Consider the following 144,179-nt stretch of genomic DNA (forward strand, 5'->3'; position numbering starts at 1 on the left):
AGTTAGTGTCGAGCCATGCTATAAGTATCATACAGAAGGAGGGTGTCACGTTTCTAAGTTGATTCTCACCTACATTTTCCTCTACCCCTTAAGCCATGGTCCGTGTTCACCCCCCCACACACACACACATACACACACTTACGCTTTCTTGTATAATTTTTATAGCTACACTCGAGCATATTGATTTTGTGCCTTGACTGCTTGATGTCCAACGATAAAGGTTTCTGAGCAGTGTTATCGTCATTATTTTTGAAACCACCTAAAATATTTGAACAAGATAAAATAACACACACTAGACACCTGTCGTTATCTCCCGGCATCTAATATTCCAATAATCAAAAGATTTCCCCATACACAACGTACGTTCTCAGCTTGAATTCTCCCTTGCCCTCGAGTATTGACGAGGTTTCATTGACAATGCCCCGTCTTTAAGTGTCTGAGCCGGATGTTCGCCCGCGACAACCAAGCGATCATAATGAAAACAATCAGCCACTCTTTATTAAAAAGTCTCGGGGTCAAACAAAAGTACTTTGGTAATAATCCGTCTGGTTTCCAAGGGGCGCCCAGGTCAAGTTCCTATTGTCATGGTAGAAAAGTCTAAATAGCTACTTAGGACATCCAATACAAATCACGTGGTAGGTGAAGATCTCATGCTGTATCAGCTTACACCGTACATTCGCCACGTTCTCTTAGTTCTTCACGATGATGCAGTCTTAATATGAGGATCGCTTGATTGGAAATCTCCTCGGATGATTTTCGTACTGAAGGAAGCAAGCTAGTAAGGTAAGTCTTTCTTAAACTTGATCTTACAAGTTATACTCGTCAGATTTATTAGTTCATCTAGTATGATATTGAGTAAACTGCAATTTAAAACATGACATCTTCTTGCTCCACATCTTATGGATGATTCTTCTTCTAATGATGAACAAATAACCACAGAAAAAGTCACGAACCGTATACGTTGGTGTGTTTTACTTTCTAAAGTAAATATTGTTCGTGAACCCGTTGATCATAATGATAAAATGTAGAGATATGACCAGATTTTACTATGTTGCCTAAAAGAGAATATCGGTTTAATTAGAAATTACCTCGATACCCATTAAAAAAACCAGAATGGGTTGGTTGTAGGACCAAACGGTAAGTGTCAAAGTAAACGTCTTTTTATTAGCTACAATTTAATGTGCAGTCGCGGATTATCTTGCAATTTATGGCAATTACTGTACGTATATTTGCAGTTGCCTATTGCAAAGTGGTCTCATTTTATTATGCCACATTTATACACAGTAATTGTAAAGTGGAAGCTAAGATTTTATGCACACGGACCATTGGATAGAATTTATGATAACTTTAATGCTATACATTGAGCCAGTGCCAATTTAAAACTGATTCTGCACAAACCATGGTGTCTCGAAGACTCGAACTCAAGACATACATTGTAAACGAACCATCTGTTGATATGCATCTACACTTCACTACATTATTAGCGAAGGCTGATGTAGAATTTTGGAGCATACGAACGTAAAATGGTCATTCACGCGTTCGTACAACCTTTTAGAATCAATACCAATTTGATCTAACGAAAGCAAATGAAGAGTTTGTTCGCAAAAACCGATAAGTCCATATTTGCCAAATTGAGATATTTGCGATTAAAGGTCAAGAAAAATAAAGAGACTAATAAGAAATTTTTTGCTTCTTTTGACCATAACTTCAAACATGTACCTTTATATGTAGTGACCAATATATCATTTAAAAGGTATTATTTTGTACTTTATGACAGAGACCGTACTTTAAAATCTTCAAAAATGGACTTATCGGTTTTTGCGAACAAACTCTTCAAATGAACAGACAATATTCAAAGTGAAGATCGAACTACTATTATGCTCTGAAATGTAAAATCTTTTCGTGGTGGTTTCCATTATTGTTGCTGCTTCATCAATATGTATTAAACTACGTGTATAAGAATACATGCAGTTCAAGTCTTATTGGAATAATAAGTTTCGTTTCACAGTGTGCTTTTAGGGTTAAGTATTCCTTTTGTCACGACAATGTGCTATACGGTCTATGCTCTATCCATTTTGAGTGATAATGACTTCACAAATGGGCATTTCTACTGTCAAATAATGTAGTTGTGTGTTTCTTACAAGATTGTAACAATGCTTCATCTTTGTTTCAAGGAACGCTCCCCACAGTAGCCTATCATCTCGCATCAAGTCTAAAGTCCAGCAAAGCTTCAAGTATAGGCCTCCAAGGTACTTATTAGCGTAGTATAGTCTTTTATCAAGCGTCAGAACTCATGGATACTTTGTAAAACGATACTTATTGTGGAATCGGTACAAGCCTATGGTACATAGTGTTGATGTTGTAGAGTGGCAAATCATCATTACTTATTGCCAGTCATCTCCTATTCTGGATGTTGATTGTTTCTTTTCAGTTTTTATTGTTGTCTGGATTGAGGCTAACCCATACAGTCTTCATTAGATACCACTTAAGGCCAAGGGAGTGTTTGGTGTGATGGTAAACTGTTAACAGTCTACCTGAAACAAGAACCAAATCGAAGGGAGGGTGTATGATAACGATTGTCGAGTTGAGGACCGCACAACAGAAAACGATAAACTTTTGCCCCGGTTTGTTTCATTCAAAGGGCTGTAAAATCGCGTTCAGCGGCATACTCGGTCTTTATCGTATGGTGAACGAACGGAGGGTATAAGTCAGTGAGATTCCACCCCTCATCAGCGTCGGACTTGTTCTTTTAACCAGCACATATAGAAGAAAGCTCTGTACGAAAAACTCGTGCATCACATTGGATTTAGTGACTACCAGTGCTATTGGTATGTATGTTGACTTTTACTTGTATTTTCCATTATTGCCTATTTAGTTGGTATGTGAGTTCAAGATAATACTTCACGATATGCAGTAACCATTTTGGCTTATCATTTCAGTGATTGAGTTTAACTGGCAGAGTCATTATCATATTACAGTTATTATGAGACCGATATTGTCGGAAAAATAACTTAATGTCATAATATGAATATCACTGTTTACTTATATGCAGGGTAAACTGACCCCAAACAAACAAACGAGCAAACAAGCAGATATTATGATTGTGAAATTGTCGCTTCCCTAAAACAAGACGTGAAGATACACTCTCTTCCACGATATAGTACTGTGGAATATCATTTGATTTGGATACATCTATTCGGTGTTACTTATCCAATCAAAAGGAGAAGTATATCTCACAGAGATGGGTAGAACATGAGAGTCATAGAATGACAAATGAATAATCAATGTTTATGTCATGCTGATGAAGGGCAATTTGTCAATTGTTGCAACAACTAACAAAAAAACTCGACACAGGAATCATCAATTTGAATAAAAGCGCAGTAACCTCTGCGTGCTATAAAGGATCAAAACCATAGCTGGCAAACGGGAGGAAGCTCTGTGGTTAAGTAAATATGACGCCCGTCTAGCAATCAGATCGTAGGTTCGAATCCCACCCCGAGCATGACTGTCTGCCCATTCTATATATAGTTATTACTAAAACACCGAACAATCAGTGTTTGGTATGTAGTCGATGAAGGGCAATTTACAATTAGTTGCAGTAAAGACAACTCGACGAAATTGACGAAAGTATCATTGATTTTGATGATTATGATAATAAACATGATAATAATAATAACAATAATGTCATTGATCAATAAGAGCACACTGAGTGAAATAATACTTTAGCTGAAAATCAAATCTCGAAATGCTTAAAATATGTCTGGAAGAGAGATAGAGCTCCAATGAGCAGCACAGCAGATTCTCCCATTCCAATTTCTGATCAATTTCCTTTCATTACCAGTTCGTCTTACAGAAGCAACTTCCTTGTGTAGACCTCATACAAATCTTAAAATCTTGTTTTCTGCAATTTGTTAAGCGCAATAGTCTTATAGGGGAAATTGATAGAGCATCCATGCAGCCATTGAATACCGCTGTAAATTCTTCACTTCTTTCTTTCTTGCCCTCCTCCCCGTTTTTCTCTTTTCCTTCTGTCTATCTGGGAGCATGGTGGTGTAGTGGATAAGGCTCTGGATTTGTAAATAGAAGGTCATGGGTTCAAATCCTGCCTGGTGTATTCATCCTTGGATAAGATATATTTCGCCAACAATACCCCTCTTGACCCAGGCTCGTAAATACATACTTGGCTGTGATAATAACAAGCGATTACAATTCGTCACTTCAAAAGTGAAATAAGGTTCGTTATTCTGAAGGTTCATTACTGCAAACACGAAATAAGATTCGCAATTTCGAAGGTTCATTAGTACAGCGCATCTTTATTACGAATGTATAACGAACCTTCGAAATAACGAACTCTATTTTTTTTTCGGATTTACGAACTTTCGGAATAACGAACCTTATTTCATTTCCGGATTAACGAACCTTCGGAATAACTAACATCACCCATAACAATCATGACAACGACAGGGCCCTCTGAGAGAGCAGAGTGACATTAATGAAGCTACCCTGGGAAAATAGATCACGTCATAATATTATATATTTGAATTATTATCGTTATAGCCCTCTCTTTCATTCTCTCAATAATATATTTCAGGACGCAGTAAGTAATCTGATACGTGTAGACGAGGAGTTTCTACGAAGCAAACTGTCAGGAAAATGTCATCCGGGGAAGAACTAGCCCTGGACGATCTTGATGATGAGCTCCCACCGCTTCTCCAAGCTGCCAAGAATGCCGACGTCGCCTCCTTTAAGAAGCTCATGGAAGACGGGCACGACGTCCTACAGAAAGACGAGGTTAGTTGAAATTTTTGGTAGAACCAACGGAGCTTGGGAATTTTAATTTCAAAGTGGAACTTCCATTTATCCCAATTGGGTGCACGTCACGAGACCAGCATTCACGAGTCATACAGCCCACGAGTCATACAACTCACAAGTCATACAGCTCATGAGTTATACAGCTCACGAGTCATAGAACCCTGATCAGCTCGACACTAAGCTAACAAGGCCCACGAGGCCGACACATCAAGCCCCGTGTTGTATTTGTCGAACTCGTGGGCTGTATACCTAGAGTCGAACTCATGGGCTGTATGACTCGTGAGTTGTATGGCTCATGGACCTGTTTTCGATGTCGAACTCGTGGGCTGTATGACTCGTGGGTGTCGGTCTGTGGGATGACCCCTCCCCATCACCGAGAATAAACATAACCATTTTATATTCATATTCTTTTGGTCTTCCGCTTTTTCTCATTTTCTGTCATCTTCTTAGTGGCTTTTTTTCTTTCCAATCCTTTTTGGGTTTTTTCTGATTTTTATTTTCCCCTTCCTCCTCGTTCTCCTTACTTTTCGCTTTCTCTATTTAAGAAATAAGCTGTATAGTCATTCATGACTGATTGAGCTTTATTTTGGCCGACCGACCTAAAAATACACTAATATGACGGCTTGTACACGTGTTTACCAATCCGCTCATGTCAACCATTAGCTACAATACCATTCTGAAGTGGAAATCACTCACTCTTTGCCCGATAATATATAAGAACAGGATGACGTCACTATTCTGCTGTCATTGCTATTTTTTGCTATCAATGAGATGACTTAATATTCTGGTTACAATCACAGAATATGAATAAATAATTAAAAAAAATAAACAGATAGTTTCCAAGAATGCATGTTTAAACAAAATATTAGATTTAGCAAAATTCAAATTTAATTTGTACTTTTGCACTTCCAAATACCGAGTGATCACAATCCCTGTAATCATAGCCTCACACACTGAAGAGAAGATTATCATTTTCATGACATCAGAGAGTTGCCCTGTCTTCCGTTGGCGGTGAATTCATGCAATCACGATTAAAGTGTGAGCAGTCACAAACTTCCATACTTCCAATGCCACGGATTTCAATTAGTTGATATCGAAACCGTATTTGTCATTTAATCCCACAATGCCTTGTTTGTTCGTGGTTTAATGGCCGAGTGTTAGAACCGCACGTTGCTGGGAATCGAATCCTCAACGAATCGTTTCAATCTCAAAATGCGATGTATCATAATGGCTACCAAATTCTTCGTCACAGTCTGTCTGTTCTCCCGGATGATAAGTCCACAATTTGTCACGTGCCTCTGTAATTACCTGTATTCTTAACGTCATCCTTGCAAATAGTGGAAAAGACTTGCGATGAGGTTGAGGAAATTTACATTGCTTGGTTACAGGAAGCAAAATAAAGTGTAAAGCAAAAAACTGATCAACAGATTTTCATTCTTAACTGTTTCGCTCCTGAACTGTCGATAGCGTTTTAAAGTTTCGCAAACTAATTGCTCTTTGTGTTAAATCGCTAACTCACAGACATCATAATCTATATGGCTACTTTCTGCACGCCTATTCGTGTACTTTCATTCGAATTCCTTCTGGTCATTTGCAAATACCCGGGTTACGTTTAAATGATTAATGTGTAGTATGGAAAAAGATGGGCGTGGATGAGGCTTGGGTTACCTTCAAATGTGATAAGCGTTTTCAGCAAATGTTCACAAAGATGACACGTTTGTCATAATTCATGTTTATTTACCCAATATAGATAGGAAAGAGCATTAATTCAGAGAGATAATTAAGACATTGAATCAGGATTGTGTACCCTTAAGAAGAATAAAGAAAAAAAAAGAGTCAAAAATGGAAGTGGAGATAAAAAGATTTGTTTGGCGTACAGCTTGAAGTGAGACTAGACAATGCGCGTCCTATCTCCCTAGAGACAGACCTTATCAAGTAAATGTCACCAAACTTAAAACCAATATCAAACATTGATCTATGTTAACAAAATAATGCAGCGAGGTGCCAAGAGATAAACAGCGATGTGTCATTAGGTTTTTGTTCTGTTTCTCCTTCAAGTCGATGTAATCTTTCGAATGTAATACGACCTTGTTACTTCCACAGCAGTACAAATTTGCTTGGTTGCGTGACTTCACTCAGAGCTTAGAGTTTAAATGCGATGAAACTCGCAAGTGGTTCTCTAATAATTACTTTGTTTCGAAGGCATTTGTGCAATTAACTCTATTACCTCATGACGTCATTTTGTCTTACAGAAAGAAAGTTGATATTGCCTGAAATAAAAAGTACTAAAGTATGCAAAAAGCAGTAGCTGCCGCTGTTTAGAAAACAAACGTAAAAATAAATTAGACTGTTAGAACAAGGTTACTGCAGCTTAACACCATAAAGAATAATGTAAATTATTGAACGATCAAATTGTTAAGTTATTGGGTTGTGTTAGGATTTGATGTTTAACGAAGATGCTTGTGATAGAATAGTTACACATTATTTCCCTATAAAGAATAATGTAAATTATTGAACGATCAAATTGTTAAGTTATTGGGTTGTGTTAGGGTTTGATGTTTAACGAAGATGCTTGTGATAGAATAGTTACATATTATTTCCCTATAAAGAATAATGTAAATTATTGAACGATCAAATTGTTAAGTTGTTGGGTTGTGTTAGGGTTTGATGTTTAACGAAGATGCTTGTGATAGAATAGTTACACATTATTTCCCTATAAAGAATAATGTAAATTATTGAACGATCAAATTGTTAAGTTATTGGGTTGTGTTAGGGTTTGATGTTTAACGAAGATGCTTGTGATAGAATAGTTACATATTATTTCCCTATAATCATTATATGATAAGGCACAATGACCGTTGCTCTAAGGTGATAAGAGCAATAAATAGCTCCTACTTCTATATCAACGTTTACTAACACAAAACTATAGTCATCGCCATCTCAATGCTGGTAATCTACTCTGGCCTCATGACAATGTCTGAATCGCATTCATTTCATCGTGTGTGTGTGTGTGTGTGTGTGTATGTGTGTGTGTGTGTGTGTGTGTATGTGTGTGTGTGTGTGTGTGTTTATTCATTCATTGCATTTACTCATTCATTTTAAAGGGATTAGAAAATTGTATTTCTGTTTTTATGTGATTATTGTTTATGTAACATAGATGTATATTCCTCATTCAGTTTCTTTCTCTGTTGAATACACGTAAATGCCTATTTTTATGTATATTTTTTATCATCGAAGCTTATAATTCTCATCTGAAATATTTCTCTGAGTTTTTGTATTTTCTTCTTATGTAACTGTACTGTTCGTTTATATTTCTCATGTACATGATGTAAGTGACTCCTCTGTAATACAGCGTTGTTAAGATAACAGCGCTGAAGGTCATCCCTCCGTTGAAGGTCTGTTTTATGTAATATATCTGCTTGTATATCTTTTTAATGACGGAAAATGAATGCAATACATTTATCATTTTCTTCACCAATTACATTCGTAACATACATCTATACAGATTAAACAATATTAACAATGTTGTGAAAATCCCTCATATGTAGACATGAACTTACACAATATACACACAAGTTGTATTATGAAGAGAAGAGACAAAGAAACTACGGGACCTCGGTACCCGCAAAACAAGCTCTGGACTTTTACTTGTGAACTTTTCCACAAATAGTCATGATCGACAGGTTAATTTACGGAAAAAATCAATCAAGAACCTGTTGAAATAAGAGTGCAGGCTACTGACTTGTAAAATCGGCGGGGAATAAAAGGGCCCTACTTTTGTTATCACAGCCACAACTGTGATTATCGTTGTTATTACTCATCATCGTTTTTATCATCATCATTAATATTGTTAATGTTGTCATTAGGCCTATAACTAACATTATCATAATTTTGTAATTACCTCCTACTACGTCTACCACTTCTGATATCATTACCAATATCATTACCATTTCTCCACATAGGACGACCGCACCGTCCTACACTGGGCCGCCCAGAGTGGCTGTGTGCCGATCATCATGGCTGGCGTAGCTCGCGGTCTCATGTGGCATGCGAATGCTAAGAGCAAGGTGAGTAGAACGCACAACAAAACTCACACTCTTCCTCCTTTCTTCACTAATTCAAGTAAGCGGAGTTGTCTTCTTGTGTGATCTAAATGAAAGCATACACTATCAAAAAAAAAAAATGAATAGGATTCGATACATAATTTGTAGACAAAATGCAATCTGGCGTAATATGACGGGGTGCTATGTAAGTGGAAATTGCGGCAAATCGCTTTCGTAACCTTGACGGGGCTTCTGATATGAAAATGATAGTTTTAAGCAAGCCAGGGCCTTTATGCTGTGTTGCTTCAATGGGTTTCAGTCATCAATACGTATAGGACCTCTTTTTAATCACCCAGCTTTACAAGGGTTGACGTGCCGGGAGATGGGACTCAATTGATTCAGATCTAGTCATGTATTAGTACATTGTACTCACTAAACTTGCTCGAAATTTAAAGAATGTCTCAGAATGATTAGGACTTGGGATTACGCAAGCTTACACGTACACCTGTATGTACATCAAGAAGGTGAGTGTTAAAACAGGTGCCGTACCGCCTTGACAAATTTCATCAGGCCGCTTTTATCGCCTTCTTGTCCTACACGAGGATCTTTCGCTAGTTGAGTTTTGATAAGTTGTCTTTAAGTCCTTCTAGTTCCCTACGCGACTTTTTAATAATCGCTTTCTCGTCTTCTCGTTTTACCTTTTCATGATAAAGAAGGCTGCATTTCTTCGCTCAAACATTTCGGTGCCCCGTGACCATAGTGAGTTATACGGCTTTCTTGAGGAAACGCGTATCTCCGGAATAAGAAGGATTTGCCATGAAGAAAGTGATGAAGAAAGACAGGGGAATAAGATCGAGTGGGAAACAATCTTTTTCAATAGCGAATCACCACATTGACTCGCTGTACAAATGAAATGAAACGAAATGAAATTTATTTACCATACAAACATCGTCAACATAGTCAAAACAGTCAATAGTTAAAGTACAGTTTTGGCAAGAAAGAACCGGCAATAGCATGCAGGCTAGTCGAGGCCATTCCTTTCAATGATATAGATTATAATTATGACGCATTTACAATATTCACAGAAGCAACGTTATATATAACAAGATACTTTCATTACGAACATGTCAGACGTTTTCTTTACAATAATGAAGATTGAGATGGAGTTGGATTACATTGTATATGTGCATCGAGTGCTATATCAAAACCAATGGTCTTTCTCCCTATTGTTTCACAGCGAGGTCTCACACCCCTCCACGAGGCGTGCCTTGCAGGCTACGTCAGGACAGTCCATGTGTTACTGGCCATTGGCGCGGATATGACGTCACAAACACAGGTGATTCTTGGCAATAAAATTAATGTAATTAAAATCTCGCATCCACAAGTCATACGAGTCATGATTTTCTACGCAACTAAGCATGTTCAGTTTTCATAAAGGGCCCCGTTTTATCAAAAGATAAAATCGATTTTAAATTTCCTTAACACACAAGCTGCTATAGACTTATGATTGAAATCAACTACATAACAAATTATAACTCTTCATAAAAACGGTTTAGTGTAGTTCAGGGTTGATGAGGTGCATGATGTATATAGGGCCTATTCATATTACTTAATCCATTACGAAATCTTGTTCGAAGAACATAATATATCACTATAGATGCAGGGATATGTTTCAGCAAATCATAGAATTCTAGAATGTTATGAGAAAGAAGATGATACCACAATTCTAATGGCCAAATGTCTTAAGATGATAATACAACGACACACTTGTCCTGTATTCGAGACATGCCGAGTAATCCAAAAGTTTTCGTTTTTCTGTTTGATTTCCGCAGGAGGGGTACACCCCATTCCTATGCGCAGCAGGAAACGGTCATAATGACGTCACGCGAGTTCTCGTTGGCGCGGGCTGCGATGCCAACAAACTACTTCCGGTGAGTTTTCATATACCGATACGATGTATACGCGATAACACTCTATAGACACCAATGTCTTGAAACGTGTCTCAATTTAAGAGTTGAGGCGTCGCAAAGGCTCCTCCCAAGTAAGTTTACGCCTGGTATAAAGATAAGATGTACTTGAATAAGATGTACAGAAATGAACGCAGAGGGAACAAAGACGACAACAAAAGATATACAACATCATACAGTGTCTACACCCTGCAAAACAGTATGTAATTATAATAATACTGATAACATTACTGATAAGAGGTGTATAGTATAGTGGCAGTAGTATGAGTAATAATGATAACAACAGAGATAATAATTGATTTCATTTTTTTTAAGATTGTAACAATATGATATCATTCTTTCTTAGACAATAGGGGTGAACGCACTTCACATTGCAGCGTGGACTGATCAACCGGAAGTCCTTGATGACCTTTTGACCCTGGGAGGAGACATGACGCGGAAGAGCAAGGTAAAGTCACGTGTACTTTTAGTCCTCTAGCTAGCCGACAATCTGTCATTACAGTTTAAATTCATGCAAAATTAATCACGTGTCAGGGAGTGGACCTATAAATCTAATAAGTTGTATACTTGAGTGGAATTCGATTGTCGGACTGGTGCCGTGATAATACTTGAATATAGAATTCCGTGCGTGTTGAATAATAATATTATGTCATATCACATCCCCCATGCTAACTGCATATATCAGTTGATCAATAGAGAACGGGAAATTTTTACAAGTACCAAGCAGATCAGGTGTTTATAGCATCATTGTATTCTAGATAATCCCTTGATTGCCCATCATCGCTGAGCGTTAGTGTTATTTTTGTAGAGTATCTTACTTAAGTAAACGTTAAACCAATCCCCCCCCCCCCATCATCAGGATGAAGGTAAATTCGCCATTAGATTGCAGATTTGCGCTATATAGAGACGGATTGTCCATGAATCCAACTAGTTTGCAATAAGAGTGCGAGGCATGATTACACCTATTGGTGACAACTAAATTCAAGGAGATAACAGTCTATAAAGTATAAAATATCTTAGAATCAAACAATCATCACAGAACGTTTTTAATGTCAGGAATGAATCTAAATCAAACCACTAACGCCTTTGAAAGTTTTAATACTTTTATGACACTGGGCTTATAGTGTCCCTACCGTCAGTCAAAGTTGTAAAAATCACCAGGTATATACTTACAGCTTTACAGTCAAAATGTCAAACACTATTAAAACGAGGGTCACCAAGTACAACGTACACTATAAATATTTTGTAAAATTTTCTTGACGTCAATTTGAAAAGTTGTGTGATACAATCTGTCACTTCTTTCGGTACCTTTTGTATTTGCTGGACCGTTTCAAGAAAGCGCCTGACTATTTCATTATTCCTGACCACGTGACACGGAGTTGATGTTTGAGGCGGAATTTTCCCAATCCCCTCCCCCCGTGCTAAAAATGAAAAGCAGACAGATTGATGTGCGTAGATGGGACTACGATCATTTCACTGGCATGATGCATGTTTTTATACAATACCACTTTCGACGTTGAAGTGGCATCTTGTTTTCAATCAACATCATTGTTTGCCTTTGAAGAAAAAGTTCTACCGTAAAAGTGTAAAATGTACTAACTTTATAAAGAATACCACATGAAGCAAAGTCTTTTCCTATTTATAACTTGAGACCTATCTATTACCTCTGCAAGCTTATAGCACGTGCTTATCCGGAATCATTTAGCCAACTCATTCGACAGATTGAACCATTACTAAATCAAGTGAATTCTAAAAACAGTATATTCTACCATTTTTTGTTTTGTTTTGCCGTCTCATCCGGTCACCTGTACAAAGCAAACGTTTGTTTAAGCTTAAAGTCACATTGAGATGAGGATCTGTTAATTGTGACGTAGAACAATTCATCCTTGGACCGGGAGAATGTTATCATTGGATTTAGCAGTGTTGCAAATAACCATTACCAGGGACTTAAACCTTGGGTAGTCTTGCAAATGTCTTGCAACGAATCACGTGTGGTGCAAACTATATTATATATATTCAATTCGTTGGTTATAATCATACTATAACTAATAATTTTACCATTAGATAAATCACTCTATGCAGTAGAAATGATAAACCTACTAAAACCTATCTTGCCTATGATATTTAGATGTGTCACATGTAGGAAAATAAGAGAATGAAGAAGGAAAAAAAAAAGGTAACAAGCAACAAGCGAACGGTGATTTTGTACGCTATATATACGAATGCATAGAGTTTGATCATTTCAAAGAGTGATCTTACAAGGACTCTACACGCCCATGGTGGACGCACTGTGGAGAAAGATACCAATCGCTCATCAAACAAAATATTGACCCTCCTATCGCATGTATTGGGTCATCAACGACAAGCAAATATCGGCTTTAAGAGATAACGGTGTTGGCTCTAGTTAACGTTACGATTACACGGTGGACAATGAAGCCATCACGTATTATACCTCAATGTATTATTACACAATGGCTGTACTTGGGGGTGTTTCACGAAGAATCTAAGTCGAACTTAAGATTTAAATTTAAGATTGACTAAAAATTATAGTATGCTGTGTGTGTCTTCAATGTTGCTCAACTTTTTAATGAAAATGAAGATTTTGGAGACTTTTTTCCATGTAGCCATTGATAATACAAGATAAAATAAATAAAGATGGAATTGTTCTGCGTAAACATTAATGATGACTTGAAGTAGGTGGTGATTACTAGATTTATTGTTAAATATCGCTGATGGGATTTATCTGAAAGGGAAAAAGACGAATGCTTACCCAGACAGCTGCGGAATGTATACACAGTCAAAGCAAAAGTTGGAAATTTGACTCAAGTGGAATTGCAGTAATGGATTCTAGAATATTTCTAGCGTTTGTGATATATGTACGTTACCTTTGATTCTACAGACTGCTGATTTCACATGTTGATTTAAACAAATCAAAACATTCTGCAATCAAAAAGTCAACTAAATTAAAGCATAACCATTTTCATCACGATATCCTTCTAATTTTGATACATTTCTGTCTGCTGAAGTATATTCATTATTTAGGAAAACCCACTAAATATTGTGAAATCATAATGCCTCTGTCCTAACGATCTGGGTGGCCAATACAAGTATCAACAGTTCAACTCTTTCAACCTACACGTCTTTATTTTCAGGATAGTGAAAGATGACTTGGTATTACACAGAATTCACATTTGCGGTATGAAAATTATACGTATAATCATACACGTATGTACCTGTTAAGACGTTTCTCCAACAAGTAAATCAACAGTAGAGTTATATTTCAATTGCTCTTTTTTAGAAGGGGGCAATACCAGTAAATGGTATATTCATATATATATATATATATATATATATATATATATATATATGTATATAGACATAATAGTTGATAATATTTATATGTATATATATATATATATATATATATATATATATATATATATATATGTATATAGACATAATAGTTGATAATATTTATATGTATATTATATATATATATATATATATATATATATATATATATATATATATAGAATATATATATATATATACATATATATATATTTTTTTTCTGTTCAGTTTTCTTTCTTTTTCCCATGAGAATGCAACAAAGTGTGACATTTCTTTTCTCTCGTGTAAATTACAGATGGGGAAAACAGCTATTGACTTCGCCATAGAACAAAGCCACACAGATTGTATCAACGTGCTCCGAAAGCATGAGGAGAAAGTGAGTGGATAAAGAGAATCAAGATAATGACATCACTTATCTCGGTAGACAGACAGTAAGAGTAAAGATTAGTATAAATGGGTTAGGTCTACATTTACTTTGTTATTTTTCTTATTATAATTTTTTTCTTCTATCTTGGTTTGATACCTTGTCTTTGCATTTGGCATTTTCGCCGTTGTTAAAAATTTTGCCGTGAAAGACAGTGAAAGAAAGTTTCTTATCATGTTAGAAGACTATAATCGATGTATGTAAAGAAGCGGTCATCAGAGCAATCTTAATAGGACAAGTTACAGGACTAAATGAAGAGTTTGTTTGCAAAAACCGATAAGTCCATATTTGCGAAATGGAGATATTTGCGATTTAAGGTCAAGAAAAATAAAGAGAATAAGAAAATTTTTGCTTCTTTTGACCATAACTTCAAAAATGTACCTTTATATGTAGTGACCAATATATCATTTAAAAGGTATCATTTTGTACTTTATGAAAGAGACCGTAACTCAAAATCTTCAAAAATGGACTTATCGGTTTTTGCAAACAAACTCTTCAAATGTAGTGTTCTACACGTGAATCGATAATAGTGACAATGCGCTTTCATTGCCTTCTTCGAAACACTCTTCACAGCGTCAGCTGGAATTCAGATCACAGCTGGGTGAACAGGAGAACTTCTTCAGAGCCAAGTTGAACCAACTGGCAGACAAGATCCACAAGTACTACGACGACCGTCTGAAGCAGGAGATCGAGTACTTCGAGAAGCAGCTCCACGACCTGCACGACAGGGATGCCGAAATCATCTTCAAGTTGAAGAAGAGAATCAATCAGCTCCTCAAGACGGAGCTCGACGACCACGATGAGGAAGAGGAAAAGATGGAGGAGGACGATCGCGGTACGCCAACCTCAGAGACAAAGGCACACGATTCACTGCGTCCCGATGGAGAAAACACGAAACTCTCTTTACGGAGGCGAAGACGCAGCAGCCAGTTCGCCCATCGACCACGGATGTTTAGTATCACAGCACAGCATGGGCTCGGCGTACACGATTCGTCCGACGAAGATCACGGTGGTGAAACTCGGCATGGTTTTGAAAGACAACACAGCGCAGAGGTGCACCGTCAACCTCGACGACCAGGCAGCGGAAAAACTAAAACCATGACGGAACTCGTGCAGGATGCTAGCAAACGAAAAAACAGCGTGAATTTTATCAAGCGACAAGGAAGTGCGGCGAGTGTGGCGATAAGTCAGGTTCCAGAGCCAGAAAGAAGTCACTCCCCGAAGCCTCCAGGGGTCCCGACAATTCGTCTTCTGCAGCCGAGCAGACCGCGGCATACGAGGTCGACAACGCCCTCACACTCGATGTCTGTTACCCCATCAAATTCCTCCCTCTCCCCGTCCCCTCCACCACCGTCTCCTAATCTGTCTCGACAACGCTCGTCGAGTCCAACTTCTTCCGTGGCCGATTCGGTCTTCGCAGAGGAAAACGACAACCACACGGTCCTGTCACCACGCTCACAGCCAAAGTCGAGAAGAAGCAGCATCGCCGCTTTCCTTAGGCCGAACTTCAAGTCAAACACGAACGACGAGGAGAAGTCGCGTCGGAGAAGCGTAGAGACGAAAATACAAGACCAGGCTCCTCCGAAACCTCAGCCCCCAAAGACAAAGAAAAAGAAAGGGTTTTCCATCTTTTCAGTCCCACTTCCTGGAATCCCTGTAGGTATGATCGAAGAAGACTTCACCGAGGATATTGATATGGAAGGCAGTGGCTCACATTACTCTTGAGTTGTCTTTATAAATATGATGGAGACTTATGATATAAGGTCTTATTTACCCAGGGTAACCTCTTCAGTGTTGACACTGCTCTGCCAGAGGGCACTGCCATCATTATTACCCCAGCATTGCAAGATACCCATTTATACACCTGGGTCGAGAGGGACATGGTGGATAAAAACATCTTGTCTAAGGACCTAAGCACTGGGCGGGATTCGAACTCGGGTCCTCCGATCAGGAGTCGGGAGCCTTATCCACTATGCCACAGCGCCCCCTTGAAGACTTCTTGCCTTCTGCTTTAGTTCATTTCGTTAATAAAGAACTCTAATGTTTGCACCTTGTTTTCACGTTAGCTAATTTGGGCAGCTTGGTAGGATGACAAACTGCCCAAGTTACTGATTGACAGTCAATAATGTAATGTCTCGTCAATCAACGCTCTGCCTTGAACAAGCTTGTTTGTGAAGCATCGTAGTTTTGCTTGTATGCATCCATGTAACAGCATGATATCCATGTCTTTACATCTAAGAAATACAGTGGAACCTCTTTGTAAAGAGGTCGGATATAACACTCTCTGATAACAAGATGATTTTTAGCAGGTCCAAACTTTGTATATTTCTTTGTACTTGTATCCTGCTGTAGTGAGAAACATGATAACAATGTAATTGTCATGGTTTTCATATCCTCATTATAAGGTTGGCCCCTTGTTCCTTTCTTATGTAATACAATAAGGGAAAACTGATAATCACGAGTCAAATATTCCGTTTCCAACTGGACCCCAAATAATATTGTGGGAGGAAGAAACGTTGCACTTACAGGACTCCTGATGTTATTGTTGTTTTTGTTTCCGTGTTTTTGTTTTGTTTTGTTTTGTTTCTACAGAAAAAAAAGTTAGTACACGTATGTGAAAGTCGAAGAAAAATCAGAGCAAAGTTCAGAAAGTTACATCCCTCTGAACGTTTCTCAGCATCACGTTGTCTGTGCATCTTCAAACACTTGACCCGGCTGACTTGCAATGTGACGTCAGTCATGTGAACTGTGACGTCACTGCAAAGTAATCATTAGATAAATGGATGAATTTCTGTTAATTTTGCATTAATCGGGAAGAGCACATTTCTTCAAGATAATGCCCAAGAAATGTCAGATATTTTGTTCTTCGACTTGCAGAAGAGAAGCTATCCTGCATAACAAGTCAGGACATATACAGTATGTTCGATATTCGTTTGATCTCGTAGTGTTGAAAAAAGAAATGCTCATATTTTCAACTGCTTTCTGTATATATTCACAAACCTTTGACCTCAAAGTTCCTCAGTTTCCTTCCGTCCAACGTGTATCTTTTACAATATCACATTTTCTATGCATTTTGCGTTTTTTCAATGTTATTCATTTCAGTCTCCCAGATCATATCATTTTTGTGTGCTGTGCTGATGAGGTAGGCGCATATTAGCAGTAGACGTTGTGCATTTTGGGTAACATACTGCAAACTGTCGGTAGAGATCATCACAGCTTGTGTAATGTGAGATGTGTATCTACAATAAATTGTGCACATTAAATGTAATCAATACGGTATCCTTAACTGCCATATTTCATGCTTGACAGGGTCTGGTAAAGTGTAGTTCTGTGGTGCAATAGAGCTTCAAACTGCCTAATGAAAACTAAATTGTGGTGACTTCTAGCTCTGTACAGTACAGTTGTTCAAGATACTTGTTAGTCTGGCTCCCAGACCATCACTGCCTGTAGTAATTTCGCTTTCCAGAATATTAACGTCCTCTATCGACGAAAGAAGTAGCAGGTTCAGGTGGATGGTCCTGCAGACACCTTTAAAGCAACCTTTCCCTTATGAAAAGGCGGCGACTCTGTCAAGGGCAGCGGCAGCTTCGTCATATTTTGTGAAATTAAAGTTGGCAAAGGGCTTGGAAACGAGACTAGGTACCTGGCAATCCAGTAACACAATCAATGCTTACTTCTCTGCGTTATAAGTTCATCTCTGGTCAGTTTTTCTCTGTGGAATATAGGAACAGGTATCACACCGCACAGAGTCTAAATAATCTGCTGATTCAAATCAATGTGCAACTCATTCTCAGGTCTCATTCCACACACACACACACACACACAGCACAAGTACAGAAGGAACTACATGTACAAGCATCACTCCTCTTATCACACATCCAAACATTCTGTCCAACATCCTTCTTCAAGTGAGTTGATAATATTTGAGTGTGTTCACTATACATGTATTCATGTGGGATTGAATAAAGCTATGTAAATAGGCAGGAAATTGTCAGTGTATTGTTCAATTTTGCATTTATTTACAACTATTTACAATGTACAAACCATCTGCATTGATAACCCTGCAACAATGCAATAAATCTGGCTGATGCCAGCTAAATGTCACATGATCATGTCACATGATCCATGTGGATGTGTTTCACTATCACATGCAGTGATACCACCAATTAACATTCGTTGCAAACAACTATCTTGATGATGTACGGTACATGACATACTAAGTATACACTGATGCTGTGAATGTAAAGCCATCATTCATTAACAGGGGCGGATCCAGGAATTTCGTAAAGGGGGGGCACAAAGAATATTTTTGGCGCTACTTCCAGGTTTCATCTCATTTTTTCTTGTTAAATCTTTTGTTTTAATAAAAAATAAAATGGGGGCGTGAGCCTGGTGCACCCCCTCTGGATCCCCCACTGCATTTAAGTCTCACAAGCCAGAAAGGAGGGAAGAGCTTACTGACTTCCAAGAGGCCAAGACCAAAAAGTGTCTCAACATCAGACCATTTCCCCCACATATCAGGGAGCTCCCTTGGTGATAACTCCATACAGGATAATGTTGGCTGAAGCAATACGTACTCACGAGTTACAATAACTTCATCAGCACCACAGCGGTGTATGGGGTATTTATTATCATATCTAAATGTATTGCATGAATGCTGTGAATCAAAGGCACACAAATTTGTATCACTACACCTGGGCATCATTTCACGAAAGTTGTCAGCCCTGACAAGTTGTCAGTTTCTGACAATCACCATAGTAACAGTCAGTGACCAGAGCTTTTCAGCAAATCAAAACCAATGATTCTACTGAAGTTGTCAGAGACTGACAACTTGTCAGGGCTGACAACTTTCATGAAACGGTGCCCAGCTCTGCACCCATGGGTGCTGGAGGCATAATGTTGTCGTTGCTGTTTTAAGTAAAATTTGATATTGGGAGGAAACCGAGAGCAGTTAAAGAACTATCGAGTAAGGTATTCAGCAGTAGAATGTCTTGGATGATCTGACACGACATTCTTTGAAGACATTGAGATAATTGTTTCCATCATGAGACTGTGACAACACAGTATTATATGCCTCACTAATTTCACACCTTACTTGTAACAAATTTCACATTTTCTACAGAATATAGTCTTTACTGAACATGCTAAAAGCATAGTGTGGACACTATGTTTGAACTTGTCCTCAAGACAGAGAAGCTGTTTACTTAATAAATATCATTAAAGATAATACTTGGTCTTTTGCGCACAAACCATGAAGCTACCTCAAGAAATAACATCGTGGTCAAATGAACATGAGAGGTTTTTCATTTTTTCAAGGATCTTCACACCTTGTTATGTTTTTATATAGATGATCGGCTGACAGTGCTTGAAAATTGATAAGTATTGTTCCTGTAATACTGAAATGACTTTGAGGTGTGTATTACAACAGCCTTACTTTGAAAAATTAGATATAACTCAGTTGGTTACATGAGATCTAAAGGGCGTGAAAAAGTGGATATCAGATCTGAATACCTGGTAAGCCCACCTATGTATTCATAACCACAGAGCATGTGACCTGTGCAAGGTAATAACCTGTGTATGAGGTGAAAAGTCATGACCTGTAGCTATGAAGTGAAAGGTCCCGCTGCCAGCAGCAGGTTGCGTCTAGTGAAGTGGAGATGGTAGACTGAGGTAGACTTGGTGGGGTAAGAACCTAGCAGACTGTCTCCTCCCTCAGGCCTGATATACAAAACACACACAAATAATGAATGAATAGAAATCTTTCCTCTGCATAGAAAAGGCTGTTAAACTCAATCATTTCACGAACCCAGTTCAAATGTAGTTTGCAGGCACAAACCCTTTTTGGTCGTAAAGGAGTCTGCACCAAGACTACTACATGCACCACCCTGGCACTGTCCCATAGGCCCTGTGTTGTAGCTTCTCCCAGAGGCTGCAGTGCCGGGGCATGCCAGGGTAGTGCATGTAGTAGTCTTGGCGCAGACTCCTCTACGACCTTTGTGCCTGCAAACCAATTCAAATGTGTGTGTGTGTGTGTGTGTGTGTGTGTGTGTGTGTGTATGTGTGTCCGTGTGGTTGCTTTTGATAGAAATACACACACATTTCTTGATTATTTCCTTCTTGAACAAAACAATCATTACTGGGCAGTCAAGATTCACACATGTTAATCAGTGAGGGTCAAAAGCAATCAGGGAGATACTTTACATATCACATGCATCTCAAAAGGCTAGGATGATTCCCAAATCAGGTAATTATTCTATGATTGTTTGTCATCATCATCATCATCATCATCATCATCATCATCATCATCATCATAGCTTTACCTATTACCCACACAGGGCTACAGAGGATTATTTTTTATCAATTTTTTTTTTTTTGTCTGTCTTTCTGAACACAGTGCTGATTTGCAAATGCACTGTAATCCAAGATTATCACATGAAATTTTTCTTCAAGAAATTTGTACAAATATTTGCCGATTCATTGATCATAACTTACAATATAATCCATCAATAGCAGTGGCGGATCCAGACGGGGGGGGGGGGGGGGGGGGGCATCGGGCGCACGCCCCCTCTTTATTTGTTGTTAAAACAAAAGGAAAAAAAAAATGAGATGAAACCCGAAAGTACGGAAGTAGCACCAGAAATATTGTTTGTGCCTCCCCCCCCCCCCTCTACGGAATTCCTGGATCTGCCCCTGAATAGAAAGTAAACAAGAAACTTTGATCTTTTGTCTGAAGAGAAGAACTTTTACAACACATTTGAAATGAAAGGTTGCAAACTGATGTCAATAGCAAATCAAAGCACATCAATGTATCACTGCAGACTTGTATTACTTACGGAATCACCATCGGTGATGACATGGACTCGTCTGCGTCTGCCTCTGTGAAGATCTTTTTGACATCCCATAACTTTACACAGTTGTCAAGACCACCTACAAAAGAAATGCGTGTGATCCAAAACTGTATAATTTTTACTGTGTCAGACAAAAATTTGGGAGGCATTTTATGTATTCAAAGAAAGCCTTTCAGGATATGGACAAACATAACACACTTTCCTTGTTCCACTGGAAATACACTGTAATTGCATTAAGCAAAACGGAAATGCGAGAATTCTAGATTACCGATAATGTAAATTACAACAATGGAAAGAGTTCCATATGTATTGTACTTGTAGGTAAAAAAAAATGAACAAAAACACAAACAAAAAAACACAACATGAGCATCACGTTTTAGTCAATAGTTTAACCCTATTCTACCTGGGCTATTTGAGACCAAGTTTTTACTGGGGGGGTCAATTTGACTCCCCCTTCAGATCTCGGCCGCCGATTGCGCGATCCCCGCTAAATTTTGCCTGAACATAGAGCCGGATGTCAACTAAAAGACTACATGGTCATACAATAGAAAAATGTTGATTTTATATTTTTTAATAAATTGATTATGCAAATTTACGCATGAAATCATATTTTCACCTATAACTCCATCAAAAAGAATGAAGGATTGCTAAATTTTTGTGTCAGAGTTCCTCAAGACACATCAAACAATTTTCTTGTAAAAAAATAGCGCAATCAAAATCAATTTCTTTTGTTTTTTATTGTTTTGTTAATTTCTTATGTATTTTACTGTTATTTCGACCTTTTGTTTTGTATTGTGTTTTTGCCAAAATTTGTTGCAGGCACTTTTTCAAGCTTATCTACATTAGAATTGATTAATTTCAATGCTCAAAAGTTGAAATAATCTAATTTATATCAATTAAACAAAAAAACACTATTTGCATTGGATTTGCACACAAAATCATGAATTTGAGCTGTTTTTGGGTTGACATGCATATGCAAAACATTGTGTAACTTCAGAACGGTGTACCCGGACGTCGCAAATGTGGTCTCAAAATATGCGGGAGACTTCAATGAAAAAAGTCATGAAACGACGCGTCAAAATCTTTGCGTGTTGTGGAATCGTGGTGTGAAATGTCGAGGGGGGGTCAATTTGACCCCCCACCCCAGTTAGAATAGGGTTAACAACTACAATGATCTATACAGACAACTCTACATGACAACTCTACATGACAACTCTACATGACAACTCTACATGACAACTCTACATGACAACTCTACATGACTATACATGACATGACTCTGCATGATAGTATCACTTTCATCTATTCTGTATATGACTGTGACAAATATTAACTGGCACATGAAAGCTACAAAACTTTGAACCATGCACCTCTCTGTTTTTTGGTGTCTGGTTTTGAAAAAAAAAAATTACCATTCTGTTTGTCTACTGTAAAACATGATATATTCGCGGCATGAAATTTTCGCGAATTGGAGCCGACAGCTTTTTTTGCGGCATGAAATTTTCGCGAACTGCCACCGGCATTCAATGCATATAGTGTAGACAAGAACTTTCGTGTGCATTTTAATTTTGCGAATCTTGGCGCTCGCGAAATTAAAATGCTTGCGAAAATTCCTCGTTTTTCACTATTTTACTCAATTCAGCATAGAGTGGTACTGTATTACCTCCACCAAGGAGGTTATGTTTTTGTTGGCACTAGTATGTTTGTTTGTTTGTTTGCAAAATAACTCAAAAAGTTGAAAACATATTTTTGATGAAACTTACAGGAAAACCTTATGACACAAGGAACAGATGATTGAATTATAGCAGTGATCTGGGAATGTCTATAAATTTTTGTAGGACTATCTATCTTCTGGTTATATATCGGGTCAATGAACCTGGGGGTTCAAGCTGCACATGTTTGAGGTTTGCATACGCACACTAAAGCGTGTGCTCTGCTCAAGGTGCCACACGGCAGGAAGCTGATGAGGTAACATAAAGACAAGGCTTCTTTTTAGGATATTGGGCGATTATTCAGCATGCATGTATGGGTGAGAATGAGCTGCTTGGCCGAGGTCTGCACTCTTCAAGAGCTTTTCTAGTTTGATTTGACATCTTCACTCTTCTCTGGGAACCCACCTGAAGCAAGAACATTTCCATCTTGACAAAAGCTGAGAGAGTAGACAGGAGCTGTGTGGCTGCTCAGTTCCCTGATCAGGTTGCCATGACGCAGTTCCCATAGCAACACACGTTTATCAGTACCAGCTGATGCCAGATAGTGACCATTGGGAGAGAAGACCAGACTGTGGATTGGACCCTTGGGATGAAAAAATTAGAAGTTTATGAAGGATATTGATCTCATCAGTGTCCTATTACTCAAGATCAATTCAGAAAATTAAAAATGATTAGAAACATCAGTATTAAGAACTATATAAGTGCTATTTTTAAAAATTATTATTAGCATTATTAGAACTGTGGGTCTTGCAGCGCAAACAACAAAGAAACAAAAACAAAAACAAAAACAAAAATCAACCACTGGTTTCATGATTTCCCAGGCATGTACTTAATTTTCAGGATGTAATCAACCACATTTTTCAGGGGAATACATTTTGTATGCTTCACTGCTGGTTGTTTGATAAAATTGAAGTTATGTAATATTTCTTCCTGTACTTGAAAAAATTCAATTGTTGGAGTGTAATATGTGACTGTGCATCACAAAACTAACAGAAAGTTGCACCACTTGATTTTACGTAAGGACTCAAAAAAGGTGAAACGGATCAACCAAGTTAATCATGAGTTTTTCATATTTTCTGTAAAAGCTCTAATTCTTCTTCTACATTATTCTTAAGTTTGGGATAATAAAACGAATTAAATAGTGTGTTTCCAGCAGTTTTTCTGCAATCCTTTTTTGGTAGATTTAGTGTGATTAGTTGTCATAGAGGCCCCTTTTTATTTCTTAAAAATCTTCTACACACTGTTCACTTTCAACTCTAATAACACTTTAAAGGATAATGCTACTGCTTTGAAAGTTGGCATTAATCATGGACAGAATGTGTTAACAGCGCATGCTCAGTTTCAGCTTAATCTGATAATCCCTTCATTGTTGTTGCTGTGGTAGTGTACATCCTGTTTTTTTTTTTGTCCCATTCTTTGCACAGCTTACACGGCTTGATAAAGATTTGAAGCACTTGAATAAACTCTGTACTTCAGAGCCTCTTTTCTCAGCTCACACTTTTCCAGAGTGTGTTTTCTTTCCAACATTTAGATAAATTAGGAGATTCAATTTGAATTGAGTTATACATCATTTTAAAGCTTAGAGTGTGCTCTTTCAGCATCTACCCACCCTTAACTAAAAATCCATGTCTGGCAACTTTTTGTTGGTTTTGTGGTGCAGGGTCACATATGACATGACTGAAAAGATGTGATCATTATCTCTGCCAAAATAAAAAGAAGGAGACTATGTGAGAGATTTCTTTGAATACCTTGTGTCCTGTCATGACCCTTACACACTTTCCGCTGCTCATGTCCCATAGTCGTATTGTCTTATCACTGGAGCCTGTGGCCATGTAGTTTGAGTTGGGATGAAACTTCACAGTCTGTGGGGCAAACACATGTACAACGTACAGCAATCATGTAAAGTGCAGAGACTCCAACTCTCCCGTTTTCGACGGGAGATCTCCCGCCGAAAACCCATTTTTGCACAATCTCCCGTTCTCCCGTTTGAGATTTGATTTCTCCCGCCCTGGCTCTGTGTCTCCCGATGGAAAGGTTTTCTTACCTTTTTTTTATCGTATGTTGAAAAAATAAGCCTCAGATAGCACCAGAGAACATCTAGAATCCTAGGAACTTCGCGCTTCGCACACATCAACTTGGAGTCTCCCGTTTGCTAGGGGTTTCGGGCGGGAGAATCTCCAGATCAGAAGGTGCTTGGGGTTGGAGTCTCTGAAAGTGGGATGTGTCACAATAATGCACTGCTGCCCTCTACTGGTTGAAATCTGACATTCCACTTGACAATGAACACTAACTCGTTGAGGACAGGCTGATTTGGCTACAACACACATTTCCAATAGACACCTGCCAGAGTATACTCGGGACTCGTCCTCAATGGGTTAACCCTGACTAGGCCGGGCTATTTAGGTAGATGATAGAACCCCCCTCCAGATCTCGGCCGTCGACCGCGTGATCACGACCAAAAATTGGCACACACATTGTGTAGGACGTAATCTAAAGTACCATGAAGTTAATTTTTCAAAAAATTTATGCTAAACTATGCTAATTTATGTATAATGATTTTGGTATAAATTCTTCCTAATACTGTTAAACCAAAAATTTACACATGCATTCTAATTTTGCAAATTTCACACTCACAAAATAAAAATGCTCGTGAAAGCTCTTGCCTACACTAAATGCACTGAGTAGCAGTGGAAATTTGCAAAATATCATGGTGTGAAAATTTCTTGCTTTCTAGAACTTGCAAGCACAATTACTATTTTTAAAATGTGTGATTCTGCAGTTTTGGTTAGACCATTCCTACAGATCACTACTCATCTCACTATTGACGTATGAACAAACTTAACCTCTCTACAGCCAGGTCAATTTGAATTTCTCAGACATGACATGTATTCAACAAGGGATGTTTTAGATCACATTACATCTGAACAGACAATGCCTCAAGGAGAAGAGGTAGAATCAGAATTTAAATTCTTACATCAACGTCCGAGAGATGACCAGCAAATATCCTGAGTGGTTGATGGTACTCTGTGGCCCAGAGTCTGGCTGTCCTGTCTTTGCCTACTGATGCAAAGTAATGGCCGAACGGTCTGCAAAAACACAGGTAAAGTACAATAGAGAACATCATTAGCATGAAAGGAACTAAACGAACCAGGTGTATTGTACCAAATAATATCACTAGTGAGAAATAGACTACAAAAAATATATATATATATATTTTTTTTTTTTTGATGTAGAGCTCAGATATCGAAAGGATTGCAACAAGAAGAAGGATTATGGTAATTGATGAATTACTCAGAGTAGATTATGTCATCATTATCATTGTCTAATAGAACAGAGTTTGTATCTACAGCTCATTTGTGACCCTGTATCTCCAAAACACCAACAAGTCACTAAACCATACAGAAAATGTAAAATAATTAAAGAGTGACTGGGTTGACCCATCTCACCTATTTTGAGCCTTCACGTAAAATCTGCGCATGTAACTTTTTGCAGGTTTTGTGATGCATGGTCATATTTGTAAATTACCATGTGGTTGGCAGTCAAACATCACTGTCTCAGAAATTCTTATACCTGGTAATTGTTTTCATCTATGACAGCATGAATCCCAAAATATTTTGAGCAGGCTTCCTCCCTGTAGGCAATTCTGATCTCTGTTCTAATGGTAAGCTCCTAGAGAAGGCAAGAATCTGGTGGTTAATCCCTTGTTTCAGATCACCTCTTTGCTATTGTAGCAGTGAGGCTAGAAGGAAATTACTCAAAGCACCTGGTGAAGGGCATGGAATGGGTTCTACGTCCTAAGAATTGTTTCAGCCTCTAACCAGGGCAAACATAATAGGGGCAGTCACTCTACACAAAACTGTGTCATTTCACTACCTGGTATTTTGCTTTTTGTAGTTTGGACAGTAGTTTGGGAGTTACCAGCGAAACTTTTTGCATGCAAAAGGGGAAGTTTCTCATTTCCCACAAAACTCAGTATGTGTAGTTTTGTGTAGTGTGGCCACACACAGCTGAAACTTCAAGAAGTTTGTCATGTGATTGGATCCATTTTATGTTGAGTGCACACTTTGCACATTATTTTGCATGCTGTACATGATTTTTGCCAATGTGAAACATGCATATCAGAGACTGGAACTATAGGTAGTTTCACATCAGTCAAACTAAATATAGTTTTATCGGTAGTGTGATCGCTTGCTCAAACTTCATAAAGTTATTGGGAAGTAAACTACTCATAGTTTAGTGTAATCTGGCTGCTGCTAAAGACAATCTCACCCAAAGTCTGCATCCCAGACAGGAAAGTTGTGGCCCTTGTAAGAGACGAGGCAGGAGTAGGTGTACATACTCCAGAGACGGATGCTGGAATCCTCAGAGCAAGACAGGAGAAAGTTTTTGTCTGGACTAAAGCTGGTTCCGTACACCGGTCCACTATGGCCATAAAGGGTCTGCTGGTCAGTTGATGTCCTGGAGGAGTCGGGTCAAGCAAGAATTTCAGCAATTTATTATCTCATCAAATATGAATCCAAGATATTTTCCATCGTTCCTAAAATGGCATACTTGTATAGCCTGTTTCCTACAAAACTGTGTTTGACTGTTTTGTTTTGTTTTTTAACAGAAACATTCTCCTATTCAGCTTGTTTGAATGCATACGCACTTCTTCTGATCTAAAGTGTCAATTAAGACAAACATTGTACTGTGAGTTATGCTTGCTACAAGGAAATATGCATTAGGATCAAACTTAAATAGGAAATACTCCTGTCATAAAGATATTCTTGGGGGTTTTGTGTTAGCATTGTAAGAGCAGTATTACCATACTCACTATCAAATTTACAAATACTTTTTTAGCTATCATGCTAGTTATTTGCAAAATGAAACAAAAGTGTTAGTGCTTCACAAACTGATAGAATCCCAAATTAACCCCATTATAGCTAAAGGTAAAACTATCAAGTGTAATGGCAATGGCATTTTGTGATGAGGAATCTAAGGGATTAAGCATCTATCTGCAACTGATCTTTGGCCCAACCAGACATATGAACAGATGGATTAATTTGAAGTATATTTGAAGCCTACCCATCATCCATTATTCGTTCCAGGACATCATCCGCTTCGGCATCAATCTCCTTCAAGGTTTCAGCTGCCTTCACCCTCCGTAGCTTCTCAGGGGTCAGTGTCCAGATGCGGATATTGGAGTCCGAGAATCCGGCTGCCAGGAGACCCGAGTCATTGCTGACGTCTACTGAGATGAGACGACTGGAGGGAGGCAGACAGGAGAGAGGAGATTCAATCTTTATTGCACAATAATCAAAGTCAAGACACACTCAAATTTGCACTGTAATGCTTTTCATCAGCATGAAAAATATGCCATGAACTCTTGCTGAAATAAATGTGTTTCCCGAAATTTCTTTAAAATTTCACCTGAATTTGGGAGTCAAATATGAGGAAGATATTTCTAGAGTGTTAGTACGGTACACATAAATGCTCAGTCACAAATGTTAGTTTTGTTTCAGATTGCACCTTTTAAAAATGGAAAAAAAAAAGGACTACACTGGATTCACTCACCCTTGTGTGGAGTTGAGGAAGGAGTAGAAACAGATTGAGGGCAGATTGTCGGTTCCCAGATGGACTCGTTTGGACAGCTCCCTCTGGGCATTCAGACGCTCCAACTTGTCTGCATCTTTGCTGATGTCATCATGATGTCACAATGAAACAAGGAGAATTATTGCTGATATGGGCAATTCCACGGTAACTGACGTTACGCGTAAGGATTTTCATGAAATTGTTTACCTTGTAGTTTTGTGAATGAAAGCACCTGGGGCTTGCAATTAGCATTGATGAATGAGTTCATGAGAATGAAGAAATAGGTGGAAAGTTTTTCTCTCAAACTGCATTTCTTATCACATAGCAAGTGAAAATGTGTCGGTAACTGACGTTAAGGAAAAAGGACATGGGAATTTATGGTGTAGATTTAAATGGAAATATCTCATGTCCCTGACTTTTAACCTTTATGTGTTTAATATGGCAATACACTTAGGTTCTTAGGAACAGGTGTGCAAAATAATGTGCACTTTAGTTGTCTCCTTTTAGCACCATGCAAGTTTCAGTGAAGGCATGACGGTAACTGACGTTACGTAACTGACGTTCCGCTTACATTTGCCATAGGGTTTACACATGCAAAATCATGATTGGGAATAGCTTTGTGATTTTTCATAATTCTGACCATTCAGAATGATTTGTTTGATATGGAGTCATACCTTGGTTCATCAGTCATAAATACACAAATGAGATGAAACATTAGTCCATTTTCTTTGTGTTCTATGAAAACTTAAAGGTAAACATGTCAGTAACTGACATTACACATACTTTGCCATGGGGTTTACAGAGAACTAATTTCTTTAACAGGTTATTATACTGCTGCAATATACCAGTATCAATCCCATGCAACTACTTAGCAACAAATTAAAACAAAATCTAAAGACACAAATGGGTTGGGTCCTTAGGGGGCAACCCCCCCCCCCCCCCATGCCATAACACAGTTGGGCAAAAATAAAGTAAATGCACAAGAGGATATTTCTTGACATTTGTCTTAAGATTGAATTCTAATTCAACATTTATGATTACACAGAGCCATTAATAGATTAAGCAGTTCCAAGTATAAATACATGCATAATTGACATGACTAAGGGTTTTTTTTTTTTTTTAATTTAATGAACAGGAAATTTTCTATATCTAGAGTGCTCCACCCATAATACCTTTACACAAAACATGGATATTTTTTTGCTTGAAAAAAAAAATCAAAAAATCAAAATATATTTCAGGTCATGGGGAAAACACACTTATCAACTCATAAATATGCATAAATATGTATGAAATCTATTGTGATATATTTCTTCTCCTTTTCTTTATTTTACTCCTTCTCCTTCAAGGCATTGTTAGGGCCATAAATAAAAAAAAGGTCTCCATCATCAATCTAAATGAAAAGTGTAGCACTTTTAATATTTCTCTGTGAAGAAGAAAAATAAATGCTTTTTTGGTCAAAAGAGCATTATTGGTTTACACTATTCCTTGCTTGAAGTAATTGAACTGGTTTTCTTTTCCGTTACGCTGATATATCACGGCTTGCAAATACATTCCAGATACCAAGAAATCGGACTTTGCAACGAAAGAATTCTAAGATCAATATTAAAAAAAAAAAAAAATCTTCCTGTTCATAATTATCATGTATTGTATTACAAAATATCCCTGCATGAATAGAATAAAGTAATCAACAAATACACACTGTATGAACAATTTTTTTTTAAACCCTAGAATCCCCTCTCACTTTGAGCAACATCAGTGTCAAGTTTCAAACAGTAATGAGTACATGCCTTACGTACCATAATACAAGATGCGCCATGTTAACTACACCAGACATTTAAGTGCAAGAGAAGAAATATCTGTTTGTGCATTTGCCTTGAGGTAGAAACTTCACTAAGTTTCCAGAAAAAAAAAGAAAAATGCTGGCAAAAGCAAACATTGGTGAAGATTGTAGCTGTTGGTATAAAGCTGTGCACAAGTTTGCACGTTAACCACCTTTTCTATAAAAAACAATCATGTCACTGATTAGGCCTACAAACTTTGGTAGCTTTATCATCCCATAGGACTGGGAATGTACTAATTTGAGTGCATATACTGCATGTGGCAAACTAAACTTCCAGATGATTTAGCCTTAAACTTGTGCTGAATCAAAAATCGAAAGCTCAAGCCCCCTTCCCCCCCCCAAAAAAAAAAGATAATCATGGTAAATGAATGAATAAATAAATTTAGAAATAAAATAAAATGAAAAAAATATATTCATGGACATACCATGGTAATGACGTCATTCCCTATGAAAGGGATTGCTGCTCTTTGTTGTAAGTTGACTTCCCAGATGTATTGAAATGGCCAAGAGTCAAAAATTTTGCCTCAGTTATAATTACTGTCATGGTAACTGACGTTACATACTCGTGTATGACGTTTCGGTAACTGACGTTACACATTTTGTAGTGATCATTTTGACTCTCCAGTATGCCAAGTATCCTTATTTCTGGTATTGAAATGAAGGCATATGGGCATACATTAGAAATCCCAAGTTACATCATAAAGCTCACTTTCTTTGATGAATAAAGTTAAAAATTCCTTGTTTTTGGTAACTGACGTTACATCCATCATTGTCAAAGTAATTAAAAGTTTTTATCAATTTCTTTAAAGCAACCAGCTTTTTTTTCTATCGTGTGGTAAAAGACTTCTCTGGTAACTGCATACATATAAAAGATTGTTGTTTAGAGTACTAATAAAGTGGATATACAGAGAGTAAGTTATGCCACAATCCACTCTTTTCACCATTGAGTTATAGGCATATTTTGGCAGCCATTTTGAAAATCAAAATGGCCACTTTTATTGAAAAACATAATGATTCTTAAAACTTCAACTCAAGTACTGTCTGAAAATGTATGGTGTTTGAAACAAATATCATTTTGAATTTTTGGCACCTGTGTCCTAGTTACCGTGGAATTGCCCATATGCACAACTTTTGGGTACATACAAATTTTTCTTAGGTAACACTGCTATCATGCATTTTAGATCACAAATGCAAGTCGAGTATGAGGATTTTTGTTATTGGTATGTGCTATATCATTTATATCAATTACAAAATGAATATGTCAGTTGAAGGATACGTGTATCTTCCCAACAAAAGATTGCAAGAACTTCTTGTCATAAACACCAGTCCAACCTGTGCACTCATGTATTCTTTGGCAATGAAGTCAGGGAGAAGTGGATAATAGTACGGTTTGTACAGAAAATAATCTTATATTAAGAGAAAGTCTAAAGCCTTTCAATGTTTCAGACTTACAGCTCTGGAAGAGGAATCCTGTTCTGTGGCGGTGCGTTTGGGTCAGGTTTATTCTTCTTGCCTGCCATGGGGTCTTTCTTCTGCTTCTTCTTCTGCAAAATTATTTAGAAAGCAACAGATCTACATAATAAAGGCATTATTAACCATTTGCAGATGAAACAAAAACCCAGCATTAGTATTTCAAAATAGTCATAAAATGTGTGTTAGGGATAGAAACAACCAATCTAAAAATTTGAACCAGTATAATCGATGTTAAGTATTGTTAAATATACAAAATGTGAACAATAGTTATGATAAAAATGTTTCCAGACTAAACCGTCTACAGTTATGGTTTAATGAGAAAAATAGTGATATCTCCTTTTATTTTACGCTTTATTGCAAAAATTTCATACCATAGGATGTTTTGTGATACAACTGACCTACACATATGCATCAAATGTGATATCTCGAACAATTTCTAACTCAATGCTCCCAGAGGTAAACATGACCTTTAAGGGGATGGCTAGTAACCAATCAGTGGGAATCAGTGGGAATGCTGAGGGATGATTGTTCCAATCCTTGTGGGATTCATTTAAGAGTACATTATATATCTACTGTTGTGTGAAAATTATTTGCTTCAGAACGGTCTCATATTCAAGTAATGTGCAGATTAATGCCCCGTCACTGACCAGGCACGCTAACCTGGAAACATTAAACTGCACATTACGTGAATATGAGACCATTCTGAAGCAAATAATTTTCACACAACAATAGATACACAATGTACTCTTAAATGAATCCCACAATGATTAGAACAATCATCCTCCAGCATTCCCACTGATTCCCACTGATCAGTTACTAGTCATCCCCTTTAAATACAAAGTATGTAATAAGTCAATAAGTCAAAATATTCATAATGGTGTACATGTATGTAACAACTTATGTGCCCTGGCACTCAGTCTAACTTGTCAAAAGTTTTTTTCATCAGCATTGAGTAGTTCCTCTAAACTTGACCTCTTGTAGTTATAAGTTAGCAAGCCCACTCAGGTGTAACAATGTCCCTTAGTCCAACAGGAGGGCCAAGGTGATACAATGGGGGATTAGGGACATTTGGTAATCTCTGTTCATTGACTAATCTCCAACAATCAATGAACAAAGCACAGGAAGGGCTCAAGCATGTAGTGTTGTTGTGAAGTCTGAAGTCACTGGCAATGACAAGCTATGAAAGAAAGCACACAGCACTGAGCAATGAGGCAGTTTCTTCCTAACACAGCTTCAGAATTCTTGAAGCACTTTTTCCTCATATCAGACTTTGAATGATGGACAACATCCCACGTTTCAAACTCTAAATTTTGCTGGCAAAAGATACCAAAGCACAGGTTAAGCATCAATCACGTTTGCAATGTTAAATTAGGATTTTTTTTTTGGATAAATAATAATAATAATAATAATAATAATAATAATAATAATAATAATAATAATAATAATAATAATAATAATAATAATAATAATAATAATAATAAAAATAACAAATAACACTTACACAGTGCTTAATACTGGCATTTTAAGCATATTAATACAAAACAAAGAAGTCAAATTGGACACCATTTTAAAAAATCAAGATCTTAATCACTACACATGTAGTACCAGATAGAAATACACAATGTATACATGATTCCTAAGAAGAGACTTGTGGAAATCAGACTGAAGATTGATCTATTTTACTTTTCTTTGATGAGCTACCGGTACCTATTCTTTAGTTTTGTGATCCTTCCCATCAGTACAACAATTTACATCTGCACTTAGAAAAAAAAAAGTTTGTAATCCTACACAAAATGCTATCCATTGCAAGTGGTACAAAGTGTTGTTCTTGTGTTTTTGGTCTGCATACAAACAGGACATGATAATGCACACTCTTAACAATAACACCAATTTGAAGTACCACAATATGAGGTATATAGTCAAAGTACATGTAGGTTTACTCTGGACATTATTCTCTATTGCTTTGTCCAGGCATACACACAGGACATGGATTATACCGTAGAAAAGATGTCATTATGAATGTCCAAAAGGGAATTTCATTATGATACTATATTTTGGAAAATGATATTTTCTTCTGACTTCTGGTAACAATTATTCCCTGAAAGCAGTGGCTGTAAGTTTCACGAATTCAATATTTTTGTAAGTATCGGGTTACATGGTTGATGGATTAGATAAGCTAGCAGATGAAAACTGGAGTAGGATGCTCTTTTAGCATCACTTCTGTATAAAAAGTCTGCATCTATCATGCTTGAGTGCTAAACTTGTCTCAACACCTATCAATACAGCTAGATGAATCAGTAGGGTAGATCAGATCATTTCATGGTCTCAATCCAGAGGAAATCCCTGTCAACTTTAGCACATGGCTCCCCTTCTGCTAGCATGAATGAGGGTTGCAGCATGAGAAGTCATCCATGCATGCAGGGAGGGGAAGGACATCCACCTGCTACTCAGAAACCAGATGATTCGATGTGAAGGATGGATGACCACCCAGCCATTGTGCACTCATGCAAGACACCTTGTGACTCAGTTGAAATATGAGCCTATATTCAAACCACATTTTTTTGATATCACGTTAAGATGCAATTTGCAGACAGAGATATTCAATCAATGTCATGACTTTTATTAGAGTAGTAATTGGAAAATGGAAACCACAAGAAATGCAGGCTTTTGGGGTCTATTTTGTTTTTCGTGATATTTCTTTGCCTCTTTCTCTTACTTTTCTGTTTTTCAAGATCTGTTTCTCTCTCCCTCTCCCTCTCTCTCTCTCTCTCTCTCTCACTATGACTGTAATCACATGAATAATATCTTCATCTGAAACTTATGAGTGATATGAGCGGAATAATTTTGGTAACCGAGGTTGGATATTCCTTTATCATGTAGATGTGAAAAGTGATAATGATACGCTAAGCTGCTGATTAAGAAATACATTTACTAGCAACAGGTGCACATATTTTACATATAATATGTAAATCATTTTCTAATGCTTATTAATTCAAATCATTGATGACAATGAGTTACAGAATCACCATCATCATCATCACCCATATTAAGTAGATGGTTGAAAGTCATACTCAGTAATTCATTCTTTTCATGCAATGTTGACAGAATAAATGGACAAAATGTAATGATTCAATGATATAATGACAGCTAATAACGGAATATACTAGCATCTAATCTTTACATGTTAAATGTCATTTTCCTCAATGTTAAGACCTAGAATTATGACATTATCTGTGTAAGATATGAGTTTTAATACCAAGAAGCTTTCCTCCTGGAGGGACAGAGGGTGACTGACCTTTGGTTTGTCTTCTCCTTCTCCTCCCTCATCCTCTTCATCAATCTGGATGTTGATGTCAGGCTCCTTCAACAGGCCGTAGAAGATTTTCCTTTTATTGGCTGCAGGGAGAAATGAACAAATATCATCAGTCTAAGAGACTGCCATACAAAAGTTGTAGGTGAATGGGGCGGTTCCAGGAATGTCGTAAAGGGGGGGAGGGGGGGGGGGGGCGCAAACAATATTTCTGGTTCCACTTCCAGGTTTCATCTCATTTTTTTCTTTTTATTTCTTTTGTTTTAACAACAAATAAAGAGGGGGTGTGCGCCCAGTGCACCCCCTCTGGATCCGCCACTGGCTGCGGTGTTCTTTTATTTCATGGTGTCATCATCAGCTTTCATACCACATGTTACATCAGATGTATTACTATTTCATGGCATTGTTTCTTTTCTAGATTGTCCTCATACCATTCCCACTCTCCAAAAGGTATACAAATTTAGAATTTTGGGCAAAAATATAAAAATGAAGCTTTGTTGAAGTGTGTCACTGGCTGATGAAATGAGGAGCTGTCACATGATAACATAAACAAATTTCACTTCAACCGTAATCATCTTTGCAAATGAGAGTAGTATCACCTTTTGATTCAAATTAAACTAATGTACCTACACTGATTACTGTAAAGCAAGAAATATTTGCAGCATGAAATTTTCGCAAATTGCCACTGGCATCCAATGCATAATAGTGTATACAAGAACTTTCGCATGCCTTTTAATTTCGCAAATCTTTTAATTTCGCGAAATTTAAATGCATACGAAAATGACTGGTTTTACAGTACTCATAAAGACATGAAGATCCACCTGACAACATTAGGGCTTTTGAATGGACATACAATTTGTATCAACTGTCACGGTAAATTACTGAAGTCTTCATTAATATCAATCACCTACATAACTACTGTCACCATTACTGTGTAAAATAAAACTTCACATGCAGAATGAATGGGGCCTCCCACAAGACCGACACCCACGAGTCATACAGCCCACGAGTTCAACATTGAAAACAGGTCCATGAGTTATACAGCTCATGAGTCATACAGCCCATGACTTCGACACTAGGTAAAAACAGCCCGCGAGTTCGACAGATACAACACGGGGCTTAATGTGTGGGTCTCATGGGCCTTGTTAGCTTAGTGTCGAACTCATGGGCTGTATGACTAGTGAGCTGTATAACTCATGGGCTGTATAACTCGTGAGCTCTATGACTCGTGGGCTGTATGACTTGTGGGTGTCAGTCTCGTGACGAGCACCCAAATGAACATGAGGTAAAGCTAAAGTGTATCTGACCTTCTCTCTTGGCCTCTCCAACCATGCTGCCTGCTGTGGCATCAATCTGTTGCTTTGTTCTTGGAACTCCATCAAACACTGAGCAGAAATACAACACAACACACTGGTAATTACAGATACAATTCACAACACTACAATTACTTTCTTTGTCCTGCATAAACACTTTCCATAGTAGATAATAATAAGCTACACTTATAATTATTTATAACACGCCATATCTACTCCTTACAAATGTACACTAGTAAGAGTGCCAGCCATAGAGAGGCACATCCACCAGAAGAATAGGCAAAATAAAAAAATAAAAAACAAGTTCAAAGTCAGAAGTTATGACACCTATTACAATGAAAATATGAGATAAATAATGAAAAATGAGATACTTTGATTTACACTGTCAACAAACAATGTAATAAACTGTACTGACAATAAATATCATTTCAAAAGGAAACAAAGATACATTGTTCAAGATTTTATTCCATTTTGCATTAAAAAATGCTTTTGTTAGTATGTTTAAACTTGAAAACTGCCCTAGAGAATATGAAACTGAAGTGATGAAACTGATGAACATGAGCTACATTATGCCAGGACACACCCCCTGTAATGCCAAGTGCTCATTTGACCAACAACATCAGACTGACATTGTCTAGAAACAGACTGACTGACAAACTTTCCTCTTACCATCAATGTAAAGATGATCTTCAAGGATGTTAAGCACTGTGCTGTTCTGTTTGTCCTGTAGATATCTCTTCAAGGCACTGTAGGAATCTCGTGACATTCTGATCACATACTTGCTCGTTCTAAAATAACACAGAGGCAATCAAAAATATATTGAAGTTAACAACTCTCATGTTCCACATCATCTGACTCATCTGACGTATTCTACTAAAAATTTTCACTTTTTTTCTTTTATCTTTTAGATTAACAGTCTTTGTGAAATGTACAATTCGGCAGAGAAATTAGAAGTTACGCACAGGCATATGTGTCCCTCATTAGAGTTTTTCATGTATAAGAAATTGATGAGGGAAAAAAAGAGGTCTAGCCCATATTGACACTTACCTGAGATCTCATTTTTACCACAAAGATATCAGTCTTTATGGGCAAGCTAGAGAATGAATAGCATTACATTCACAGGTAAGGAGACTTCACATTATATGTACTTGGAGCAGGATTTTTGTGTGTGTGTGGGTGTGTGTGTGTGGGTGGGTGGGTCAACCCCAGTTTATTCACCTGTAAGTGACTAAAGCTGACTTTCCTTGTGATGAGCTGATGTTTTACCTAGAACAAAACACAGGATAACCTATGATTCAATGGCCCTTACAGTATACATGCCCAGACAAACTTCATAATGGAGATAAATTAGGTTAGTATGGAAAGTCTCATTTTTGTGTAACATAACCCTTTTCCACTGAGATTCAAGTCTGTGTCTCTGTATGTGTGGGATTATTTGTGATATGTGCATTAGGTGCACATGTGTGTATCTGTTGGTGTGACTACAAGGGTTGGGGGAGGGGCACTGCGTAGTGTTTGAAAGCTGACCTGAAGTTCATCATAAGTTCACTGTGCCTCATGTGATCTTTCTTAGTGACAGCTGCCAGTCGAGACAGATCGTCTTCATGGTATTCTTCCTGCTCCCCATTGAATGCACGGAAGAAAGTTTCAGCTGGAGATGAGAAAGAAAAGACATATACTTTATTTGTCACTACAAAGCATTCACAAAACTTGTCATTCTGTGAAATGATCACTAAATAAAAATTGTCTTGTAAATGTTAAACATTATCTGAAGTGTGGTTTTGTCATATTTCCTATTACAAAGAAATCTTATACTCTAGTCATAACTTAGAGTCCTCTTAAATAAGGTACTGCACAATGTTTTTCTCAAAAATCCATCACTTCCCACTCTCTTGATAATAGAACATTACTAGTGAAGGACTGGTGACCAAATCTTTTGTCCAAAAGTGATTCAACATTGTGCAAATGTATGATCCCAACTATACTGAACTAATGCTTTTCCATTTTGCACAGAGTTACCTACATTTATAAGGATGCTTATTAATCATGTCTACGTGGAGTAGTATGTTATTTCCTGTACAGAAACATTAATTACTCTTTATTCTCTTCTTACCCCAATGTGCTTCATGACACATTCCATGTTATCCTAATTAGCATGAATAATTATCTCTAGACTGAACGGTAACAGAGAATCATTTCACACAAGCCAGCTCACCTTGCTTCTCATGATCATTGTAGACTAGTTCAAGATACATGTGAACAAAGACAGGATAGAGTATTTGGGCCAGCTCACTCTGAAATGAAAATTTTAATCAAGTTCAAATAATTAAGGATTCTTAGCACTGTAAACCTCAGTAAGACAGAAAGCTTTGACTACATATGTACAACGTAGATAGCAAATACGTTCAAATAATTCACGTCACAACTACAATACATTGTGCAAGGCACAAAGATTTCTGAAGTACAGAAAATTAACTTTAGAACCGTGTGTTTCTTTAAATCAATTCAATTTAGATTCACATTATTTAAAGAAAAGGATTACAAAAATTTAACAACAAATACACATTAAAATGATTGATTCAAATAAAAATGAAACTAGAAATGTCGCTTTGGCGACTGGTATGCCTCCGCCATAATGCATGATTTTCCCAATAGGTCTAGATAGTACATGTGGACAATGTGTGATTACATTTTCACAAAATTGGCAAAATATTGATATAACAAATTTGTCACAAATGTGTTGAATGTTCACCTTCCTTGACCTAGGTTTAATTGGATGAATAGGAGAGCATGTATCTAGGGATTTAAGGACTTTAACTTGACTTTGACCCATTCATACATTTAGGCATTGAGTGATTTTCAAGGTACATGTGTGGAAAATTGGTGTGAATTTCTGAATTGAATAGTAAATTGTTACCATTTTCATCTGGCCCTTGACCCTAAAATTCATAAGATAATCACTTTCAGGTAGAACATGCATAATAAACGAGTGTATGTACTAAGTTTCAAGATAACTTGAGCCACTTCCGAGATATGGAGGAAAAAGTTAGTTCAGCACTTTCACTTGATTTTTGACCTTTTGACCTTTGAGGCAAAGAAAGAAGAAAAAAAAAACTTTCCAGAGAATTTCTATTAGGTTACACATGCATACACCAAGTGTTAAAAAAAAAAAATAACCCTGCTGGCATTACATAAATATGAGGGAAATAGTAAAATTTTGAAGTATTGCACTTGAACTTTGACCCCTGACCTTTGACCCCATGAACCCTACATTCTCTAGATAATCAATTCCAGTCAGTACATGTATATACTATGTTCCATGCAGATACCTTGAACAATTTTCCAAGGTACGGAGAAAAAAAAGAAGTTTTAATATTTTTACTTGACCTTTTGACCTTTGACCTTTGACCTCATGACCCAAACTTTCACCAGAGAATTTTAATTGGGTAATACATGTATACACTAAGTTTCAAGAAAATATCTTCAGGCATTCAATAGATATGGTGGAAATAGTGAAATTTTATGTATTTGACCCTGGCCTTTTGACCTTTGACCTTTGACCTCATGACCCAAACCTTCACCAGAGAATCTTAATTGGGTAATACATGTATACACTAAGTTTCAAGAAAATATCTTCAGGCATTCAATAGATATGGTGGAAATAGTGAAATTTTATGTATTTGACCCTGACCTTTTGACCTTTGACCTTTGACCTCATGACCCAAACTTTCACCAGAGAATTTTAATTGGGTAATACATGTATACACTAAGTTTCAAGAAAATATCTTTAGGCATTCAATAGATATGGTGGAAATAGTGAAATTTTATGTATTTGACCTTGACCTTTTGACCTTTGACCTTGAGTATGTGCAGCCAAAAGTTGATAGGCACAACTTCACCCCCTAATACACATACATGCCAAGTTTCATTAGGATACCTCAACAGGTTTTGATAGTTACCTTGTCCACAAAATTCATTACGGACGGACGGAAGGACGGATGGACAGAGGGACGGACGGACGGACGGACAACCCGAAAACATAATGCCTCCGGCACCACTTCGTGGCGGAGGCATAAAAAAGGAAGAATGAATATGGTGCATTGGATGCAGTGACAGGGGTGCTTGTTAGTGAGTCAAACTGATCCAAATTGGAGTGCAATCCATTTTACTGAACATAAAAAAGTTTTCATGAGTTTTCAACCAAATTTGATGAATTAGAGCTAGAAATCCCACATCATCATTCATGTCCCTCTCATCCAATCAGCCAACTTCAGCTAATATGCCCTTTATGTTCAAAGTTTTAAGCACTTTTAAGTATAAAGTTCTGTGAGTTGATTCTCTCCATCTGGAAATTAATACAATGTGCACACTGCCATACATGTATATCAATAGCCAACTGCATATTTCATGTGATACACGTAGAAATACAATGGAAGATAGTCTACAAATTGTAAAGCTCTGGTCAAAATTAAGATACACTGCATTCTTTAAGACAAAAATGGACACAAATATGACAGTTATTGTGTAGAAAAACAAAATGATCATGTTAATTCTAACTTGATGAGCATGGAAACGCTGATAGGATGGTCACATGACTAAAATGACAAAAATCACTATTTCGTCACCACAAAAGTGGCCTTATAAGTGTATTAGAATAAAATTCCTCTTTCAAACATGTCCACACTACGAGGAACAATCCTTTAATCTGCATTAACACAGTGCTCATTCTTGGAAAAAACCTCAAACCCCATAGAACAACAAACAACTGACCTTAGTAGTATCCAGTGACCCCTCAATGAAATTCTTAAGGTTCCTGTAGTGGCCATCATATAACAGTGGGTCTCCATCACTGATGAATTAAAACACATCGGAAGTAAGATCAAATCAAATGAGTCTTACAGATAAGTAATAACTGCAGTATTAGATATCCTTTGAAAAATATCCAGAAATTATGCACACTGTTTTTAGATATTTTTTTATTTACTTTTGTAATTTGATAAACCACAGTAACAGAGGAATAATTATGAAATTACGTGTTAACACAATTACAGCCCTCAATTCATTCACATATGGTGTACATGGGCATGTACATTACATCCAACACCCACACGCTCACACATCTTTATCTCATTCACTTAATCTTTTACCACAATAAAGATACCGTAACTAGAGAGGCACTCAGAAAGCGCAAACCTCCGCCAAGCAATTCATTTCCATCCATACATGCATGCTAAAAATCACCAATATTTCACAATATAGAGGCCCTTCATACACATCATCAGCTTCCAGCTGCACTGCGTCATGCTGCGCCCGAGCAAAGCACACCCTTTAGAGCACATACACTGTGTACATGTATGCAAACCTAATTTACACACAGCTAAAACTCTGAAGTTCAATGACCCTTTCTGCTAAAAGATTAAAAATCCTTTTAAAAAATCCATAAGAATTCATGGATCTCACTATCAAAATTTAATAATCTGTTCCTTTTGTCAAATCAATTTTTCCTGCAAGTTTCAATCACATCTATTCGCAACTTTTAGAGTTATTTTGCAAACAGACAAACAAACAAAACCAACGCAGATGAAAACTTAACCTCCTTGGCAGAGCTAATAACGGGGTCTTTTTATAATGCACTGTGTCTGTCACAAAATGACACTCCTGGTGCAGAAAGCCGAGACCTCTTTTTGACATTGCTTCATTTGGAAAGAGCCATGATTGAAGGATTGAATGATGAAACAATACGTTGTACGTAAGCAACAATGTACTGAATGATGCCAAGAGCAGGCAACCATGTAAAACGTTGTCCGGTAAGTTTTTGCACTTTTAGGTTTATGAGTAGTGAGCTCTAACCATTATAAGCACATCATCAGCTAAGCATTACAAAGTGCATGTTACAAGAACTATTTTAACTCTCCTTGTTGCTAACTGTTTTGTTTTTTTCCTTCACAATGAAAAGTCTTGTTCCCGACATTACAAACAATATGGAAATATAAATGATAAGACATTAAATACTGGTATTACTTTCTAGTAAATCTGAAGCTTTGCCGAATGGGGAAATTCACTTGACACTGAAAGTGGACTGGAAACACTACTAAGTAATAAACACAGTAACTGCACAGTACAGTTATAGAGACCTGTGAGAGAACTCAGTATCATTTCACACTCTTTAGACCAGCTTGCTTTAGACACTGACCTGGTGTATGCTGATAATACTGTAGAAACATCTTGGTCAGTGTTTGATGCATTCTCGGAACTATCTTGAACATGGGCTTCCTTTCGCAGCAGTTCTTCAGTTCCCTATGGTACACATAAAAAAAAAAGGACAAAAATGCACAACATTAATTACTGGTAACAATACAAACAGATTTCTGTTAATCTCTTTAACTACATGTATGGTTGAGTGTCTAATACATCAACACCCTAACGTTTTTCTATCAATAGAAACTTAAAATATCACACAATTTGCCTGAAATTTTACTCACAGTGTGGAAAAAATACCCAAAGGAGTTTTATAATTTGTTTTTGTTTTGTTTTGTTTTTTACTTTAATGGTCCTTCTCCGCTCTGCTCTGTGGCCTCTGATTCTGCCAGATGTACAACCACATGTACATTACTGATGTAGCTTGCGCAGTCTCTGCAGAACATATCCCTGACGACAACACAAGACACAGGCTTCTGATCTTTCAGTCAACATGAATCCCCTCCGAAGGAGGAGAAGACCATTCAAAGTTTGAAAAAAAAATGCTATAAATCAAAACTCCTCCAGACAGATGGATTTTCTGTCTAGATCTAGACCTGGTTGTAGACACCTGCACGTAGACAGGTACATGTAGACAATTTGAATAGGTCGTGAGTTGCAGCTAGAGCTACAATATACATGTAGACTACTACAGCCAGTGAGCGTGCGGTGCATAATGCTACGCCTACAGCTGGACCTACTGTACTACATGTGTACTCGACCACTTTTTGATTAAATATCTTGTAGTTGTACAGCATCTCAGAAAATATCCCTCAGTTTCACCTTACAAAATTCATTTCACTCATGGCAGAAAATACCGCAGATTCATGTTCATCCCTGGCTCAGCTCAGATTGTTGCCATGTTGACTCATCCACACACGCGGAATTCTCGGTGACAAACGCAAGTGACTTTTCTTACTGTGCACCAGCACAAGCTTATTATTTTAATCAACCGCCCATTTTCCCATTGAAAAGCACGTAAATCCAGTGAATGGCATGGCAAATGTTAACAATAGATTGTAATTTCAAATCTCCAGTGAAGAATGCAAAACCACTGCACTGTGACACTGAGCATAGCTAGTCTCATGCATGAAAGTTTGTTCTTTAATTTAAGCACAATGCTATAAATAGAGGGGTGTCGGTTTCAATTTACGGTGTCGATGTGTTGGACACCTACTATACAGTAGACTTACTGGGGAAATTACAGAATACTGGTTTTGCGTCATATAAATCAGCATATTGGTGCGTATTAAAGAGCCGCCGGAGGCTCTCCCTTAGACTACTTTAGAGATGAATATCAGCCCAAAGGGCTGAAATTCATCTTTCCCATCGCCTGGGGCCCCCAAAAAAGCCCGGGAACGGAACGGCCGTCAAAAAGTAGGTTGACCACACAATTTTTATGAAAATTGAGTGGTTTCGGAGAAAAACTGCTCTAAATCAAGATAAGAGCGCCCATCAAAACACCCGTGTTTTGATGGGCGCTCTGCATCGGTTGATTAAAACTCGATTTTTGAAGAAAAAAAACAGAGAGGATTTTTTCTTCTTTTCATCATGGATAGTCATGATAGTGGACATGTGTGTGTAACAAAAAATCACTGTGCAAAGTTGCGACAATTTATATGTCAGATGTGAGATGAATAGAAGTGAGTAGGGGGCCTCATGAGGCGTTCCCCCCCGGGCCTCATGAGGCATGGGGGCGGTCCTCATGAGGCGGGGCAGTCCTCGTACGTGGGAGCGGTTCTTATGAGCGGGTTTCCCGGACTGAGTTAGAACTAATTTTTACATTATTATTGCTATTGGGGGACACCCCTGAAAACCACGTATGAATACCACACTCTCTCTGCACTGACCAATGAAAACACACGTAAATTAAACAAATGCAATCGTCATCAGCCAAATCACAGACCGTATCGCAAATCGGATTAATATATTTGATGGTTGCTATCGGCAAGCGTAATTACGCTCTTTTTAGAGCAATTTGCGCTATCCGTGATTGGTTGCCGGTATTCTGTAATTTACCCGACTTACTAATACCAATAGATCGATGATACTAGATTTTGATTCTGTGTACGGTCTACGCAGCTGCAACGCGCAGGCACCAACATTGCATTGCCATTGCATTGGTAGGTCACACAATAAATTAGGTATGGGACTAGGGCACACACACACACACATGCATCTGTGTACTCGCTGCACTGGCAACAAATTTAGTCAGTTCCGCTAGTCTCACCTTCAAATTATTCTTTCTCAAAAACTGGAGGACAGCTGCTAGAGTTTGGCTATCCATTTGCTGTTTTTCTAGTGGAACAACATTATCAACAGGAGGATTTGTAGGTGACGGGTCACTTTGGATCTGGTTTTGTCCCAACTCCGTTTCATTTTCTGCATCCATGGGTTCCGCCATTTTGTCATTCTATTGACGACTCAGGGGTACTGACTAAGAAGAACTTATATTTTGTTGCAAAGATATTTTATTGTGTATTTGTAACTTAAAAAAAATAGTTTTCAATATCAAAATATTTTATTTTGTTTTTTAATAGGTATAAATGTCTTGAAAATTTGCTTCTTAATTACAAATATCTAATGTAAATAACTTATTTATCTCGCCAACAATCGATCAGTCTTTTCAAGGTGGCTGCTTGTGGTGTCTGACGCCTGTGGCAGCTCACTGCTAAAATCTGTCAAAATCACTCATTTTGAAAGGCAATCATTCCTTGACATTTGACGACTTCTCATTTAAAAGGAAGATAGTATGAGGGACAAGGTGAGGAAACTGTTTCAAAGAAGGAAATTATGCTTTCTGATGTACTTTTTGGGATGTTGCTGATTTGTGTGTGTGTGAGGATGTGTTCCATAAAAGCGAATGCTGTAGCGCGACAGCGACATGATCATGAGTACGGGGCCCCAGGGGCTTTGGGTACTAAACTAACGTTAGTTTCTACACACAGTTATTGACCTCAAAATGACTCTGATATTTTGGGTGACCATTGCGACCTTGGTTATTCTCACGTTTCTCTCAGCTTCTCCACGATGTCATAAATAGATCTAGAGATGATCTGTTTTACTTACAAGGTTGTCATGATTGTAAGCTCCTTCACACAGTTTTGTGGGAGCGCCCTGAGTCAACAGAGTGGTGTCTCTGGACTCTGACCTCTGTAGAGCCTACGATGAAAAAAGAAACAGATTTAAGCGCGTTTAAAAGTGTCCTATTTCACCAGCAAATGGCTTGCTTCGGCGCTAGTGTACTTTTGCACCTGCTTAATTTTACTATTTAACGCTAGTGTTTGTCAGTTGATTCCCAAACATGCATGCACAACTTCACTCTGAGTCTGAGTCTAAATATAGGGTGTCTGGTAGATTTTTGCAACTGGAGAAATACAAGTCATTTCACACTAAAACATACATATCCATAATGTCCATAGTTAACATAATACATGTGCAAAATTTCTCACCATAATCATGAATAATGGTGAAGTTATGAGCAAATAAAAACAGGGTATTTTTCATCCTCACGCTGTCAAAACCTTGGCGAAAAAGTGGGTCGCGAGCGTAATGAAATTCACTGTCAAGCGCACTCCAGTGGGCGGTGCTATTCACTGCGTTTATCACATTCAAAGCGCGCGTGTTTCTAAGGCTAAGCGCGCATCCTTGTCAGCTAGCACACACCGACCCAGCCAGCTGTGCGAGGCCCGCTTCGATCCCGCGGCACGCACATGTACTTGCACTCGCACGCGATTTGTACACACGGGTTTACGAGACCGATGACCCATCATACATACAAACGTATCACAAGTAACGTAGGTCTAACAGCGCGGCGGAGTAAAAGCGCACACAGTAGTGGTGCATGTGCGATATGTAGTACAGTGTACATGAAGACGCGCACATGTACCGGTACTCACATTACGTACCGGCGGTGCGCTATAGCAGCTCTGCGGAGGCTGAACATCGTACCTATGCATGCAAAACCGACTCGACTGTATGGAGCTTCGCGTAAGTGCGCGCCGTAACCACGAGTCATGGCGTGTAACTACGTGTCTAGACTTGTAGGCCCCGCCTCGCTTAGTTCGCTGATGCTGTTACTATGCTGACAAGGGTATCTTAATCGCTATTTCGCGGGTTTATCCTGGGGAATAAGCGAAAAACCAATGCTATTTTTGGATTCAGCACCATTGAATCCTCCTACACCGGTATGGCCAGTTTCACAGTCGGACGGAACAGCCGAGTTGTAGCGATGTTTAGGCTTAAATCTGAATTTAGGTACCAATACGTCTTGATATCTAAACTCGGCGTAGGACGAGAAGAATGAGACCACCACAAGCTTTCATATGATACCAAATTTATGGAGATTTGTTCCCGGGATAAACCCGCGAAAATGCCTGAAAGGTGATTTTAAGCCAAAATTGTGGGTCCACTTTTTGACCGAACGCGCGCCCTACGTTTGCCCATTGCCCAACACGCACTGAACGCATCTGGTAGTCGTAAGTTTATTTGAAAATGCTAGCGCTTTTGCATTCAAAATGTGACTTTCGTGATATCATTTAGTATCGAAGATAATATGATAGATTTCTCTTATTGTAAAAAATGTTTTGAAGTAGTTTTATGTTCTGTAGATGCATATAGACCTAGAAAATCTAGGTCAAAGATGACTTGTGAACTCGCGACTTTTGCGTGAATTTCGAAGGGGATGAAAAAGCGCATCGCGCTACCGACGCCCTACTAAATATCCAACAGCCAACAAAATTTGCATGTTAGTGAGATCCAAGTCCAGTGAAATGGAATTTTCACCATTTTGACCCTTCATTTCATTTGTCAGAATATGTCGATCGCAGCCAGTACGCTCTGCGATAACTGTTGCTCAGTAGCACTTTAATTAGCAGGCAGCGCACGGTGTCTACTGTTAGATACAAACAAAACATGTTCACGGCACAGTAGCGAGTGCTGCGATTGATCTGAATGCAGTGATCTCATATTTGAAGGATCACAGCAAGTTCTTCTTTCATGTCTATGGTATCTGTAAAAAGACAAACCTGTTTTGTTTTTTCTGCCTTTCCTCACCTTTTGCCGAGTCTTGCGGTAGCGATTAGTTGAGGTTTGGGGTTGTTCATGTTGTGTGTGTGTGTGTGAATGAAAGAAGATTGTGAAAAATGTGGTTACAAGACAATGGTGAAAGAATATCTACAGAACAATCTAGAGAGAAAGGATAGACTCTAGTGAAAGGAGGAAAAGAAATGAAAAAAATACTAAAAAGGTAAACTGGGAAAAAATGAAACAAATGGTTTACAAAATAGAGAGTACATTTGAATAAAAATGAAAGGTAATGGAGGGAAATAAAGAAAAACTTGCATCGTAAAGGAAAGCAGGGGAGTGATGGATGTGTTTGGGAAAAAGTGGAAAGCAAAGAAAAAAAGACTGAACACCAAAAAAGTAGGCCTACTTGGTAGAAAATTAGAAAGAGATGAAGCAAAATTAGATAAAAGCATAGGCTGCGTTTATCAACTTTCCCCAGTTTAAACGACTTTCGAAAGCCCTTTCGATAGCCCTTTCCATAGCCCTTTCCATAGCCCTTTCGAAAGCCCTTTCCATAGCCCTTTCGAAAGCCCTTTCCATAGCCCTTTCGAAAGCCCTGTCCACTCCCTGTACTATTAATGTGCCGCTTGTTTTCGTCGGCTGCGTTTATCAACTTTCGATAGCCCTTTCCGTAGCCCTTTCCATAGCCCTTTCGAGAGCCCTTTCCAAAGCCCTGACTGCATGTACTATTAATGTGCCGCTTGTTTTCTAAGAAGGGACGGCGAAAAGCAATTACCATCATAAAGACATATCTTCCTTTGAGAGTGAGGAGTCATGATACAATGCCACATGAATCAATTGTCTTCCTATCTGTGAGGCAGCTCCAGTTTAGCACATACTTCAAATATTTCTGAGTAGCGGCATGAGACATGGGATCAAAGGGAATGAGACTGTTGTTATTTTATTTCTCAAACCTTGTTGGTGAGAGAAACATCTCCTTGTTCCAAGCATATGCGTGCATTACACACAGCTGTATGTATACACCTGTGTACACGTACTCGTGTGCACTTTACGTGGCGCGCGTCTTTTCAGAAACTGGAAACGCATGGTTGCGCAACCGCAGTATAGGGCGACCTAAAGGGCTTTCAAAACAGCTTTGCATTTATCAACTTCGAAAGGCTTTTACAAACAGGTTTCTGATAACCTGTTTAGGAAACCTGTTTGGATCGTCACAAATTTCGGGCTTTCGAAAAGGCTTTCCTAAAGGGCTTTCAAAACAGCTTTGCGTTTATCAACTCGTGAAAATTCCTTGAAAGCTGTTTGGATAACCTGTTTCTGCCGAGAAAGGAGAGTTGATAAACGCACCCTTTCGTAAAAGGCTTTCCTAAAGGCTATCAAAACAGCTTTGCGTTTATCAACTCGTAAAAATTCCTTGAAAGCTGTTTGGATAACCTGTTTCTGCCGAGAAAAGGAGTTGATAAACGCACCCCAAGACGAATAGGATGGAAAGATAAAAAAAGATTATACAGGTTGTAAACGGACTTCAGAAAAGGTATCTTATTAGGCCTAATGCACTTGTCAATGTAATGACTCACCCCACTACCCCTGGACATGGGTGCGTCATTTCCTCGTTTGGTCCGTCAAATTTGTGACCCAGGTGTGCGTCATTTTACCAGCTATGTCCGTCAAATTTTTGACTGAGAGGTGCGTCAAAATCCCATCATTGTCAAATTTTTGACCGAGGGGTGCGTCATGGTACGTCACTTGGCTATGGAAAATAACACGCATTATTCTGAACCGAGGGGTGCGTCATGGTATGCACTTGGCTATGGAAAACTGCACGCATTTTTGCACGCTACCAGTACCGGATACACGTACGTACCGCGAGTGAATTTACAGTGAGCGCGATCCCGCGGCAAGTGAAAATCAAAGTCGGGAAGCGTTTTGGAGTAGGCCTAAGAGGGAAAAATGCTTGCCCGAATCTGGCAAGCAAATGACTTAAAAGCCACCCTTTCTCCTCACATTTTCTTTCCAACAAACTCATGAAATCACGCATACTCAATCTCAAGCCAGACGGACTGTTTAGCGATATAAAGATTTCAACCTCACAATACTAAATAGTAAGGCAGGCAAATCAAAGATCGTATACGGAATTCCGTATACGATCTCTGGTATACCGTTGCGTGGTGCGTACTGCGCGTACCTGCAGTATAGCAGGCAAGTCGAGTGTTCGTGGTGCGCGACTCGCTCGCTAACGCTGTGCAATTCGCAAGTGAGCAGCGTGCTCGTTATTCCTCATCGAACGTACATCGTCCATGTGTTGCATTCAACCGGACTAGAAATGGCCACGCACATACAGCGCATCTGCAGACAAGTCATATGTATGGCCAGGTGATGCATGCACACGTTGATTATACATTCGGAATATCGTAGCAGCAGAGTGATGTACGGTGAATGACGGTACGGTGCATACAGGGCCAGGGTAAGGGAAACTTGCCGAAACTTTGACAAATTGTGTTTACAAACCGAAAGAAAATGAAATTGCTTGAATAAAGCGTATGCAAAAATCCTTTCAGTATTTACGGGGGTGCGTCACATGTACCGAGGATGTCCGTCAAAAAAGTGACCTAGGTGTTCGTCAAAAACCCCGTGTTGTCCGTCAAAAAAGTGACTGTGGTGTTCGTCAAAAACCCCGTGTGGTCCGTCAAAAAGTGACTGTGGGGGTGCGTCAAAAACCCCGTGTGGTCAGTCAAAAAATGACCATGACGCACCCATGTCCGGGGGTAGTGGGGTGCGTCATTACATTGACAAGTGCATAAACCTTGGAACAAAAAAAGAAAGAAAGAAAGAAAAAGGTTTTGGAGTGGAAAGAAAGGACAGGTAGATGGAGGGAAAGATAATCCATGAAAGAAACAAAGAACAGTTGGGCAGAAAGTAAGATTGAACAGGAAATTAAAGACAAGAGGAAACCCATAAAAAAATAATGGGGGGGGGGACAAGGAAAGTTAGAAATATCTCAAACTAAGAGAGGAAAAGATGGAAGAGAAAGATACATGTAGGGGGCTGCACGTTCTCGACCACTTTGTATCTAGATGCTACAAAATGATATTAGAAACGACTTGGGAAAAAGGGAAAAACAAATTTTAGCTTTTCAAAGACACCATAGAGCCACTTGATCGCTACATTCAGATCAAATGATTGTCCCTTGCTGCGTGCGCTAAATATATTTATACTGTGCAGATTGCTTGTGTACAGAGCAGCATTTCAAGCCATCGAGATTTTCTGACACTTGTGAAAGTGTTATTGGTAAAACTTAACTTCTATTCGACCTTAGAAGCTCAGATACAATTATTTTAGATAAAAAAAGATAAGTTTTTGAATAACTAGGGTGAGTTTGTGCATGTTTGGCGATCATTTGACAAGGAGGTGTGAAAGTACACGAGCACCCTTACTTTTAAACTACTGATTTGTATGTATACATTCTGTATCTAGGGTAAAACCCCCCAGTATTCAGTCATTAAAATGGACTGTACAGTTCTGGTTGAGGTGAGGATTTAGTTGTTAACGTTTTGCGAGATATCCAGAAACCACTCTATGAGATGTCAAAGAGCATGCAATTCTTAAGGGAATCAAAAGTTTATTTGATGAAAATCGGTTTTGAAATGGCTGAGATATCCAAAAACAAGGTGAAACAGAGATACAATGTACTAATAGAAGGCTTGGCCTGTCACCTTTTATGATTATCACTTCTTTGGATACATCTCGGCCATTTGAAAACCAATTTTCATCAAATAAACATTGAATCCTTCTTAAAATTACATGCTCTTTCATATTTCATACGAGGTTTCTCATTATCTCACTTAGGAATGTTATAAACCTGAATCCTCACCTCAACCAGTACTGTACACAGTGTACAGTCCCTTTAAACTTATTCTGAGTTTTGTTTGTTTGTTTGTTTGTTTGTTTTTTGTTTTTTTGCCAATGTTGCATTTCATCATCACCTTTCAAATGTCTCATTTTTTTCTCTCTCTCTTATTCTTTCTTTATGTGCTGTTCTGGATGTGAACAATGCAGTGGCGCAAGAAACGCATGCGACGGTAAGTTTGGTTACATCGTATAGCTTGTAAAATGAGGCTTTTATACCTGAAATAAGACATTTGCGTCAAGAGAGCATTTTTAGCTCACCTGAGCCAAAGGCTCAAGTGAGCTATTGCGATCGCCCTTCGTCCGGCGTCCGTCGTGCGTCGTCCGTCGTCCCTTGTCCCTCGTCCCTCGTCCGTCGTGCGTCGTGCGTCGTGCGTAAACTTTTTACATTTTCATCTTCTTCTTGAAAACCCCATGACCGATTTTCATCAAACTTGGCAGGTAGCATCCCTAGGGGGTTAGGAACTCAATTTGTTAAAATGGGCACCATGCCCCACCCAGGGGGCCCCCAGGGGGGCCCAAACCCCCCCAAAATTAAGGAATCTGTAAAAATCTTCTTCTCTAGAACCAGAAGTGATAGAGCGAAGTTAATACTATGAGTTAGTACATTGATGACTGTAGTTTCAAGTTTGTTCATGGCAGAATCAGGGGTGCCCCCCTTGGGACCCAGGGGAGGGGGGTGGGGAAGGGTTCTAATGGGGCCTAAATTGTACATTTTCATCTTCTTCTTGAGAACTCCATGACCCATTTTCACCAAACTTGGCAGGTAGCATCCCTAGGGGGTTAGGAACTCCATTTGTTAAAATGGGCACCATGACCCACCCAGGGGGCCCCCAGGGGGCCCAAAACCCCCCCAAATTAAGGAATCCGCAAAAACCTTCTTCTCTAGAACCAGAAGTGATAGAGCTAGGTTAATACTATGAGTTAGCACATTGATGACTGTAGTTTCAAGTTTGTTCATGGCAGAATCAGGGGTGCCCCCCTTGGGACCCAGGGGGGGGGGGGGGGTGGGGGTGAGGAGGGGTCCTAATGGGGCCTAAATTGTACATTTTTATCTTCTTCTTGAGAACCCCATGACCCATTTTCACCAAACTTGGCAGGTAGCATTCCTAGGGGGTTAGGATCTCAATTTGTTAAAATGGGCACCATGCCCCGCCCAGGGGGCCCCCAGGGGGCCCAAACCCCCCAAATGAAGGAATCTTTAAAAATCTTCTCTAGAATCAGAAGTTATAGAGCTGAGATAATACTATGAGTGAGTACATTAATGACTGTAGTTTCAAGTTTGTTCATAGGAGATCCAGGGGTGCCCCTCTTGGGGGTAGGGGGGAGGGGGGTGGTTGGAAGGGTCCAAATGGGGGCCTGAATTGTACATTTTCATCTTCTTCCTGAAAACCTCATGATGGATTTTTGTCAAACTTGGCAGGTAGCATCCCTAGGTGGTCAGGATCTCAATTTATCAAACTGGGCACCATGCCCCACCCAGAGGGCCCCAGGGGGCCCCAATTCCCCCAAATTAAGGAATCTTGAAAAAATTGGGCCCTTATTGTACATTTTCATCTTCCACTTGAGAATGCCTCGTCAAATTTTGGTAGAGCTGTGAATAATTTAGATTAGTGACTGCGTGAAAGGTGAACTTGCGATACTCAGGTGAGCGCTAGACCCGCGGGTCTCTTGTTTTTTTTTCATGTTGTATTTCATCATGGATGTGCCTGTTTCATGCTACATGTATTTCCATACATGGCAGTCAGCTGTGAAGTGTCTTTGCCAGTCTTAGTGGTAACAAGCTGGCATGGGTGCTGTCACAAAAATTGCATTTCTGAGCAAAGAATACTTCTACAGGTCCCTGCCGTGTTATGTGTATACAGGAGGCAAGTGTAAAAGAAAGTAGTGACACATTTGTGAGATACTAGTTTACTACAAATTTACAGATGCTGATAATAAGTTTTAGGGAAATGTAAATTCTCCAGCAAGCATGCATACTTGTCTTGAAAATCAAGCAACTACTCAGCCTGTTTATCTGTCCAGATAAAGCATGCATGTTTTGGCATTAGTTCTGTTTTTCCTACAGTGTTCTCCAGCATATCAGTGTGCTATGGTTTTTGTTGTTGTTGTGTGGTGTTTTTTTTTTTTGTTCAGTTTTCTACGTGAATTTTTATTTCTGTCTGTTATAATGTCCAATCATGATAGAGACATGTATTTTACAAAAGTATGTTTTTGAGTTTTGACAGAAAGTTTATTTTGATTCATTCACAGCCTGAAGCGTAAGAGGAGAAAGATGCGTGCCAGGTCCAAGTAGACTGTCTCCTCAGGCACCCCAAAGGTTATTGCACTTTTGCCCTGAGGACTGGACCTGGGTGCTGGTGTTGGCTTCATCTCAGCAGATTCTGTATTCTTCACCTCTGTGGTCACTTCATGGGTCACCCGTCGTCCTGAATCACCAATCAATCACTGTGACCAGTGTTCTCTGCCTTGTCGTCTGTGTCTGCCGTCAGTTGGTTCACACCAGGATGAAAGCTGTTGGGGGCGGGATCTTCACAGATGTGCAATGGTGTCAACTTCATCAATGCATTCAACAATACCATCTCTTTAAACTTTTCAGACATTCCTCCCTGGAAACAACTTAAGAACTGTACCAGTTACTTTCCCAGACTCTATGCTCGAGTGCAGTGCCCTTGTGGTTGTCATATTATGCCCTAATACATCTAAGGGACTGCTCTTGTTGTATCAGTGTGTAATAAAGCATTTCCAGTGTGTTTAAAATATCTGGACTGCAAACATCTCGTGCATTTGTATGAATACTGCTTCGTAGAAGTAGAAAGAGTAGCCCATGGGAGACTGGTGGACTGACAATTGTGTGTATGTGTGTGTGTGTGTGTGTGTGTGTTTGAGAGAGTGACTGTATGATTAACATTTGGTGGAGGTAAGGTGGTCATTCTGTGGGAGTTAAAGCAGGGGAAACTCGGTGGGTCCTTGAAACAGAGAAATGTTCTATGTATCTGGCATTTCATTACCATAGTAACCAACAACTACTTTATCCAAAATAAACAGAAGGGAAAATGGAAGTTCCTGAATAAAAAGAAGTACAGCTGTAATTGTGACACAATCTATTTAAAACACTACAGTGCACTCCCAGTATAACAGACTCGGTACTAAAATTCCCTATACAACAAAGTGAAAATTCAGGTCTCAAAAAACTATCATTTAAAATATCTGTGTATATGTATTTCACCATTCAGTTATAATAAAATTTTGATACAAGTACAAAAGTGTATAATGAAAGAAAACCAATACACGTGGTCCAGAGAACCTTGTTATAACGGGATTACACTGTAAAACATGACTCGTTTGTAGTCAAACTTTACGCTAGCAAGATTCGAATTGCAGTCTAATTACGTGTACATGTATAATATGTACAGTCCATTCACCTTTGTAGAACAGGACTTGTAAAGACTGATGAAAAAGGACATAATAGAATGCAAAACTAAAATCTCCGAGAGAAGTATGATTTCAAACACACACACACTCGCGAACACACAAATTGAGACAATGGAATAAGTGTGGCCTTGCAAGTGACCAAGATGTGTGCATTATCCATTTCCACTTTTTTGTTTGTGTATGGACATGCATTTACATATACATAATGTATATACATGTATTATACTTGTACAATGTACAGTACGGGGTTACACACGAATTGGTTAAACATGTGTGTGTTTGTGTGTGTTTCGCTGTGTGTGTAATTGCAAGCATTATAGAATTATGCCTAAAGGCCTGTGCCAGTTGATCCCACGCAGAATCTGTCTGCAAGTGTGTGTTAAACAAAAATTTCTTGTGCGAGTGTACAAGAAAACTTGTTATATACTATATGTACTAGGTGTTACAAAAAACATTTCCCACTTTTGATGCTTGATAGCTTGAAAACTATATATCAGATAAAATTGTCATTGATATGAGTAATTGCTGAATAGTGTACAATTTAGTTGGAGGTGATTTGAATATGAAAACCCAGATCAGTTTCATGAAATCCATGATTAATTTCAAAGTTAGGTTCCAGATTTTGGTCAAATTTTAACCCACTGTACCAAACTGAACTTTACACAGGAACTGGTATAGATATAGATATATATATATATATATATATATATATATATATATATATTGTTTACACACACACGGTGATTCTATCCTACTATGAAGAGTGCTCGATATCCTCAAAGGAAGACCTTTAGACAGAAGTAATGAAACTAGTTCACGCGGTTGACTACAGGCAATTGCCAGATGATTGCACCTCATGGAGGTTGCATGAAACTCGAGAGTTGCAATAAATACGGATGAACCTGCAGTCAACCGCGTGAATTTGTTTCATTACTTCTGTTCTCTTATTATATATATATATATATATATATATATATATATATATATATACAACGTGTGTATATATATAAATATACACACACACAATTAAAACTGAAAGTTGTGTTCCGTAGAAGAATTTGATTATGAATTTTACATTTTAATACCAATACTTCCAATACACGCTTTTATTTAATCTGGAATGTTCTTTATTCAACTGCAAATAAGTAGGCATATTCTCATAAATTATATACTTTAAAAATGCACTTATAGCTACAGCTGGAGAGTATATGGGTGGTGTCACTCCGATTCAGTCGAAGTTCAGCTTATTTGTAGGAATAATACGGTTTATATTGCAACCAGTGTCAACTCTTTATTTTTGTTTTACTTTTGTGGTTCAATTCAGAAACCTTTAACGACAAAAACACAATGTTACTGAGGCAATCAAAAACCCAAAGTCATAAATTTGAATTGCGTAATGTCTTACCGTTTTATTCTAGTCCTATATTTCAAGAATTCAAAACAATACTATCAACAAAAAAGGTAATGAAATGATCTGATAAATGTATTACTTTAGTACATCCATTCTCGTACGTTTTCTGCCTCTACATGACACCCAACGTATAAGTAGTGTATTCAAAATTGACTTTCATAAACAGTAACATACGGTAATCGTATGCACTATATTATGCAGTATATATGGAATGGACCAATGAGCAATTTGAATTTCAGTTCAAGAAATCTAACTCTATATACATTACTTTATTTCCTCGTCCAATCATGAACTCGGTTGCTGTATTAAATCTGATCATGTTTCCCCCCAAATTTAAACGAATCATAGGCCCTTTCCATATACTGATGTATACTTTATTTATTTATCAAACAACACAAGGAAACGAGGGGATGCAGGAAGGTGAGTGGAGGGTTTACAAGGAAATAAATAACATTTCGGGAATGGTTTTGGTGGAAGTGTCGAGTTTGTTGGTCTCTTAGAAGACGGACGAATCACAGTAGCAATCCTCGGGGCAGTCCAGCCAGTCATGTTCGGAACATAGCTTGCAGTATCGGTTACAGTAGAACTCGTATTCTGAATGCGGAGAAAGAAAGAATACGTTCTCTTTATCTGATTATTTTTTTATTGACATCAATAATACGCGATTTTGATTTGATTATGAAATATGTTTTAGACATGAAATGTTATGCTTGCATGAATTATGAGGAGACAACTCCATGGAGTAAACTTCAAGGTAGACGTGACAGTGTGACTGAGATCTTGTACATGATCATCATCACCACCATTTCGGGGTTTAAAAAAATCATAATTTTCATAACTCAGTTTTCCTTCTACACTGTATCTGATATTTATTCTATCTACCAATCCATCGTTCTCTCTCTCCCTTTCATCACTCTCTCTTCCACTTCTTGATTTTGATTTATCGATTTATTGATTTATTCACAAAATGAATATACATACATTATTCACAAATATGCACATAGTTTGTACATGAAACATATTACACATTTTGTCTGGATCGTCATAAGCTATGAAAAGCTTGACTGGGACGTCCAGTATGGATAACGTACACATATTATGTACATAAACATCATTAAAAAAATGTATTATGCGCGTTCAATTTGTTCATAGATAGGAAGATGAGAGAAGGAGAGAAAAAAGAAAGAAAAGTGAGAGGAAGAGGTAAGGAGAGGGATACTCTACATCGTGGTTAAAGGTATACAAGATTGACAATTCTGGTAACAACTATAACATAGAAAGACTCGCTGCTATTATGTACGTAGTGTACGTATGACAAAATAAACCTGTGGACCTGGGGTAAGACAGCAGGCAAGAACCATGCAAATAGTATTGTTTAAACATATTTGCAAAGAAGGGTATTCTTTACTAGTCTTCTAAAAGTATGCTTTGATTGGCACCGTCGCACTACATGAGAAAGAGAATTCCAGATGTCTGGACCGGCATGTCGTATGGATCGATGGGCAAGGGCAGTTTTTGGATTTTCTAGGTGCACGTTTGTCGAGGTTCTGGTTGAATAACTATGAATAGCCGAATTAAAACGAAACATGTTTAACAGGTTGGTGGGAAGTTCTTGCGAATGGAATCTATACATAAAGACAGCACTTTGGAGGTAACGAATGTCGTAAATAGAGAGTGTATACGCAATTGAAAAAACAATGGGTTTGCATGAGACCTGTAATCTTCATCCTCAAATTTCGTTCTACTCTCCCTCTTCTCTTCTGTCAACTTTTGCACACGTTCTTCTGATACTATACAATAACACCTTTAATGAACTCTATCTAAATATGGTAGTTTAGACTCGTTATGTAATATATACTGCGGTGTGTGTGCGTGTACATTATTATGTGGTGTTATACATTTATTTATAAGTAGGCCCTATTCTCAAAATATTACCCTTCATGCCCATCATGCAGGCTTCATATCTGGGTACCTTTGAACGGTTACAGTTTGTTATTCCGAAGGTTCGTTTATCAGAAGAAAAAAAAAATCGTTATTCTGAATTTTCGGTAATCCAAATACAAAATACTGTTCGTAATTCCGAAGGTTCGTATGGTACGCAACCTTTTTCTCTCTCTCTCTCTCTCTCTCTCTCTCTCTCTCTCTCATTTCTTTTTTCTTCATTTTCGGATTAACAAACCATCGGAGTAACAAACCTTACGTAATTTTTCGGAAAAAGGAATCTTCGCAATAACGCCGCAATGTTCCTATTAACGAACCCCATTTCATTTCCGGATTAATGAATACGTATCTAGGCATAGGATTTTTGTGTGTTTCAGAATAACTAACCTTCGGAATAACGAACCTTGAATCATGTTGACAACGAACCTTAGATCATTGTCGGATTAGCGAGCCTTCAAAATAACGAAAATCACCCCTTTGAACATTGATTTGCACAAATTAATAAATCAAGCCTAGACTTACAAAACTCTGGCATCATCTCACCTGGCTTTCTCTTGCACTTGCAGGTGGCGCAGCCAAACTCATCGGCTTGGTAACCATGGGGACAGTCCTTGATACATCGAATGGCGGGACACTCTAGGAGATTCCTGTCTGTGGAGTGATAAAATGTTCCTACTTAGTAAAACTGATGATGCATAATTACTTCAAACACATCGTACCAACATTCAGAAGGAAATCAGTAAAAACAAAGTGACAAATCAGAAAAGAAATGATTGAACTGGAAATCATACATCCAGAGACAAAAACAAAAACAACTTTTGACCAGCATAAGGAAGTTAACATGACAGACTATAGCCACCTTAACATGCAGTCTTGGTCACGTGACCGTGGCGTAGTTTTCTGAAACGTTCCTATATAAGTTATTCACACAAAGAGGTCAGAACTTGTTTTCATTGTATTCCAGGAGCGAGGTCTATGAAGCTATACTGGTTTTATGGTTGGTCTGAAAGAATCATGACAAAATTCATTACTACGAGAAAAAAAAATAACACACAATTAGTACAAATTTATGTACAAAGGTATAGAGCCGAATGAACAAGACGTTTATATCAAGATGTTTCAATAAACGCATGAAATTGTTCTAAAACAAAATTATTAGGTATTTTTCAATACTTGAAATTCAAGATATATCAAAATGTATTTGTTGGAGGCAGCTGTATTTTGATTTGATTTCGCGGTCCTTTTAAGGGGTAGAGTGTAATTAATTTACAATCAATCTATCAATTAGCCCATCACCGTTTGATCTATCTATAAACACCAATGAAATGAGCGTGATATCATATGCAACAATTATCAAGTACAAACAAATATACAATGGGTATAGCGCAGCTATTACAGGTAATGTTATCTCGTTATCTAGTATTCTCACAGTCACCATGACCGTCATTATGTTATTATAATCATTGTCTTCTTGTCTATAATTGCAAACACATCTATCCAGCTGTTGACCACAGTGTTTTACCATGGACAGAACAACTTATACAAACATTATAGGAAATGAAAAGACTTGAAACTTACTGCAACTTGAGCAGGCCCAGTAACCCTTTATACAGGCACTGTTGACAAGAAACAGATAGTCATTATAAAGTAGACAAACCACGACACACTTGTATGTAATTACTCAATGTTGAGTGACGTCAGGAATGTGAACCGCGTTATGTTCGGCACATTTTTGTTTTAGTTTTAGTTTTTGTTTTTGTTTTTTTGGGTCAAATGAATGCTTTCTGCACGGGGAACCCCTTTCCCATTATTCGTTGATTCTATAATCGATGGACATTTTGAATTATTCAGTGTATATGACAAATTTGGAATTCGTATGACGTCTATATTTTCCTATGCATTCAAATGGTAATTTCTTTCTTCAGATTTCCTCTCTCTCAATGTATCCTCTCAATAAATACACTCGATAGGTGTCGGTTTTATAGGGCTGAATGCCGGGTAAGATTAACAGTGGTTTTCAATTGAGGTTTATTGTTACGCTCCTTTACCTGTCTTTCTTTACCACGAAAGCAACTGATTAAATTTCACCCGATGTCAACAGACACTAAGCAACTGTTTAGTCATTCTCTTCTTTAAAAGATTCAGGCATAATATATATATATATATATATATATATATATATATATATATGTAATACAATTTCTTCATAATTACTTTATTCAATGGAATTGATAAGATTGAAATACCGTGTTAATGAGCAGATTTCCCAGGTGTTTGTTTGTTTTTTACTGTTGACAGCAGGATTATGTGTACATAATTGTTTTGATATCATTCTAGTTCCGCGACTAAAACTGTACTTTGTAGTTGGAATAGCAGCTTTGAGACAGGTGATAAACAGCCAAGTATACGTAATTAACTGAAAACATGGAATTCTAATTTGTAAAGAAAATATCATACCATCCCCCACAGGGTTGATCGGAATTCTTGGTCTCTCCATCACGATACCACCTTCCTTCGTCAGCCTCGTAGCATCCACGTCTTTCTTCATCTGGGTGGGAAAGCAGGTGTCACTCATGAGACGCATAGACAAAGATGTGAAAAAAAAAACTTATTGAATACACCTTATCACTATAAAATTATGATGTTGCTGCTTGATAAAACCTTTGTGGCTTGAGTTTTAGAATGATTCTTGTGATTGTTAACTACATATCTCAACCCTCATACATCGAAAGGTGTCAGCTTGGCGCCCTGAAAGTTTCTCAAAGAAACGAAAAATTGGAGGGACGATTCTCCTTTATCTTCTTTGATCTATTTGATTTCTTCTTTTGTTTTAGTGAACTTTTTAGCATTTGTTTAATTCATTTGTCAGCCTGATTCATGACGCAGATTTCACTATAAAGACTATTCTACAGTTCACCTCCGCAATATTTTCTGCATTCCGCCTTGCTGACAAAGTTGTTTGGGTTTCCCCCACATCCTCCGTACGTGAAGGGAGCACACTTCCCTTTGTCCCTGCTGTACGCCCAGCGAATTTCCGACTCGTTGCACGGTCCAGGCTTGGCTTTCAGCTCACACGCGTCTGAGTGACGTAACAAAGGAACTTATCCAATCAGACCACTAATGTATTGTCTTTCAATATAATTTTTTTCGGGACACTTCTGTACTTCCGGTGATTCTCATTGTTAATTCTATTGAATCATAATTCACTTTTAATTTCTCCAAACATGATCTCATCAACATCATTTTATTCAATAATAACGGCAGTTTCCGTCAGCAGAAATAATCAATGTTTGTTTTGATTTATTGGTTCCTGTATTATCATTGTACATGCACATACATGTACATGCACATGCATGACATGTAAACATACATTGGTGGTGGCGGCATACATATTCAAAGACGTAAAGGTTTACACAAAGTTAGATCACCTGGATCACTGATCAGCAAGACATGACAAAATATTTTCTCACCGAGGTGCAGGTGAACAGTTACAGGTCATGTTCCTCCGTAATAATAAAAAAAAAAAGTTTTCGATGAAACGCATTATCATAATCACATGACCAAATAAAAAAAATGCAACAAAATGGTGGCGCAAACAAAGAAATAATTAAAAAGGGGAAAAAACATCGATAACAACAAGAAAAAATGGGGGTAGCACACAATACATTCCTGGGAGACAACGATATTTGTAGAATTATGAAGAGCATGCCTAAGATTAATACATGGAGAGAGAGAGAAAGAGAAAGAGAGAGAGAGAGAGCATACATTGCAAATCATAATAAGATAGGAGATTCCGTACTTCAATCCTCTAAAAAAAAAATTAAAAAAAATCTCCCGTTAAAATCCATTAACCCTGCCTGTTGTTTATCAAACCATTCCAACAACGGCTATGAGACATAAATCAGTTTTCTGTGACGAGCAAGATAATTATTAATTGAGAATCCCCGGATATTTTCGTAAAAGTCACCGCCAGTGATGTCTGACGTCATAAAGATCAAAATCTCATTAATTTGGGGCTTTCTTTTGGGCACCGATGCATGAAGGGCGGAGTGATATTTTTACCTCCGTGACGATGATGACAGTTTTATGAATGGAAGGACGTTAGAGAAATCGTGATAAAGTCGGAGAAAAACTAAATTGATTCCAGAAGAGTTACACGTCGTTGTCACATTTTAATTAGAATCGCGCACCAAGATTTTAGTGATTTGTTTCGAATGTTAGTCTGTCATTACTTTGTCATTATTTCCGAATCATAGTGCTGGTTGTTTTGCCGCAGAAGTTCCTTGCAGCCGGGCAGATTGTGTGCAGTCAGGAACAGAAAAACTGAGCTTCGTTTTCATCAGATTACACTTTGCCATTTTCATGAAATCGCTCTTGCGATTAATTCAATTTTCCTACATCAGGGCTTGTCTAATGTCATCCTTTCTTGGCTGAATGCCGAAGACAATGTTCGCCACCATCATAATCAATTACCCTTTATATCGTTGGGGTGTTTCTCCTTACCTGAGGCTTTCAAAGCAAATGTAAAGCAAGTAGCGATTGTGCATGACTCATAATTATGTGGATAATATTTCTTTGCGCTTGTTTATGGAAGGCCGATTGCGTTCAGAATGATTTAGAAGTGCATTTTCACATCAACACAATAATGTGCATACTGAATCAAATGTTCCATAAAGAAGAAAGCATTGGTTCAACATCACGTATACATGTATAGTCAACTAGAATTTACGTAAAAAAAAACCCAAGTATAATATGTTTCAAGGATATCATAAAGCCCTCACATACGTGAAGCATAATGATAAGTGAACATGCTGGGATATATTGCTTTGTTCACGTGTGTATGATGCTAGCTAGATAAGAGCAACCAAACTATTCTTATGGATGAAAGCATTGAAATAATGAAAGATTATGGTAATTTAAGAGTCTTTCACAGATTCTTGCAATTGGATAAAGTATTAAGATAATGGCAGTTCAAATATCGTTATCGTCTTGCGTCTGATGTTGCGGTGTCTTTGTATAATATTTTGATTTGAGCAACATACTTCCTTAATTACATCTTATAAAACCTCTTATCTGATAATGGAGGAAATTATACCATATTTCAAAACTCTACTAGAGATAAAAATGCTCTTAAAGAAGCGGAAAAGCAATATGAAGAAATTACAGTTAAAAAAAGGGGGGGGGCTTTCGTTACATCCAGTATATACAAGTATATACTGTTGATCACAATGTTGTATAACTTCGCTTTATTTTGCGATCGATTTTACAAGCAGATTTGATTTGCATTCCTAATAGGCATATCTGATTTTGGTCAAAATAGTTAAAGAAGTTTGCAGAGGGAAAATGTGAACTTACCTCTTGTATATGCAGACATGACACCTACCAAGGTAACCAGAAGGGTGAGGCTGAGTAACTGAATTGAAATCATCTTGAATCACTGTCTTTTTCTTTCCGTTTCTCCAGACGAAAGGACGGGATTATGTCTTATTCCGCTCTGACTGCCTTTTGAGATGGACGTGTGTCCTATGAGGGCTCAGATTTTGATGTGACTTGTCTCTTGACTAAACCTCCATCCAGGGCCATCATCGCCTCAAGCTTGTCCTCGTACACTCATGCCTTGTTTGGCTTGGAGGATGAATGGGGAAGCTCTTCAGCCAATCAAATTGCTTTGCGGAATTATACGAAACATGATTGGTGGATCCTCACAATTACGTTTTGCGTGCACGCAATACAACGTAAAACTGAAAGTGTGTGACGTCGTTGTTGGCATTTTGTCATTCAAGCAGAAACACATCCAAATTGTACCTATTTGATTCGATGTGTGAGATGCTAGAATGCTTCCATCGCGATTGAAAACCTCTAGTCTATTTGAGAAAGACCCTTTCTGTTTTGTTTTTTTTTTTTTTTTTGTTATGTACATCTCCCTCTCTCTCTCTCTCTAACATAAGAAAAGTCACCAAATTTGATTGAAATTGGGTAAAAGGTGTAAGAGTGGCAAATGGAAATATGGTAGGGGGCACAATGTCCCCCTTGGGCTTTATAGGGTTAAAGTGATCAGAGCTTTCGGACTTGCACTTGACGTGGGTGGTCGACTTTAAGTGATTAGAACCTTCATACTTTCTTCATCGGGTTGTGTTTACTCTCTGGGGTAAGAGTTTTCAGACTTTTTCTTCATTTGGCGTAGTGTTGACGTTCAATAATGTAAGTTTTCAAACTCCGGATAAATCTCCTTTATTTCGAACATGATACTCGTAGATTTTGTTATCTACTTGTATTTACCATCTGGAGAAAATAATTATTAAGCCTTTGTTTTACTCTGACCATAATATAAGGCGATGGCGAATGAGTCTTACCAGTGCTTACTCATCAATATCTAAAACCGCTTTCGTCGTGATTGAATATTTCTTCCTCTCCCACTTACTTCTGTTTTTTCACTTTAATGCCACCATGCTGGTGAAGCATGAACCCACATCCTCTACAGCAGGCATCAGACATGAAACAGTGGGTAAAATGATTTCACTCGTCCATGACGGTAGAATTTTGGTCAATATTTCATTATCTGCAACACACCGTCGCCTTGTTTTCCTGCCATCTGTTTTTCCAACGCAACTCCTTGGGTGCATACGTCATTGCCGTCACTTCCGATGATTATAGAAGAATGACTGATTCCGTAAGGAATTCTGTTTGTCGCTCTCTGTCGGGACTTGACGGAGGAAAGAAAAATGACTTAAAGGCATTATTTACCATTTGCAGATGAAAGAAAATCCCAGCTTAAGTGCTTCAAAATAGTTATGAAATGTGAGTTAGGGATAGAAACAACCAATGTAAATTAATGTAAATCGGTATAATCAATGTTAAGTATTGTTAAATATACAAAATTTGAACGATAGTCACAACAAATTGTTTCTGGAATAACGTAACCGTCTACAGTTATGGTTTATTGAAAAAAATAGTAATATCTCCTTATATCTTAGGCTTTATTGCAAAATTCTTCTATGGTAGAATGTTTTGTGATACAACTGACCTACACGTATCGAATGTGATATCGAAAATTTTCTTTTAATCGCTGCTCCCAATTGTAAGCAGTACCTGTAAAAGAAAAACAGCAGACGGGAAGGGGAGGGAAGAGGATACCTTAAATGAAGAGTGATGAAAATTGGAGGAGACGTACCCAGCAGATGCCTGTAGAAGAGATCAAACATGTCAAATGTCATGTTCCTCGTCGAAATCAGAAAGCTCCCTATCTCGCAACGGTATGGAAACCTGATGGTATACAGCCCAACGGTTACCGGGTCGAGCAGTCACAATGCAGTCTCACCCAATTTGAGAAAAGGTAAAGAGGGGAGAATAAAAATGAAAGAGAAAAATAAAGAATGACATAAATAGAGAAGAAAGAATGGAGTGGAAATTTGAGGATTGTGTGAAAAGAATTTGATTCAGCAACGTTTATTACTGCTTATCTTTGACAAAGAGTGATAATTACACTGGCAAGGTTTCAGTGTAGGCCTACGTGACAATTGATACAATTACACTGTATAGTGTTTGGGGCATAGATTTATACATTCAAATTCACAAAATTCTTCCGTCAAATTGTTTTATTGCAACTGATTCACAAATTGCCCTGCATCGACGTAAACAAGCACTAGTAGTATGATCAGTGTTAAGTGGTAATCATGACGAAAGAAGGCATACATACTCGGGCAGGATTCGAACCTACGACCTCCTGATCTCCAGACAGCAGGGCTGCCAACATTGGAAACTACAATGTAGTTGAGAGTAAGACTCCCATAGGCCAATGCTATAATTAAGGAGTCAAATTAATCAAGGAGTGAGATCAATAGAAATGCATGCAAATGAAATGAAGTTTTAGAGTGAGAAAGGACCAAAATGAGTGAGTCTTGGAGCACTCTCAATGAGTGAGAGTTGGCAGCCCTGGGACAGGGCCGACCACCGAGCTAGATCAGAACCAGCACTATAGCTGTCGGGCGGAAATTCGGTAGTCTGGTGAATAAGGCGCCTGTTCGGAGATCAGGAAGTCGTAGGTTCGAATCCTGCCCGAGTTTGTTAAATTGTATGCTCATGAAGATGATGACAAAGACAATGATGATTATCCCGATGATGATTATTATTATCATCATCATCATTGCCACCACCATCATCATCATCATCATCATCATCATCATCATCATCATTGGCTTTAGGCCTAATCACTCATATCATGGTGATGTTGATAATAATTATCAAGAGTGTGTCACAGTAAATTTGCCAGAGTGGTAATGGTAATGACAACTCACCAGCTGACCTTTCGGGCAGCTGTTAACTTATTTTGTCATTGTTATTATCTCCTCGCGTTACATCGTGTCAGATGATGGCGTTCCTTGGAAGTTCGAGCTTTGCTGTGTGTGTGTGTACGCCCTCTACGGTACACTAATTAACGTTACTGTTTTTACCGCTGTGAAAAGAAGCCCTGAATACCGCCGTTTAAGAGTTTTTTCCGCCTTCAATTGGCACATTGTGAGTTCTCTTGAATATGTTTATGTCATTATTTGTCAGAGTACATAGACCATCGTACGTATGTCATTGACTTTTAACATGAAATGCATGGCTTAGTGCTTACAGTCTACATTTTGCTCCAAGTTGCGTTACAGCCAGTTTGCATTGCGTGTTAGTCTATGGCACAAATTCATTGTAGTCCCAGGTGTATCTACTGGTGTAGTGTCTGTGTCTCAGTGGGACAATACAAATGGGAACATGCTACAAACAATGTCAATTCTGATATTTGCTTTCTCCGGTGTAGAGGATTCTAGGACGGAATCTATAAAACACAACTTGAAATGTGTTAATGTATTTTTACTTCGGCATTGAGACTCAAAAGAGTGCTAGACATCTGTAACATAACAGTTCGATGAAAAAGAAACACACATTTTCGCACCTCTCTAGTCTACTACTACTTACTAGGTAGGCCTACCTATAGTTTTGTATTTCACCAGGAAAAGGCTTACTTTTATGATATACGTTTCTTACCTAATTCATACGATATGTTCACTTGTTCATTTCCACACTGATCCCAGCAAGTGGTCTTGAAAGACGTTTTCCTACGAGTTCATTTCCATAATAACTCCAGTAAATTATATATGGGCCTATTATCATGATTATTGATTGTCTAATAATATATTCTTTGGCTTTCGATGCAACCTTTGCGTGGCATTTTGCGCATTGGCGATATTAATACGCATAACAGTCATGATGATTTTAGCCTTTTAACAAGGTCCTTTCGCTGTGCGCCATGTAGTGGCGAGCGAAAGGGTTCGAGTGAAAGGTGCCCACACTAGCAGAGAGCGATTGGGCGCCACATGATGTCGCGCAGCAAGAGTGCCTGGTCAAAAGGCTACACTGCTACCGACTAGTGCAAGTGCCGAGGTTTCAAATCCGTCCTACAGAGCAGTTGTCGTTCTCGCATATCCCTCCTGACCGAATCATTTAAAGTCATCAATTTGGACAAATATGGACTGTATTAACGGAACCAAACGTACGCCGTATCCTGTTTTCAATGATTGGACTACATCAGTATATATTCAAATTGACACATTTTTTAGTACACTGTACTTAAATTGAAATTTAGCTGTGATACTACGCCTTCCCAGATCCCAAATCCTACAATGCGCAGTCCGAATGCGAGTCGCGGTTACATCCTGCCATGCATGCCACTTAGGTTGTAGCCATATTCCGAGTGGCTGGATATAAGTAACTAGACACAGCCCTGTCACTGTACACAAGTGTTGCTGTGCTGGTGCACGGAGACGCCACGCTTCGTACAGCATCTAGTCAGGCTAGGCTGGATACAGCCACACACATGTCACTATAAAACTACTACTCACTAGTCTACTTACTAGATTCAAGATCAAGATTCTACAGTACATGCATCCACACATGGACATGATGGAGAAATTGGATATCTTGCATGCCATAAATTTTTAAATACATGTTCAGCTGTATGTACATTATATGCAGTACAAGCAACTATGGCACTGAGGAAGGTGTGAAAATCGCAATTCCCCTCTTGTGGACTAGATCTTAGCAAATGATAGTGAAATGCTGTACCCAAGAGCATTAAATGTACTTTTGCAGCCACGGAACTCGAACCAAGGACCATAATACTGAGACTTTATGTTCATCCACTGAGTTACAACAGTAGATCAGCTCTTTTTTACTATAGATCTCTAAGCCTCAAACTCAAACTCATCGCCAGACTCGTGCATGAGAGAGCAAGATCAAGTCTTACTAAAATACTGTGTTATATTTGAATCAGTAGTGATTTTCACTTGAGTTATCGGTTGCGAATATAACATGTTTTTCCGATCTCTCCATACAGGAAAATGGGGCTTGGTGGTAGAAAATCAGATACCAGTCGGAAGAAAAAGCACAGCATCACTGTCAGTCCTGCTGACCTTCCCAGGTTAAAGGTCATCCGAGAAGGGGCAAAGTGTAAAGACAACAATGAAGTGTTTAAATGGATGCTAGTTCTTGCAGAGAAGTACCTTGGGTAAGTGATTAAAATGTAAAAAAGAATAAATTCAAAAAAAAAAAACTTACATGAAATCTGATGAAAGATTTGTTTTTCTTCATCTTCATATTTGTTGTTGTTGGCCAGGAATTCCAACAAGGAAAATATGTAACACAACACTGTACTGCAACTGCATAAAAAGCTATTCTAACTACTGCAACTGTAAATCTAACAGTAAGATAGGGATACTAAACTCTTAGATCGCTAAAAATTGTAATGAAATCTGACAAGCTCTTTTTGTGTAAATTTTTTTGTTTATCTATCATCCCAATACCATCCATCTTAGCGTCCTGTAAGTTTTAGCTAGCCAAATATCCTGTAACTTGAATTTTATAGTTCCTGCAGCATTCATTTTATACTTGCTGTGGGTCTATGTAACTGTTTTTAAATTATGCTCTCATTGACTTTGTTGGGAATATCAACCTATTCCTCTCGCAATTCTTTGAGAACCATCAATGCCCCCAAACGAGATTCTATAAGCCCATCAACAAAGAATGGAGAGGGTCGGTGATCCACCTGTGTGAGGGCAGTCGAGCAGTACATGTTTTCCTTTGCCATGGTCAACTACATGTGCCGTCAAACGATGCAAAATATCGATCGGACATGATATATGGATAGAGCGTGTGCTGATGGGCTCGCAAACTCTTGTTATACACTATAAGAGCACCCAAATGTTGTCAGCAAAACTCAAAATCTAGTGAGCTCAGCCTTGATGGCCATGTACATTTTCGTACAATTTTTTTACCAAACCAATCGCACCACTACTACTTTTGAAAAGATATCTTAGACGAAAATACACACAGTTTTGATGCAGAAAAAGAACAGGTATTGATGGAAAAAAACTCAACTCTTGTGATCAAAATCATTTTTGTGGTCAGCATAACACGAATATAGGCCACAAGTGCAGACACTCTTGTCGACAATTTGGGATCTGGTATACCAGGTTCCCATGTATGAGTTCGATGCCATGGGAACCTGGTATACCAGGTTCCCATAAGGAATGGGATAAGAAAATAATACCAGATGCACATCTTGCATGACAGAAACTTGATTCCTTTTGGCTGATTCAAGGAAATTATGTAATGTGTGATATTTTTATGACTAAAATTGGTGATGAGTTTGATGTAAGCAATGTCATGTTTTGCTTTTTACCAAAATGGCAGTGTCTTGGTTATTACCTTCTGTGTCAAGTGATTTCTATGTATTTTTCAAAAGTAATTTGTAAGTCAGTATTGAAATTTTATTTAAATTCATTGTCCTAACATCAGCATCTTTATTTTAAGTCAGGATTGCCTAGGCACGACTTATATCTGAAACGTCTAATGTGTATGTGTTTTTAAATGATATGCAGAGTGGACACTGTTGGTGCTAGTTCATCCGCAATAGAGAATCTTCCAGAGGAATCAAGGCTGACTGAAATTCCTGTATCAGATCTAAAGATGGATGGAGAAGAGCCTGAAGACCTTGCATCTGACAAAGATGATGGAAGGACAGAAGATATTGTCAGTAATGCTGCAAAAGCCATTAGAGAAGACCTGGAGAAGGAAGGTTTGTTTGTCAATTTTTCCACATGTTCTTGCGTAGCATTTTTAAAAATCTATGATTTGTCCTCATACTCTGAGGATTTTGTTCTTCATAGTTTTATCAGATTAATTTCAAAATATAGTGCTACATTTTGTATATATATATATGTATGAATGTCACTGTCATTAAAATTTAAAGTAGAAAGATTAGATGAATTTTTTTACAAAAGTAAGCAGACACAAAAATCTCTTAGGCTGTGAAAGCGTTAAAAGGTTTTTCGACTCGTTTGTTTTTCATAACTTATAGAATTTAGTAGGTAGCAGGTTTTTTCAGACAACAGATCAGCTTTAGTTTTGTATTACATTTAGACAGATACTTATATATGATTTAAGAAATGAAAATGCTTGTATAATTGGGAGAGATTATACTCTTTTGCTGTATTTAAAGTCTTTACCCTGTAATGAAAAATGGGTTAAAATGGAAATACCAAAATCAAGCATTGTAAAGATGCCTTTTTCCATCACACTCCCAGACAGTATCAAAATCATACTACTTTCTTATAATTCATATTGTAAAATACAATCATGGCTAACAGTTCATTTCTGATCCAAGAATGTTGCAAATGTTTGTGTTACAGCAAAGTAAGTGGGGGCGCTGTGGCATAGTGGATAAGACCCGAGTTTGATTCCTGCGCCCAGTGCTTCAATATGTCCTTGGACAAGATGTTTTTATCCACCATGTCCCTCTCGACCCAGGTGTATAAATGGGTATCTTGCAATGCTAGGGTAATAATAATGGCAGGGCCCTCTGGTACAGCCGTGGCAACACTGAAGAGGCTACCCTGGGTGAAGTACTACCTCGTGTTGTAGGAAATGGACTTCAAATTGTTGCACATGTTTTGTCACCAGATGAGGGGATTTCTCCTGCTGAGAAATTTGATGTGATCGTCTCAGAAGTTGGCAGCACACTGCAGCTCTTGGATGGTGAGAAGGAAGGATTGGAGAACTCTAGCTCTCAGGAGGAGGTGAGACTTTTCTCAAGATGTGGAAAACAAAATGCTAGAACGTTATTCAGAAACAACACTGATAAGGAAGTTCATTTCTTGTAAAATGTAACTCCACAGTTCAACCATGTTTAAACAGTCCTTTTTGTGAAGGTCATCTGTGCTTAAATATCTAGATGTATTCAAAGAGAAGCAGAGAAGCCAAAGTTGCTGCACCACATTAGTCACTCATATTTTCATAGCTGTGTCTCAACTATCAAACAGGTAGTGCAATCTATCTTGCCTTACATGTACATCAGAATTTGAATATTATGCATGACTAGTGTGAGTAAAATCCCAGTTAAAAGGCTCACTGTACAGTTGTGCCTTAATTTCATGTGTAAAATCACACAATGAGAGCTGCTTCCTTTCAGAGTGTTTTCAAAAACAATTGATGAAATAACACCTGACCCAGTTTATTGACGGTCAGTTAATGCTTTGTCTCTCTGTGCAGGAGGCAGCTGAGAAAGCAGCAGACTCCAAGACAAGGCCACGGCGTAGCAGACGAGTGCGTCAAAGCAAAGAAGGTCGGTTTAAATGCAGCATGTGTCCCTTCAGATACCCAACCAAGGAAGCTGTCTTGCAGCATGAGGAAACACACGGCCGCAAAGTTCAAGTTTGCGAGAAATGTGACAAGGAATTTGTTAACGTCGATGCCCTGAAGGCACACATCCGTTTTGTGCACGACAAGAAATATGACTGCAGTGACTGTGACAAGAAGTTTGGCACAAAGTACCTCTTGATGCAGCACCGGCGATCCCACACAGGAGAGAAGCCATTTGTATGTGAGACATGTAACAAGGGTTTCACCACCTCATCCTCCCTGAAGGCTCACATGGAGAGTCACAATGTCAGCCGCTCCTACCTCTGCCATGAATGTGGTGCTGCCTACCGACGGAGGGACTGTCTCAAACAACACATCCTCCGATGCCACAAAACAGAAGATGAGTTTCAGTGTGAGATGTGTGGCAAGAGTTTTAAATATCGTGAGTCTCTTAAGAACCATTTGGAGCACCACAAGAACTCGGACCAAGGCAAGTACCCGTATCAGTGCCATCTTTGTGGCAAGGGATACACCCTGGCTGTCACGCTTCGCCGACACATGAACTCACATGAAACTGTCTTCCAGTGTGAGGTTTGCAATCGTCAGTTTAGTCATCGGCATCACCTCAAGCGACATTCCATCGTACACACTGGAGAACGCCCCTTTGTGTGTGGGTACTGTGATAGGACGTTTGGTCTACGCACAACGTTACTGACCCACCTCCGTCTCCACACGGGAGAAAAACCTTACAAGTGTAAGATGTGTCCCATTGCCTTTCGACGTAACTACAGCCTGAAAAATCACATGAAAAAGGCACATGGGATTGAAGTACCAAACCGCAGCCCTGGTTCTCTACCACTAAAGGACAGTAACCAAGATAACGTACCCACAGAGGTGATGATGGAACTTCAGCTTCAACAGGAGGAGACGGGAACACAAAAGGAGCTCATTCCAGAGACAGTGCCCATCCACATCTTACAGCAAATTGACCCAGATGGAAATGTGGACCAGCAGACAGTGACATACAGCACATCAGCAGAGGGAGCTGTGGTAGCCAGTGAGTTGGTAGACAGTGCAGAGAGCCAGCAAGCTGTCATGACTCTAGCTAACATGTCGCACCAACTCATGAACATGCAGCAAATGGAGGAGTTGCAGCAACAGGTGCAACAACAGATTCAACAAGCTGAAGAGGTGCAGCAACAAGTACAAGAAGTGCACATCCAGCAGCTAGAGGATGGGACTCAGACAGTGGAGTACAAATATGTCACGTTTCCCGTCAATTTCACCTCAATTCCTACCTCAGAAGCAGAGCCTCAGGATGCCATTATTCAATGAGAAAAGGTTTTTGGTTAATAGTCCACATTCTATTGAAATTGGGTTGTAGTGTACCCAAGATATGAACATCTGTTTTGTGCATTAAGTGGTATTCAACCGTAATTTAAGTGTAATGTCATGAGCCTAAATAATAATCTATTTTGTAAAATGTGATATTTTGCTAGGCATGGCTCAAAGCATTTGGATTACATCTAATTTATTAACATAAGGGTCATTGCAGTACTTTGATGAACAATTGTGCATTAACTTCCCCTAGCATTCAGACAATATGGGCATTTGCAGTCTAAAACTGTATTTCTGAGAAGCTGAAAGCATCCAGTGCAGGATATGAGAATTTGAACCAGTCTGTTCACTGCTGGAATGCAGAAGTGTGCATAAGTAGATACCTGGTTTATGTATTGCACCAAATGTGACCGTTCATCACAAAACAAACAAAAAGTCGCACCCATTGATTTTACGTGAGGGCTCAAAAAAGGTGAAATTGGTCAACCGAGTCAATCTTGAGTTGTTCATATTTTCTGAAAGAGCTATCCTTCTTCTACATTATTCAGTAATTTGGGATCATAACATAAATGGGAAAGTGTGTTTCCAGCAGTATTTCTACAACCCTTTTTTGGAGGAGAGTAGAATGATCAGGTATGTTTTAAAGGCCCGTTTTTAGCTCACCTGAGCCGAAGGCTCAAGTGAGCTATTGCGATCGCTCTTCGTCCGGCGTCCGCCGTCTGTCGTGCGTAAACTTTTACATTTTCATCTTCTTCTTGAGAACCCCTTGACCGATTTTCACCAAACTTGGCAGGTAGCATCCCTAGGGGTATAGGATCTCAATTTGTTCAAGTGGGCACCATACCCCACCTGGGGGGGGGGGGGGGGGCCCAGAAGGCCCAACCCCCCCCCCCCAAAAAAAAAAAAAAAAAATTAAGGAATCTTCAAAAATCTTCTTCTCTAGAACCAGAAGTGATAGAGCTAAGTTAATACTATGAATTAGTACATGTACATTGATGACTGTAGTTTCAAGTTTGTTCATTGCGGAATCAGGGGTGCCCCCCTTGGGACCCTGGGGAGGGGGGTGGGGAGGGGTCCTAATGGGGCCCAAATTGTACATTTTCATCTTTTTCTTGAAAATGCCATTATAAATTTTCACCAAAGTTGGCAGGTAGCATCCCTAGGGGGAAAGAATCTCATTCCCATCTAATGGGCACCATGCCCCACCTGGGGGGCCCCCAGTGGGCCTAAATTTGGACCGAAATTGCAAATTTTCATCTTTTTCTTGAAAACCCTATCACTCATTTTCACCAAACTTGGCAGTTAGCATCCCTTGGGGATAGAATTTCAATTCCATCAAATGGGGTCCATGCCCCACCTGGGGGCCCCGGGGGTCCCCCCTCCTGTAAGGAATCTTTACAGATTTTTCTCTAGAATTGGAAGTGATTGAGCTAAGTTAATACAATGAGTCAGAATATTGATGACTGTTGTATCAAGTTTGTTCATGGGAGAATCAGAGGTGCCCTCCCCTACCCCCCCCCCCCCCCCCCACCCCCTTGGGACCCAAGGAAGTGGGATGGGATGGGGGGGGGGGTCCAAATGCACTCCTAAATTTTCATCTTTTTGCTGAAAACAACATAATGGATTTTCACCAAACTTGTCAAGTAGCATTCCCATAGGGATGAGATCTCAAAGTGTTTGAATGGGCACCATGCTTTCCTTTGGGGCCCTAGGGGGTCCAAACCTCCTAAATTAATGAGTATCAAATAATATTTTTCTCTAGGTCTAATCAAAAGTGATAGGGCTTTAAGTCTTTTTTCCCAAGCTGCATAATCCAACGTTCTATAAAGTACAGTGTGCTTGGCAGGTATTTTTACCAGTGTGATGGAATATGTAAATGGACACCATGCCCCCATTCTCAAAGCTACCCCCACCATAAGTTTCCAATGTTCTCAGGTAAGAGTCTGCAAGAATGCATGGAAGGTGAACTTGCGATACTCAGGTGAGCACGTGACCCCTGGGTCTCTTGTCTTGTCTTAAAATCCTTTTCACACTCTCACTTTCAAGTCTAATAACTTTTGAAAGGATAATGTTACTGCTTTGAAAGTTGGCATTAATCATGGACAGAATGTGTTCAAAGAACATGCGTAATTTCAGTTTAATTTGATAACCTCTTCATTGTTGCTCCGCTGTTTTACATCCTGTGTTTTGTCCCTCTCATCACACAGCTAGCACAGCTTGGTAAAGATTAACCGCTTGAGTAGACGCTGGTACTTCAGAGCCTCTTTTCTCAGTACACACTTTTCCAGAATGTGTGCCTTCTTTCCAGTATTTAGATAGGTTAGGGGAGTCCATTTGAATTGAGTTATACATCATTTTAAAGCTTAGAGTCTGCTCTTTCAGAATCTGCCCTTAACTAAAACTCCATGTCTGGCGACTTTTTGTTTGTTTTGTGGTGCAGGGTCACAAATGTCTTGCAAATTTGTCCATGTAATTTTGATAACTTTGGTGTGTCAAAGTAAAGAAACATTTGTTGCATTGCTGTGCCACTATTGATTTAAAAGACTCATGCATGTTAATTGTTAGCATAATGTAATCTCAGTTTCAAGTTCATATCAATATATATGTATTTGAAATGGTATTGTTGGAGCCCATTCATAGTGCATCATGAGTAAAAAATGCAAGAATGAAGATTAAAACTACTAGTGGGGGCACCATGGTACTAAGCGTAAGACCTTTGACATACAAAGAGTAGGTCTAGGGTTCAACTCCTGTCTGGAGTGTCCATTTGTGGACAAGATGTAATACCCACAATGTCCCCGTGACATACATTTGTGAGTGGGTACCTTGTTTGCAATGCTGAGATCTGGCAGAGAACAGTGCTGATACTGAAGAGACTCCCCTGAGTAAATAATACAATTTTTTTATCAACTTCATTATTATGATTACCACCCTTCAAAGTCCAGTGCTGTCTCTCACAATTCAGTTGTTGTTGTTGTTGTTGGTTTGTTTTTTGGAAACGTGGAATTCACCCCTTCCCCCTTCTTTAACAGTGCTTGCATTGATACATGATTATCTGAAAAGCGAGCAGTTAACTCTCCCTACCTACAACAATGTACTCTTCTAGTGAATGTCGCGAGTCAAAAACTTGTCTTCATTTGCACTGAGTTACTAAGTAGTGGAAGTTTCCCTATTTGGCCGACTTCAGTCTTCTGCGAATAACATCCTGATGAGAGTACAGTCAAACCTATCAAGCGGCCACCCAAGGGAGATGAAAAGAGTGGTCATTATAGACAGGTGGCCGCTCAGGCAGGTTTGAATTTAGTTTGTGCCCCTTGTGTCTAACTACTGGTACACTTCTTTGTCCCATCCCTAATCAGAAAGGAAACTGACAAAGCAACTCGGTAACCTGTGATAAAGGCAGTGATGACACCTTGGCCCGAATTCACGAAGGTGGTTTAAACTTAGACCATGGTACAAATTTAGATTATGATCTAAAATAAGCGTTAAATAGGCGTACCAATACATGCGCGCATCAATGCACGTTTTTTTACTGGATGCCTGTTAGCGTACGCAATCTGTCATTCATATCTACACAGAAGAAATATACATAAACCATGGTTTAAATTTAGACCACCTTCGTGAATTCGGGCCCTTGTGTACCCTACTATGGTTGTTTCCTTGACTCAGTTCAGTAAATGTTGGGTGAGCTCAAAGAATCAAAGATTGCTCTCTTCTTCTATGCTGCTTTTTCTCTTGTGTTAGTCTCACTCGTGTTTTACTTGGTTTGTCAGATTATTTATATTTATTTTATAGCCTAATTAAAAGACCCAGTAGCGCTAGGGTTCATGGGTGGCCCACTTAAACTGACCTCCATTCACAGACCACGAACAGCGCCCATCAGGGAATATGTGCCTGAAATTGTACGTTCAGTGGTTTATCACGGTCAACTCAGGTTGAGATTCTTTGGCTGTGTGTGTACTTGTACATAGAGATCAGTGGTAAAATTGAACACAAGTACAATTGTACCGGGTAGTTACAGGGATTCTCAAATATTTCCGAGCCAGGCTAGCCTTCCCACTCCATAGTATCTCCATGCTACCGGGTCTATAAGACCACCCTATCCTTTGAAAGGTTGCTGCTTCTTTTTGAAATGATATCTGATGTAAAAAGTAAATTACTTCATGATAGGTTGTGGGTGTTGATGCATGGCAGACACAGTACAGCAATTAGTCCTTTACTAGTTTAAGGTGTAAGCTGTATCACTGGTTCTCTTTACCACTCAAAAGTTAAGAAGTTTTGTATTTAATGAGAAATAACTAGAAATGGAGGAATTGTGTGCAGCTGTACCTCTATTGCAGTGATGCTGCCTACTGAGATATCTTTGAGATGAATGTCACTATAGAAGTGAATGGTCTTCCTGCCCCTTGTTTCAAGACATACAGTGTAGTTATATATCATGGAATGATATGTGACCCACTACAACAAAAGGATCCGAAGTCGAGGGAAGTCAATTTTCTGAGAATGACATCACATTATTCCCTTACTCTTGCGCTCTAATTTCATATTAAATAACTCATAAAAGTACTCGGTTGCGGAGATATTGATGATTGTAAGAGACCATGTCGAGTGGTCTAGAAAATCAGTGTTTCAAGAAAACCAACTTCAAAAGGTAAGATATTTTTCACCTCATGACAATAGAAGGTCTGCTCATAGCAACCTGTGCGATGTTCATTCAAGCTGAATGTCAGTGGTCTACGCACAACCAATCAGTAACCAGGATGCCACGCACTGACCAATAAGATCACTCCCTCGTTGCTAGGGGCTGAGTCTATCTGCGTCAGTAAATCCAAATCTTCAGACACGTTTCTGTTCCGTTGAAAGTCAGAAAATCATGGCCCAGATAATCGCTAATTTCCTGCCTTTCCTTTGATAATTTAGCTTCGAAACTTCCGCAGATGATAGATTAGACCCCAACATTATGCCAAAATCAGAAATTTTATGGTTTTGACCGATTCTGATGATCTGACTTCAAACTCGATTTTCTCGGCTCAGCCGTCAGTGACTTTCGGATCCTGTTTTTCATGAATATTATCTGGACTTCCATTGTAGCCTGCATGTTTGGCTAGAGGGAAAATCATTTTATTTGTCATGCATCAAGGTTGCTATTACCAATGCTGCACACTGGCACTGGTCCAACGGTCTAGGACCAGTAAAAATCACTGTCAGACCAGTAACTTTTTCAGGAATGGACTAGTAAAAGATGGAAATTGGGTACCGACTGGTCCGACAGACAGTTCAGACCTATTACAATACGATACATGATTAATTTGAACTAAAAATTGACATGACAAGTGAGTCTAACGAAGACCAAATAGCAGGCCAATCTCCGTTTAAAGGAGAAATCCAGTCCAAATATAAGTTAGTCTGATAAAGAAAGAGTAAAATCTTACAAGTTTAATGGTACAAATTTGACTGAAATTGGATGAGTAAGGAAGTTAAGACATTTTAAAGTTTTTCTAATTTACATGTATGCAAAACAGTTCTTGTACAGTGGATATGAATATACATGCAAATGAGTGAGCTAACCATGTCATAACCTCAGAATTTTCCATTGATCGTGTACAAAAAATGATGAAAATTCAATGTTTCTGTCATTGAAGTCTGAAACATGTTATTCCTGAAACTTCAGAATAGTGATAGGTTGGATATACCAGAATTTAAGCCTCAGGCATAATTGCATTTGACTAAAAAACTGGAAATTTTAAAATTTTATGTACAAACTATATGGCAAGTTTTGAGGGGATGACATGCTCACTTTGCCATTTGCATAGATAGACCGTTCCAAGAACTGTTTCCTGAAAAATCAGCGAAACTTCAAAATGTCATAACTTCCTAATTTTTCATCCGATTTCGATCAAATTTTACCATTGAACTCGTAATACTTTACTCTTTATCAGACTAACTTATATTTGGACTAGATTTCCCCTTTAATGCCAAGCTTATTTTGTGAGTTTAGTGTGATTGAGAAGGTTACTCTGACATTTATGGAGCCATGATATAGCTGGGTGTTTGACTGCAGTGGGTTGGTTTATATGCAAGGTCCAAAATACATGTATTGTACATGTACCTACATACGTATACAGTGCACTCCCGCTATAACGAAATGCTCGGGACCGGCAGTTTTCTTTCGTTATAACGAAATTTCGTTATAACCGAACAAATACAATATATAACGAAAACAAGGAAACCACTATACCAGGTATATCATATTCTGTTTGCTGAATACTTATATACAGTGGTGAAATGTGATGGGATAACTGTATTACAATGATAAACGCAAGTTCCCCTCAGAAACTGTGCGTGACACAAGGAGCGAACACACAGTGGTGTGAAGCGTTCACCCATACAGAGACGCTATAAATGCTTGTTCCGCTACGTATTTTCGAAAGCAATTCGCATTTCGTTATAACGGAGCACATTTCTTTTATTTTTCTTTGTCTGTGGCGCTCGGAAAAGACTTCGTTATAACGGAAATTTCGCTATAAACGTGTTCGTTATAAGCGAATTTTGTACCATAGACTGTAATGGTGATAATTTTGGGACCAGAAGATTTACTTCGTTATAACGAAATTTCGTTATAACCGTGTTCGTTGTAACGGGAGTGCACTGTACATTGTATAGTGTGAAGAATGTCTCTTTCATGAGAGTGGATTACCTTTTTTTTTTCTTTAGTTCAACAAATGTCTGAATTTTCAACCGCTCGAATCATGCATGTACGTGTATTGCAGATTCTTGTCATAATCATGCATGGACATGTTAGATTTCATTAACGTATCAAGATTTATTGCATCTATGATATACATGTAATGATTTACAATTACAGTGTATATTTGCTGTGTGTAGTGCTGGAGCTTTCAAACAACTTTGAAAGTTTGTTTATTTTCATTTGCTTTACATTTTACAGCTGATTTGCAAAGGCAAATCAAAGTCAGGGTGTACATATTTTGTGAGTGTGATGTACAGGAATACAACTACAGTTGTATGTCATTACACGATGTATCATTATTTGAAAAGAATATTTTGGAAAATGGAAATTGACAGACATTCCATTTGTGAATAAATTTGAGAGTTTAGTGTACAGATAGATTCATGTATCATTGTCTAATGATTTTTTTTTCTCACTTTTTGTGGTGAGCTTCAAAAAAATTACAGTGTAATAGGCTTCAGATGAAAATTTTTTGTTTTTTTTGTTCACCATATAAACAATGTAGATTCTGATTACAATGTGAACTCAAACTTGGCATTTACTAACTCAGGAAAGTTAAGTTCTTGTTATAACTCTGGTTAGATCAAGACTTCAAAGCAGACAGATGCATTTTTAACTCTTTTGAGACCAAAATTTACCTCGTTATACCATATTCAGTCTCCTGTTTTAAACACACCTGTCATAACCACTTCGCAAAAGTTTTCTAATTTACAGTATTAAATAAATACATGTAAAGACAAACATTGTAATCCATGATAGTGATATGTTTATTAAATGACTTGCAAAGCCCTATGAGCTATACATGTTCATAATAACACTAAAATATGCATTGCAAGATTGACAGACATGATTTCACAGAATACTACATGTACAATGTACTTCCTTCTGGTACAGATATATCATAATATGAGTTGTGATTGGTATAACACCACCTTGTCAACTCAACAGATTTTTACTGAAATTTACTACAATCAGTTGCGACATGTTATTAAACATCCTCTTGATTTCTACATAATAAATACATGCATATCATTCATTTCCCCCAAACCATTTGACGATAGTACAATTTTCATGATGCATTCAAATTTTGTACTTACGAGGGGCACTTACTTCTAAAGACAATGTTACAATAATTATAACCAAAGAAACAGGTCAGCATAAATCTGAATAAATCTGACCACTACACTGTACAGAATTAAAGAAAAATCTACAACAGATTGAAAGTCAACACATTGAATCAAGATGTTTCCTTGAAACAGCATTTTCAATCATGTGACTGTGACAAGGCCAAATAGAGAATCTGAAGGTACTTTGCAGACATTACGACTCAACTACGCCCTCTACAGCTCAGCTACATCATCACTTTTGCAGAGTCATGATGAAGATGAGAAAAGGTCGAAGTTACAGCATTGCAACCCAAACTAAAGAAGCATTACACAAGCAAAGTCACTGTTACAGGATCAGAGGATTGATGATATCAAAAGGGTTTGCAATCTTGTCATGTTACAATATCTACAGTTACCATGGAAACAGTAAGCAAACATCCAATAAGCTGAGAGCATTTGTCATTGCCATAGTAACTGCAAATACATGTATAGCAATTTGCAAACATCTTTATGATACAGCTAGTCTCCAGGATTACTAATGAGGGCACCAGTTTAACAGTTCAGCTAAATGTTTGTGGCTGCTACACACTGTTAGATATTCACCATGGGATACAAAATGAGTGGTTCCTGGCCACGTTAGGCAGGTGACTGCTCTATAAAGGGTCTATAATATAGCAATTTCGTTCGGGGGATTTTTCACTGGTCGCTATAAGCAGGTGGCTGCTACAGACAGGTGGCCACTATAGACGGGTGACCATTAAGACAGGTTTGACGGCAGTTCAATGTACTGGGGCAAGAATATAACTTCAACCAGTGTAAAGTAAACTTTTCAATATGACATCATAAATGTCACCATTATCAATGCTGCACAGGGTTAATATTGGTTGTCACTTCTACGTGTAATTATAAAAGAGTGATCCAAGAAGTTGGAGGAAAAAAAAGGAAAGAAAACATGGTTTGATACAACAGCTGGGTCAGTGCAAGCAAAGTGACACAAATCAATCTCTAGTTAGTTACACAGTCACAGTATACAATACTCATGGTCAGTAAAAACAGACATGACCAGATAAGCCACATCATGCAATGAAGATGTAAAAACTCTTATTGCATTTATGAGAAGAGTTTATTTGAAATTCTTTGACATTAAAGGGATGGTACAATTTCGGTTGAGATGAAGTTCGAGTTTTCGAACATTTTTTGATGATGATTTTTTTTTTATACATGTTGTAATGACAAACCAGCGTATGTAATTCTAAGACGAATTCAAAGTTTATTTGATGAAATTTGGTTTTAAAGTGGCCGAGATGTCCCAAACAAAGTGATCCTAATAAAAGGTAGGACCCATCTTTTATTAGGATCGCTTTGTTATACTCTGTGTTTTGTGTGTTTTTTTTTTTTTTTTTTGGTGAAATCTCAGCCATTTCAAAACCAATTTTCATCAAATATACAAACATACTTTGAATTCCTCTTAGAATTGTATGCTTTTTTAAACATTCTATAAAGTGGTTTCCACGTCTCTTGCAAGAAGTTAAAAGCTGAATTCTCAGCTCAACCAATATTATCCCAATGGATTGATATGACATTTGACAAAAACTATTCTTTGAAGATTTGTGACCCCGACACATCAACTCTGTAAAACCTCTTCACATACAATAACTCTTGGAGCACTACAGAGGTTGTTTATTTGTACCTGCTATGTGTATTACAATGCACTCCCGCTATAACGAACATGGTTATAACAAAATTCTGGTTACAACAAAGTAAAAATTCAGGCCACAACATTATCTGCTCTATGCTATTTTTTTTAATATTGTTCGTTTGTTCGGTTATAATGAAATTTTGACATAACAAAAGAAAACTGCCAGTCCAAAGGACTTCTTTTATAATGGGAGTCCACCGTACCAGTGGGCAAACCAAGACATGTGATTCATAGGGCTTGGCTTGAACCACTTTGATGCCATACCAGTCACATGCTTTCTTACCTGTATTTGAACATATACATGTAACAGCAAATTATGGCCATCAACAAGACATTACAGTGAATAATTACTAGCCCACAATTTTTGGCAATCTGTTTTTGACAAAACTGAGAACGGAACACTGATTAACATTAAAATAAACTTTTTATGTCATTGTTAGAGAGAAATGGGACTACCATTCTTTTGTTCGACATCATCAAGTGTAGGCCGCCTATATGAAGAGTTTGAATGCAAAAACAAATAAAAACATATTTTTTAAAGTGAAGTCATCATCATCATATAGAGAAGAACTGAATCTTTTCGATAACAACACACTTGTTCCAAAACAAATATTTTTGAAGATACAGTATATTTAAAATTATCACATACATTTTGATGATTTTCTTTGCTTTTCAGCAGCTCCAAATTCAAAAATCTCATGTTGATAAAAATTGATATAGTGGTGGCCTGTGTGTTAAGTCTATGGGCATTTCAGAATTCAGTATTAATGGAACGGGTTAACTCTTCATATCTCATCTTTTAATTGGACATAAAGAGAGGAACCTGTGCTTCCTCACATGTATGTGATGATGTGACGTGATGAGTTGACTGTCCTGGATATTACAGCAAACCTACTTCTATTTTAGACCACTATGACAGTTTGCAAATAAACTAAAGCCACATAAAGAATGTACCTCAAATGACAATATCAAGGATGAAATAACTAAAGCAAGTGACTGTATCAAGTGATTGTTCAGATCTACAAATCCTGTAACTTGGATACAAGGAAGAAACTTAAAGTCAAGAAATTTGAACTGAAACATACACTGTTCCGTGGAAAAATGAAAACATTCATTTTTGGCTAATATAAAGTATCCTGACAGGTAAATGTGAGACATGAACACCAACAGAAACATTTGTTGGTAAAACTTAATTAATTAGATTGCTTGACACTACATACAGTTTTGATGGCAACATAATTTTAAAAAGAACATTATATGACAGTAGCAATTGCTCAGACTGTGGAAAAGAGAATATTGCTCTGTACTGTAGAGATGTCACATCTGGTTTCAAAAGAGTATCGCCCACTTCCATTTCTCAGAAATCAGTTTTCTCAGTTTGGATACTTTCATGACGGTTTCACACTGGAAGAAACGAAAGATTTACACAGCACACTTTATAAACCTCAATAAACAGTTAGGGAAGTTATTAGCAAATTAAGATACAATCTTTACACTACATAGTTAAATTTCAACAGTTGGCAAGTTTGCCCCACGTGCCCTCCTTTTGGCCTATCACAAAATATACACAATACATGCTGTCTTTGCGTAAAGAAGAATACATATTCAAAACCATAGCGCCTAAATCACTCAACATAAACTACTACTGGCAAAGTTAATACAGCTAGCACAATGAAAGAAAACAAATTAGAATTTTTGAGAAACAGAAATCATACAGTAACATGATTTACTGCTATGAACAAAAAGATACACAATTATGAAATTCTTATTGCATACATGTACATTCAAGTGTCGAAGACAGCTAGGTGTGCTTCAAAAACTACTCAAACATTTTCAGAATAACATAGTATCATTTTTCTTTTCTGTATATATGTTTTGTGTTTAAAGAATTTTAATCTTTTTCCATAGCAGTCACTACATATTTTATAGTATCTATCTCTCCTAGAAAACCATCGGCTATACATACATAATACATTATAGCTGTAGGTTGCTAGTAGTATGTTCATAAAAATAAACTTTGGTAAGAAACAGGTGCACAAGTTCTAGTATCAAAAAGATATGATATTGCACAGAAGTAAAGAAGACATAAAAACAGTGACATTCACGAGTGCTTTTTGTTTATCTCCAAGTATACATGTGGACTTTTTTTTTTTTCACAATGCCTCATGGCTACATTAATAGTACTGTGGTACTAATAATAATTACTACTTTCTGTTGCCATTATAGACGCAAAGAGCATAAATTACTTTAAAAGTTGCAAGCATTGATTAAGCACACGAATACTGATAAAACGCTGAGATTTAAATAATATAACTCAAGTCAAGCTACATGAAAGTACTTTCAATGTTAAAGTCATCATCAAAGTATTGAATTTCCTATAATTGTGAATTCAATCAATTTGATATCACAATTTTCCATAGGTGCACACATATCATTTCCTTGATTTCATCTCTTCCTAGTAGATATGCACATGACATTATTTCTAGGAGTAATCAATCAATATCCTTCAAGTTTGCTTCTTAAGAAATTGTGTCATGATGGAAATTACTTACTGCTTGTATTTCACTATGAATTAACTAAGAAAATGATTCTTTAGATGGGTTAAAAGAAGGCAGGAGTTAAAAGACTCTGCACACTGTTCACATCCTTGAGGCTCTAAAATGAAGCTAACAAGGTATGTTCAAAACTGACTGCTTGGAGGATGCTACAATACAGACATGTTTTCTTAACACCCTTTCCTCAATGTATAGCTTATGTCCTCACTTGAAGAGGTTATCTTCTTCTTGAGACTGTCAAATTATGTCATATTCTGTCATAATTACACTATATGAAATCACTTAAAAACTATGAAAATATAATTGACATTTGTGGCAGCTCTGCACCCTGCTGCATTAAGTTATGGTAACTTTACACCGTACTTACAATCATTGGTAACTCTACAATCAATGGTGACTACCATAGTAACACTACTCCACAGCCAATCAAAGCCAAGAAATCACTGACAGTTACCACTGATTGCAAAGTTACCATTAATTGTGAAAGTGCCACAGTTTTATGTAACAGGCTATGGCTTTTATATAGGGCCGGCAGAGCGTTTTCAAAAGTGGGGGGCCTACTTCCGGGTTTCATGAGGTAACAAGCAAAAAAAAAAAAAAAAAAAAAAAACGGTCCTCAGCTCATCTCTCCCCTTCCACTTCTGGGTTTCTTCAGCTGACAAGCAAAAAAAAAAAAGGAAAAAAAAAGGGTCTTCAGCAGAAAAACATAACCATACCACACTCACACTTCAAGATAAAAGTGGGGGGGGGGGGCAAAAGTGATGACACCTTATGTATTCCTTTGTATGGCGCACAAAAAATGGGGAGGGGGGACCCTGCCCCCCACCCCCCCCCCCCCCACCAGTTCCGCCGCCGACCATGTTATAGTCCTACAAATTTGATGTGCCTTCCTTGACACACTCTCCAAAAGAAAATACATATCGTCATGAAGTGAAAGCAACTGTTGTGATGGCATTGTATGTTGGTTCACACCCATTAATTTGACATGATGACAAAGGGTGGCAGAATAAGAGTTGTCCCTAAGACTTTGTCATACTTGGCAAGGGTAGGGAGTGTTGCTTGGTGGGGAATTTCCATCCAAGTTGTGTTTCAAGTACATACTTACCAAAGGTATGCAACATGTAAACTATCAGACATTGCTTGTGGCAAAAATGGGTTGTAAAAGTTGACATGAGTTGTCACAGGTGGCAATACTGGTTACAAATAATTGCATCATTGTAGCAAGACAGTCATCGTACAAACAGTTGAAATCTATGGCAAGATAACTTGGGTCTATTGGTCACAGATTGGGTCAACACCTGTCTTACCACCAATTGTTGCCATGTACAAATGTATGTCGCTGCTTGTACCGATATATTGGCAACCTCTCGAACCCATCCAGACTGTAAGATTCATGGCAAGGTGGCTGCTTTATGATTCCACTATTGCTTACCTCCACTTGCCTCCTCGTAACGACTGCTTTGCTCTCATGTATCCAAACACACTCAAGCCTGATTTACATACATGTGTGCACAGGTAAGAAGAGATTATTTCATGCATGCATACTAAACAATTTCTGATACTTCGGCAGATTAATGAATTTAAACCAACAAATTCTTCCTTTGTAAATGGGAAATCGAGTCTGCAAATTAACTTAAAGCATCATATTCACTTTTGTGGAATGATTAACTAGTTTTCTGCGATATGTTGATAAAGATTATCACTTTACATGAATAATGTGACATGGCATTTATTGCCTACAACATGACATACAGTCTGTATCACCCCCTTCACTTTTCTTCTCTTCTTAGAGTAATCATGAATCATTGCATCTTTATGTTTGTAAAGGAGACAGCTCTCAATCCCTTGAAATGATAGTTCTTTACTCACAAATCATTTTGATCTCTTAGATATGATCACAAATAAACAGGTGAGATATGACAGTTGAGTGATATTGGCAGTGAAGACAAAAATGGTTCTTTCAGTGACTGTTTGGCAAAATGTATCAGTTGTTCCATCTCTGTTCAGCGGATGAGCCTGGGTGAGTAGGCAAGGAGAACTGCATGGATGGGTTGACATACCCCATGTAGGGCAATCTCGGCTGACTTTGGGCCCCCATCTGTGGGGGGTAGTGCATGCTGGCAAGAGCCATGGCAGCTTGCTGGTTGCTCGATTCATGCTGGGACATACTCCAAGGTCTGCTGGGTAGACTAGAATGAGAGTTTGGGTGGTCTTGGGAAGGAGGTGCTGTGAGGGGGGAGCTAAGGAGAGGAGTCAGGGGACTGGGAGAGGGGCATGATATGGTGCCATCGGTAGGTGGGGTTAAGTCTGGTGTATGACAGAGGTTAAAAGAATTTGGTGAGGGTTGGGGAGACGAGAGGAGAGTTTGGTGGGGATGGGGGTGAAAGTTTACAAAGGGTGGTTTGGGGAAGCGGTGCAATCCTTGAAGGTGTGTCTTTGGGGCAGAGTGTGGGTGAACATGAGAGGTCTGTGAAAGAGAGGAGTTTAGGAGTGATGAGTGAGGCATAGATGGGGAAGGGTGTAAGATGGGGGCACTATTTGTGACAGGTGGATTGTACTCCAGCAAGGCTTGCAGATGCTGATGTGTATTGCTAGAAAACTGGGATTGTCGGAGTGGCATTGAGTTGTCAGGATGGTGGTGAGGAGATGGTGGAGGCAAATACTGAGTAAGATTTGTAAGATTGTTGCTTGCCACAGGTGGGATAATAGGGCTGGGATGAGATGATGCAGGAGATAATGGCACAGACCAAGTAGTGGATAACTTGGATGACATTCTGTAATGTGAGTTAAAGTTGGAAGTTGTGATGTGTTCTTCTGACTTGCCCAAGGGGTCCACCAGTGGAACTCCATTTTTCTGCTGATAAAGAGGAAGTTGGTCTTGATGATGTCGTCCCTGGTCATACTGCCTCTGATGCTGCTGGTCCTCATTATGAGGCTCCTGGTGAGGTTGCTCCTGTTGATATTGGCCCTGAAGATGTTGCTCTTCATGATGTCGTGCCTGACCTTGCTGTGACTGGGGTTGTTCTTGATCATGCTGCTCCTGGTAATGCTGTTTCTGACAACCTTGCTCCTGTTCCTGGTGAGATTGTTCATTGTGATGCTGCTTTTGTTGTTCTGATTGATGCTCCTGAACTTGATTGGAAGGCTCGTTTTCAACCTGGTTGTGGTATTGCAATTCAGGTTGTTGCCGCTGTTGAAGAGACTCTTGAAGATTTTGTGGTGGTGTGACAAGTTGCTGTTGTAATGGCAGCTGTGGTTGTGCTTGCTGTGACTTTGAGAGTAAGTACTTCTCCTGTTGCTGCTTGTCACTCCCATCTTGAGGGTGATGCTGAGAAGATGATTTCACAGCTTTTTCTAGTGGTTGTTGAGTTGCAACCTGCTGTAGTGGCATTGGCTGATCTGGTGGGGATTGAGTCATATGTAGTTGTGCTGTCTGGTGGCTTTCATCCTGTTGCACCTGATGTGTACCACATATCTCACTTGTTTCTAAGAAGACAGGCTTCTCTGAATCAGCATTCTTCTTATCAGACTTGTGTTCCTTCTTTGTTTTTGCTCCTGTGCCCGTGCCAACAGGGCGTCCAACATTAGGAGGTGGTGGGTTGTCTTTCCACATGTTGATGTCATGCGCCTTGTGCTTGTGTGTCTTCAAACTGACATTCTGCCTGAATTTTTCACCACAAACGTCACACTGGTATGGCTTCTCACCAGTATGCATGCGCCGGTGGACCATCATGTTTGAGTGCTGAGTGAAACCTCGATTACATTCAGGGCAGGTGAAAGGTTTGGTTTTTCTGTGGACCAGCTCATGTCTGATCAGATGGTGCCTGCAGCGGAAGACCTTCTGGCACACTTTGCACTGGAATGTCTCTGTCCGCATGTGCCTGTTCAAATGGCCCTGGAGAGTTTTGGGAGTGGTGTAAACGTTGCCACATATGTCACATTTGTAAGGCTTTTTCCCCTCCGTTACATTTTGGTGAAATTCTAGATGGTTGGTTAGCGAATTCTTATTTTTGAAACTCTTCTCACACAAATTGCAGTCAAAAGATTTTCGAGGTTTGTGGTTTCTTCTAACATGGTGCAACATTGCGTCACGTCGCTTGAATGAGACTCCACACTCGTGGCAGAGATAAGGGCGACCTTCACTGTGGCATTCTTTGTGGTCATTGAGCATCTGACTGGATGCAAAAGACTTGTCGCACTTCTGGCAAGCAAAAGGTTTTTCCCCTGTATGTGTCCTTTCATGTTTGGCCAGCTGATCGGCAAGGCCAAATTTACGATGACAGTGTGCACACTTGAACTTTCGGATATGAGTGCGCTGTTTGTGAGCCCAGAGATGTGAACTTGACTTACATGACTTTCCACAGTCCTGACACACAAAGCTGTCTCTCCTGTGAGTTTTCTCATGTCTCTTTACTGAAGATTCCCTTGTGTAGGTTTTAGGGCACTTTGAACATTGGAAACTTGCTGAAGACTCTTTTCTTGCAGAGTTTGAGGACTCCTTTTGCAGCTTTTCATCACATGGGTCCTGAGCTCTCAGTCTGCGGTTATTCTTCTGTAAAAAAAAGCAAGGGACATGACAAATTATCGTGAAGGAAGGGTCTAGGGTCTGAGACTGCTTTAGAATGAATAAATCCGGTCTTCCAGTTTGTACTAAATATTTTTGTGAGAAGCAATAAGTCAAGCACAACATGGGCCAAGTTACTACAGAATGATCAATAATTAAGTACACAAACTATGAAGCATTTTAATTACACTGTACGCCACTACTACATGACGGCATAAAACAAATATAAAGTACAGCAATGCAAATTCTCTCGGTGTCAGTACATACATCTTCAAATTATCACCAGCTGGTACAGAAAATATGTATTAGGTTCAAGGCATTCATTGCTGCTCTTTTTAGCAAATGCCAACATATCTGATTTGCAACAAAAAGAAAACATAAAAATAATCATGATAATAAGAGGCATCTGAGGACCAGAGTTTCATCATGACAGTGCACTCCCGTTAATGAAGTTCTTGGGACCTGCCGTTTTCCTGTGATTATATCGAGATTTCATTATAACTTAACGGTAAAGTATACAAAGATACATGTACAAGTGTACATAGATGATAGTTTTGGGACCTGAATTCTTACTTTGTTGCAACAAGAATTCATTATAACCATGTTAATTATAACGTGAGTGCACTGTACTGCATCTAAATATTTACGAGTGTACAGTATCCATATCTACACGTACATCAGCCTCTCAGCAGCCCTGAACTGAAAATCTGTAGATAATGACGTACTGAGTCATCTTTTAATTAAATCTCCAGTTGATACGAATTAGTAAACAACATAAAATGCAGCGTGTCGAGGATGACAGAAAATCCTGCCTTTGATATGACAATGTTGCAACATCAGACAGGATTTATATCTAAAAAAGTTTTATTGGCTTGCCATCACAAAATAAATGAACAAAAATACATTGTAATTATATGTAGGAACATGTATGTAAGTATACTTTTGCAAGATTAAAACCATTTATGAAACTCTTTATGTATTTCTAAGCAATGATGCCTTTGGTGCTGTTTTTTCCAAGTCTTTTGAATATCTTTATAATTCAGTACATGCATTTCAAGACAAAGACATAGATGAAATTAGAATGCTGTTGAAGAAGAAATATTTAATTTGATATATTCAGACAAAACATCACAAACAAACAAACAAATTCATAGTAAAAAGAATTGAGTTGAACCTACCTTAGTAGGCTCCTCCTGAGGAGCAACAAGCACACCTCCTCTCCTGGCATATCGCTGCATCCTTGATTCTTCTGGCTTTTTAACTTTCTTTGTCAGCAATCGTACAGAACATCTCAGGTTCACCTCCTTCCTGGTTAACAAAGTCTTCTTTTCATGATTTCCTGATCCTGACTTTGTCTTCACTGGCTTCACATTGCTTCTTGGTGTCATTTGTTTCTTACTGACTTGCTTTGTTTTGCCATCAACAGCATCATTAATACCACAGTCTAAATCTGTATTTGCTACATGCAGAGAATTTTCATCATCTTTACAAGGAACATTTGTGGATGAGTTTTTACTGTCTCCTTTTTTACGAACAACAGATGATCGCAATGTGCTGCGCTTCTTATTTAGCACTGTAAGCTTTGGACTCTTTGTTCGTGGAGATGATCTTCTCTTGTTGGTATTCTTTGTAGTATGAGGCAATTTGCTTGAGGGAGGCAACACAGTTTGCTCACTTTTGACATCATTCTTCTTCATGTCTTCATTATTTTCAGTCCTCACATTCTTCTTTTCCTCTAATTCAACTTCTTCTTTCTCAGTTTCAGGGCCAGGCAGACATTTGTCTCTCTCAGATTTCTTTCCCTTCTCTGGTAACTGTAGGGCACATCTTGCTGTGATCCTGTTTGGGAAGAATTAGACAATCACAAAAACTTGATTTCATAATCTCTCTGTGGTCAAAGCTAAGGGCAAGTACAGTTTATTCCCATTATTTCATTATAACAGTTATAATGAAATTCTCACTATAATGAAGTTAAAATTCAGGTCCCAAAATTATCATCAATATGTTATAATCAGGGCTCGACACTAACGGTGGCCCGGTGGCCCGGGGCCACCAAAAATGAAAGTCGGGCCACCAAATTTCAAAAAAGGGCAAATTTGGTGGCCCGCCTCGGGCCACCAAAATTTTTTGAAAAGTATGTCAATAAATTCGTAACTTTTGCGCCGGAAATTAGCAGTTAAATTTGTTTAAAGGATGGATGAAAAGGACTGAATGAGTGCCTGAGAGTGAGTGTTGCAAGTTTGTTGAAGTTTATTCATGAGTAGATATGTCCAACTTCTAATTCTTACTATCATAAACTTAAATATTTGACTCATAAAAAAAGGACTTTTGATGTTTTTTATTGTTTTTTTTTTTGGGGGGGACACCAAATTTTTCTCTCAGGCCACCAAAAATTTGAAATTTAGGATTTTGGTGGCCCCATCGGGCCACCAAACAAAAAGGTTAGTGTCGAGCCATGTTATAATGAAATATTGGTATAACAAAAGAAAAATGCCAGTCCCGTGGAGTCGCCTGCATTTTCCTTCTCCTTCATTCAAGTATCATTTCCAGAATATTGAAACATAGCAGACTGATTTTACTAACTTTAAAATTTAGGTCAGTCCTACAAGAGTTTACATTGTTGCCAATTACAAAAACAAATAATAATAATAATAATAATAATGAAGTCTTGTATAGCGCCGGTATCCGCCAAGTCAGGTGCTCATGGCGCTTGCTCCAGAATAAATACATAATTCAGCTTAAATTTCATGAAAGGCACAGCTTGTGATATACACAGTAAACTTATAATTTCAGGCTTTTCATGGTAGTCTACCAAAGATTGCAGCAGACAAGGCATTTCTAAACTCTTGCAGTATAATCCTGTCTTCCATCAGTTCCATGGGTGACTACAGGTTCTGCAATGAACAGTGCACATCATTGTTGCTACAAAGTGCTCTAAAAAAATTATTGGCTGTGCATCATGCATTGTCATCAATGAAAACTTCATAATGAAAATTGCAAATTTAAACACATTGGATTAAAAAAAAACAAATTACTACAATTTTTTTTTTGACCAGTACACTTTCTGTTTTTGATACTCACAGTTCAGAGCTTGCAGTCATTAATGTATCATGATCTCTCAAACTATTCACTAAAATTTACATACTGACTAATCATTATCATTCTGATCATTGACTTTTGACTGTATGGAAGTTCTTTAGTTATAGATGGAGTATCCAATTCTGATGCATCATATAGGGACCCTATGTAAAAGGCATTTGATGCAAAGGAGTTTGAGACTTTATGGGCTTTGCTCACCCAAGCTGCTTTTCTGCCAGAGTTAGTAGCCAGCGGAGCAGCTCCATGTTTGTCTTGCAGCCAGCCTTGTCCCTGATTACCAGCCATCGTGGCGAGTCCTTCTTACTGAGCGTAAGGCATTCCCTCCGTCTCTCAGGCTTGAGGTTAGGTGTGTTACTAACTAATGACACCGAGGGCTTTGGCCCAGGGCTCACAGCAGCTATCTGTGGTGGTTTCCTTCGTAACTTTCGCATCTTGTTCTCAACCGCACCTTTCACTAAAAATACAAAAATAGAGTTAATTGAATTAAGCTTTCAACAAAATTACCACAAGGCTCTGCAAAACAATATCATTTTGATTGACTGTAATCATCACGGTTGCATATCACTGTCAGCATTTGTCTCACATCATCTAGACATAAAATGTATTACGCCTTTACATAAGATATTAAACACATTCTAAGATACCTGGGTCTTGTTTTATGAAGAGTTAGAATTGATTATAAAGTTGATTTCAACTGTAAGTCTATGGCAGCCTGTGTCGTAAGGAAATCTAAAATCGATTTTATCTTTTGATAAAACAGAGTTCTGACATAACACTGTCGTATTGTTGTTCTTCCAACTTTACCATGAATGAATGAATGAATGAATGGTTTCAATGAATGAATGAATGAATGGTTTGAATGAATGAATGAATGAATGAATGGTTTATTGATCAAACTTTGCAGCCAAATGGCTGAATTGCATCTGATTTTCAGGGATAACAATACAGTGAGACAACAAAACACAAACAAAATACAATCATTACAACAACAACAAAAAAATCATCATTACAATAGTACTTGACAATACATACATAATATGAATCATATTACAACAAAGGCAGAGCCGAGTGAAAAAAAAAAAAAAAATCAAACCCGGTTAAAGATACCTATGTACGGTACAGTACCTTATATCCTCTATTATTGACATATATCACAACCCTTTCAGCTAACAGTAATTAAGAGGGTATAGAAGAAGAGAGGAGGCGTGGAATGATGAATGTTGAGAGATAGAGAATGCTACATGTAGTGTGAGGTCGAGACAGGAACAGAATGAGGGGGGAGAGAGGGGGGAAAAAATAAAGGCTGGGGGAGACCATCACCATCTTGTTGTGAATCAAACGGTTATAGGTACCGGTTATAGGGTGGTATCCTACCTAGTAATGTACTAGTAGTATAGAGATTCTAATGAGTACATTAAATGGTCAATCTACAAATGTTCCTGAGCCACTCGTCATGAGGCTGATATTTCTGAGGCACCACAGCTTTTAATACTAACGTTACAGCTGTGCCTGTGTGATCATATACATACTTCTTGATCTTGTAGATGGGTACTAAAACGCTAACAAACAGCTCAACCAAGACAAGGACTTCCGTAATCATGCACTTTAGGGCCCAGCTCAGCAGGTAGGCTATACAGCCTACATCTACACAGGAGAAAACATGCAGCCATCAATACAATAGACGAATTACCACCGACGGTGTTGTCAACAGTTCGCACCAGCCAGAACTCGGGGCGGTGTCTCGACGCGAACATGTTTCGTGACCGCTGAAAGCAGCAGAAGGATTTCCCGTATAATCATAATAATTCTGAAGATCCACGACTTAGGTTACAACTCTCTCACCTCCATATCATACACACGAGTGTCAAAATGTACACTGATATTATTTTGAAGTAGAATTACCTTCACGGTCAACAGAATTCAGCTGCGTTCTCTATCATGCTTGGAACGTCATACGTCTTCTCCCAATGTTCATCCTGCCATTTTCTCATCAGAGTGTCTACTATGCATGAGAGACACTACGTTAACGCAAATTGGCAGATAGAGGGCGCTAAATGCAAACTTGTAACTGTCCTCGTTGATAGTTGTTGTTTTTTTCCCCATTCAGCAACTCGATTAATGCGAAGGCAAAAACAATATTATGTCAGTGAAACAGGCCCCAGCTTTCTTCCATAAAGAAGTAAAAGTGCTTGATTTTCACACTGTACATCAAACAGTGCCAATTGAAAGCTAGTTGACGATAGAAGTACTATAATTAGACATTAGACTTTATTAATCTGATAATTTCATACTGTGTCCAATCAATATTTAGGCACCTAATACAAGGTCACTTCAAAATCAAAAGAACATTAAAACAGCCTACTGCTTACTAGCATGTCATGTTGTTTCTGATTACCTGGGTCAAATCACGGGGTTTCATTCATGAACTTTTTTGCAAGAATGGTTACTCCACACAGATTTCCTGTGGTTGTGTTCGAAATTACGTAGCTACGTATCAATCCTTATAATCATTAGATTGTTGTAGCCGCGCTTTTAAGGTGACAAAGTCAGTTTAAAGTGACAGGGGAAAAGTAGGCCTAGATGTGAGTTTTTGAGCTGAGTTTAATGATGAAAGTAAACCATTGTGTCTAACTCGATTACGACAATGCCTCATATAATGAATGGTGGATACTCACAGGAACCACTATTTTTCAGTCTTCGTCGCTGTTCTGGATGACGTCATTGATGCTAGAAAATAATCGAGCGAAACAATTAAGTACACTTGTTAAGGTAATTTGTCCGCCACGTTTGCCGCGACACAGTAACAGAATGGTCATATTATGAGTTCATCTTCATGGATGGAGCTATATAACGAAGGAAACTTCGCAGCCTGTGTACAATCTATGAATAAGACAAGAGTTCATTTTTATTAGCTCTCTTGATTAAACGTTATATTTTCTAGCACTGGTTACAGAATTTATTAGTCTTTTGATCTCCTCTGATGCTTATTTTATCACTTCGCGAAGAATTTCAAATGACCTGTGTTATGACGCAGACACGACAGTCTCAGGGTTCTGTTAGGTGTAATCTTCTGACTAATTTTACGTTACCCCCTGCACACGAATGGACTCTTCCTGCCTTTGTGCGTCAATGTGCAATAAACCTACTCACAGAAGAGTACAACTTTCGAGGGAAAGCTTTGGACGATATTTTCACTTCGGATCCATGGCGAAATAGTGGCTAATAACAACAAAAAAGGAATCTTTCAAGATTACAACATTCCTATAAGGACGGGGAATCCGTCTTATGTGTTGAAGTCGTGTTTTGTGGGACAAACTGGATTTGACAATGCGGACTTTATCCATTTTTATGGTGGTGCTCATCCACCTTGTTGGACTAGTAATGGCCCAGGAAGCGCCAATTTTACCACAGAACCCGAGTGAGTATCACTGCTTGTCGTACTTTGGCATGTTTTAGGAAAAGCTCCTCTGTTCCCAGTTTAGTGTTCGAGAGTTACCCGATGACAAGTGCCAAAATTATGTGAGTAGTAATCACGAAGTTTCGAGCCAGGGTGACGCTTCAAAAAAAAAAATTAATAGTCAGGTTTTATTATTGTTTCGTCCAGGATACTGTGAATAACATATAATGAAGAGCTTTAGAGTGCGTCATGGTGATTACATAATTAATCACTGAGCATTTATGTCATAACACATTACATTCATTTGGAACTTTTACCAGAATTTAACAAAAATAGCTATGAACTGAATTGAATACATTTTTTCATCATGAGGTGAAACACCGTGATCAGCGAAGCTTGTTTGCATATGAGTTCACAAACAAAATATAACAATAAAATAAACAGAAAATATGTGGAGTTAAGATACGAACAAATGTCATATATGCAATAATACACAGTTCATTGCACAATACAATAAACAAATAAAAGTGGACTGATATTAGGAAATAATATAAGAATGCACATTCCAATGGAAGCAAAATTTTAAACTTTGGTGTAATTGTTTTATTTTAGATGCATGGATTTCTTGCCATGTGCCTATACTCTTAGACAAGCCACAATGATTTTATTATCATTTTTTTAATCATTAGTGCCAATGATCCCCTTGGAGCAATAACACACGCATTCTGGTCTGTAACGTAATTATGACGTGGCAAAAATCTTTCGAAACATTTGTGGAGTACCGCTCTTATTATCCACTCTCGAAAGTAAAAACGAAGTCGTAGATTGTTAGTTTGTATGAGTTCGCTAAAAGTAGCCTCCAGTGGCACTCCACGTAACCGAAATACCTTTTTGGCTGGTTTTAGTTTTTATTTTGATCGACCTACATGTATCTGATAATACGACTCCGTCGTCTCCCACTTCTGTGTTAATGAAGTCCGATTACTCATTTCCTATTCAATTTTGAAGGGAACGATTTTCTCTGTGGGAGCAACCGAACAATGCATGGGGAGGGGGTATAGAGATTGTGTAATTTGCGCCATGACCGTCATTTACGATTCTTTGGAAACAAACTATGAAAAACACTCATTAATGCGAAGGTCTCGGAAAAGGTCTTACTTTTGTGCGGCTATTGTAAAATACTCTTAACATGAGCATAATGCACAAGACATTTTGTTTAGAGTGCGTTTTAGAGCACATAGGCTGCAGCTGCCGTAAATATCGTTTGCGGTACAACGAATCTTGCCAGTATTCTTTTTTTTTTTATCTTGGCAAAATTACAAAGTATTGTCTTTCCTTTCCCTTATGACGCTCATCGAAACTGCATTGAATTCAGTTTCGTAGGTCATTTCAAGCAGCTATATAGCTAAGTCTTTTCAAGCGTCTGTACTATTGTGCATTCGATGTACCACGACCAAGGCGTGGTCACAGAATTTCGACGTCTTACTGTGTCTTCAGCAAATTTCCACAGAATCAAGCCACAGCAAAAGATTTCACGTCATATACATTTTGCAATTTGGTGTTTGCCTAAATGGTGTCTAAATACAGCATTTAATTCAATAGCAAAAATAGAAAAAAGAAGTTTCGCCCTGGTCAGCCTCATCGCGCCCTAGAGGTCGATGTGGAGGAGCACAAAATGACGGTCAATGTCACCAGCCCTAGTTTCATTATGTATGAAGGAGCTGTGCAGGATAGTAAGACGTGTAGTTGATTGCCTGCCGTGTCTCTGAGTGTGTGGTTGTGTGTGCGTGCACAGAGGCGATAACCATACTCCCGTGACTCAATGCGATGTTTTAATTGATAAATCCGCTGTCGACATTAACAACTTTCATGCCTCAGATGACTAACTATTCAGTATACACAGGCAGGAAAGGGGGGCTTTCAGTGTTTGAATCCAGTCAGGAAATACATTGTCCACAAGATCTTTAACTTTGTGTAACCGAACGAAAAGTCAGTTGACACTGTTGCTTGTTTTAATGTATGTTACAGCGCGTGATCATAATAGTTCTCAAAGAAAGTAAACGTTAATCGTTAACCTGTCATGAAGGTCATTGAGAAGAATAAGCGTCGTAGATGAGAGTGCATAATAGTTAATTTACTGCTTCACATTCTGAATCAGTCTATCTATCTTATTATCTATCTATCTTTTTATCCATTTAAAATCTATCTATCTATCTATCTGCCTATCTATTTATTTATCTATCTATCTATCTATCTATCTATCTATCTATCTATCTACCTATCTATCTGCTCAGTATATATCTACCTACCAATACCTATCTATCTGTCTGACTGTTTATGTGCTTATTATGTGCTAACTTGCCAGTGATGACATTAGAAACGGCAATGTGTGTTTTGTTTTGTTTTGTTTTGTTTGTTGTTGTTGTTGTTGTTTTTTTTTTTGGGGGGGGGGGGTCAATTTCCATGTGTTAAGTCATTTCTTTGTTTGTTTGTTTTTTCTTCTGAATTTCAGGATTAAAACACAGATTTGGTTACTGAAGCAAAGACGTTTTCCAAAATGCATTTTATTCATTAGGTTCCAGGAAAACCGACTACTGTATATCGGTTTATTTGGAGCACAACGTAATGACGACTATTGCGTTTAAATAAAAGGTACCAAAAAAGAATTAGGACCCAAAAGAAAACAAGGTCAAATATATGTTATCATCGACGCTATACGTATACTCTCTATTATCTTTGTAGGGCATTAGCAGCCATGCATTTCGGTCCATAAGCATACAGCAAGACGTGAGGACATAACTTGTCACAAGAGACAGCGATCGAGGTGTAAACATAGAACAGTAAATCTCCTTGGTCTGGGCTAACCGTTTGGCCTTCAGTTTGACAAAAGCGGACCGGTGTGGATGGCTTGCGTGTTTCAATAATAGATGTCCAGATAATTTGAGTTTGTAACCACATAATTACAAAAACTACAAATTCACTGAATATAATGGAGCATAAATTGTACTAAGTTTCGTTTACTTCTCAGGCACAGTCAAACCATCATGATAAATCTTATTGATAGTTTTCGCAGATAACACTGTCCAATATTTTCAAACTTTGTTGAAGTTTTCGTTGAAGTTCGTAGAACCTCAAACAAAAATATCAGTGCCTCACTTCTACTAAGACTACGAGTTATGTCATTGGCCATTTTTAGATAACCTATATCTGATTGGATTCCGTGCCAAGATATCCAAAGTTATTTCTCCTTTGATTATAGCGGTGATTATATCATTGTGATTGGGGATGCACGAATAAGATATAAAAATTTATAATATTCGAAATCAAACTCGTATAGATGATAATTAAGATACTACTCCAAAGTACAAACCTATCGCATGCGGGTTTGTAAAGCGCACAACCTGGGGGGGGGGGGGGGAGGAGGGGGGGGGGCTACCACACCTAAGACGCAACAGGTGAGAGACATGTAAGGTCACTGAGGTACCTGTTTGGATATATCCCATCATCAGTCTTGCATAGCGTTATACAACGTACATGTATCGTACCGGCTTACAGTAGTAGACAATATCAAGTTGGATGCGAGTTTGAATGATGTTTCATTTAATTATGTGAAAAGGAAAATTCAAATAAAAAATGATCACTGAGAAATGGGAAGACAGTATAGATGTAAACCGAGACTCAGAGTGATGTGGAAGAGCGAGGAAGAGAGGATAAAACATAAAAGAAGGAGAAATCGATAATGAGGCGACAAATTAATATGAAAAGAATGAAATGAACAGATGTATAAAAAGCCAAAGACGACTTTTCATCTGTTTCCCCTGGTCCTCCTCCGCTCCTCGTCAGATATAGGAGTTTTCTATCACAGATGTCTCGTGCTCTAAATATATACAGTTCTTGCGCTACGACGGCATGACTTTTTTTCATACGATGGCATGACTTTTTTCATATATGTCATTTTTTACTAAATGTATACATATATAAATGTCATGGTACATGTTTCTTTCATGCTCTCACTCTCTTCCTTATTTCTTTCTATACTCGTCATTTCTTTTCATTCGACTTTCATAAATCCAGCTCTTTTCCTTTGCCATTTTATCACGGTAATAATCATTATGCTATGGTAGCCATCGGAGAAAGTGGGGTGGGGGGGGGGGGGGGTATCACCATGCATTTGTCTTACGTGAGGTGGTATATATTCATACTGTAATGTCACCTATAAAATAGCTGATACTGGGATGGAATGTTCCTGTGAAAAATTACTTGTGTTTATCTACCAGCGATGAGAAGACCAGTCTACGCAGTTTGATTCCGTATTGGGGGCAAACCGCTGACACGAACGCAAAGATAATACCAAACTAAAAATATTTATACAAGAGGGATCTATGCCTTTTAACGTAAGTTGTTGTTGTTGTTGTTTTTTACCATAAGTGTTATTGATTTTTTTTTCGCTCATCCCTCAATCGTGCTGGCAACCCAGTCTTTAGGTTAAAGAAACTTTACCACATTGAATCACGAGCTGTATCTGGTAATAATAGTTAAAAGCTAATATTCTAAACTCTAATACGTCATTTCAAGCAATAGCGTCGAATTCTCAACTCGTTTTCAACAAGACTTAAAGAACAAGTTCACCTTCATAGACATGTGGATTGAGTGAATGCAGCAAAATAAGTAGAACACATCAGTGAGAGTCTGAGGAAAATCGGATAATCCGTTTAAAAGTTATGAATTTTTGAAGTTCTGCTCAGTCACGACTGGATGAGAAGACTAGTATAGCTTGTGGTGTCACATGTGTACAACGATATAAAGAAAGTATAAAGAAAATTCAACATATTTTCACTTTTCTCGAATAACAAAAGAACACTCGACTTCTCTCTTTCAGAAGGCAAGGGGGGTAATATTACCCTTAACTTACGTCGGTCACAAGTTGAAGAAAGGTGCACTTTATTCAAAAAGGAAAGTTTTCAGAATTTCTCTTTTTATTTTCCTTACATCGTTCTCCGCATGTGACATCATACACTGTAGAAGTCTACTCATCCAGCAGTGATTGCGCAGATACTTTAAAAATTCACAACTTTTGAACGGATTGTCTACAAGTGTCGCGTGTCCATCTCTTTGTTTGTTTTTGTTTTTTACTCGGAGGAGGGGAGAGGGAGTCGCGATGTGTTGAATTTTGAATCTTTATAAATGGAAAAATGCGATATTAGGTCCGAACAAACAATATTGTAATGATGCTGTATACCGTATAGGCCTAAACATATTTTGACTTTCCGTTCCTACCAGGTTTCGAGGTAACTAAGAACAGTTAAATGAATCTTGATAAGTGATTTCGACGATGCTTTATCTTTATTTTCCATTGGAGATTATCTTTTGAGAGGTTAAATGTCGAGGTGATTAAGTAAATAGCAACCTGAGCATTCAGGTAGGAGGTCTCGGATCGAAATCTGCAATTACTTTTCTGAGAATATCTCTCAAGCAACTTTCACTCATGAGTAATAAATATTTCTTTTGAAAAACAGAAACTTTGGAATTATGAAAGGATATTTTCCCGGCCTGCTGGCTGAGATGACGAGCAGACTTCTCATTAACTTTTTGCTCGCCACTGCCTGGGCTCTATGCAACGTAGTACGACTGCCAAAATAATTCCCTCTCGAGTAATAGATGATAGACGTCCGTAAAAAAAAAAGGATCGTGCGGGGCTCTGCATAGACCGTATAATGAGGCTTAATTTAAGTCTCCGTTCAAAAACCTTCATTAGAGTCTATTTCTAAAACACGTAGTGAGTTGATTTCCGGGATATGCAGAAACATGTGACCGTACTGCGAGAGGAGTCGACAGTACACTGTTCAGTGAAATAAGTGTATACTTCTAACACAGTGCCATTGACAGCGTACGTTTCTCTGCTGATAATCGTTCGTGCTAACGTAATTACGTCTCAGATTTCCAGCACGGCAAAGCTCTAATATCTCTGTAAAGATGTGGGAGTAGTCGATTTATTATTGGAACTAATTTTACTGTGAGGCAAAGTGAAGTGGACTGGCCTGGAGAGTAAGTAGGACACATCTAACTTGACCCTGTAACTTCCTGAAACATCATGAAAAACGGAAAAACCGCTTGATGTCATCATCGTCATCATCATAATATGAAAATAAAAATAGTCTTCCTTTGCTCTTATGCCACCCTTCACCAAACTTTCCAAACTGCTTGACAGACTCTCAGAAAACGAGCAGTGATTGGACGGAACTCAAGATGGATTCAGCGGGTAGGCATGGAAACGTAGTGTGACGTTTTCATGTCAGACAAAGACTATAGTTCAGGTTTGGGATCGAGGCACGGGGGAAAATAAAGGCTATGAGAAGAGGGAACGGCATATCAGTATAGGTGGGACGTGTGAAAACAGAAACATGGATAAAAGAACCTTTGTTTTTTTCATTCCATTCTTTAAAAAGATGGTTTCTCAATTTTTAAAAACGACAAACATTAACTTAACATTACCTTTCATACGCGATCATGTCACTGTAAAAGTTTGCATAAAGACATTCCACGAACAGCCAAAACAAGATATATGTAAATGTCACGTACATGAAAGACAAATCGACCTAGAAACTATATATAGTAAAGAAAAAAAATCGCAAATTTAAAAAAAAAATATTAAAAAAAAAATGTCCCTTGAACCCTCCCTCATTGCTCATAAAAAACAAAACAAACAAAAACAAACAAAAACAAACAAAAACAAACAAACATTAAACTAAGTAGGCGAACAACTGGACGCATGAGTGGTCATTTCTTCAACATACAGCTGCTATGTTGATAGATAATAAGGTTGAAATCCACTCAAACTTATCCTAAAGAAAGTAAAGTCAGAAAAACAAAACTGAGAAAGTTGCTGAAATAGGACACAAATAGGAAGTATCAAAAAGAATATGATTGAACACGTTGTGTTGAAACAGTAACATTTCAAAGATAAGATGAAAAAAAAATAGGTCTAATGTTGTCACAACTTCACAAGTCTCCTTACAGCCTTATATGGACTCTCAAGCTGATATTCGCTAAAATTGTGATGTTAGGTATGCACAAATCATAAGAGTATAGTTGACATAGTAATGTGACATTTTTTTTAATGTTGGATATGTTTGTGATGGGTCGCATGATCAGCCAGACACTGTTGTCTACAAATCCTGTGAGAGTTTTGAGGCGATAACATTGCCAACTCGCCTAATTTGCATAATTATTGTATGATCTACATCACTGTTGCCTAAAAAAGAGAAAAAATTCACATTTCTTAACTTTCTCAACTAATGTCTGATTGTGACCAAACTTTTACAATCCTCTTTGTTTAACTTGATTTTATTGTTACTGTACGTCTGGATACACAGTGGGTGTCCTTTCACAATTATTCAAGAAACCTACCTGTTTTCTGAACCCTTGTATAATATGCTGGGGGCTCTTTCGATGGTTTCCATGCCAACATGCTGAATGAGTCACATACCCATTGTGACGGTGACGATCATTACTGCGTAGTCATTACCCTGTCACAGAATGTTGGCAAGCACGTGCCCAAGCTATATCGAGCCTTGAGATGGTAGAGATGAGCAGAGCGAATTGCCAGACTGCCCCCTGCCCCTCCCTTCCTTGTACCTCTTCTGCACCCCTTGTTGCACCCCTTGCGAACCTCTTAAAGCTATATCTCTCTTCTTTCCTCTGTTTTGGAACAGGTGTGTGAAGATGCCTACGATACATTCTAAAAGGCTAAATGTTACATTTGCTGCTTGTGCCTCAGCGATTTGCAAACTAATGTATTTTTATTTGAATAGGAGAGAATCACATTCCAATATCGCACGATAAAAAATTCAGCATACCAGAATCATATAATCTTTCTCATCATCTCAGAGAAAGAGAGAGAGAGAGAGAGAGAGAGAAAAGGAGAGAAAGATAGAGAGAGAGAGAGGGGGGGGGGAGAGCTGGAGAAAGTACATAATCTTAATGCGTGACTCGCATAAACCACAGCAGTCAGCTGCAAATAGTAATCATTACCTCATATATATGCATTTACCTGCTGTAGATACTCAGTTAGTGAAGAGAGATTCAACTTTTATGGAGGTACGTCTCTTTTTGGAGCCTCAATTTTGCATTATCAGTTCACAATATCATGCCGAACAACACTAGCAAGCAACTGCTCATTTGTGACTATCAAAATAATGTTTGATCAGTATCGATTTACGAACGGTCCACAGTAATATGTTCCTGCATAAGACATCGGTTGTTTGTGTCAGAATGGAAATACTATCAGGTGACTATAAAAACTCTAAATGTACGAAAAACCATCTCAGTATATTATCGGAAGATATGGCACATGGTTCAGTGATGCGTCGTCCCGATGCATTATTTAGACAACAATTAGCCAACAACTGTCATTAATTACCAATTACTAGTAGGTTTGCATAGATTATTATATACTCGGCCAAAACAAATTGTGAGTATCTATGACTAGATTGAATCAATGGTGGGAGAAAAATTTCAATTACGTCTCAATCAGTGGCATTCTTGTAATTCATTTGAAACAGAAAAGTTTTCTAAAATCTCGAACTCAACATAGTAATATGTCAACGTCCTGAGGTACAGTAGATCCAGAAATTGCTTTCCAATTTACCAATCTCAACCGGTGACACCCGGCACAAAATTGGCATATCTGTAGACTTTTGCTTGTAGTTGTTATGGACTGTGGATAAATGTACTCGTTAGGATGAAAAGGTCGATTCTCGTCATATCCAAATTCCCTCATACCGCTGTATTTCGCTCAGAACGCCTCTCAGCTGGATGAGCTAATCTTTGTTACAGATTTCTACTATAGCTACCTGTATTTTGAAGTCTGACGAGATTAGCCGTCTGTTGCCAGATAACGTAACTCAAGTACCAGTGATACAAAAAAAAAGCGAAATGTTTGATTTAATACTTTGCCCAGTACTTTATTGAAAAATTGAAATTAAAATGACCAGTGAATAATCTAAGCTTACGTTGTTAGGACACCTAATTCCTTGAAGCTGTCTGTCGGAACATAGTTAATCATTTTACATTATAATTTCAACATCATGGTCTTATCTTTCAATTTATTTCTCTTGCGAGTGATTATTCACTAAGAACCCCACTTTTTTGAAGTGGTATCCCAATTAATAACAATGACACAAATTAAAGCTTACGATCAGAAAGCTTGTAGACGCAGATATAACCGCTCCGTTAATTCCAGTTTAGGAAGTGGAACTTCAGTGCGGTGAGACTTAATGTTGGTTGTCGATAAGTCTATACTAGAAAGAAAGCAGCATGTGTTTTAGTCATTTTTATATTGGTTTTTGTTCCACCGCAGTCTTTAGTCATGTCTTACTAGCAACTGAGATTCCACTGTAAAACATGCTCCGTACTCCCCACATCTGGGCCAACATACACGAGGAGATCATGAGAAATCCCTGTATGTTTCATTTGCTGAATTCTAGGTGCCCTCCCACTGTCTCCTACCAGTTCTGACTCACTAGGAAATCAAGGTCAGCTTCAGAAATAGATGAGCCACTAAAACACGACGTGTGTTGTTGTTATTGTCGCTAATAAGCTTTTTTTGGAATGTTTCTCACCTATCATTATCATATCTTTCATAATAACTCGTTTGCGCGAAACTGGCCATTCCAGTTAAGCACAATCTTTGCACTCTTTCCAACTTCCAGAAAAAAAAAAAATCAACGAGCATGACGAAGAGCCTGCTTATTGCAGAATGAATGCAGCAAATAAACGAACATAATAGTTCAGTTTTCGAATGACCATGATAAAGAACATACATGGGAACCGTGAAGAGTGTTGGCGCCGTGGTTAGTGCATGTATCCTAATGCCTTTTGTATCCAATTCGTTTTCATTGATTTGAAAATTTAAGTTTTATTTCCCCAGGTCGTCAAGGACACTTTCGGAAGTAGAAATCACTTTTGAAATGTTACGTTATTCAGACTGTTAGGTGGCAAGTTCTTCTCAAAATTCATTACAATAATACACTTTATAACTTCCAAGAGCGTGTTTGGCTGGGAGTAATATGCCAGTTTGTATTTAGCTCGTACGCAAATTGATACAAATGACCTTCTTCTTGTATAAGTTGCTTTATTGTCACAGAGTATACAAGCTTTCAAGAAAATGACAAAATGCAGCATATGAGTTGCATATCACAAGTTTTTGTTATGTACGAAGACCGATACGACAATTAATTTTCTCATTATGGATATCTTAGTGCTGTATATGCATGATATGGGAGACCTGGTCTAGTTGGACATGGGTAAGATGTTACATGACTATTTCTCAAAATCTAAACTGGAGACGCCATTTAAAACCTATTCATCACATCCAGAAATACATCAATTAACTATCTCTGCGTGCGAAATTTCATCATGCTTCAACACCCAACATTGGGTACCAGATATATTTGAAACAGGAGAATGAGGATTAAAAGTAAATTTTTGTCATAGCATCGTCTTGACTGAGAAAAACTTGATTTCTCAACCCAACCTATTGGATGTCTTGTTTGTGCATCAAAACATTTTATGACATTCACCTAGCGGTCAGCGTTTAGATCCAACAACTTCATATATTATCGATTATATACATACAATTTATCACAAAATATTATGTGCATGAGCTGAATATGTTTTTCCCTCTGTTATTTTCTTGTCTTCAGCGTTTAGCAATAAACAGCCGGACACACGAGGTAGGGAGTTCATATTCGCCATGCCGAGTAACTTCAACATACCCTCAAAGATCCAGCTGATGATTGGTTCTTCAAATCCTGGTTTGGCCAGGGTTATGGTCAATGTCCCGGGATACAAGTTTAGAAGAGAAGTTACACTGACCCAACGCCAGATGAAGACGGTGAGTCTTCCAGGGACAGTGGCCGCCAACGGAGGAGGTCCGCAGAACGGAACCATCGTGATCACCTCAAACCTGGAAGTGACGGTTCACGCGGCTAGCGTCATGCCCAAGACAAATGACGGTTTTGTGGCCATTCCAACTGATGCCATCGGGAAGGAATATATAATCGCCTCGTATGACATCGTCACAGGTCAGTGGTCCTCATTCACCATTACTGGCACCGAGCAAGGAACTCGCATCAGGGTAGTACCCTCCCAGAGGGTGCTCCACAATCGACAGTGGTACAACGCCGGACAGATCATCAACGTCAATCTGAACGCAGCCCAGACTATGCAGATCAGGTGTCCCAAAGACTTGACAGGAACCTACATTATGGCTGACAAGGCTGTGTCCGTGGTATCAGGAGCCACCTGTACCAGGGTCCCAAGCAGCATGCAGAGGTGTGATCATTTGGTGGAAATGTTGCCACCAGTCTCTACCCTTGGCACACGCTTCTCGCTTCTTCCGCTTCTAAACAGAACTGGGTACGTCTTCAGGATGATCGCGGCACGACCAAATACCAAGGTTCATCTGGCTGGAACCATCTACACCCTTGGTCAGAGAGGTTCCTTTAGGGAGTTCAACCAGGACGCCCAGCTTCCAGTTTCCCTCGTATCCAACAAACCACTTCTCGTGACACAATACGGCAAGGGAATGGACCCTAACTTCTGGGGTGATCCGTTTATGACCATCATCCCACCTGTAGAGCAGTACATGGAGGGAATGACCACCTTTGGAACGTTGGCCCAGTCAGGGCAGGACATGTTCTTCAGCTTCATGTCGATATCAACGACTTCTGCTGACTTGTTCAGCATAAGTCTGAACAACGTTTTGGTCATGAGCACTGATCTGAAGCTACCCAAGGCAACTGAGACAATCAGGTACGATAGTAGAGTTTCTTTATTAAATATGGTAACGAAAATATTTACAAGGTGGTGAATTGATGGAATTCCATATTATGCCATTGAATTCCGTAAGGATATACACGATACAGCATTGGCAAATTAAAAGGTTTCATTGTCTTTCCGTGGAAAAAAAAAGTATAGACCCAATACAAAGAAAGTGGCCTCAAGGTCATGAGTTGTAGAAACGGTTCAATCTACGTAGAGGCATAAACCACAGGTGCAGTTTGATTATGTCGTTTTGTTGCAGGGTTTTTTTTTTTTTTTTTTTTTTTTTGGTGGGTTCTTAAATGGATTCCCGAACGAAATCTGTTGGCCAAATATATGGAGATGTGACGCCAATACAGCAGAACGATGGTAAATGATAAACAAACAACTTTGTGGCAGTACCCTTTCTTTAGGTAACTGAAAACAGCCATTGCACGTCATCCAGCTCTCAGCTCTGATTTTGTTGTGAGTGAAGGACTAGGTAACTATACTTGAGAATGTTGCATCACATAAATACTTTTCTGTAAACCAGGTGAGGATGGGATTCAGAATATTGCTTTATCGATGTCTGTGACGTTGATTTTTGTCTTTTACAAGGACAAGGTAACATTGTATGTTTTAAAAGGAACTCTCACATATCAATATCCTCTGGTGAATAATGGAGTGAGAAAGGCCTCTGATCTATTACTTGAAGTTTCAGAATTCTCGTCCTGTTCATATCTGGTCCTGAAATGTCTGTAAGTCCGAACTCATTTCTGTCATGTGTGACGCTGTAGGAAGTATTAACCCTTGGAACTTCCTATGGTTTAGGTTCACAGCGGATCGGACCCTGACGATACAAAACGTCCCTCACACTCTACACAACCCCTCCTTCATGTCTCGATTTACCGCCATTGTACATGGCGTGTCTCAGGGATCAGGCTATGGATACCCCATTGGATACAACCTCCGCACACTTCTCTGCTCCAGAACAGATCCGATGACAGGTGCGTTACATTGACAACAGGTTCCATATTTTTATCAAAACCAAGAGCTGTGACGGATCCAGGGGGGAGCGCACCGGGCGCCCCCCTTATCTTTTATTAGAACAAAAGAAATAAAAAGAAAAATGGGAAGGGGTGCGTGCGCCCCCCTTTCATTTTGTAAAGGCGCCTCCTCTTTACAGAATTCCTGGATCCGCCCCTGAAGAGTGACCTCGTTCGTTTTGTGGTCAGAGCCACAGCAAAATACTATCATCTACAAATAATATCTTAAAGAGAGTTGAATATGTCGGTCTCTGTTACATCTTCTAAAGCTTTCAAGACGTCAATATTTTAGGGAAAATGTGAATAGGCAGAACATAATATACAGGAACGATGGCTATGCGGAGATATTCTTATATACACTGGCTAGAAAGCAATGGGCAAGACTGCGTATTCCATGTGCTTTGTGCAAATTGCAAAAGTATAAAAATGATTTCTATGATCATGTCAGTATAGCATGCAACATGGTTCTTGAATTTCACCAAACTGTTTCATCAGTTTCTAGGTAAATGTCAATATCGAAACCATGATACAACAATCTCTTGAATGCAGAGAAACAAAATGTGCTTAATTGCAATCCATGGAAAACAGGTGTGACGTAGGATGTGTGTTGCTAGGATGAGGGAGATAAAGACAATATGAGTAATTGAAGTCTAAAAGATCAAGGCTAAGGAAGTGGTTGTGGGTGGTGAGGATTAGTGACAAAACAGGCGCATTTATAGAAACTGATGCTACTTATACGGCCGGTTACACCAAGGAGATACTATATAGGCAAGCACCTAATTGGATACACCAGCGCCATGTGCGTCGACAGATGTCTAACATGGACTCCAGTTCGTTTTGATTCTGAATAGTCATGAATAACCATAATTTAGGGTTAATAATAACCATAATGATTCATAACTCTCCTCCGGTTGAGATAAAAACAATGCGATGGTCTCTCCTATCTGATTTTTTGTTTATTATTAAACTTACTTTATATGGTTGTAATCTTATCTGATAATCTTACTTAATTAAACTGAAATAATTGTCATAGAGGCTTATTAAAGGGATCGTATAGTTTTGGTTGAGACCTAATTTCAGGTTTCTAACATTTTTTGGTGAGATAATGAGAAACCTCTTATGAAATATGAAAGAGCATGGTAATTCCATGGGGAATTCAACGTTTATTTGATGAAAATTGGTTTTGAAATGGCTGAGATATCCAAATGGGAGCGATTCTAATAAGTGTGGGACCCACACTTTATTACGATCGCTTTGTTTTACTTTGCTTTTGGATGTTTCAGTCATTCCAAACCCGATTTTCGTCAAATAAACTTTGAATTCCTCTTAAAATGGTATGCTCTGTACTATTTCATAAGTGTTTTCTTGGTATCTCGCAAAATGTTAAAAGCCCAATTCTCATCTCCACCAAAACTGTACCATCCTTTAAAAACTATAGATGTGACATCTTAGTGTCCTCACAAATTAACGTAGCAAAGATAGACATTTTAGACATTAGGCCTATATCAAGGAAGCATTGTCTTAAAGTCATTTCAGTTTAAGGATTCTTTCGAAGAGACAGTAACTTTTTAGCCTGCATTCTTTATATATCTTATAAGACATTTCTACAAGGCAAAACAGAATTCCGAGTTTAATAGTTCATACACGTAGAGCACGGTTATTCGTGTGGAATACTGAGAGATATGTCATGAGCAAAGAGCCGTTTCATTTTCACTGGTTCGTTCGTTTGTTTGTTTGTCTGTTTTTATGACCCTAAAATCTCAACTCTCACACACTGTTGTAATACAACACCCTTCATTAGCGAGTATCAAGTACGCAAAGAGTATTATGTGCTGAATAGAGTTTGTACGATTACTGCTGTGCAGAAGTCACCGCTTAGAAAAAAAAAACTGTAGAAGAGAAAGACTGATTTTGAGTACCTGATACATGAAGGAGGCCAACACAATCGAAAGATGTCTTAACATGAAACCCAATTTCGCCTCCCATGTAAGGAGAGGGTTAGCAGCTGATGTTCTTAGTCATAAACAGGGGGAAGTCACCAGTGTCTGTTACCTTGGAAAGTCACCCATAGTCACCTCGCTTTTCTGGACGAGAAGACTATACATGTCTACGTAATCCGCTCAATATTTGAAAGTGATATGACTCATGAAATAATTCCAACATCACGTAAATTAGGTAAATCAGGTGGCATTGGCCATAGCAGGATGATGTTTGATTGTTTATAGGGATGAACTATTCACTTTCAAGTATGGTGGGAAAGATGCCATTTTTTCACCTTGTAAAAGTGTCCTTGAAACTCAGGAATAATATGTTAAGTTACATGTTACGTGATAATGTTAGTTTACGGAACCTGGATTGTTTATTACAGTTTGCAAGAACAAAAGAGTCAAAAGACGAAGTTCTGCAATACTGCTATGAACAGGTGGGTTGGGACTTTCATGAGTTCATATTTCTCGTACATGTTAAGCATGAATCAAACCTGTTTCATCCCCCCCCCCCTTTATACGATTTGTTCATCCAGGCTTGATCGAGGAGTTCCAGTGCCCCGCCCCTATACCTCCTATTCAGCCGGGTCTTATCCCAAGCAATGTGCCCGGTATGGCTGGTAACATCCCCATCCAGCCTGGCGTAGGCCTCAACCCAGGCTACGGTGGTTTCAACGGGATGTTTCCTGGTATGCCCACGGGTGGCCAACCCGGTGCCTTCCTACCTGGGAACTTCTTCACCGGTGGCAAGCCAATGAATCCAAACATACCGATCCTCCCTGGGCAACCCATCGACCCTAACGCCGGAGCAGCCCAGACACAACCCGGCCAGTTCCCGGCCAACAACCCACTCAATCCCATCAGTCCCAACAACCCGTTTGCGAACCCTGGACAGCCGTTCGTACCCATGGTTCCTTTCAACCCCATCGGACCGGGCATGATTCCTCCTCCGGAAAGTGAGTCTACCAAACTGTTTTTTTTTTTCATCTCTCTTGGTAACCTAAAGACCAAAGTATAACCAATGTTTTATACAAAGACCACATGATTATTGGGCAAGATATCAATGAAACATTCATTCTCATGAGCCCAAAGTATTAAAATATAAAAAGTAATGCCGGAGAGGACAGAAATGCACTGTGTCAGTCTATCATCTCATCTGAGTCACTTACGTCACCTACATACTGATTGCCCGATAAAATGTTATAACTATGGACAGTAAGGTTGATAAGTTTCAGACCTTTTAACTTTACTGTTTGTCGTTCTGTCTGTCTGTTTTCTTCTTCCTGTTTTCATGACGCATCTCATTACAAGTATTATCTTTTAAAATCCACGGACCACTCAAGTGACATCGGTACCAAGAAAAACAACAATCTGTACCCATAATCGCAAATGTTTCTAGACAACAGAATATAATTATGTTCAAGGACAAACAGGATTACCCTGACATCAGTATAGGTATGTATAGGAGGAGGATTTACAAATTCTGCACATATTGATGTATTCCTCTAGATTGCTTCACCCTGGGACTACTCATCCTCGCTGCCGTTGCCCCGGTAACCGTCGTCTTCATAGTCATGCTGGTCATCCTACTTGCCATAGTATACAGGTAACTTTGGATACCATGTATTCCCACTTATTTAATATTGGTCATGAATGGTGTAATTGAAAGTTTTGTCTCAAGTTCGTTGTCCCTTCTCTTTTAAGTTCTGACATTGGAAAATTACTTCGCCCCAACCCCACTGATATCCAAGCGCAAAAACGAACGAATACTTGAAGGAAATGAGCAAAATGTGTTCGAGGTAGTTAATTGGCATCTTGTATACAGAAAACAACTGTTATCGTAGTTTGTTTCAAAATTGCTTTGATACCCTTTTCCCTTGGTAATGATAAGGACCGTGTAGTTAACCGGCAGTTAATCCATTTTGACATGATGATGAGTAGATTATACTATGATTATAATGTGAAGTTGTAATGATCGTGATATAAATGACGATGATAATAATAATTGTAATTTAATCATTCTTATAACAATAACAATGGTAAGGATGATTATGATTAGCAACAAATCGTGATGATAATGACACTAATCTATATATATATATATTTACATAAATTAGTCTATTACATTTGTTAGATTAGATCTATTTCAAGGTGTAATGAAGATCTACGTCAACTGTACGTAGGAGAGTTTCTCGGTGCAGTGTCACACAATCAAGTATAATAATGCTGTGCAATACCAATACACATGTATCGAAGTTAAGTCTGTTGCCAGCAGTAGGGTATTTACACTTCAAATATGCCATCTTTGATAACCGATGATATGTTTTTCTTCCTCTCTTTGTCACCAGGTTCAAGAAGAAGCACTGAAAAGACGAGAACCTTCGGACTGTGGACAGTTTTTCAATTCAGTAATTGCTAGTCACATTAATTACCATAGCATACGAACGGTAACAATCAGTCTTGAGTATTTTGAATAATGTTATGGTACCTGTAATCATTGCATCTGGCAATGACTGTCAGTATTTTAAAGAAAAGGATGACATGATTCAGTCCCTTTGTCTTGAGACAGCTAAGCACCTGTCAGAAAATAAGATTGAAAATAATGAGACAGACCAGCTGTACTACGCCATTTCATTTTGCCCAATGAGTAAGTTAACAGCTTCGCAAAGATACCACCTGATCACCAATGGCTTAAGGCAAGAAAATACACACTAAAAACAAAATAGGTGTGTCATCGTGTTGATTCTGATGTGAACATTGTGTGTATAAATTTTTACATTTCATTTACTGGCGTAAATATTGCCAGATTTCCGTGGCTCTAACGAAAACGCGATATGTAACGCAAACAAATAGAGCAATAACACTGAAAACGGTCGTTTTAGAAGCTGCTTTACTTCTGCCTGTACTCAAATTAGAAAGATTTAGATTGTAAAGCTGATATGTTTTTTTTTAAAGGTATGATAAATTATGTTGTTAGATATGACAATGAATATCGGAGAAGTCGGCAAGAAAGGTGAGGTTGAAATATAAATCTGTTGTCATGCTTTGTGAAACAGTTATGTGATTTTTTTTTCCTGGATAGATCTTTTATAGAATGTGACAGTTGAAGTGCCTGTGTATTTGCTCAACCTGTGATGCTTGCCGGTTGAGTAAAGTTTTATTCTTTGTTCAAGCAAGAAACTTCAAAAAGCTGCTGGCATTGTGATCCAGGAACAAGCTAAATTTCGAGTGTAAATATTCTTCTGGAACTTGTACACATTTATTCAAACTGTGCACATTTATCAACCCTGCTTTCGCTCTTACCTATTCAAGAGATGCCTATTTTCCTTACTTAACGCATTTTGTGTCTGGATCTTCAAAATGATTATTTGAATAATGCAAACATTTTATATGATTATTGTTTTGTAAATGTATGTCGATTGTGTGCAATATATTAAATGAACTTTGGAGCTTATAAGAAAGAAGTGGAGTTATAATGATTACCTTCATTTTCATGCGTTTTCACTTGGGGAGTCATTACATAGTGATTTGTTCAGATTAATGACGACTGACAGAATGAAATGACGTAGCAGTGAAATGGCAAAAACAATTAATCTATACTCGTATATTAAAAGCACAGATCTAACAATACGAGTTTACACGTGTGTTTATGGATAAACATAATATAGTTTCCCCCCCCCCCCCCCTCCATTCCCCTCTTTCTCTCTCTCTCTCTGTTAGGTTCAAAATTGTAAAAACAAAGCACAATATACATATAACTTGAATGAGTCTTTACTTTTTATTTTTCCCTTTTCTCTTTTTCTCTTCCCTCCAGATAATATTCACACACATTCACATACAAACAAACATATATGTACAAATACACGCACTCACACATTGTACAGTAAGTTATCATGATGCAATCCATGTCAAAATATAACGAGAAAAATCTGACTGAAAATAATATTTGGCAATGAAGAGAACACATGTAATATTGACTTACAGACTGCTTAATTTTCATATCGCCATTGCAGTCTTCTCCCCTTCTACCATGCCGTGCCTCTCCGAGCTTGGCCGGCTGCGCTGCGGTTAATCCCTCAGCCTGCGCACGAGAGAGCGAGGATATCGCGATAAGACGTGATGACAATGAGTCGCACGTCTGGGGGAGGGCTGACAACATTACTTCTTGTTAAAGATACAGTCACTCAAAACTTACCATCGAAAACCTTTTGAATAGATCGTCAAAGTATTTACAACGATTGAGTAAAGAGTTTATAATGGGTGCTACAGTCATGACAGTGATAAACCCTTTCGTTTCATTCTATTTCATAATTTTCATATGAAAAACCAAGTTGAAGGGAAACGCTAAATACTTTACCATCATAAAAGTATTGATATTGAAATTTGAAAGATAACTTTGGTGTCTTGAAGATTTGCGGATATGCTTCACCAATCACAGCCAATTACCATGAGTCCATTGTGTGTAACCTGATCCGTCACATCCATTGGAATTTCCCCCCAGACGGGAATGTCCTTTTGGGATATTAACAAACTCCCACGATATCATCACAGCAAGGTTATGAAGCTCCATGGATTTGGAAACTGCTTTTCTGTCGTCATTGGCAATGTGATGGTATGAGGTATAAAGGGACTAATTACGATCATTCTACAAATTTCCGCAAGAATGCTGTTATAAACTTAGGCCATACAGAAAGTTTTCTGATGGAATAGCGCAATCTGTACACAACATGAACTCCCTCAAAACCATTAGTATAGGATCAAGAATTTAGTATTTCTTGTGCATAAGATTAACGAGTGATACTTACATAGTGTTAAACAATTATTATTGAATATGAATTACACTAAATGGAATCCCTGTTATACCCCGGGCTGAATAATGCATAACGCAACAAGCTTAAAGGGATGGTATAGTATTGGTGGAGATGAGGATTAGGCTTTTAACTTTTTGTGAGATACCAAGAAATCCCTTACGAAATATTACAGAGCATACCATTCTATAGAGGAATTCAAAGTGTATTTGATGAAATCGGTTTTGGCATGGCTGAGACATCCAAAAACAAAGTAAAACAAAGCGATCGTAGTAAAATGTGGATCCCACGTTTTATTAGGATTGCACTGTTTTGGATATCTCAGCCATTTCAAAACCAATTTTCATCCAATAAATGTTGAATTCCTCTTAGAATTAGATGCTCTTTCATATCTAATAAGAGGATTCTCATTATCTCACCAAAAAAAATGTTATAAACCTCAAGTTTGGTCTCAACCAAAACTATACGATCTCTTTAAACCCAAAATAATGATATGAAATACATTTTGTCATAACGAATGCACGTCGCCATTTTTCCACGTGCCAGCTTCACTGCAAAAACAGTGGCTGCCGTGTGCGAGATGCTTGGACGATTCATTTGTGACGCTCCTGCATGGTCTTTTATGGTATATAAATTTCAAATCATATTTACATCTTACTGGAAATTTTGACATTTAGGGAGATTTTTGACAGATATTTTTGATTAATAAATTTCGCGAATGACATAATCGTAGATGAGCAGCGTCAGGTTACAAGGTTTAGAAGCATGCTGCGAAATCCGTCGTTCTGTTAAACTGCTAAAAGTGTTTAACCTTTGCCATCTTTTTCTAATTTTTGTAAGAAAAAGTATTTCATTTTAATGCCATGTCTTTGATTTGGATGACTGATCTACTCTTTCTCCGTATGCTATTGAATTCCACTTCCATGACTTCTGTGCGCGAGGACATACGCATCTATTTCAAGCATTGAAGCACGATGGTTGTTGCGTTTTGATTTCTGAATCACTAGCATGACTAAGGGATATAACCCAGCAAAGTAGCAGAACCTACGAAACGTTGGGGACAGACGATATCAATTTGAATTGATTTTGGTTTGAACATGGTTTTGAACGACTTAGCAGAGAGGGACTAAACACACGGATGAGGTCATGATTGCTGATGCATGCGCAAATTCTTGTTGACACCAATAACTTTGTTTCAGTAGATTATATCTTGGAGAAGTTAATGATGAGATATTCTGTCCGTCGTTAGCTATTTAATTTCCAAATTTCAGCAAAAAAAGAATTGGCGAGAGGATAAACACGATGAACGTTAAGAATGGGATGTATTTAAGACATTTTACGCTAGGTTTAAAACAAGAGAGAAATAAACTAAAATAGATTACATTTGATGCTAGACTACGAAAGGCTAAGTAGACGCCGCGTGAATTCTTAAACTGTGAGCAGGGAAGTTCGGCAACTACTCGGCGCGTTAAAAACGTTATTTGTAACAAACATGACAAAGTCAATGACACCATCAGAGGCATGAAAACTGTTTCAGCATTATTGGTAAACAACTAGAGATCTTGCGTGTTTTGTTTTAATTAATGGACTTGCAGTCGTCATTAGTCTACAAGGTTGTCTTGTCTTCGACAGTGTGACAGTCAACCATATCACTTTACACGTATTTGTGTGTAAGCATGGTAAATGAGTGTGTGTATGGATACAAGTGCGCAAGAACCCACCCAGATAAATTGCCCATTTACGCTCAGAGCCAGAAAGAAAGGATGAGTTTTGATATGCGACAAATGAGACATTCCGAATATAAATAGCGCCACTGTAGAGTGATATCACTGTAGATGATTTACTGCTATTGAAAGTATAATCATTTACCTATTACTAAGTCCAATATTTAAAGTTGTTCGATGCGTAGGTGTAGGTTGGTTAGTCCCCCTTTGAAACGGGAGAATACAATACACCGTCTCTCTACAGCTACTATATGAGGCAACAGAAGGGAGGCTATATGTGGCACATATCAATTCGAACTCTGTGTTCAAAAGACGGCAAAGTTAGCATCTCTTGCAATCCCATATACCCTGATCGCGACGGATAAAAGCGACTTAAGTCCCTCCATCTACCCCCCCCCCCCTCTTTCCCCTTCCCCTTCCTCGACCCGGAGAACCCACTGCGCTTCGTTACCATGACAACAAGCACTGAGTAATAAAACGATTTCCCTCTCTGGGATACGTTTGTTATATTACTCACTTCCTTTGAGGGGTCTACTCTGTTCTCATATAGCTGCCTTCACAGACTGGCTGCAGGCAGAGAGGAGGCATATAGGGAGAAACAGAGACAGAAAAAAGGGAGGAGAGATATGTAAAAGAGATAGATGAAGAGAAAAGGTTGTATCAAAAGAAAGAAAGTGTGGAAATAGTACGAGAGATAGAAAAGAGAGGACGGGAAAGAGACAGACAGATAGAAACTTGGACAGACAGACGGAATGACGAAGAGAAATTGAGAAAAAAAAAACTACACAAAACGGAGGCCAAGGAACAACTGAATGACGTCAGAAAGATGGGCGAGGTTAGCATAAAGACTAACAATATCACAGAGAGCAGGGGGTATTTCATGAAGCATTTTGGTCGGACATTTTTCTGACAAACTGTTTAAAGCTACTGAAATCCTTGCATCTGATTGGCTGAGAGCAAATTTGTCCGACAATTTTGTCCGACAATTTTGTCGGACAAAATGCTTCATGAAATGCCCCCCCCCCCCCCAACAAAAAAAAAAGTATAGCACAGCTCAGTGTTGCCTACGCGAAACTGGACAGACAAAAGCTTTTAAAAAGTAAATGAAAAGACAAATCGACAAGTTGAGAGAGATAAGTAGACAGACAATTAAAATAATATCCACGACATAAATATTGGTTTAAGTCGAAAAAAATGAAGACAAAATGATGAGAAAGTTAATCCAAAACCAAAAAAAGCTACATTATTTTTATCGCCAACATGAGGAAAGTGGAGGAACATTAGAATTATGCGTGACAAACTTCTTTCAGTCGCGTGTGTTTACAAATTAATATAATATCGGAAAACATGGACGTATCACATAACAACATTACAAAATGGCATGATTTATCATGAAAGCTAATATCTTTAAGAGATGAAACAGTGACACTACACTGTATTGCCTTCACTCGCCTTACTAGTCAGACCAAACAAGTTGAGAAGAAATCAATCTTTCGGCTCCTTCGTAGTTCCCTAAAGTCCCCACTTCACTCCCGAGAGTGATTTAATATCATAGAACTTCTCCTAGTTGTCAACTTTGTACATTGTAGCACTCTCTTAGACTCTTGCACTAACTCTGCCTTATAAACTTCCGGTTTTTATCGCTCCAGCATCCCTCACTAGTTCTACGGTGATTCAAGTCAAGTCATCACGTGACTTTGGAGCATCACATCTAACCACATCACATGGAAGCATCTAATCTTTTAAATTTCCATACAGGAAGTGTTTTTTAACGAAAACTTGAAAATTTTAGATCTTACACACAAATCCGTCGAAAACACACAGCTCACTATCAGATTTTCTTGCTCGTTGATTGCTTGGGATGCTCACCAACAAACATTATTGGCTTTCTATGGGTCCAAGCCAAGGTGGAAAATTCTCTTGCAGTAATTATAACTCAATTCTGTCATTTATATTCAATACTAACCTCAGGTTGCGCTTTACAAAACTGCCAAATATCAAACTGATCATACAATGTATAACTCCTATGAGCGATCTCTAAATTTTGAAGTCATCATCGCATAATAAAGCTAGATTTCTTTTGTTCTATGTCTCTCGCAGTGTTCATCACACCAACATGTCAAATACGGCACTATACGTCAACAAATTTACGGCACACCCCTTCACAATAGGTGTAACACAGTCTCTGCATACATGATAGTGCTTGGCAATGGACACATTTCATGCAGTCATATGACTGCCCGGAGAAGAGCGTTTTACTTGGCATTGCGTCACTGTCGTGACAAATATAGCTCACGATATGTTCCTGACCCCGCCGCACTCTTCCCCTTCCCTTAATCTATTTTGGGTTTGGTTTCACGGCAGCAAAAGGGCAGCGGGCGTTCAGAGTCTAGCTCTTGGTTAACTCCATGGGCCCCACTTCTTTAAAGCATCACTGAATATCGTGAAGAGTAGCTATCAAAGGCAATGTCAGACTTGAGGGTGAAGAATTTTACGTTTTTGTCACTCCGCTGGACGGGAATCATATTTCGCATGTTGTTTATAAGTACTCTGACAACCCGTTGGTACGCAACATTTGATGAAATCTGTTGATGGCAATCCACACACATGAGCTAATGTATAACATGGCTTCAATAATATCAATAGTTGATTCCTAGGCATGGTAAGGGGAAACGCAAATGACACACATGTACATGTATGTCAAATATCGAGCAGTGATATGACGCAGAAACGAAAAAGTTTTGGCACATCAACGAAAGTAGGCTCTTGATATATAAGCACGGATTCGAATCACTTAAGCTGTTAAGACTGCATATCAGCAATCACATTGCTCTCCATCATTATCCGCACACACACACACACACACACACACACACACACACACACACACACACACACGCACACATACACACACACACAGTCACACACACAAACACAGACGGACACATAAAGTGGCACACGTATGCATTTGACACGATCACGCACATATTTCAAGAGTACTTGTGAGATTAATGACTGTTCGATAGATTCGTTGCTACACAAAGATTTCTTTTGGGCACCGTTTCATGAAAATTTTCAGCCCTGACAAGTAGGAAGTCTCTGACGATTTCAGTAAAATCCTTGGTTTTGATTGGCTGAAAAGCTCTGGTCACTGACTGTCACTACGGTAATTGCCAGAAGCTGACAACTTGTCACGGCTTCGAAGTTTCATGAAACGGTGCCCTGGTCATTTCATTGTCACTTTGATAAACGATTCGACTGGATAAATGGTTCTTGTTCATTCTCCGATTTTGATGTAACCAAAAGGATGTTTATGTAGCTGATCAAATGTTTTGGTGTGTCAATCCATTAATTCACTTACAAGCCTCGCAGCTGAACTCGCAGTTCAAAGAAGTTCAAAGATTTTACAGTTCAAAACAACCATCAATGTCATATTACCCTACAACTGAACATGTCTTCATCATTTAATAATATGTACTTACATGGAAAGAGCAGTAACTAAACTTAAGTCGCCTTTCTAAAAGCGACAGAAGTTACTACTATTTCCATGCAAGTAGGCCTACATGTGCTGTGTGTAAGTTGACAATTTGCCGAATTACACACAAGTTTACAGCTTTTCTCCCGTCCTGGGTACGCAGGCTTACGTGAGATTTACTGCATATACACCACACAGAACACAGCCAAACATTAACAATTTAGGTATATATACATCTCAAGACACACACACATCGATCAGTCTAGTAATCTACCAAGTCAACCTCTCAGCCCATCTATCCTCCAGCTCATTTCCTATCACATTACTAATTCTTATTTCTACTACATGTACAGCTAAAATGAATGCTGTAGTAATCAATACTTAAAGGACAAGTTCACCTTCAAAGACATGTGGATTGAGTGAATGCGGCAATATTAATAGAACACATCAGCAAGAGTTTGAGGGAAATCGGACAATCCGTACAAAAGTTATGAATTTTTGAAGTTCCTACTTAGTCACCGCTGGATGAGAAGACTACTACAGCTTGTGATGTCACATGTGTACAATGATATAAAAAAAACATAAGGAAAATTCAAGATATTTTCCCTTTTCTCGCATAATAAAAGAACACTTGACTTCCCTCTTTCAGAAGGCAAGGGGAATAATGTTACCCTTAACATACGTCAGTGACGAGTCGAGGAAATGTGCACATTTTTTCAAAAAGTAACATTTTGTGAAATTCTCTTTATATTTTCCTTATATCGTTGTACGCATATGACATCATACACTATGGTAGTCTTCTCATCCAGCAGTGTCTGTATAGATACTTTAAAAAATCATAACTTTTGAACGGATTGTCTGATTTTCACCAAACTTTCAATGATGTGTTCTACAATATTGCTGCATTCAAGAAATCCACATGTATATGAAAGTGGACTTGTCCTTTAATTGACTTTCATCAACTCTTTTTGTATACCTGATATGTTCTCTTTCCAAATTCATACTGTCACAGATACATATGATGTGGGCATGTGAGATTACCATTGTACATGTAGCTGTGTACGTCATTTCTTCCCCCCCCCCCTTGTATCTATTATGTGTCTCTTTCAATCTTGTATATGTGAAGGGCCTCTGCAAAACACAGTTGTGTTCTTCTTTTTTTTTACCACTGACAGAGCCACTCTACTGACACAAAACCAATGAATGAATGAATAAATAAATAAATAAGAAATACACAAACAAAAAATAAATATTTTTAAAAAAAATTTTGTACACTGATAAAAAGAAAGGTTTCTTTCTTACTAATTCATCACTCGAGCATTCCACTCTCCATTTCCATCACCTCTTTAATTCTTTCTTTGTCCATCCATCCAATTTTACTTCAAAAAGATATTCACAGTGATAGACACACCTCTTTCGATATGTACACTTTATAGCATTATTACAGCAACTTGAAATTATACATTGATGCTCTCTGAGCAATGAATATACCTCTTGAGTTGAATGTGTAAAAATATACAGCTTAGATAGCAGTGCTGAAGCCTTAAATACATACCATTCTACACATAAGTTTCAATAACATTAAAGCAAGGCCAGTTTTGGTAAGTATTATATTCTATGACAAGGAGAATATTAAAAACAAATATTACAACCCAACATCTAGTGAGCTTCAAGACAGAATATATACATGCCACATATCTCGGCACTAGCTTCAATTCAAATTTGGCTCAATTTCATCATTTGTTTGATTATCTATCTGCACCAGTATTTCCATGCATCTTCATGACATTGTATACACACTCCTCTGGGGAAAGTACAGTGGCTTGAAATTATCGACCATAGGTGCGAGGATTTCTCCATGTCGCAGAATGCATTTTTTGCAGTTCCATCGTATGTCTTTTTTTAAACAACAATATTTGTTGAACCTTCACAGCTTTAAAGATTTGGTAGTGTGGGGATTCATGGATGGCCCGATTTATTTGCTGCCCATCAGGGTACATTTGAAAATAACAAATAACATAGGTCAACGAATATGCGCATCAAAGCGTACAGTCATTGGTAATGGTCGACTCCGGTCACGATTCTTTGGTTCTGTGTGTACTTACACAAAGACCAGTGATACAGCCGTACACAATTTGTTACAGGGATTCTCGACTACATGTATATCACCAATCCAGGCCATCCTTCCCACTCTATGGTATCCCCATGCTACCAGGGAGGTGCTTCATAAAGCTGTTTGTAAAGTTACGAACAACAGCGACTGGTGATCAGTTCTTGTGCTGAATTATTGAAATTCTGATAAGTATAGCACATCAGAACTGATCACCAGTCGCTCGTAAGTTGTTCGTAACTTTACGAACAGCTTTATGAAACAGGGTCCGGGTCTTTAAAGTTGTCATCAGTTAAAGGTGCATTCCAGATGATTTTCGTAATTTCACATCATGTAGTACATAAATTATCAGCTCCACGTATAGATTTATGGAATTTTATGTGGTCCTTGAGCAGAGAAACCAATAATCTGAAAATTTTAATCAAATTACATTGAACAGTGTTGATGACATAGGAGCCTCACATATTTCAGAAATGTAGCAATGCAATTCCATTACAATACCGCTTGCTTAACAAGTTCACCTGTGTAGAATCTATGCATGCCTTCTTCTTTTGTTCTGCTTCCTTGAGCCCCAACTCATGCATTCTTATGGTGAGGCTGCTATGTCATCATCCTTGTTCATTCCAATTTGTTATAAATTTTGAAAACATTCTCATTCAATGTTTGTCGCAGCTGTCACTTTTCGTCTTGTTTTGTCTCCTCTCTCTCTCATGTCTATTTTCCCAATTTCTATTTGTTCCTTCCTTCAATGTGCATAGAGACATTAATCTATTTTTTGTGATATGCGCTATACAAATATGGTTTATTATTATCATTATTATTATTATTCCTCATCCCAATCACTATAAATTCTGAAACTCTGTACTCGTATGACAAATTTATGGTTGTTCAAATGTAAAAGTGTGAAAAATCATCTGGAGGTCTCCTTTAACTCGCGACCTTCTCTTCATATTAATCATATCCTTATCTTCACTGAATCTTTACTTTGACTCAGGCACTGACATCTAATCAAGCAGTCACCTGAGGATATCAAATTTTCACCAGTATCATCTGTGACCTAGTGTGTGTTCCTTTCCTTTCTCTTCTAGCTGTGTCAATAAAAGCATGTTTCACATTAATACTGCAGTCCTACCCATTGAACAGAATATTTGGAAAACAATGCTTATACTGTAGCAAACATCAATACTGCTTAAGTGTGCAGACAAGTCAGAAATACAATGTTTTCATGTCACTACAAGAAACATACAAAAAGTGTTAATAGTGGTAACTATGCAGATTGAGTAAAAGCCACAAATGACACGAACTGCAGTCACCACAGGTCCACTCATCTCATATGTATGAAGGGAAAAAAAGAAGATAGCTGCTGAGAGACATCTTGTGTAATGCCAGAATGTCAAGCAACCAAACCTTGGTGAAACTTGAGGGAGACTCATACTGAAAACAAAGATCTCATACTCATAGAATACTGTGAATAATATCTCTAATTTGTAGTCATACATTGTTTGTATGTAGATTTAGTAGTAATAGTGTGAGTCTAAGCTGTAGCATAGTACACATGATATGCTATGTGAGCTCCATGATTCAGATGTCAATTTCAATGCAATTCACAGTATCTGGTGAAGGATTCAAATTCATCAGTAGTATCAGTTCACCTCAGCAAGCTAAAATATCATGTTTCTTGGATTAGTTGGTACGTGGCTCATGTGATGGGTTTGGGGCCAACTGTTACATAGAAGTAACTTCACTGCTTTAATTTCTGTGTCAATTCATGTGTTACTCTGCTGGATATGCATAAATAAAAGGGAGAGCTACAGGAAATTTCACATATGAAATCTGATTTGTAATTAGTGAGCATATTGTGAAGAGGATTAAAAGTCATTCCTTTCCTGTGATGCAGGTCATTTCCAAAAGCAATGACCTTATCACTTATATTTCAGAGAATAGCCTTCAGTTTAACATGCAGTCCTCTTATTTCTCCATACATACATAAGCGGAGAAAAGCTACACAGGATCTCCAATAATTTCTTCTCACTAGCAACTTATATAAGAATGAATGACACTCCTTCATTATTGTACAATGGACACATTTGCTGCACGGTCATATAACTTGTTAATTAAAAAATCATATATTCAGAGCTACCAGATAGGTCTGAAGGCATCTTTCAATAACATTCATTTTGCTTTGGGGGCAAAGAAACATCTTTTTCAAGCAATGGCTTTGTAAATTGGCAAAAACATAGTGCAATAGCATATTACATAGTCTTAGTTCAACCACAGAGTAGTTTTATCATTAATGGAACCACCTATGATGTAATGCCGATCTTTGCCTCACGTAACGCTTTGAAGAATTCGCACAGGCTTTAATCATATTCAACAGATACACAATATAAAACATTTCAGCTTTGAGAACAGAGCATTAGATTCTTTACAACCATCTCCAGCAACATGGAGATTGATTCTTTAACTCGTTGAGGACGAGTCCCAAGTATACTCGGGCAAGAGTCTATGGGAAATGCGTGTTGTGCAAAATCAGCCCATCCTCAACGGGTTAAAGGGCTGAAGTCACCTCAAGCAAACACTGCTTAAAGTATCAGTTAGGTTATGATGTGTACAGCCATACCATTTGCTTGCACACAGACAAGAATTAAATCCATTTGAATTGTAAGATTTAGAAGGATTTTGCTTCTACAGTGATATCACTATACACTGCTCGTGTCACAAAGGTTTTGATGAATTCCAATATTGTTATAGAAATGCCCTTTATGCCAGGTTCAAGCAAAAACAATAATGAGCATGCATAGACTCCAACCACAAGCATCTCTCAAACAGGAGATTCTCCTGCCTGGACCCTCTAACAAACTGGAGACTGATTGCATGCACCTGTGAATGATATCATATGTGTCTGCTGCACAGCACAAGCTTGAAAAGTGATGCTCCATGTGGCTGGGGCCCATGGCCTGCTCAGGGCCCTGGAAGCTTTAGGGTCGTAGATGCTCCCTGGTGCATCCTAACCTTAGTTTTGAATAGGTACATGTATGACAAAACTACAGTAGAGTGAGAAAGCTACATTTTGAGCAGGAGAAAATACATAAGACTAAGAGGGAAACACAGAGCTACAGCAGGAGAAATCCAAACTCATGTTGAAGAGTGGGAGATTTTGAGGAAATGGCCTCAATGTGGGAGAGTTGGAATCTCTGAGCATTAACACTTTCCTTTGAGGCAAGCTGGTAGAGAGTTCCTAGACCCTTCATGATGACTGTTGGTTTGCAAGAAGTGATCCTAAATCACTTGACTTCTTTGATCTTTCTAAACCCTTTTTGTAGACACAATTCCAGACAACAATGTGTGCGTGTCTCGCTCTGCATAGGTGAATGAGAAGTAGATGGTAAGATGGTGTATAGCATGGTTAGGCCAGTGATGTGAGAGGGATGTGGAATGAAGGAAGTCACCAGTAATTGAGGCCTCCTCCAAGTGGAGATTCCTCTCTCAGCTGGCCGTACAGTCGTTGCTATGACGAGAACTGCTGCATCGCTGTCTTCACTCTGGACAGGGAGAGAGGGAAAGTAACTGGTAGACTAAGAGCAGACATCATATGGGACTTGGAAAGGACGTAGCAACATAGACTGAGGGTATATTCATGCATACAAGCTATATACATTACACGTCGTCATTTATTCCAACAGCATATCATCGCTGGGGCGACAAGACCTCGTATCTACAAAATGTAAAATGTTCAGGGGAGCCAAAAAACATGGCGGTCAAAGCACTACAGCGAATGGGATAGCCTTCCTTGGAAATGCCGTGGTGGCTTCATTTATGGGTTAAGACACTTAAGGATTTGGACAGGACATAACTTAACCAATTATTAGACCATTAATAATAAAATGTCATTTTCACCTATATTGCAGATACAAGGCCTTGTCACCCCAGCGACGATATAGACTTGCAGGTGTTGAATGATACTTCAGTACAGTGCATTCCCATCATTACGAACACAGTTATAACGAAATTCCGGTTTCAATGAAGTGAAAATTCAGGTCGCAACATTACCCACTCTATGTATTTTTATTGTTTATTTGTTCAGTTATAAATAAATTTCAATATAACGAACGAAAACCACTGGTCCCAAGGACTTCGTTATAACGGGAGTCCACTGTAAATGTTTCATATCTGTACAATTGTGTATCCTTATGTGGCTTGCTTCTCAGCTGCTTTCTTGGGCAAAATACTTCATACAAAAAGAAAAGGCAAGATTTAAAAGAAAATGATTCAAAACTGACACTTCCACGTGAACCTGTGCATGAATGTGTGCAAAATATATCTACACACCTATGAAGGAACGTATTCATATAATTATAGTTCCTTGTACTGTATACGCCATATATTTAGTGAATCTACATATTCGCGAATCAGGACTTCCCAACGATTTCGCAAGTGGTTAAATTCGTGATTGTGGAGTACTGTACTGAATGGAGAAATGTATACATGTGCGCCACATTCATATTGGGTTCAGAGTCATTATTTTCGTGTGTCTTTAATTTCGCAAATAGCACCTGACTCGTGAAATTCGCGAAAATAAAAACCTCGCAAAATATTCGGCGTATACAGTAATTAGATAAAACAGATTTATGTCATCTGCCATAGTCTGAAGCTGTTGTATGTTTAAGACCCATGTATGCTGAATGATATACCAGGGGGTGTTTCATAAAGCTGTTCTTAGAGTTACGAATGACTTGAGAATGACTGGAACACGTTCTGATGTGCTATACTTATCAGAATGTCAATAATTCAGCACAAGAACTGATCACCAGTCGTTCTTACAGTTGTTCTTAGCCTAAGAACAACTTGGTGAAACACCATCCAGCTCTCTTCTACATCTCCCTGAACACATAGGAGTGATATGACTGGCATACAGCATTTACATGTAGGTGTTGTCATGATTACTCACTTGTCAAAGAGATCAGTATCAGTTGTACTGATTAGAGACTGAAGCTGTTTAAGGACACCATACTCCTTCAGCTTAGCTTGTCTCTCTGATGCACCATCTTCCTGATTCCACACCAAGTTATTAATGCAGTACACTGATGCAATCTGTAGCCTCACATTGTCATGACGCTGGGGTGACAAAAAAAAATTGCATATTTAGTTTTTATTTCCCTCATATACATGACTTTCTGTTCCTTGAGGAAAAACAGAATTATCTACATGACTCCTACATGAAACAGATATGTGGCTACCACTCAGTAAGTGGCCAGAAAGGCACTGTGAAGATAAAGCATGATATAATCAACTACAGAATCTTAAATTTACTAATATTTGAAACAAGAAAAAAAGTGCAATTAGTCAGCTAAAAGAAACATGAAGAGTCTCGCATGGCAAATATACAGATGTTAATATTGTAATCAGCAGAGTCAAGCCCTTGAACATAACAAATGTACATAGCTAAACATGATACTTGATGATTCAAATTCAGATGCATTACAACAGATGATCATTTACTTTGATATGAAAATTGAAAATAATCTGCTTGTTGTTCTACTGCTCTAGCTCTGGCACGGCTTTCAATCTCTGCCTTTGAGGCAGGCCATGACTTCAAGCAATGGACAACAAGAACAACTCTCTTACTCACCATGTAGCATGTTAGCTTCTTGAGAATGTCTTCATTTGACATGATGACCGCCTTGGCTGTTATGCCATCAGCAATGTTGGCTAGAATACACAATGTCTGCAAATGACACATACACAGATGTTAAGATTAACATAACAGCCAGGTTGATTGAGCACTGGAGCAGTATCTTTAGTGTTATGGAATAAATAATACAATAACAATCCTCACAAAATAATAGTCCACACAAATGTACTATCATCAATCTATCCAGGAATGACAATGTAATTGAGGATATAATATAACAGTTAAGGATCAAACATAGAAAAGAAAGATGTGGGAACTCAAAATGTCCTGATTTGGCAATCTGTATAGATTTTCAATTCATGGACTATTAGTGACCATCCATCACAAAAACAATGTCCCATTTTGTCCCATTCATGGCACAGATAGACCCTATTCTTCAGAGCCTCTTTTCTCAGTACACACTTTTCCAGTGTGTGTGCTTTCTTCCAATATTTAGATAGGTTAGGAGAATCCATTTTAATTGAGTTATATATCATTTTAAAGCTTATGATCTGCTCTTTCAGAATCTGAACGTAATTAAGAATCCATGTTCGGTGACTTTTTGTTGGTTTTGTGATGCAAGGTCACTTTTGCTTTTGGAAGGACATGTTTACATTAAAGAAATATAATGGGATGTTAAATGTAAGCTAATTTGATCCATTGTCATAAGTGATGGACATGAGCCCTTGTGAGTTGGCAGATAATATGTGACCGTGCATCACAAAACAAACAAAAAGTTGCACCCCTTGATTTTACATGAGGACTCGAAAAAGGTCAAATGGGTCAACCGAGTCAATCTTGAGTTTTTCAGATTTTCTGAAAGAGCTATCCTTCTTCTCCATTATTCTTTAGTTTGGGATTATACCATGAATGGGAAAGTGTGTTTTCACCAGTTTTTCTACAACCCTTTTTGGGGGAGAGTAGAATGATCAGGTATGTCTTTAGAGGCCCCTTTTCATTTCTTGAAATCCTTTGCACACTTTTCACTTTCAAGTCTAATTACTTTGAAAATATAATGGTACTGCTTTGAAAGTTGGCATTAATCATGGACAGAATGTGTCGATAGAACATGCTAAATTTCATCTTAATGTGATAATCCCTTCATTGTTGTTGCTCCAGTGGTTTACATCCTGTGTTTTGTCCCTTTCATCGCACAGCTAGCACGGCTTAGTAAAGATTAAGTGCTTGAATAGACGCTGTATTTCAGAGCCTCATTTCTCAGTTCACACTTTTTCAGAGTGTGTGCTTTCTTTCCAGTATTTAGATAGGTTAGGGGAGTCCATTTGAATTGAGTTATACATCATTCTAAAGCTTAGGGTCTACTCTTTTAGAATCTGCCCTTAACTAAAAATTCATGTCTGGCGACTTTTTGTTGGTTTTGTGATGCATTGGGTGGAAGTCTAATGTGATTCCTCACCTGTTCTTTGACCTGAGGGGGATAGTTGCCTTCAAGAATCATGATGACTGCTGTCATGATTTGTGAGCTGTGGGACAGCATGATGTTATCTATGTGCTGCAGAGGAGAGGCAGAGAGAAATCCATTTATTCAAAGAAACATACTCAGGCTCAACAGATTCTCACTAAACTACAAGAAATACCTCAAGCTGACGTAACAGAAGTTTTCAACTCATTCCTTGTATCAACCTCTGCATCATCTTCATTGATTGAGTGCATGTGGACATTCTACTCTCCTAAATCCATCCAGGCTTTATGGCCCTCAAAACCATAACACCTTAATGAGTCAGGAATAGGATGTAAAAGAACAGCAACTGGAGGTAATGATTGACTGATTACTGCTAGGACCATTTCAGGTTATTTGGTGTAAAAGCATACTGTACTATTACTTTCTTCTCGGAGAGACATAATCATATTCAAAGCAAACTTTGACTATACTTTGCTCTTAAAGGCATTGTTTACCATCTGAAGATGAAACAAAAACACAGCTTTTGTGCTTCAAAATAATTCTAAAATGTGAGTAAAGGATAAAAACAGACAATGTAAAAATGTTAATCAGTATAATCAATGTTAAGTATTATCAAATATAAAAAATGTTAACAATAGTTATAACACAGTTGTTTCAAGAATAAATCGTATACAGTTACGGTTTAATGAGAAAAATAGTGATATCTCCTTATATTTTAGGCTTTATGCAAATCTTTTATGGTGAGATGTTTTGTGATACAACTGACCTACACATTTGCATCAAACGTGATAACTCGAACATTGTTTAAATCACTACTCCCAATGGTCAACAATGCCTTATAAAAGGACATCACAAAATATAGAAAACCCCAATAAGTACACAGTGTTCATTTAAAGTGCTTCAGTTGAAATGGTAGAGAAGAAATATGAAGTATGGAAGGCCAAAGGGGTGTCCCTTACCACCCTGGTAGAGAGGAGGTTTCTAAGGAGACCAAGAGTCTTCATGAGGATGTCAACGTTGGTGTCTGTTAGAAGTCTGAAGAGCTGGTCTGTTCCCATCTTTTCTAGAATACTCGTCTTGATTTTCTCATCGGCCTGAAATGCCATATTCATCAGTCCCCAGATACCATTGAGTCGCAGCGACGCACTGGGATTGGTCGTCAGTTTGCACAGGATGTCAATGGCTCCTGCTTGGACAATTTTCTGAGGGACAAAAAGATTAAACACATCGCAAATTCAGAAAGTGGGATGAAGTAACAGTACCTTGTAGCAATACCATATAAACATAGTGCAAAGCAATCAATCTTGATTTGTTCTTTTTTTTTAATTGCTGTTTGTTATATGTTTTAATAACCATGAAAATTGAACAAAGTTGACTCTCATCAATTTTCTTATTTTGGAATTTTCATATTTTTTGTAAGTCAAACCTTAAAGTGATATATAACTTGTCTCACTTTATCCAAAAAAAACCCAAACAACAACACAAAAACAACAAACTACCACAGAAATGGCAGGAAGAAGGAAACCATATATATGTAGTATTGAGAATTTGGCCTTGTTGAAGTTGTGACGGGTGCAAGATTAGGCACTTAAACACCTTGGGCTCATTCAAAATGGTACAGTAACATACTTTATCTAAACATGTAACTTTTTTTGGTTAAAAAAAAAACATTCTTAGACTGTGACATTTGGACAAGCAGTATCAAGTTATCATATATTACATCTTCCTAAATTATAGCCAAATGATCACACTTTACTGTTGTCTTATATTGAATACAACTTAACTGTTGTCTCATATTGAATATAACTTAACTGTTGTCTCATATTGAGCATAATTAGAGTATTGTGGTGACTGGTTAACTTCACATATCTTGAAGGATTTGGAGCCAGTTCTTCAGGTGCATGAAATCCTCACATTTATAATTTTGTCACCTGAACATCGATGCTAGTACATGTAGTACATCTATCTGAGGATTTTATTGTAGCTGCTAAAGAAAAAAAAAGAAAAATTATCTGCTGAAGTTATAATCTTCCTAGTATTCCAATCTTCTTAGGACTTGATATGACTTACATCTTTGCTGGGTGAGAATTCCAGAAGAAGATTGCACAATGTTGACGAAGCTACTATCATCAGTTCATCCACACTCTTGTGTTGTAATAACTGCAGAGAGGAATATGAACACACAAATTATGCACAACGTAGCAGCACTGGAACGAGTAGGCAGCAGAAAGAATGCAATGACACAGACAAACCTTTGCAAAACACTTTACTGCCATAAAAGCAATGTGTAGAATAATCACACCGATACTTACTGAGGCAACCACTGAAAACTACAATACAATACATCAAATACTGGATACTCTACAGTGTGGAAATTGTCATGAATTCTATGCTTCCCTGAACTTGCATGAAAATAATAAAATTCACATGTACATATTCTTGATCAATAAAAAGGTATGGAATGAAAAGTAATTCTATGTGTGAAATTCTGAACAAGTTCAATTAAATTAACCAAGCACGGAAACTAATTGTTTAAAAGCATTCACTTTTAGAGACTTACTTGATGAATTATGACTGTTTTCCTTCAAAAGGGACAAAAATATCAGAGTACACTGTATTCCATTAATTCGAATGAAATGTTATTAGAAAAGTATGAGTTTACTTCGAACACCTATTGTACATCACAGGGATCATGGTATTTTCATGGCTGCCTTTAAATATCTTACAGTTACTTATCACAAGGTTTGAAAGGACAAAGATTCCATGAAGTGATCAATATGTACTCCACCTACCTCAACCAGTGGTTTCCATACTATGTGATCTTGAAAACTTGTTCTGAGTTGTTGCACTGACCTCGACAAACTGTGAAGACATCTGGGATTAAAGAATTTTGATGGGTGGAGAGAGAGGTAGGGGGGGGGGAGGGGGAGAGAACATGGTGATCATGTATCTTGTGAGACACAGAATTCACTCAAGAAGAATAAAACTTATATTACATGATCAAGAATTTTTTTTAAAAAAGCATAGTGTGACCAGGAACAAAATAAGCTGAGGCCGATTGCTTTCATATCAGATTACACTGAATTCATAGCTAAACTAAACAACATGATTTCTTTCATATGAAGTACAATGGAGAGTTCATATTGAAAACAAGATGTTATCTCTTGAAGGAGAGCTCAAGGTGATTTTCAGACTTTCACATGTGAACTATAAATTGGTTATTGGGTACAGAGTTTCAGAATATACAGTGATTAGAATGAAGAATAAAAATATTTTCAAAATTTATAACAAATCACAATGAACAAGGATGATGTCATGGTAGCTTCACCATAAGAATGCATGAGTGGGGCTGAAGGAAGCAGGATAAAGAAGAATGCAGCATGAATTCTACACAGGTGAACTTGTTAAGTGAGTGGTATTGTATTGGAATTAACTACTACACTTCTGAAATATGTGAGCCTCCTTTGTCATCATGCTTGTTCAGTGTTATTTGTTTTGGGATTCTCAAGAGTATTGGTTCCTCTGTTCAAGGGCTGCAATAAATTCCACAAATCTATACATGGAGCTGTTGATTTATGTACTACATGATGTGCAATTATGAAAATTGTCTGGACTTTCCCTTTAACCAGTTACTCTAACAATGACTGTTACAATCTGTGGATTTGATCGATCAGAGAGGTCCTTTCTAAAACGTTGAGGAATATGACAATGTCATACCTTGCAGCAGCTAGCTGGACTTTGAAATTCTCTTCCTCTATACATTTCTCAATGATGTCCATCAGGTTTTCTGTTTCAATTATCTGTAGAGGTAAGAACAAGTGATAATCCATGATACAGGTCATACTTTCATCCTTACAGGTCACACTTTAACCTTTACAGGTCATACTTTAACTTTCAAAGGTCATACTTAAATCCTCACAGGTCTTTCATGGGCCATACTTTAATCCTTATGGTTCATACTTTAACCTTTACAGGTCATACTTTAACTTTCAAAGGTCATACTTAAATCCTCACAGGTCTTTCATGGGCCATACTTTAATCCTTATGGTTCATACTTTAACCTTTACAGGTCATACTTTAACCTATAAAGGTCATACTTTAACCTTTACAGGTCATACTTTAACCTATAAAGGTCATACTTTAATCTTTATAGGTCATACTTCAATCCTTATAGGTCATATTTTAATCCTAATAGGTCATGCAGGTCATACTTTAACCTTTGGAGGTCACACTTGAGTTTCCACAAAATGTTCACTGACTTCACATGGTAACTCTCAAACTATGTTACCTACATTTGTATGTCTCATCTGTATCACTCCTGTTTTTGCAAGAATTGATATTGATTTTCATTTGCATTCATACCACGCAGTAAAGCAGATTATCTTAAAACACAGTCAAATACATAAAATAAAATACATATTTTTAAATTCAAATATTCCAATTGGACACATTACACTGTACCATTTTTAGCATTTATCAGTGATATTGTAACATTCGATTGGGAACTTTGGAAGGCGTTTATGTCTATGACTTTTGATGAAACATCAGATGAAATGGAAGTTACTCTGAGTTAACATTTTCTAAATGTCACTGTGCCAGGATAACATGAGTTTCAAAGAATGCAATTTATGTGGAATTTTAGTCAATTTAAGACACAGACTTAATCAATTCATATGCTCATTTAAAAATCTTAATGAAAACAACAACAAAATACATTAACACAGAGCTGAAAGTCCCCTTCAGAGAGCAAAAGTATACTCTTGGTCAGTATGGTCAATGGGATGAGAAAACTGACCTTCTTCCTAATCTCTTCCTCATTGGCTCCAAGGGAGGCGAAGACTTTGAAGGCAGCCTGACGCAGCTCTCCCTGAATGTGACATCCTTGTTCCTAAAATGACAAGAGACGAATCACATTCTAAATCAATTCTGTACACAGTCCGCTTTGCCTGCATTCAGCAGGTAATTACGGAATCCACCACCATATAGTTAATAGCTCATCATATACCAATGTGACATGCAATGTTTAAATTTAATTCTGAATTCTACCAAAACGAATTCCTCTCTGTTGGTCCCATTGAAATAAATACACTTGGTTTCACAATGTACATGCCAGTGTAACATGAAGAAATGCTGGTGAAACTCTAAACTGCCTCAAAGTGAATGTACAGAGTTAAATGTTCACCGTGCACAAAATTCACACACAAACCTATGGACAGATAATATGATGCAGCAAGCATAGGGTTCATCACCTTTTTGCCTGTACTGCTGGGTGTGTACTTGAGGAAGAGAGCCAGAGTTGGGATGAGGTGGTCTGTGATGCTGGCAGAGACCTGGAGAGAGACATCCTCCTCAATGAGGAAGGCAAGAGTCTCTGCTGCCTCTACCCTCTCCTCCACAGACCGGTCTTTTTTACACATCCTAGCCAGGCTGGGAAGCACCTGGTATTAAACAGCAAAAACACACACAAACATATCAGCAATGACGTCACAAAGTTTGTAACCCTTTACAGCTCACTGAAATCTAGATTTAACGGATTCCAGTTACAATACTGCAATTGTGTCAATCTATGTTACCTTAACTAGAACATTATTTCTTCAATGCAGCAACCTATATTACTGCCCTTTTTACGCAAATCAGAAAGAATCCGTTCATTATATAAAGTGCAGCATACAGTACAACTCCTTTGAAGCACTCCCCAAAATCAATCAATTCAATGTAAGCGGAGGAACGTGTGTCACACATTATCAAACTACGACGAGTTACAAACACCAAATGTGCATTCACTAGTCATAGGTAACACTCACTCTCAGTACAATCAGTGTGAGTAATGAGGTATGAGCCATACATTCCCAAACTGCTAAATCACAATCATTATCTGTAGAGTCATATCAGACTCACCCTCTGTACAATCAATGGACATCGAGGACTGATGGCTCCTGCTCTACACAAATAGCACAAACTGCGTGAAGAGACAAAAAAAAACAGTTGACAAAGAAAGCAGATATACAGGTCATGACAGCCATGACAGATGCATCTAAACTGTTCATTCTTGGTATCGCCAATGCCCAAAAAACTTCTGCACACGCTGCAGAGCCCTGTCACAGATGCACTGTGGGAGTACTGTCATTTCAAGTTGGTTTGCACAAGTCTCAGTTCCCATGCAATTCAATGCAGTTTTCATCTGCTTTTCGTTTGTTGCTGCTTTTTTCTTCCGTTAGAATTAAGCTACAAAAGAGTGTAAAACTTCTAAATTTTACTGACTTGCAGTCGCTAGAGGCATGGTTCATCACTGCAAGGCTTCAATGTGCTGGTCACATGATGGAAAGTGAAGAAATCTTCAACAAAAAAATACTCCTGGATAAAGAGGAAACATAAACTGAGCGCATATGTAGCCAAAATCGGTTATAAGTTTGTCTCATGTGCTATCCCATAATGCATCTAAAGTGATGCTTGCTGCGAGGCACCCAGGTATTGGCAATACCAAGAGTTGGCCAACTGCCATCTACCTATACCTGCATTCAATATACAGTAATTAAAGAATCAATAAACAATTTATTATGAGAAATGTCAGTGTCATGTGCACAACAGAAGTAAAACTAAGGAAATTACTTTCTGCAAGATTCAATCAAGAATGTGACATCAGTAGTGGAGGTTGAGAAGATGTGAATTTGTTTTAAGCTGATGACACATTCAATTTCATCTAAAGTCCATGTCTGGCATGTTCCGCTGTCCTGTGATGTTGTGGATTGTCTACTTTTCTGAAACAATCCTACTGATATATGTATTTCAGCAGCCACAATTCCTGCCACTTCTGCTGCATGATATCTTTAGATTTGGCTGATTGCTGTATCAATGGTGTCAGGATTACTGTAAATTCGCGCTCTGCCGAGTAAGATGAGTTTCATGTGCTTTTAATTCCACAGAATCAAGACATCCACTACTGGAACACATGGCAAGCAAAAATATTTGCATGCTTTTATTTTCGTGCTAGTTTCTGGCTGCACAAAATGCACAAAAATTTCAACACTGCCAAAATGTCAACTTTTACAGTAATACTTCTGAGTAAACACAATTAATCTCTAAAAAGATGTGTGCACATAAATACAGTTGTCACTATGTAACATAATGACAGGCATGCCTACCTTGAAAATAACAATGCTGTATTCTGGGGGCTAAAATGGTGCATTTTTGTTGGAAAACCAATAATGTTATCTTTCCTGCAATAGACATGTACTGTCATACATGTACAATCTTGGAATAACAGTATTTTCCACGAAACCTGTCAAATTTTTGGCTAAAAAAGTATAAAATATTACAAAGAACAGTTGGCGTTTCTGTCAGGATGCTAGGAGTGTAAGAAGGTGTGCAGAGCCTGACTGTCTCACCATTTTGCTGCAGTAAGCTGAATGTTGATAGGAAGGTCACGGGCAAGGAGTCTGCTCAGGAGTGTGGACATGTCCTCTCGGTTGTATTTTGCTTCAAAGAAAACAAGATATACTAAAAAAATCAATCATTCCAAAGGGGTCTGACAAATATCAGTCTCACAGCATTTATCAGATGTGTCAAGTCTAAATGAATTCAGAAAATTATCAACATGCAGATAGTGACACTATTAAAACTAATGCCTTAAACTGCATACGTGAGAAATACTTTTTGGTGTACAAAGAGTAACAGTGAAATGTCCGAGTTAAATGTAGTCATGCTATAAGTTAAACATCAGAGAATTCTATACCAATCAATTTTGTTTAATTTCACCAGCCAACTCTGCAACTCTACAAAGAGGAATACTGTAAATAGAAATAGATATAATCTACAAAATTAGCAAGTTTCCTGAATTTCCTACATATCATCATTAACAAATGTTTATCACATAAAGATACTTGTATATGTGTATAAAGAGGATCTTCTTTCCTGCAAAACAAAATAAAATTGCATGCATTTCATGTAGAAACAGTTGACAGACCCTGTGTAGAATTAGTGGAGAACAGACAAGTTTACAATTGTATGCATTTCATAACTAACATGCTGTAGTTTGGTGGCAGTGTACCGTCTTCTATATTTTACTTTTAGAGGACGGATAGATTTAAAACAAAAATACAAAAGAACTCAACCAGGAGCATGACTTACCACTGGAGATCTCCCGTGAGACACAATGGTTCTTGTAGCTGAGAGCTGCTAAACACTGAAGGGCTGGTAGACGAATCTGAGCAAGGATTTCAGTTTTAAACAATCAAAAGTTAACTAAACATACACTACAAGTAAATGGATATAAGAAATCAAATGTAAGAGTAGTTCTTTTCTCCACCATGTGGTGGCTCCTTTGAGGCAGAACATTATAAAACTAGATATATCGCTACGGCTACTGATATGCCTCCGCCATAATGCATGGTTCTCCTAATAGGTCTATAGTACAATGTCTTGACAATGTGTGATGACAGTTTCACACAATTGGCAAAATATTAAAATGACAGGTTTGACACAAATGTGCTGAATGTTCACTTTCCTAGAACTAGGTTTCAATTGGATGAATGATTAAAATGTCAGAGTGCAGGTATTTGGGGAACTGATGATTTTTACTTGACTTTTGACCCTTTTATAAGTTTATGCATTGAGTAATTTTTAAGGTATTGAGAAAAAGTATAATTTCAGTATCAAATGGGAAAATAGCATTATCTAAACCTGGCCTTTGACCTTTGACCTCACAGTTCCAAAGAGAATCACTGTTAGGTTGAACATGCATAAATATGTAAGTTTCATGATGATACCTTGAGTTACTTTCGAGATATGGAGAAAAAGGTGCAATTTAGCACTTTCAGTTGACCTTTTACCTTTTGACCTTTTGGCAAGAAACTTCCCCAAAAATACATATTGGGTAATACATGCCATACATCAAGTTTAAAAAAAAAAAAACCTTCAGGCATATTGCATTTTAAGGAAAGTAGTGATATTTTGAGGAGTTGACCTTGACCTTTGACACCCCCTGACCTTTGACCCATGACCCCAAACTTCCCTAGATAATCACTGCCCATCGGTACAAGCATATATACTAAGTTCCATGAAGATACCTTGAGCCATTTGCGAGATATGGAGAAAAACATGAAATTTCAAATTTTTTTTCACAAAATAACCTGTGACCTTTGACCTTTGACCCTGTGACCCTAAAATCCACACAAAGTATCATCCCCCAAGGGTATACCCTCATACCAAGTTTGATGTAAAACCACCACACGGTTCTTGAGATATCGACAAAAACAAAACGGGACGGAGGGACGTACGGACGGACGGACGGACGGACGACCCGAAAACATAATGCCTCCGGCCACTTCGTTGCGGAGGCATAAAAAGAAGAAGCATTTCATATTCAGTTTCTGCTACAGTCATGTTAAAGCAAAAGTAAAAGAATAAAGCTTTGTGGACAATCAGGATTTCATTGCTACATTTGCACATTGACAGAGAACTGGTACCACAGTATGCCTGATAATAGATTCTTCTAACACACTCAATGTAAACCATTTGTATCCACAGTATTCACACGGGTTGTCTTTCTGGTGGTTCATTGTGGTCAAACAATGGCTACAGCTGGAAGTTCTTTGATATTTTTATGTTAGTGTGTGGAGTGTGTGTGGAGAGATTGCAAACCTTGTTAACTTCTGAACAGAGTAGAGGTGCCAAGACATCCACAGCACCCTGTTGGTATAGCATGTCTTGTTGTTTATTGGTCTGCAAAAACATACAAGGAGACAGATTAGTTCCTATTTGCTGGTGAAGCTCATTCAACTACCCAAGCATGCTATGCAAAACTTGCTTTGACATAGAACAGCAGAGTATAACTAGGAATCATAAGTTACTGTAAAGTCCTGGTATCGAGGAATTAACCATAGAGTGGGCAGGCTGGCCCAAAAATATTCAAGAATCCCCATAATGAATCATGTACAGCTTTACCGCCGTTACTAATGAGCATACACTTCAATGCACATATTCACCGACAGGTGCTATTCATGGTTTTGAAATAAACCCAGCTGGACAGCAAATGAAGATCAATTCAATCAGGGGGGCATTTCATCAAGCATTTTGGTCGGATATTTTTCTGACAAACTGTTACAAGCTACTGAAATCCTTGCATCTGATTGGCAGAGAGCAAATTTTTCCGACAACTTTGTCGGACAAAATGCTTCATGAAATGCCCCCCAGGCCATCCCAAGCTACTGGCTCTTTATCCCTCTGTGTGCCAATGAGTCAAATGTGCATAAATTTCACACACATAGATATGGACAAAAAAATTAATGTGGCATGCAGAGAATTAACTGCATTACACCGAAATATGATGACTCCAGCACAGTTCAACAGCAGAGAAATGTATCTAATAACAGAGACATTGGTTTGTGTCTTGGACTATAAAGCAGAAATGCTATTTTAATTGTAAATAAACTTCTGGGAGGAAATCAACACTATACTTTGAAAGTGGGAAAGAAACAAAACATACTCGTCACACCTGACAAGCTACACCTAAACATGAAAGAGCAAGGAAGGCCCTAAACATCATAGTACATTGTGAAAGAGCAAACTCCTTGACAGTTGGCACAGAGTAACTGTTTCATGTAGCTTACATTACTCTGAATGCATTAAAGATTACTTGAATTACAGAAGACAACATAACACTTTTAACTTAGGTACAATTGTAATATGATAACAAAAAGTGTCTGGTACAACATGCGATTGGATATACAACCAGTTAATAGAGAAGCCATAGACTAGTGTATGGAGCTCACCTTGCAGCATTGAGCCAATATGTAGGATACACACTCTTGTGTACACAGTGTCTTGGGAAGCAGGTGGATTAGGTGAGGGATTACTGAGCTATCCTGGATTGAAAATAGTTGAAAGGAAAGAACATCCTAATTTGATTTATTGATTTTGATTTAATTTATTCACAAAATGCATTTATACATACATTATTCACAAATATGTACATAATTTGTACATGAAATATGTTATTATACATTTGTATGGATCGTCATAAGCTATGAAAAGCTTGACTGGGACGTCCAGTAGGGATAACATACACATATCACGTACATAAACATCATTAAAAAACTAGAAATGTCACTACGGCGACTGATGCCTCCGCCATAATGCATGATTCTCCCAATAGGCGTGTAGTACAATGTCTTCACAATGTGTGATCCACGACAGTTTCACATAACTGGCAAAATATTGAAATGACAGGTTTGTCAGAAATGCCTTGAACTGGGTTTGCTATAATTTTCTAAGAGTGCAGGTACACATATTTGGGGAACTGAGAATTTTTACTTGAATTCTGACGGACCTTTTTATAAGTTTATGCATTGAGTAATTTCCAAGGTATGAAGAAAGAGTGCAATGACGGTACAAAATATATATATATATATATATATATATATTTTTTTTTTTTTTTTTTTTTTTTTTTGGGGGGGGGGGGGGGGCATTGAAACCTGGCCTTTGACCCTTAACCTTTGACCTTTGACCTTCTGGCTGGAAATTTCCCGGAGAATCTCCATTAGGTAATGCATGTATTAAGTTTTGAAACTAATAATGCAAGCATTGCATATACTAGTATATGAGGGAAATAGTAAAATTTTGAGGAGTTGACCTTGACCTTTGACCCCTGACTATTGACCCATGACTCCTAAATTCCCTAGATAATCCCTGCCAGTCAGTACATGCGTATGCACCAAGTTCCACGAAGATACATTGAACCATTTGCGAGAAAAGTGATATTGCAACATTTTCACCTAACCTTTGACCTTTTGACCTTTGACCTTATGACATGAAACTCTCTCTGGAGAATCTTTACGCAGTAGTACATGTCCACACCAAGTTTCAAGAAAATACCTTTGGGCATTGCATAGATATGGGGGAAATTGCAACATTTGTAGCATTTGACCTTGACCTTTTGACCTTTGACCTCTTGCCAATGTCACTAAGATCTACTCAACTAATTGTCCTATCATACATCATCCTTGGACCGACTTTGGTGAAAGCTGCTTCATCCAGTTTTGAGTTATCACGTAAACAGATAAATTATAGGATTTGACCTTGATCTTTGACCTTTGACCTCTGTCCGATTTCACTGAAAAACTAATCAAGTAATTGTCCCATCATACATCATCCTCCAACAAAGTTTGGTGAAATTTGCTCCATCCAGTCTTGAGTTATCGCGTAAACGGATACAATTTCATGATTTGACCTTGACCTTTGACCTTTTGCCGATTTCACCCAAAATCTAATCAAATAATTGCCCCATCATACTTCATACTTGGACCAAGTTTGGTAAAATTCCAGTAAATATTACTCAAGTTATCGCGTAAACGAAAGCGGACGGACGTACGGACGTACAACAAACGGACGGACGGACACCCCGAAAACATAATGCCTCCGGCACCACTTTGTGGCGGAGGCATGAAAAACAGAATTTGGTCTAGAAATACACTGATGAACAGAAACATTGCTCTTAATCATTTCTACATTAAATTTGTTAGAGCTTTAAGATATTCAAGCAAGCTGTAAATTGAATCTGCAGCATTCTCAGAACTACAAGAAAGTAGAATTGCTAAGAAGCACTCTGACAAGAGTTGACATATAATCCTCACCTCAAAGACCACATCCTCAACCGGGGCCACTGGACTAGTGAGAATAGTCCTCAGAAATCTAAGACACGCCTCCACAAACCTGATGTCAGGATGGGCAAGGCCTGTGGACAGAAACATCAACATTGACTTCATACAGTCCCAACAAGATGTCTTGAGAATGTATCAGTAACATTTCATGTAACAGGGTACACAGAAACACCAGTAATAAAACTTACTGAAATAATTCATTTTCCATTGCTACACTCTTCAGCAAGATATCTCTTTTGCAAAGAATAATTTGAAAACAAAAACTTATCAGTCGACAAACTAAAGATTTGCCTTTTCCTTGAAAATTACACAATTACATTTCACTGCAATTTCATAAAGATTACCAACAACATCTGTAAGCCTGATATTCTTTGGAATTCATTGTCTTGGCTTCAAGGCGCTATTTCTATGAAAATATATGCAGTTGTTATATGATGTATGTTTAATTTCCTTTCTGTTTTTTGTGATACAGGTTACGTCTGTGCTATATTTTCTCACCTTGGAGCATAACAGCTAGTATCCTTTTGTCAAGCAGCTCTCGTTTATTGTCCTCCGTTCCCTTGGCAAAACTCCCCAGCAACACAGCACACTCCACCAAGATGTCAGGGGAAACCCCTTCACTTGTCATGATGTAATGGATTCTAAGACATCAGGAAATAGCACAAAGGAAATGTCATTCA

The 144,179-nt window shown here is 38.3% G+C and overlaps 6 protein-coding genes, 1 long non-coding RNA gene and 1 pseudogene across 7 annotated transcripts in view; 4 read left to right on the forward strand and 4 right to left on the reverse strand.

Moving 5' to 3' along the window:
- Positions 1-4,653: 4,653 nt before the first annotated feature.
- On the forward strand, positions 4,654-16,322 carry LOC139721119 (uncharacterized). Its single transcript, XM_071632449.1, has 7 exons — positions 4,654-4,791; positions 8,775-8,879; positions 10,093-10,191; positions 10,688-10,786; positions 11,169-11,270; positions 14,469-14,549; positions 15,171-16,322. Exons 1-7 carry the CDS (start codon positions 4,654-4,656, stop codon positions 16,320-16,322), a joined length of 1,776 nt encoding a protein of 591 aa, XP_071488550.1.
- Positions 16,323-19,967: 3,645 nt separating this feature from the next.
- On the reverse strand, positions 19,968-45,280 carry LOC139721155 (transcription initiation factor TFIID subunit 5-like). The gene is made up of 17 exons (XM_071632486.1): positions 45,132-45,280; positions 42,858-42,961; positions 41,435-41,513; positions 38,880-38,958; positions 38,192-38,315; positions 37,334-37,452; positions 36,659-36,736; positions 35,337-35,437; positions 32,021-32,112; positions 28,711-28,830; positions 28,222-28,401; positions 27,427-27,615; positions 26,132-26,243; positions 24,906-25,019; positions 23,563-23,740; positions 21,431-21,524; positions 19,968-20,315 (listed from the first exon to the last, which is right to left on the reverse strand). Exons 1-17 carry the CDS (start codon positions 45,186-45,188, stop codon positions 20,201-20,203), a joined length of 1,935 nt encoding a protein of 644 aa, XP_071488587.1. The 5' UTR covers positions 45,189-45,280; the 3' UTR covers positions 19,968-20,200.
- Positions 45,281-45,524: 244 nt separating this feature from the next.
- LOC139721156 (uncharacterized) lies at positions 45,525-54,594 on the forward strand. The gene is made up of 3 exons (XR_011710208.1): positions 45,525-45,665; positions 51,983-52,005; positions 54,086-54,594. It is a non-coding gene; the product is annotated as an uncharacterized lncRNA (long non-coding RNA).
- A 1,794-nt stretch (positions 54,595-56,388) lies between these two features.
- LOC139721157 (uncharacterized) lies at positions 56,389-64,122 on the reverse strand. Its single transcript, XM_071632487.1, has 6 exons — positions 63,975-64,122; positions 61,537-61,698; positions 61,077-61,167; positions 60,198-60,235; positions 59,163-59,270; positions 56,389-57,272 (listed from the first exon to the last, which is right to left on the reverse strand). The coding sequence occupies exons 1-6, from the start codon at positions 64,045-64,047 to the stop codon at positions 57,175-57,177; spliced, it is 570 nt and encodes a 189-aa protein (XP_071488588.1). The 5' UTR covers positions 64,048-64,122; the 3' UTR covers positions 56,389-57,174.
- Positions 64,123-67,054: 2,932 nt separating this feature from the next.
- LOC139721120 (uncharacterized) lies at positions 67,055-73,628 on the forward strand (annotated as a pseudogene).
- Positions 73,629-87,458: 13,830 nt separating this feature from the next.
- LOC139721121 (uncharacterized) lies at positions 87,459-95,365 on the reverse strand. The gene is made up of 4 exons (XM_071632451.1): positions 95,305-95,365; positions 93,601-93,856; positions 91,482-92,142; positions 87,459-90,291 (listed from the first exon to the last, which is right to left on the reverse strand). Exons 2-4 carry the CDS (start codon positions 93,831-93,833, stop codon positions 87,724-87,726), a joined length of 3,462 nt encoding a protein of 1,153 aa, XP_071488552.1. The 5' UTR covers positions 93,834-93,856; positions 95,305-95,365; the 3' UTR covers positions 87,459-87,723.
- Positions 95,366-96,723: 1,358 nt separating this feature from the next.
- On the forward strand, positions 96,724-113,999 carry LOC139721158 (uncharacterized). Its single transcript, XM_071632488.1, has 6 exons — positions 96,724-96,820; positions 107,503-108,613; positions 109,433-109,608; positions 112,169-112,588; positions 113,142-113,238; positions 113,981-113,999. Exons 1-6 carry the CDS (start codon positions 96,730-96,732, stop codon positions 113,997-113,999), a joined length of 1,914 nt encoding a protein of 637 aa, XP_071488589.1. The 5' UTR covers positions 96,724-96,729.
- Positions 114,000-126,861: 12,862 nt separating this feature from the next.
- LOC139721160 (armadillo repeat-containing protein 8-like) overlaps positions 126,862-144,179 on the reverse strand; it is a 23,326-nt gene continuing 6,008 nt past the window's right edge. Inside the window, exons 4-20 of the mRNA XM_071632489.1 lie at positions 143,998-144,140; positions 143,473-143,573; positions 141,613-141,705; positions 140,483-140,563; positions 138,971-139,046; positions 138,229-138,319; positions 136,742-136,802; positions 136,093-136,281; positions 135,635-135,731; positions 134,561-134,630; positions 133,636-133,717; positions 132,914-133,003; positions 131,803-132,045; positions 130,838-130,933; positions 129,379-129,474; positions 128,698-128,864; positions 126,862-127,291 (exon numbers count right to left, since the gene is read on the reverse strand). Coding sequence (XP_071488590.1) covers positions 127,258-127,291; positions 128,698-128,864; positions 129,379-129,474; positions 130,838-130,933; positions 131,803-132,045; positions 132,914-133,003; positions 133,636-133,717; positions 134,561-134,630; positions 135,635-135,731; positions 136,093-136,281; positions 136,742-136,802; positions 138,229-138,319; positions 138,971-139,046; positions 140,483-140,563; positions 141,613-141,705; positions 143,473-143,573; positions 143,998-144,140 — 1,810 coding nt within the window. The 3' untranslated portion in view covers positions 126,862-127,257. The remainder of the gene's footprint in view (positions 127,292-128,697; positions 128,865-129,378; positions 129,475-130,837; positions 130,934-131,802; positions 132,046-132,913; positions 133,004-133,635; positions 133,718-134,560; positions 134,631-135,634; positions 135,732-136,092; positions 136,282-136,741; positions 136,803-138,228; positions 138,320-138,970; positions 139,047-140,482; positions 140,564-141,612; positions 141,706-143,472; positions 143,574-143,997; positions 144,141-144,179) is intronic.

The sequence above is a fragment of the Diadema antillarum genome, unplaced genomic scaffold (genome assembly GCF_040938485.1).
Source record: "Diadema antillarum isolate AM-2024a unplaced genomic scaffold, OU_Dant_1.0 scf00000139, whole genome shotgun sequence".
In the NCBI taxonomy this organism is placed as follows: Eukaryota; Metazoa; Echinodermata; class Echinoidea; order Diadematoida; family Diadematidae; genus Diadema; species Diadema antillarum.

Bases quoted from the DNA above. Each gene is read 5' to 3' on its own strand.
- LOC139721158 (XM_071632488.1), top strand. From the start codon at position 96,730: ATGCGGACTTTATCCATTTTTATGGTGGTGCTCATCCACCTTGTTGGA. The intron at 96,821-107,502 runs GTGAGTATCACT...TCTTGTCTTCAG, and splicing joins AATTTTACCACAGAACCCGA to CGTTTAGCAATAAACAGCCG. The intron at 109,609-112,168 runs GTGCGTTACATT...TTGTTCATCCAG, and splicing joins CAGAACAGATCCGATGACAG to GCTTGATCGAGGAGTTCCAG.
- LOC139721155 (XM_071632486.1), bottom strand. From the start codon at position 45,188: ATGGATAGCCAAACTCTAGCAGCTGTCCTCCAGTTTTTGAGAAAGAAT. The intron at 32,113-35,336 runs GTCAGTCACCCT...ATAATTTTGCAG, and splicing joins AAGGAGAAGACAAACCAAAG to AAGAAGAAGCAGAAGAAAGA. The intron at 20,316-21,430 runs GTAAGTAATACA...TTTGTATATCAG, and splicing joins TCATCACCGATGGTGATTCC to GCCTGAGGGAGGAGACAGTC.
- LOC139721121 (XM_071632451.1), bottom strand. From the start codon at position 93,833: ATGCGAAAGTTACGAAGGAAACCACCACAGATAGCTGCTGTGAGCCCT. The intron at 92,143-93,600 runs GTGAGCAAAGCC...CTTCCCAAACAG, and splicing joins CTGGCAGAAAAGCAGCTTGG to GATCACAGCAAGATGTGCCC. The intron at 90,292-91,481 runs GTAGGTTCAACT...TTTTTTTTACAG, and splicing joins CTCAGGAGGAGCCTACTAAG to AAGAATAACCGCAGACTGAG.
- LOC139721157 (XM_071632487.1), bottom strand. From the start codon at position 64,047: ATGATTTCAATTCAGTTACTCAGCCTCACCCTTCTGGTTACCTTGGTA. The intron at 61,168-61,536 runs GTGAACTGTAGA...TTTCCCACCCAG, and splicing joins ATGCAGAAAATATTGCGGAG to ATGAAGAAAGACGTGGATGC. The intron at 57,273-59,162 runs GTGAGATGATGC...CTCCGCATTCAG, and splicing joins CAAGTGCAAGAGAAAGCCAG to AATACGAGTTCTACTGTAAC.
- LOC139721119 (XM_071632449.1), top strand. From the start codon at position 4,654: ATGTCATCCGGGGAAGAACTAGCCCTGGACGATCTTGATGATGAGCTC. The intron at 4,792-8,774 runs GTTAGTTGAAAT...TTCTCCACATAG, and splicing joins ACGTCCTACAGAAAGACGAG to GACGACCGCACCGTCCTACA. The intron at 10,787-11,168 runs GTGAGTTTTCAT...ATTCTTTCTTAG, and splicing joins ATGCCAACAAACTACTTCCG to ACAATAGGGGTGAACGCACT.